At 44.1% G+C, this 144,179-nt stretch overlaps 2 protein-coding genes across 3 annotated transcripts; both read right to left on the reverse strand.

Annotated features, from left to right (window-relative positions):
- Window positions 1-45,305: 45,305 nt before the first annotated feature.
- On the reverse strand, window positions 45,306-50,407 carry INHBB (inhibin subunit beta B). Its single transcript, XM_033946849.1, has 2 exons — window positions 49,804-50,407; window positions 45,306-47,916 (listed from the first exon to the last, which is right to left on the reverse strand). The coding sequence occupies exons 1-2, from the start codon at window positions 50,150-50,152 to the stop codon at window positions 47,141-47,143; spliced, it is 1,125 nt and encodes a 374-aa protein (XP_033802740.1). The 5' UTR covers window positions 50,153-50,407; the 3' UTR covers window positions 45,306-47,140.
- A 12,388-nt stretch (window positions 50,408-62,795) lies between these two features.
- Window positions 62,796-116,602, reverse strand: RALB (RAS like proto-oncogene B). Of its 2 annotated transcripts, none has more exons than XM_033945798.1 (5): window positions 116,426-116,602; window positions 112,202-112,358; window positions 88,806-89,014; window positions 73,311-73,488; window positions 62,796-68,834 (listed from the first exon to the last, which is right to left on the reverse strand). In XM_033945798.1, exons 2-5 carry the CDS (start codon window positions 112,313-112,315, stop codon window positions 68,715-68,717), a joined length of 621 nt encoding a protein of 206 aa, XP_033801689.1. In that variant the 5' UTR covers window positions 112,316-112,358; window positions 116,426-116,602; the 3' UTR covers window positions 62,796-68,714. The 2 variants fall into 2 exon arrangements, with proteins under 2 accessions (XP_033801689.1, XP_033801690.1); XM_033945799.1 differs by lacking the exon at window positions 116,426-116,602 and adding an exon at window positions 116,164-116,182.
- Window positions 116,603-144,179: the final 27,577 nt, after the last annotated feature.

The raw sequence follows: 144,179 nt of genomic DNA on the forward strand, positions 1-144,179 counted from the left end.
AAAACTTTAATGCCGTCGCTAAACTGTTTTCTGGCGGTTTAGCCTGCACGCATTGTAGCGGTGGATTATCAAAATGGAAGATCTCTGTCTTTAGCGAGGTTTCTAGCAGTCTCCAATAGCATGCAAATGTGCTCTTTAACATTGAAATGAGCCCTCCCCGGTGGATTCTTAAAAATCGCCGAGGCATTTTCAAAAAGCGGCGTCGGCTTTTGGCGACAAAAAGCAGCAAATGGCCCAGGGGTGCTGTTACAGTGCCAGCACTTAGGTTTTGACTGTGGCTAATGAAAAAAAAAAATGTCTATCTATATATTTTTAGTTGAGGGTAGTAAAATCATGCTTCTTTTGAGTTTTTGGGAGAGACAGGCATGTTTCATGCGCGCTTGATAAAAGCCGATGTTGCTTCTTGAGCGTGTGTATGATACCCTTGTCTTGTGTGTTTCTGGCTGTGGGTCTAGATTAAATTTTACATTAAAAACAAATCACAAGATTTACCTGAATTACAGTACTTTTTGGCGAGAAAGGCATGATTTGGAGTGATTTTAAAAAGTCGCTTCTTCCCTCCCCTCCCTTCCATTCGTCCAATAGTGCAGCAGGAGAGTGTGTTTTTGTTTTGTGTTTTTGTACTGGCGTTTTCTGGGCATGTGCCCATCAGCTAAGGGCACATGCAAATGTAGGAAATCTCCGCTGCTGTCCGCCGATCTTATTGGCAGGCGCGATTTTTTTTTTAAAGAACGTCTCGGGTTTTTAGATTCCATATCAAAACGGCTGCAGTAGCAGATCGTCGCTTTTTAACGCAGGGTTTGTTTTTTGTTTTTTTATGTTTCGAAAATCCTGGCCTGACTGGCTTAACCAGGGTCACAGGGAGCAGTGTGGCAGTTTGAACCCACCCCCACTGTACCACACTCTCCTGACAGAGATCTACTGGCGGTATTGACCTGCTTTCATTGACGAGCTACTCATCCAGTCAGAATTCTCAGATCATCTTCTCAGAACCTACTTTTCGTGCCCATTCTTAAGACGTTTTGCACTCGCCAAACGACATCTGGAACTCTTTACCCCCTTACATTAGGGAGGAAGCAAGCTTAAAGGACGCCATTGAACACTGATGCCAGTTCCTTCGTTCTCGGATTCTTCTTTTTGATTTGACAACGGCAGCCTGAATGAAACCCTTCCCCTCCTATTGGCCGATCCTTTTTCGTACTCCCTTCTTTTCCCTGTCTTATTCTAGTTCAACCCCAGTGCTTTTGTACCATGTCAGTCTGTTTTGACTTTGTCATCATGAAATATTGTTGTCCCCTGATTTTATAATTTTTGTATAATCACTTAGTATTACGATAGATGAATTATCAAATTATCATTAAACTTGAAACTTGATATTCAATGTTATTTAACCAGGAGAGGCTGACAATCAACAATATGTAACTTGAAATGCCACTTTTCAACTACATACATATATTTTTAGCTCCATCAGGCCTGAGCTTATAACAGGATGTTCCGGGCTGGCCCAACCTTTAGGCAAGACTGGGTAGTTGCCTAGGGCAGCATCTTCTGTAGGGCAGAAAAAAGCACATACACTCAAAGCAAAACAATAGATCCTGACAGCCACACAAATCACACACATGTTTGATAGGCTGGTATCTTAATGCATGCTGCTTCATTTTTTCAATCAAGTTCCTTATATTCAACTTGATGTATTTGATCTGTTCTATGTATTACTTCTTTCCCTGCCTGGTATGATTGCCATTAGTCAGTTTATATTTTGTGTTTTGTGATATGCTTTTGTTTCTGTTCATGTCAGTGAAGTGTACACTTGTTTTTGTTTTATTTTAGTTGCTTTCTTCCTCTTGACAAAGATTTCATCGAAACACGGCCTGTGTTGAGGAAGTGTGAAGAGATGTTAGAAGATTGGTTGCCTGTTATGGCATTTCACCTCTGCTTCTGAAGACTTTGAAAATGCTCTCTGTCGTCTTGGTTTGAGACTTTTTTGATTATCTAACTTATTATACTGTTTACTGATAGCACGTTTGCACTTGCACCTGCACTTTGTGATATGGAGGTTGGATTTGAACTCTAACCTGTTTGGGATGTTGGTTTTTTGATTTTTTTTCCTTTCTGGATGGCCCACAATCATCTTGCCTGCTTTATTCCTTGTGGACATTGTTCCAGGAAGACTTCGAACTCTCAAGCTAAGTGATTTATGAACTTTGGAACACAGCTATATTTATATATCATTGTATGATTTTTTGTGTGGCCTTTTCCAGCCTGGTTTGATAGTGCCTGTTATATGTTATATGTTGTTATATCTTGTCTGGTTTGTTTGTAGTGTTTGTATAGTGTTCTGTGTATGCTATTCTATGAAAATTTTGTGATATTTTTGCAAATTTTAAATTAACAAATATGTACAATATTTCTAATTTTGCAATTTGAGTACATTGCTCTGATATTATAATATTTTTCTGTGGTATATACTCTTTAGGGATTTCTTTTTCTTATCTTTGAGATTTACTTCTTTCCCTTCCATGCCGGTATTTTCTGCATTATATTGTAAATGCTTTCTGTCTTTATCTGTTTTTAAGTCCATTATTCTAATTTGTATTTTATCTGTATCCCATGTATTAGCTCACCTTGTTGTGAACCGCCTAGAACTTTTCCGGTATGGAGGTATATAAGAATAAAATTATTATTATTCTTTGAGATTCTGTATGGAATGTTGCTACTCTTTGGGGTTCTAGAATCTTGTTACTCTCCAGGATTCCGGAATCTTGCTATTCTTTGAGATTCTGAATGAAATGTTGCTACTCTTTGGGATTCTAGAATCTTGTTACTCTCTGGGATTCTGGAATCTTGATAGGCTGGTATCTTAATGCAATCTGCTTCATTTTTTCAATCAAGTTCCTTATATTCAACTTGATGTATTTGATCTGTTCTATGTATTTATTACTTCTTTCCCTGCCAGGCCGGTATTTTCTGCATTATATTGTAAATGCTTCCTGTCTTTATCTGTTTTTAAGTCCATTATTCTATTTTGTATTTTATCTGGATCCCATGTATTAGCTCACCTTGTTGTGAACCGCCTAGAACTTTTCCGGTATGGCGGTATAGAAGAATAAAATTATTATTATTATTAATATTGAAAAGCATGCGGGTTGATATTCAAAGTGGTTTGACTGGCCAGAAACAGCTCCTGACTGGTTAAATTGCTCACTCATAGCCCACTAAATGCGGAATATTGCTCTTAACTTGCTATGTTTTAGCCAGCGCCACAAACCCAGAAATTCAATGCTGAAGCCCAACCATAGCCCAACTTTGAATTTATATATTTATCCAATTTTCTATATTGTTTTCCCAGGGGAGTTTACATGAATTTATTCAGGTACTCAAGCATTTCTTCCTGTCTATACCAGCAGGCTGTCAATCTATCTAATGTGCCTGGGGAAATAGGGGGATTAAGGCCTGGATGCACCTAAGATACCAACTGGATCACTGTTGGCCATTCTCTAGCCGATTGTGGACCAGAGATCGATGCACTACCAAGTCTGTATACAAACCCGATAGATCAATCGCTCAGTGAGCGATTGATGCATGCGCAGAACCGTAACAGCAGTGACAGGGTTCCTGTTAAGGCTTCTTTTTTTTATGGCACAGATGTTGTGCGTGCATTACACATACACAATCTGCCCCATTAAAAAAAAGAAAAAAGCCACCCAAGCACTAGTGGCCCTCCCCAATGACCCCCCCCCCCCCCCCCCCCTGAACCGGCACCGTGACCTCTCCCCCTACGGTAGTGAAAATGGCATGATGGAGGCCTACTTCCTCTTGCCTGGCCGAAAACCCCCCACCATCCCCCACCTGTCCTGGACCCCCCTGCGCCACCAACACCCCATTCACCCTCTACCCTCCCTCCAGGAGGGATGCCCACTCCCTACTGCCACCAGATGCTCCCCTGAACATCCCCCCCCCCCCCCGTACCTTTGGTAGTCATTGTAAGCTGGAGGGAAGCATGGTCCCTCCAGCTCCAAGGTCAGCCTGTCGAAAATGATAGGCCTTCCCCTCCCCGGTGCACTATGTGCTCCAAAGGGAGGGACCTTAGGCGTCTGAGCCAATCAGTACTTTAGGCTCCTCCCTCTGTATCCCAAGTGATGCATGGGGAGGGGTCTATGGTCTGACGTCTGAGCAAATCAGGACCTTATGCCCCTCCCCATGCATCGCATGGGATACAGAGGGAGGAGGGAGCCTAAGGTCCTGATTTGCTTAGACATCAGACCTTAGGCTCCTCCCCATGCATCACATGGTGCACTGGAGAGGGGAGGGCCCAAAATGTTCAACAGGTGAGCCTCAGACACAGTTACCGACAGGTCTAGACCAGTCATTTTTTTCCGATAGCAAAAAACCCGTTAATGTAATGGGCTTAAACACTAGTTATAATAATAATAACTTTATTTTTCTATACTGCCAACACCCAAAGAGTTCTACACGGTTCACAAAATAAGAAAATAACAATTCAGTGATGAAATACAAAACATATGAGAAGTAACAGTATAGTAATGTTCTAATACAAGGCAAGCTCAGCACACTGACCTTTCACCCTTGTGTATGAATACTGAATCATTCCTCATTCCCCCCTCCCTTCTTGACACAAAACCCCTGTCACATATTAACCCTTATCTTAATTGAGCAGTCTTTATTTGGAAAGGACATCAGCTGACAGGCCTTGAGGACTCAGGTTCTGTCCACGTGTTAATCAGGCCCTTGTCTAAGTGCTGAGTTGGAAGACGATCACGAGGTAAAAGCACGAGGTAAAGGGAGGGTGATCACAATGTAAAAGCATGTACCTTTGTACCCACCAATCATGAGATGTGTAAACGAGGGAGTTGAAGCATAATAAAAAGGGACTCGGAGCTAGCCCCGGCAGTGCCTCCATCCCGACTCTAAGACTGCGTGTATGTGTTTCCTGTGTGACATCCCTACACAATAGTACAATATACAGTTTTACACTATTATAGTGTGAATACTATGATGGAGTCACTAATCAAGTAACAAATTTCTTGAACAAATAGGTCTTTACTAATTTCCTGAAAGTGCAATAGGATGCAGTTTGTTGAATCATATCATCTAACCAAGCTTGGACTTTACCTGCTTGATAAGAACATAAGAATCGCCGCTGCTGGGTCAGACCAGTGGTCCATCGTGCCCAGCAGTCCACTCACGCGGCGGCCCCCAGGTCAAAGACCAGCGCCCAACTGAGACTAGCCCTACCTGCGTACGTTCCGGTTCAGCATGAACTTGTCTAACTTTGTCTTGAATCCCTGGAGGGTGTTTTCCCCTATAACAGACTCCGGAAGAGCGTTCCAGTTTTCTACCACTCTCTGGGTGAAGAAGAACTTCCTTACGTTTGTATGGAATTTATCCCCTTTTAACTTTAGAGAGTGCCATCTTGTTCTCCCTACCTTGGAGAGGGTGAACAATCTGTCTCTATCTACTAAGTCTATTCCCTTCAATACCTTCAATGTTTCGATCATGTCCCCCAAGGTTCTATCAAAAAAATTTTTTGTAACGGCAATTTTTGGGATTGGGAAAAATAACCAGAATGATGAGTAGACTTAATCAGACCATACAATTCGAAGTGAGACAAAAGATAGAATGGAGATAATACAGATAACAATTTACAGCAAATGCAAGCAAATTGAAAAAGTATGCTAGCTTCTGTTGGTAACCAGTGCAGTTGCCGGTAATAAGGACTGACATGTTCCTGTTTTTTCAACCTGAAAATCAAACGGTGGGGCCAAAACAGAAGTGGGTCCAGGGCTCCATATTGGCTTGAGCCAGCCCTGATTAAAGTATTCCGAGTAGGATAGAAAGCAAACTCTTGCTGCCCCAATATTGATTTCAACTTCACCATTCGCTTGTCCCGTTTGTCTATCTGATTAGATTGTAAGCTCTATTGAGCAGGAATCGTCTCTTGAATGTTTGCCTAGCAATGCTATGGAAATGATAAGTAGTAATAGTCATTCCTATATGAGCTTTGTATTACTTTTCATTTTTTTCATTCGAGAAGCTGCGATTACAAACTCCTCTCCTGCCAGTTGCTTGCTCTACCTGCCACTAATAACCTTTAAGGCACTGCGTTTTCCCATAGCAGGGAAATGGCCCTCAGGAATGTTAACAATGTCCGAAATCAAACTTGACCTAAGTTCTTGCTCAATAGTAGACGTTGTTCATTATGTTTTGGGTTCATTGACCTTAAGGTCATAGGCTAGAGTTTGCTCTTCCCAAGAACTCTACTGATAATGTTCAGAATAATTAATTGGTTAATACATAAATAAGAATTCTATCACGTTCTCGTCTCTCTTCCCTAGTGGAAAAGAACATTTTTCATTTTGGTCTTTACAGAGAAAGCTTTCAATAGCCCAGACACACATCGTGCCCCCAATGGAAAATAAAATCTATTTGCAGAGATTCATGAAACTTAAGTTAAAAAATGGTGCTAGGGCTGGCATAAGAGATCCAGGTTAGGATCTCTGATCCAATGGGCCACTCGGCCATGGTTGTGCTAGCAGTCCCTGGTTCCCTAAGGGCAGCCGCAGGAGAGTGTTGCCTCCAGATCCTGAGCTGACAAGATTTCCCCAGAGCCAAGCGGGTATAGCAGTGTTTCGCAAACTGTGTGCTGCGGTGAGAGTCTGGGTATGCTGGCAAGGAGGAGAGGTGCTGGCTCCAGCTGACTGCCTACAGGACATGCCACTGATGGCGAGAGGCACGTCCTGTAGGCAGTCAGCCGGCAGCCACGCCTCTTCTCCTCACAGGTGCCTCTCCTCTTCTGCGTGCATCTCCCCATATGGAGGGCCTTTGTGCATGCGCAAATGTCAACATGGTAATGTCACACATACGTGTGACATCATCAAGGCGACATCCTTGCATTATCGGGTGCCCTCCAGCCGCGACTTGGTGTTTACTGTGCTGTCAAGTACAAACGTTTGCTGGGCTATAGAAAGGCATTTAGAGATGAAGGGTGGTTGAGAGGAAGGGATTATAGAGGTTAGTAACTGGCATGAGTGGACAGACTTACATGGTCTATATTTGCCATTACTTTCTATTTACATAAGAACAAGAGAATAGCCTTACTGGGTCAGACCAGTGGTTCATCAAGCCCAGTAGCCCATTCTCACGGTGGCTAATCCAGGTCCCTAGTACCTGGTCAAAACCCAATGAGAGCAACATTCCAGAGCTGAGATTGTGATGTCATAATGCCTCAGAGCCAACCTCATCAGTGACGTTACAATGGCTTGATTGTCCTATACTTGGCATAAGAGCATAAGAACAGCTATACTGGGTCAGGCCAATGGTCCATCTAGCCCAGTAGCCCGTTCTCATGGTGGCCAATCCAGGTCCCTAGATAAAAGGGAAAGTAAGACACAGTAAATGGTTTTAATAATTTTCTTGTACTAGGTGGAAGGTTGGGGATTTTCCATAACCACCATCTACTGTCATTAAAAGCAATGTGGAAGTATGTGTATAGAGCATACGGTTGCGTTTCTCACTCTGTGGGGAACATTTTAAAAGCTATTTACATTCATAAAACTACAGACTGTGTATCAAAACGGCTTGTTACAAATTTCCAAGTTTATTAAAATCTTACTATTCTGTACCATTGATAATCCTTCTGGGCCGCTTACAATCTAAAAGTCAATAATACAAATAAGAAACTCATTCAAACAAATCACATATACATGAGTTTGAGGTTTAAAGGCTGAACTACAATTTTTTACAAATTGCTTGGACTATAAGTAGGCAAAAGGATGTAAATAACGCCATTGTCCACTCTGGGGTAGGATTACCATATGTCCGGGAAAACCCAGACATGCTCCTGGAGAAAGGCATGGGGGAAGCCACTGCTTGCCCTGGATCAGTAGCATGGAATATTGCTACTCTTTGGGATTCTAGAATCTTGTTACTCTCTGGGATTCCGGAATCTTACTATTCTTTGAGATACTGCATGGAATGTTGCTACTCCTTGGGGTTCTAGAATCTTGTTACTCTCTGGGATTCCGGAATCTTGCTATTCTTTGAGATACTGCATGGAATGTTGATATTCCTTGGGGTTCTAGAATCTTGTTCTCTCTGGGATTCCGGAATCTTGCTATTCTTTGAGATTCTGGATGGAATGTTGCTACTCTTTGGAATTCTAGAATCTTGTTACTCTCTGGGATTCCGGAATCTTGCTATTCTTTGAGATTCTGTATAGAATGTTGCTACTCTTTGGGATTCTAGAATCTTATCACTTTGGGATTCCAGAATCTTGCTATTCTTTGGGATTCTGTATGGAATGTTGCTACTCTTTGGGGTTCTAGAATCTTGTTACTCTCTGGGATTCCGGAATCTTGCTATTCTTTGAGATTCTGTATGGAATGTTCCTACTCTTTGAGTTTTAGCCAGGAACTAGGGACCTCGATTGGTCACCGTGAGAACGGGCTACTGGGCTTGATGGACCAGTAAGGCTATTCTTATGTTCTTTTTAGACGACTGTCCGTGCTCCCGGATAGACTTCTCAAAATCCAGCATTTGTCCAGGTTTGGGAAAGGCTCGACGAGCTTCTCCCATGTCCATGCCCATCTCACAGCTATACAATATGGCCAGGATTCTGTAACCAGCACTGTTGTCAGCGGCCACCTTAAAAATGGCTGCCGATCGCGTGCCAATCATGTACAGTGCCAGCTACAGAATCACGCCTCTGGCAAAGGTAGACGGTGAAAATGTAGGCCAGGGTTTTCCAGGCCTAGATTTCCGGCATCTACCTATGATGTGAATTGTGCCTCCATAGGCACTTTAGGCTGCCTAACACCACTTCCAGCATTAGCCATGCCCTCAGTGGCGTTAGGCAGCCTAAAGCACCTATGGAAGCGCGATTCTGGCGCCAATTTTTTTTGGCTTCTTAAAACGTAGTTTCACATGTTATTTAAACAGCGTTTTTTTTGGGGGGGGTTTACTGAGCTTGGGTGCCTAATGGCTTATAGCATTTAGGACAAGAGTGTTAAATGTTCGGGTTTTCAGGATTTACATGATGAATATGTATGAGATCTATTTGCATACAGTGGAGACAGTGCATGCAAGTAGATCTCATGCATAATCATTAGGGAAATCCTGAAAATCCGACTTGGTTGCACACCTCGAGGACTGACATTGAGCACCCCGATTAATAGAAGAGTGCCTGAGGGCAGTTATGGGTGTGACTGGAATTCGTGTCAGTCCCAATTAACCCCGGTTATCACTGATTGTTGGTTGTTAGTTCCAATGAAGCTACACCATAGATCTTATATAACGCGGCTCGATATAATGTGGTGCTGCTTACAATGCTATCAAGGAGTAGACCCCTTCTGTTTCTTTTTGCTATTATTTATTATTCTTTGGACCCCCATATAATATGGACTCACTTACAACGTGGTCAAATATCTAGGACCAATACATATTTTATTATGTCACCCTCTCTATTATGTCAAGCCTCAATCTATCCAGACTTAATAACTTTGACTCCTCCACAGGCCGTCCAAGCGTTACACTATAGGCCACCAGTCTACACACCCTAGAAATGGCTGCTAGGGTATATATGGCCTACATTGTAATACATGTCAGGACCAGGGCTGGATTTGACATGCTGTTGGCCAACGGCAGGAGTGATAAGTGACAGAGAGAGGGATCCTCCCAGTGATCAGGGAGCAGGTTACTGTACTGACACTTCTTTCCTTGTATACAGTGCCAGGAGCTGAGTCTCCTTCATCCCGCGTGTTTGTGGTCTTCAGAATTCGCTATGCCCGCATGCAGCCCTTGCCGATATTGCTTTTGCTTTGAACTGGGCCTGTCAGGATCCCAGTTGGGTGGAGAGAGCTGCGAATCTAAGCAATGCACTTAGAAAAAGTATGTAAATGATGCATGTAACTGGCTTTTGTGGTTTATTCAGAAATAAATGGAAGGTTTTTCATCTTGACTGTGGCCTATTTGTTTCTTTTCAAAATAGTAACAGCTACCAAGAAGCTAGACTTGATGATTAACTGCTTATAATAATGTATTCCTAGCAGGAGCCTAGGGCAGAATTCAACAGCAAACGTAAGCAGATCTTTCATTTGAAAAAAAAAATAGTGGAAAGTACCGAAACCAAGCTTGGAATCCAGCACCAGTTTTGATGCCCAAATTAGATGCAATTCCTAGCAACCGATTTGAGTGTACATCCCCAGTATTCGGTTACACCGCACACAAACTTTAGATATGCCCCTGATCAGCCCATGCACATCCTGTGGCCAGTGGCATAGTAAGGGGTGGTAAACCACCCCGGATGCCATCTTTGTGGGGGGCACCAGCGCCTCACCTCCTCTCCGCCCCCCCTCCCCCCATACCTCTTGAAATGTCCGTCGGCAAGAGCAGCATCTTCCACTTGCTACTCACGCCAGTGTCAGCTCCCTTCTGATGTCACTTCCTGGACACAGGACCAGGACGTGATATCGGAAGAGAGCTGATGCCGGCGCAAGCAGCGGGTGGAAGATGCTGCTCACACCGGCCAACATTTCAAGAGGTACACGGGGGGCAGGGGGTCACCCAAGCAGTAGGGAAGGGTAGGTGGTGTGCAGCACAGCAATACCGGGCCCCACTGCCCCAGGCACCAACATCTCTTGCTACGCCACTGCCCATGGCCACACCTCCTTTTGAGTTGCGTACCATGGGATTTGGGTACAAAATTATTAGAGTAGCCCATCGCAAATCCAAATTGGTTTCTAATTACTGCTAATTAGCACCCAATTATTTCCACTAATTGGCTTGAGCCAATTTATTTAGGTGAGCAATTTTGGGCCCCATATAATGAATCTAGGGATAAGTGTGTTATGAGCATACTCAAACAGCAATGGAGCCGTGAGGATAAGATGTCAAATAATCAGCCGTGGAGTCACTTTATTGATAAATATGCTACAAAAGTTCGTAGACTCGACACTGGCCGTGTTTCGGCGTCTGTGCCTTTATCGAGTCGTGGAGGATTGGCACAGTGCAATGGACGCTTAAGATGAAGCGCTGGTGAAATGTCTGTAGGAGCAGCGAGAGAACAAGGGTCCAAAGCGAAGCTAAGGGTCACGAGCATACTGCCAAAGTAGTGTATTTGAGGGTGATAGAACGTCACGTCCAGGAGACTGATGAACAGGAACGAATACCTTGAATGAATGGCCATACAGAGCAGCCTGCCATTTGGGGCCAAAGCAGGTACAGATGCTGCCCATTGCCTGTCCTGGCTATCTATAATAATAAAACCCTAAGCGCGTGTGCGCACTCCACTTGCGTGTTCCGTGATCAGTAGGTCCCTGGCAGGTAGGAGTGCGCATGCACGCCTAGGGTTCTGTTTTCCTGTAAGGTACTTCATCGTCATCACCCCCCCCCCTCCAGCGCACCCGAACCCCCATTGACCCTCCCACCGCGAGATGTCCACAAACCTCCCGCCTCTAGCAGCGTCCACAGTACTCCAAACACGCTGCCTCACGGCTCTCCACCGCCCCGATTTCCTCTGCTGTGTCCCTGATGACATCATCAGAGATGCGGCAGAGGAGATCAAGGCAGCAGAAGGCCGCTGCGGACGCTGCCAGAGCCGGGAGGCCCGTCAGTCATCTCGCAATGGGAGGGTCGGCTGCACGGCGGCGGTAGTGGCGGGTAGGGTATTCCAAAGTTGAGTCGCTATGACTGAGAAGATGTCATGCCTTTTGGTTCCTATTATATGAAGGGAGGGGACCGTCTGCAATTTACAATTAGATGATCTAAGACAGTGTTTTTCAACCTTTTTACACCTATGGACCAGCAGAAATAAAAGAATTATTTTGTAGACCGGCATCGGTCCGTGGACCGGCGGTTGAAGAACACTGGGTTAAGTCGTGGGCCAGACCCTGCCCATCTCTACCCAATCTCCACCCCAGACCCCGCCCCCATAATAGTACTAATTGCACCTTGCACGTCCCGTGCCTCATCTGGAAGCCTTCCCTTTGACGTTGCAACGTCAGAGAGAAGGCTTCCGGTTCAGGCGCAGGATGCCCGTAGGAGCCGCTGCCCGTGGCTTTGTGCACTGAATCAGTTAGGAAGAGGGAGCTGGCTCAAAGATAACGCCGCATTGATCGCACTGTGGACCGGCGGTTGAAGAACACTGTTTTGGGCCTGATGCACGTGCTGGCCCTGTGGTTGAAGAACACTGCTCTAAGACTGCGGGTTGGGCCATATGGGATAAGATATTTATCAATAAATTGGGGCAGTTTAAAATGAATTGTTTGAAATGTTATGAGAGAGATTTTGTAAGACATTCTTTGATTAATTGGCAGCCAACTAACTGGACAGGAACCAGAAGGCTAGAATGGTCATCTGTGGTACTATATCGCCATGTTCATGCTTCAGTACCTGAATAAATTCATGTACTCCCTGGGAGCACAGTATAGAAAATTGAATAAATAAATAAATAAAATTATGCAAACCTTTTCCATAAGAAGAAAATACACTAGATCTGATAAGTGGCCCTGAATTCTACTAGTCACAAGTTATTATTTTTCTGTGAAAATGATTTATATTATAACCCATTTATAACAGACACCTATTTATAATTTGCAATTTATCTGACACTGCTGTTGTGAATATTATTTTTTTTGTCAATAGTTTATAAAACAAAAAAAAGAAAGATTGAAGACAGGAAAATGGAAGAAAATATAAAAGGATTAAATATAAAGATAAGACACAACTGACTACATATACAGCATACAGCTTACATGGAGATACGAAGGGATGCGGAAAAGTTCTCAGCCCAGCCCAGAAGAGAATGAGGTGGATATGGTTCAATCAATGATCTGAAACAAGGTCAAAACAGAGAATTTCGTTTCTGCAACTTAACAAAATAAGATAACACTCTTCTCAGCTACAGTGAGAAAAAAAAAACACTCAGAATATAGGAAATTGGTTGATTGAGCTGAGAACTTTTTATCACCCCCTCGTGATATTTGGGGTTCTGTTAGGTACTTATAACCTGGATTGACCGCAGTTGGAGACAGGATATTAGATTAGACCCACTATGGCTTCTCTTATATTCTTAAGTGAGCCACGTATAGGACAATCAAGCTATTGTGATATCACCGATGAGGTTGGCTCTTAGGCATTGGTGGAATGCGGCATTATGATTTCATAATCTCAGCTCTGGAATGTTGCTATGAGGGGGGTGCTGAAAAGTTCTCAGCCCAACCAAGAAGAGATTGACATGGATATGGTTCAATCAATGATCTGAAACAATGTCAATAAACATAGAATTTAATTTCTGCAAATTGGCACTTAATGAAATAAGATGACACTCTTTTCAGCTCCAGTGGCAAAATAACCTTCCGAATTTAGGAAGTTGGTTGGTTTGGCTGAGAACTTTTCAATACCCCCTCGTATGTAATAAAAGTGAGCCAAGTATAGGACATTCGAGCCATTGTGACATCACTGATGAGGTTGGCTCTTATTGGTGGAATGAGGCATTATGACATCACAATCTCAGCTCTGGAGATTGCTATGAAGGGGTGCTGAAAAGTTCTCAGCCCAACCAAGAAGAGAATGACATGGATATGGTTCAATCAATGATCTGAAACAATGTCAAAACAGAGAATTTTGTTTCTGCAAATTGGCTCTTAACGAAACAAGATCACACTCTTTTCAGCTACGGTGGCAAAATAACCCTCAGAATAAAGGAAATTGGTTGGTTGGGCTGAGAACTTTTCAGCACCCCCTCGTAAATTCAAATTCAGAAATATTTCTAGCAACTTAAGTTCAGTCATATCAAAACACTGAAAATCACTGACAATAATTACAATGCCAAAAAAGGTGGGGGTTAAAAATAAAAAAAATCTTTATTAACTTTCAAAACTAATACAAAGTGCCAGGAATTATAAAGACATTAAAAATCAACGTAAGCACTTAAATCCCATCAATAACAACACAGAAGGAAAATATCCCTCCTCTCCCATCCAACAATTTAATCAAGAAATAAACCAAAACGATATCCTCCACCCATCCTGGATATGTATAAAAATATACAAAAATAAAATAAAAGACAACAATGCCAACATTTTTTTATAAAATTGAAACTGTTGAGCCTGTAGCCTTTTTAGCATATATATATAAATATACCGTATGCCATGGGGGGAGAGGGGGAGGTTGTTCCATTTTCAAACAATATAACCCTTCTATCTATGTAGTTTTGTGTTTGGTTGGGTTGGGTTGGGTTGGGTTGGGTTGGGTTGAGCTAGCATTACAGTTGGTTGGGTTAGGTTTATTTGTATTTGGGATATATTGTGTTACATTGTATATAATTTTGCTTGTTGGATAGAGCCAGATTAGACTACATTTGTTTGGTTTGGAATGGGTTGAATTTCATCGGGTTAAGCTGGGTTCAGTGAATCTGCTTTGGGTTTCAGTTGGGTTTCACCTGTTAAATTGAGATGACTTCACACTAGATCTGGTTCGTTAATCAAAAAGAAATTCCTCGTTGCTCAGCATTTGCATATTTGGCATTTAGGCCCTTTTTCAAATGACAAATGCGATGACTCACTCACTGGCAGCAACCTGAAATTTGCATGAACTCTTTTCATGTTTGAATTTGTAATAAATGGCTTTTACAATATGAGGAACAATTATTATGACTCATCTTGCTCCCATCCCACCCAATAGTCTGAGACTTGGAAGCACATAGACGTTTCTTTCATTTTATAGATCAGAGCTGATCCCTGAATCTTTGGATAACTTGGAGGCAACTACCGCCAGACAGGATGAAAATATTACTAAAAGACTGATAGAATGCATGGTGTTTATTTAAATTTAGGATGATGGTCTGAGTGCAGACTTGAATAAGAGACTAGACTCACAGATCTGGGAATTAACATAAAATCACTGCAAACTGAAACTTCCATTTTGATCTTGAACGATGTAACATTCTCGTAACCTCATGCTTAGATTACTGCAATCTACTTAAGAACATAAGAATTTGCCTCCGCTGGGTCAGACCAGAGGTCCATCGCGCCCAGCAGTCCGCTCCCGCGGCGGCCCATCAGGTCCATGACCTGTCATGTTATCTTGATTTAGCCCTATAGCCCCCTTGTTTTCATCTATACTCTTTCCATACTCTTATCTACCCTTATCTGTATCCCTCAATCCCCCTATCCTTCAGGAATCCATCCAATCCCTCTTTGAATCCCCGTAGCGTACTCTGCCCGACCACTTCCTCCGGGAGTGCGTTCCATGTGTCCACAACCCTCTGTGTGAAGAAGAACCTCCTGGCATTGGTTCTAAACTTCTCCCCTTGCAGTTTCTCCGAGTGCCCTCTTGTGCTTGTGGTTCCCCGTAGTTTGAAGAATCTATCCTTGTCTACCTTCTCCATGCCCTTCATGATCTTGAAAGTTTCTATCATGTCCCTCCTAAGCCTCCTCTTTTCCAGGGAGAAGAGCCCCAGCTTGCCCAGCCTGTCAGCGTATGAACAGTCCTCCATACCATTTATCATTTTCGTAGCTCTTCTCTGGACCTTCTCAAGTATCGCCATGTCTTTCTTGAGGTACGGCGACCAATACTTCTAACTGGTCTCCCACACTGCCGCCTCTCTCCCCAGCAATCTGTGCAAAACTCTGTTACACGACATCTTCTACCAACCTCGCTACGCTCATGTCACCCGTCTCCTTAAATCACTTCACTGGCTCCCTTCGCATACACTTCAAGCTCAAGTGTGTTCATTCTATTGCTCCTCTCTTCTCTCTCCTTATACACCTCTCAGAAAACTCCATTCCTCAGATAAGCCACTCTTAGCTTTACTCTTCTCCTCCACTGCCAATTACAGACTTCGTTCCTTTTGTCTAGCTGCCCCCATGTCTGAAATATATTACCCAAGTTTGTCCACCAAGCCCCTTCCTTTGTTTAAAAGCAGACTGAAAACCAACCTTTTTGATATAACCTTCAATCCATAACCCTACTCCCCACCAACCCAGCCAGCAAATTAACTGTTTCCCTTAACTGTATCCATGACATCCTGTTTGTCTGTCTTGTCTGTTTAGATTGTAAGCTCTTCAGAGCAGGGACTGTCTTCTTTCTGACTCTGTACAGCGCTGCGTATTTCTGGTAGGGCTATAGAAATAATTCATAGTAGTAACATTAAGAGAACAATCAAATAAAAAATATTAAACAAATATACAGTGCTAAAGATGCTGAGGTAACCTTTCCAGTTCATGGGGTGTGGGGGGTGTGCATGGAGCAAAGGAGGTATGCAGAGAAGTGGGAGTCTTGCACAACAGTGACACCTAGTGGCCAAGGTGCACATATACTGGCTTCCTGAAGGAGCTGCAGTCTGGTTCTTGACCAAGGAGCTCTGATTTAATGGTTTGCTAGACAAGATGGAAGAGAGGTAACGAGAGTAAAATCCTTCGTAGTTAGAAATGAAGCCCGTTGGGTGATTGTGCTGGAACCAGGACTGCACATTAATTAATAGTGATTAAAAGTTTTTGTTTTGTTTCGTTTTTTATTTTTATTTTATTTCTTTATTAATTTTTCAATATAAATCAAGCTAACCACTTGTACAGAAAGCAATAGTCATAATAACAAATAATCATAAGGTAATTTAACATCCAATAAGGAAACATTATTTAACTATTTAAGCTCAAGTCCTCCTAAAGGATTCAAGATTTTAAATTAGCGAAAAATTAAAATTAAAGAAATTATTTTGCAAGATGTTCAAAGCAGAAGCACTGAAAAATGAGGTTTCTTAATTATATTGGGGTTCAAGATAATCCTCCATCCAGACGAGACGTAGCTACAAAAGTTGTCAATTGAGATGGTTCAAAGAATACATATTTAACAGAACGGTAACACACTATACATTTACATGGATGTCTCAGATAAAAAGTTGCCCCCAGAGAAGTAACCCCAGGTTTCAAAAGAAGAAATTCACGGCGACGCTTCTGTGTCTCCCTTGTAAGGTCAGGGAACATCTGTACTTTACAACCAAGAAAAATTTTTTGTCTATTTTTAAAGTAAAGTCTTAATAACCATGTTTTATCTAACGGAAGCGCCACAGTTAGAATCAAAGTTGCTGGTGATGCCAAGTCTTTATCAGATGTCTCCAATAATTCTGAAACATTTAAAGTCTGTTGGTCCAATTCTTTTAGTTGATTTACAGAAACTTTCATAGGCAAATAGTGATTAAAAGTTTTAATCGAATCAAGCGTTCCCCCCCTCACATTTCCTTCTATACTTGTACAGTGGCAAATATAGACAGCAGAAGTAGATTGTCAGAATTGACACACTTTAATTACTAAAAGGAGAATAAATCTTTTTTTTTTTTTTTACCTTTATTGCCTGGTGATTCTAAAGATGGACCAAAATAATTAGCATGATAAAATCACCAAAGACCCCCAATAGTTTCTCCCTATTCTTGGTGATATGGACATTATGCATTATTTTTTAATTGAATATCTTGAAAAGCTGCATTCGGGCTTATAGTATGGATCTCTTCAAAAACAGAATGTAAATCTGTATTAGTGATAGTTTTAGTATCTTAATAGGTACCATTGAGATAATCTTTTCATGTCAGAAGGAAGATGCACAAAAATTAAGTCCAATTTGAAATAGTGTATTTGTATATATACTGTATACTCACATTTCCAAAGATAAACAGTAATCACACGTCTGGAGATAATGAAATAAATGTTGATTAGAGATCTGCCATGCTTGCTTAACTTAATCAAAAGAGGGGAAACAATTACATCCCAAAGCCTGAATGTCCCCAATATAACATCCCTGTAGAAAATGACACAGGGTCAAATTATTTTCCCATCCCTTCCCCACAAGTTCTTTTCCTGTTCCTGCCCTTTTCCTGCAAGCTCCATCCTCATCTGCACAAGCTTTAAACACTTAAAATCCTAAGTAGCAATATTCTAGAGCTCAGATTGTGATGTCATAATGCCTCATTCCACCAATGCCTAAGCTCCGTCCTCATCTGCACAAGCCTCAAACACTTTAAATCATAAGTAGCAACATTCTAGAGCTCAGATTGTGATGTCATAATTCCTCATTCCACCAAAGCCTAAGCTCCGTCCTCATCTGCACAAGCCTCAAGCACTTTAAAATCATAAGTAGCAACATTCCAGAGCTCAGATTGTGATGTCATAATGCCTCATTCCACCAAAGCCTAAGCTCCTTCCTCATCTGCACAAGCCTCAAGCACTTTAAAATCATAAGTAGCAACATTCCAGAGCTCAGATTGTGATGTCATAATTCCTCATTCCACCAAAGCCTAAGCTCCTTCCTCATCTGCACAAGCCTCAAGCACTTTAAAATCATAAGTAGCAACATTCCAGAGCTCAGATTGTGATGTCATAATGCCTCATTCCACCAAAGCCTAAACTCTGTCCTCATCTGCACAAGCCTCAAGCACTTTAAAATCATAAGTAGCAACATTCCAGAGCTCAGATTGTGATGTCATAATGCCTCATTCCACCAATGCCTAAGTTCCGTCCTCATCTGCACAAGCCTCAAACACTTTAAAATCATAAGCAGCAACATTCTAGAGCTCAGATTGTGATGTCATAGTGCCTCATTCCACCAATGCCTAAGCTCCGTCCTCATCTGCACAAGCCTCAAACACTTTAAATCATAAGTAGCAACATTCTAGAGCTCAGATTGTGATGTCATAATGCCTCATTCCACCAAAGCCTAAGCTCCTTCCTCATCTGCACAAGCCTCAAGCACTTTAAAATCATAAGTAGCAACATTCCAGAGCTCAGATTGTGATGTCATAATGCCTCATTCCACCAAAGCCTAAGCGCTGTCCTCATCTGCACAAGCCTCAAGCACTTTAAAATCATAAGTAGCAACATTCCAGAGCTCAGATTGTGATGTCATAATGCCTCATTCCACCAATGCCTAAGTTCCGTCCTCATCTGCACAAGCCTCAAACACTTTAAAATCATAAGCAGCAACATTCTAGAGCTCAGATTGTGATGTCATAGTGCCTCATTCCACCAATGTCTAAGCTCCGTCCTCATCTGCACAAGCCTCAAACACTTTAAAATCATAAGCAGCAACATTCTAGAGCTCAGATTGTGATGTCATAATGCCTCATTCCACCAAAGCCTAAGCGCTGTCCTCATCTGCACAAGCCTCAAGCACTTTAAAATCATAAGTAGCAACATTCCAGAGCTCAGATTGTGATGTCATAATGCCTCATTCCACCAATGCCTAAGTTCCGTCCTCATCTGCACAAGCCTCAAACACTTTAAAATCATAAGCAGCAACATTCTAGAGCTCAGATTGTGATGTCATGGTGCCTCATTCCACCAATGTCTAAGCTCCGTCCTCATCTGCACAAGCCTCAAACACTTTAAAATCATAAGCAGCAACATTCTAGAGCTCAGATTGTGATGTCATAATGCCTCATTCCACCAATGCCTAAGCTCTGTCCTCATCTGCACAAGCCTCAAACACTTTAAATCATAAGTAGCAACATTCTAGAGCTCAGATTGTGATGTCATAATGCCTCATTCCACCAAAGCCTAAGCGCTGTCCTCATCTGCACAAGCCTCAAGCACTTTAAAATCATAAGTAGCAACATTCCAGAGCTCAGATTGTGATGTCATAATGCCTCATTCCACCAATGCCTAAGTTCCGTCCTCATCTGCACAAGCCTCAAACCCTTTAAAATCATAAGTGTTCAAGGTTTGTGCGGTTAAGGCTGAGCTTAGAGGAATGGGGCAGAGGCAAGGACAGAGACAAAACTTGTGGGGATGGGATGGGGAAATTGAGTTCCTGCAGGGACAGGGACAAATTTGTCCCCATGTCATTCTCTACATCCCTACTGGCTCCACCATTTAAAGGAAGATGTGTCCAATCCTGTGTGAAAATCTGGATTGCCGGTTAAAGGTAAACCAAAAAAAAAGGTTAGGACCTCTCACCTCTAGCCTTCCCAACCACATACCTCCACCAAATCTGTGCCTTCCCTAGGACCTGCGTGAACTTGAACTTACCCACGTCTCCAACTTTCCTAGCTCTCTTACGTGCCAGTACTGAAAAGAAGTCATAGGGGCTCTTCCAACTATGCCCAAAATGCTAGCATTGGGGTGAAGCTTGTTCATTCAGCACATGAACCAAGCTACGTTATATCGGTGGCGGTCTAGCAGTCAGACTCCCCTATTCGCCCAACTGCCCGCTAAAAGCTACCCATCCCAGGAAATTCATAGGAAAAATGCTTGAGGACCTGAATAAATTCATGTAAATCATTCTGAGCTCTCTGGAGAGAACATAGAAACATAGAAAAAGACGGCAGAAAAGGGCAATAGCCCACCAAGTCTGCCCACTCCAAATGCCCGCCCTCTGATTTCACTCCCCTAGGGATCCCCTGTGAATATCCCATCTTCTCTTAAAGTCCGACACGCTGTTGGCCTCAATCACCTGCAGTGGGAGTTTGTTCCAATGATCCACCACTCTTTCAGTGAAGAAGTATTTTCTGGAGTCGCCATGGAACTTCCCTCCCCTGATTTTTAGCGGATGCCCCCTGGTGGTCGAGGGTCCCATGAGGTAGAAGATATCTTCTTCCGACTCGATACGGCCCGTGATGTACTTAAATGTTTCAATCATATCACCCCTCTCTCTTCGTTCCTCAAGTGAGTACAGCCTCAGTTTATTCAGTCTTTCTTCATACGTGAGATCCTTGAGCCCCCAGACCACCTTTGTGGCCATTCGCTGAACCGACTCGATTCTCTGCACATCCTTCCGGTAGTGTGGTCTCCAGAATTGAACGCAATACTCCAAGTGAGGCCGGTATAGAAAATTAAACAAATCAATCAATCAGCCCACTGAGCACACAACTGACAGATGGATTCAGAAAGGGACAGGGATTTTCTATTGTCCCTTAACACAGAAGCTTTCTTAATTTAAGACAGTTATCAAACATACATCTAGAAATTTGAGAGAAATGAGAATTGATATGTTCAAATAAATCAGAAACTGTAGAAGTAGCTGGTAAAATGATCTGTACATCTTCGGGATGGATACAATCAGGCAACTTAAAGGATTTAAGAAACTTTCCTAATGGACTAAAATAAACATTAAAGAGGATAGGGGATTGAGAAGAACCCTGAGGCACTCCACAGCCCAGAGTCCAGGAAGAAGAGCTCTCGCCTTTCATAACCACCTTACAAGTTCTATTTATCAAGAACGAGGCAAATCAGTTCAACACCCTTCCAGAGATGTCAATTTCGTTCAACCTTAACAACAGAAGATCGTGGTCAACCACATCAAAGGCAGCCGATAAATCCAGCTGCTTAAGAACAGAGGGCATTCCCTTATCAACTAGGGTTCACCACTCTGAAATAAGGGATAAGAGATTTCAGTGCTGTAGAACTTTCTAAATCCAAATTGGCAACAGTCCAAAAGCTCACAAGTATCCAAATAATCTTGAAATGGCGATCCAAACAATAGATTCCGATAGCTTAGCCAAGAAAGGAATGTTTGCAATTGATCTACAATTTGAACAAATAGATGGGGACTTAACATGATCCTTAATTATAGGTAGAAGAATAATGGAACATATTCTGGCAGGATAATAGCCCTGTTGCAACATTAAATTAACCAAAGTCAGTATCCGTGAAATTCCCTCTGTTGGAAGAACAAGCTAGGCATGGAAGTAGACAAGCCAAAGTGACATTTCTGGACGTCATACCCACTGCCATATCACAGCTCCTCCCCCACCTATAAATTAGCTATAAAAAGCAACTTAAGAAAAAGTCCTTCGGGCCTTCTATACATAAAGAAGCTCAATAATTTCTTTATATGGGAGTGGAATATGGATTCTATATGTTCAAAGAAAGTATCTCAATATAAAACCTGCCCCTCCAGTTCTAGAATATACACTCCACAATCCTTAACAATGGAGCTAGAATATTTCTCCTTACAATTCACATACACTAAGATCTCAATCTGTATACTTTGGAGGAAAGGCGGGAGAGGGGAGATATGATAGAGATGTTTAAATACCTGCGTGATGTAAATGCGCATGAGTCAAGTCTCTTTCATTTAAAAGGAAACTCTACAATGAGAGGGAATAGGATGAAGTTAAGAAGTGATAGGCTTCGGCATAATCTAAGGAAATACTTTTTTTTACAGAACGGGTGGTAGATGCGTGGAACAGTCTCCCAGTAGAGGTGGTGGAGACAGAGACTGTGTCTGAATTCAAGAGGGCCTGGGACAGACACATGGGATCTCTTAGAGAGAGAGAAAGATAATGGTTACTGTGGATGGGCAGACTAGATGGGCCATTTGGTTACAATGTTTCTATAACCATAAAGTTCTATGACATCATAATGCAGGTGTTAAGAGCCTTAGCCTATAAGAAGAGGAGATGCAAATGTTAAGAGGAGGAGACAGTGGATGCTGCGAATGGGCCATTTGGCCTTTATCTGCCATCATGTTTCTATGTTTCATTTAAAAAAAAAACAATTCTGATGTTGATGCTATATCAGGAACAGTAATACTTTCCTCCTTTGCTAAACATTGTGGGTCTGATTCTATAAATGGCACCTAGGTCAGACACCCTAATCAAGGACACCTAGCTAAAATTCACACATAACTTAATTGTTTTTGAATGGGTTAAATGGTGTGATGATTGACCACAGAAACAAACAGCAGAGATGACGGTCCACTGATGACAGAAAGGATATTTGAGGAAACCCAAATGTTCAATGTAAAAGTCTTTACTCGATAAAGTGCAGAGATTTTCGTTCTTCTTGGTTTTGCGTGGTAATTGACAACACCATTCAAAAGCAATTATTTTAATCACTAATTAGGGTTTCACATGGATATCCATGTGGCATCTAGTGAAACTTAAGTCAAGGAACTCTCTGATGCCTAACGATGCCTACCTGAAAAGAAGACAAGGTAAGGGGCGGAGAATATGCATGGTAGCCTATTAGTCAATCTGTCCTAGACATAGCCCACAAATACTAAATACAGATTCACTCCTTTGCGGATAACATCCAACTGTACCTACCACTGGGAGAAACCCATGATGCCCAGATTACGAAATTCGTAAACTGCCTCTTGGAAATTAAAAACTGGATGTCCATTAACAAAGTACAACTGAATGCCTCCAAAATGGAACTCCTTTGGATCCACAAAGAACACTGCAACTACACCCATCCCTCGCTACGCTGGAACTCGACTACCATAACTGCAAAAGACCAGGCACGCAGCCTAGGAATACTCCTTGACTCCAACCTGTCACTTTCCAACCATCTCTCAGGTGGTATCATCCTCATTCTACTACCTGTGACAACTATGAAAAATAAGGAACTACTTTTCTGAATCTGACTTCACCCATCAACTCTATGACTTACTCTCCCGCATGGACTACTGCGACATGCTAGTCAACGGTCTCACAGCAAAGAACATACGACGTTTCCAGCATTCAGACTTCTAAAAAAACCTCCGTGCCTGTGATCCTGTCTCCCAGGCTCCGTTGTTGGCTCACTGGCTTCCCATAGCCAAACATTGTGTCTTCAAGGACCTGACGCTAGTGTTCAAATCCTTACATGACATGGCACCAGGGTATATGATGACCCAGCTTCCCCCGTACGTGCCTAACAGGTTCCTCTGCTCCCAAGATGAAATACACCTCAAAATGCCCCCGGTCTTGCCCTTCAACTGCCAAATGACATTCCTACTCCCACTTTATACCAACTCACTGGAATCTAATGCCCCCACAGATTAGATCCCTTGAAGAACTCCTCAACTTTAGGAAAGCAATTAAAAAAACATATCTCTTCACCTAACTCCCCCGCCCACGACCAATAGATTATAAAGAAATGTTTATTGATACAAGACCCTCGATATGTGTCGCATTAGCATAAAAACCTGTATTGAAAAAAAATCTTGCATTGTAACTATGACCCATTCTGAGCTGTTTAGGGAGGACGGAATAGAAAACGAATTAACTAAATAAATAGATTTAGGCATCGCTAGGTGTCCAAGTTAGACACTGGTAAATTAGGACAGGACTAGGTGTTGCTAGGTGTCCCTATGGACGGGGTATGCATGGAGCAAAGGAGGTACTCAGAGAAGTGGGAGTCTTGCACAACAGTGACACCTAGTGGCCAAGGTGCACATATACTGGCTTCCTGAAGGAGCTGCAGTCTGGTTCTTGACCAAGGAGTATATGTGCACCTTGGCCACTAGGTGTCACTGTTGTGCAAGACTCCCACTTCTCTGAGTACCTCCTTTGCTCCATGCATACGCCGATCATAGGGACACCTAGCAACACCTAGGCGCCGCTAAGCATGATTCTGTACCTGGCACCTAGCGGTTGATTGACAACCGCGCTGACCAGCGCCTAGAAGTTAGGTGCTGTTTATAGAGTCAGACACCGTGTGAACATAAAACCCTGCAAATAAAACACTCAAAACCCATACAGTGATACCTTGGAATCCGAACTTAATCTGTTCCAGAACCCTGATCGAGTTCCAAAGCATTCGAGTTCCAAGACAATTTTTCCCATTGAAAATAATAGAAACTGGATTAATCCATTCCTGGGTCCCACAAACTCAAATTTTAACAGGAAATACACTGGATTTTAAGGTAAAATATTAACAAATATTCCAAAGCAGCATTCAGATTCTGGGACAGAAACACACACATACAATGTGCAGGGTGTTTGGATTCCAAAGCAGAGTTCGGATTCTGGGGCAAAATTTGCTTGAATTTTTAGTTCGGATTCCAAGTTGTTCAAGTACTGGGGCGTTTGGATTCCAAGATATCAAGGTATAGCAAACTTACATAAGAACATAAGAATTGCCGATGCTGGGTCAGACCAGTGGTCCATCGTGCCCAGCAGTCCACTCCCATGGTGGCCCCCAGGTCAAAGACCAGCGCCCTAACCGAGACCAGCCCCACCTGCGCACGCTCTAGTTCCGCAGGAACTTGCCAACTTTGTCTTGAATCCCTGGAGGGTGTTTTCCCCTACGACAGCCTCCGGAAGAGCGTTCCAGTTTTCCACCACTCTCTGGGTGAAGAAGAACTTCCTTATGTTCGTACGGAATCTATCCCCTTTCAACTTTAGAGAGTGCCCTCTCGTTCTCCCTACCTTGGAAAGGATGAACAACCTGTCTTTATCTATTAAGTCTATTCCCTTCAGTACCTTGAATGTTTCGATCATGTCCCCTCTCAATCGCCTCTGCTCGAGGGAGAAGAAGCCCAGTTTCTCTAACTGTACGGCAATTCCTCCAGCCCCTTAACCATTTTAGTCACTCTTCTCTGGACCCTTTCGAGTAGTACCGTGTCCTTCTTCATGTACGGCGACCAGTGCTGGATGCAGTATTCCAGGTGAGGGCGCACCATGGCCCGTACAGCAGCATGATAACCTTCTCCAATCTGTTCGTGATCCCCTTCTTAATCATTCCAAGCATTCTGTTTGCCCTTTTCGCCGTTGCCACGCATTGCGCGGACGGCTTCATCGACTTGTCGACCAGTACTCCCAAGTCTCTTTCCTGGGGTGTCTCACCGAGTACTGCATCAGACATCCTGTATTCGTGTACAAGATTTTTGTTACCAGCATGCATCACCTTACACTTGTCCACGTTAAACTTCATTTGCTATAGCATTACAGCCCCAACTCTCAAAACTCAAATTGCAACACTATTTATTAAAGGATAGCACTTATACATTCTTATATTTTTATTAATTAATTTTTAATTTAATTTAATTTTATTCAATTAGATTACTAAATAATATTTTGTATTAGAAATGTTACTTTTTCCTTTTTTTTCATTTTCTATTTACATGGAGTTCTTTTCATAACTTTGATTGAATTATATTGTAAACCGCATTGATCCTTTTTTGTCTGTATATGCGGTATATAAAGATTTTTAATAAACATGAACATCAGCAAACTCTCAATATTTCATCAGGCCCTAGAACACCAATATATCTACTATTGACAACACAGCCATGTATTAGTTGCCACAATGTTGGAGGCCCCATGCCTCTGAAGTGGAAGGGTTCGGGTCCCAGAGGCCCTCCCCCAAGGCTACGCCAGTAGTTTACAGGAACAGCCTCTCCCCATCCTCCATCTCCCATCCACAGAGTCCCTCCCACATAATCTATACTTTCCCCTTATATGCGTGAGAGAGATCAGCTTAGCCTCCTCGGTATGCAAATCTATCTCACGCGTATTCATTTTGGCTATCCTGAAAACCTGACTGGGACAGGTTAAGAACCACTAGGTTCATAGACAACGCCGCGAACGACAAAGGCGCGCTCTAACAACTGAGCGCAAGACGGAGGCGTGCGCCGAAGAAAATTAGTTTTTAGGGGCTCCGACAGGGGGTTTTGTTGGGGAACCCCCCCCCACTTTACTTAATAGACATCGCGCCGGCGTTATGGGGGGTTGTAACCCTCCACATTTTACTGTAAACTTAACTTTTTCCCTAAAAACAGGGACAAAGTGAAGTTTTCAGTAAAATGTGGGTGGTTACAACCCCCCAAACCCCCCACAATGCCCCCACAACGCGGCATGATGTCTATTAAGTAAAGTGGGGGGGGGTTCCCCCCCACGCCCCCACGTCGTAGCCCTAAAAACAGTAATTTTGAGCGGCGCGCGCCTCCGCGCTGCGCTCAATTGTCTGGGTGCGCCTTTGTCCCGGCGTGCTTTTGACCTGACACCGAACCTCTGGCTTAAAGGTGCTCTCCAACTTCATTTGGCATAGCATTCGGAGTCATGTTTGATACAGCTCCATCTTCAAGGCAAAGAAACTCCACAGAGGTGTAGTGCTGGGAGCCTGTCTTCAGGGCTTCCAATGGCATCAATGCTCAGAAGAAACACTACCCTCGCCATCTCTTGAGTCTCTCTTCATACCATCTTGTAAGATTGACAAGCTAAAGCAGAAAACCCAAACCCAAGTGTCCAAAGGAGCTTCTACAGAACCTGGAGACTCAATGGGGATAGGATCTAACTCCTCCAGTAAAGATAACTCATATTTGAAAGAGACTTAAAAAGTGTTGTTTAGCTCAAATGAAAAAAGAAAGATGTAGCACGATGGCTGGAGCGAAAGAGTGAGACAGTATAAGCTGGGTTTAGTAAATGGCCCTCAAAAGTTGGTGGACAAAAGAACAGCACCAGGGGCCTCAAGACTGGGATAACGAAATGCACTTTATTGAGAAACCTGACACAGGCCATGTTTCAGCATAAAATGCCCGATTCAGAGGTCTAAACCACTTTTTTTCTGTCAGCCAGTCAAACAGATTTTGTGTGCTCTCAAAAAAATCTAAACTGTGCGGAGTGTAATTGAAACGCCGACAGCGTTTTCACGTGCATCACTCCCTCCCTTCTACCTCGCCGCCTGGAACGAACAGTCTGACGCGATGTATCAGGCTCCAGCTCTGGCAGTGGTCAAATCCAGACTCAAAGCCCGCTTCTTTGATGCTGTTTTTAATTCCAAACTCCGACCCACCTGCTAAGCACCCATACCTGTCCTCTCATTCCCTCTGTAATTCCCTCACTTGAGCACTGTGTATTGATGCACCTTCTTGTCCAGTTTGCCTGTCTTGACTAGATTGTAAGCTCTTCTGAGCAGGGACTGTCTCTTCTGTGTTTTGATGTACACCGCTGCTTATGTCTGGTAGCATTATAGAAATAATTAGTGGTAATAGTAGTAAACTGGTAACCACACATCTTAAATCCAGTAGGTGTCACCAATAAATAATGACTGAGGGGCCCTGAACACTATCTAGATCAGTGTCTCGCCAACTTTGCGAGCTGTGGCACACTAAACTGGCGGCTGTGGCTCGAGGGCACCTGGAAGCGCACGGACGTCACTGCGATGACGTCACGTGCCTTGCGTAACATCATCCCATCGACCGCAGAGGCCCTTCCAGACGGTTTCAGAAAAAGAAGAGGCGCGTAGAGGAGGAGAAACGCCAGGGAAGAGAAGAGGCGCTGGCGGCGGTTGACTTCCTACCTACAGGATGCGCCTCTCGCCGCGAGAGGCACGTCCAGCAGGCAGTCAGCCGACGCCTCTCCTCCTCCCCAGCATCTCGCGGCACACCTGAAATCTCGGGCGGCACAGTTTGCGATACACTGATCTTAGATCAGGGGTGTCAAAGTCCCTCCTCGAGGGCCGCAATCCAATCGGGTTTTCAGGATTTCCCCAATGAATATGCATGAGATCTATTAGCATACAATGAAAGCAGTGCATGCAAATAGATCTCATGCATATTCATGGTGGAAATCCTGAAAACCCGACTGGATTGCCGCCCTCGAGGAGGGACTTTGACACCCCTGATCTAGATGCTCTGACAGAACTGTAATGCCAATTTCCTACATCTTCAAATCCACAATCACCCTAGTAGGGCTGGCTATTGATAATCAGCGTTTAGAAGGGCCGTTTGCCTAGAACAGCAAAGAAATGGCAAGGTTAGTCCCTCACTGTCACAAAGCAAAAAAAAAAAAAAAAAAGACCAGCTTTTTCTTTAAGAAGGTTGATTTTGGGAGAAGGTATGGCTTGGACTGCTGCCAAGGTCATCGGGACTGGATAAAGCCTCGGCCTAGCTGCTAGTCACATAAGTGAACATTGCTCCGGGGTATTTTAACTTTCCTCCCCAGTGTCACAGAAAGCTTTGCATAATTGGGGCAGTTGCTCCAAACAACCCTATTCTCTCTGTTTAATAGGGTAACAGCACTTGTTGGGTTTTTTTTTTGTGTGTGTGTGTGTGTGTGTTAATGTCTTTTTCCTGTATGGCAGTAATTAAAATTCCTGTAGTCGCTTCAGGCTCACATGAAGTCAGTAGAGATGTGTGGAGACTGCTGGATGGATTCTGCTCTGGAGATTAATGCTGGGCCCATTCCTGAGCCTTGCCAAAAGGTCATTTGCCTCCAGAGAAGCTGAAAGCTTCTTGGACAGCCTCCAGCTCGAAGCACAAAAAGAGAATCCTAAGTTGTGGTAACCCCAAAGAAAGGCTCAGTCAAAGCCTCACTTTTTTTATCCGCCCAGCCACTGCAACCCCTTTCTCTGCCCCCCATTTTCTCCTGGTTTGAACCCCTTCCTTTGCCAGTCCTCGCCGGGGGAGAACGGCAGCAGGCCCGGGGTGGCCATCTGCAACACTGCTTTTGATGTGAAACATTTTTTATAAAGGGGGGAAAAAAAGAGGGTTTCTTCCATCTAATTACAATAGATACATTCAGTGGATTGAAATAAGAAAATAAAACTTTGAAGTGACGGATAAAGGAAAGCAATAGAGACAAAATAAGAAGGGAGAAAAGAGAAGGAAGCAAAAAGGAGATGAGAAAGAGAGACGAGATGTTGAAACTGATGTAAAAAAAAAATAATAATCTATATATATAAAATCGGAGGTGTGTGTGTGTGTATGTGCCGCGATCACGCAAAAACGGCTTGACCGATTTGAACGAAACTTGGTATGCAGATCCCTCACTACCTGGGGTGATATGTTCTGGGGGTCTCGCGGCCCACCTGCACACGTGGGCGGAGCTACAAACTGAAAATCAGATTTCACCCATTCATGTCAATGGCAAAAATGTAAAAAGCTGCCAACGCAAAAACGTCTTGCCCGATTTGAACGAAACTTGGTATGCAGATCCCTCACTACTTGGGATGATATGTTCTGGGGGTCTCGCGGCCCACCTGCACACGTTGGGCGGAGCTACAAACAGAAAATCAGATTTCACCCATTCATGTCAATGGAAAAATTGTAAAAAGCTGCCAACGCAAAAACGGCTTGCCCGATTTGAACGAAACTTGCAACACATCTTCCTTTTCAGTTTAAGAGCTTGCAAATTCCAGTGAGACTTGCATTCTCTATCACAATCAACAAATCACAGGGACAGACTATTACATACTGTGGAGTGGATTTAAGATCCCCCTGTTTTTCCCATGGACAACTCTATGTTGCTTGCTCAAGGGTGGGTTCACCCAAGAATTTATATGTTCTTGCTCCTGGAGGTGAAACTAAAAATGTTGTTTATAATCAAGTTTTGTGTTAGTTGTATTGTATTCATTTTGTCAAATATTTCACATTATAATTTGAATATTGTACTTTTTATAAAGCTGTAAAAAAATAATTTCATTCATCACTATAAAGTATCTTTATTTGAATCCATTTACAGTGTTATTGCTATAATTAAATACCCGTGCAACCCCGGGGCATCAGCTAGTAATTTATATAGCAGCTAAACAGTACAAACTGCTAGATAAGGTATATCGCATCGGGGTTGCCTATGCCTAATCTATACAGCACAGGAACACAGTGTAATGTAGTCGCTCTGGCACAGGGGTAGGCAGCCACAGCCTTCGCGAGCCACAACTCAGGCCTACATGCAGTAAAGTCTCCGGTCATCTAACGGTTTGACTGGTTTAGTGACCGATCTTGTTTGCCGACCCAGTGCTCTAAATAGGCTCACCGTGTGGCCTTCCATGTGGTCCTACATTCTTCGATTCTGGCATGCAAATGAGGTCATTAATATTAAAGCCAGGCATCTGATCGATACCCTAAACTTGCATGCCAAAATCAGCCTGTTTTTCTTTTTCTTTCTATGGGCACAGATGTTGTGTGTGAGTAGATCGGCGGACGTCATTTTGCCGCTTTACAGAGCAATGGTCAGACCACACTTGGAATACTGTATCCAACACTGGTCTCCATACCTAAAGAAGGATATAACCCTGCTGGAGAGGGTACAGAGGCGAGCCACGAAACTAGTAAAAGGAATGGATAATTTAAGCTACAAAGAACGCCTCGGAAAACTGGGACTGTTCACCCTCGAAAAGAGGAGACTGCGAGGGGATATGATAGAGACTTTTAAAATACTAAAAGGATTCGACAAAATAGAGCAAGAAGCACCGTTATTCACATTGTCAATAGTGACGCGAACAAGAGGTCATGGACTCAAGCTGAGGGGCGGCAGGTCAAGGACAAATGTCAGGAAGTTCTGATTCGCACAGCGAGTGGTAGACGCTTGGAATGCTCTCCCGGAGGAGGTTGTGACGGAGACTACCATTTTGGGATTCAAGCGCAAGTTGGATGCACACCTTCTTGCAAATCATATTGAGGGATACGGGTAATCAAGGTCTCCAGTCCGGGTCGCCGGACTAGATGGACCTAAGGTCTGATCCGGTGAAGGCATTTCTTATGTTCTTATGAGTAACACACATAATACCTGGCCCATTAAAAAAAAGCTTTGCTGCCCACTCCCTCCTGCCCACCACAAACCCCACACACTGACCCCCTACAAGCCTCCCTCTCGAACCAACCCTTCCCCGCACCCCTTCCTAAAAAAATAAAATTGGAAGGAGGGATGCCCATTCCCTCCTGCCACCGGATGCCCCCTGAACTCCCTCCACATCACTCTGAATCCCCCCTTGTACCTGTAAATTAGTTGAGAGCAGGAGGGATGCTCAGTCCCTCCTGCTCCTCGGGCCCGCCACTGCAAAATGGAAGGCCTTTCCCTTCCTGGTGCATCCTGGGATGCACAGGGAAGGGCCTAAAGCCCTGATTGGCTCAGATTCCTAAGGACCCTCCCAGAGTTAATCAGGGCCTTATCTCCTCCCTTTGTATCCCTAGGAAGCCAGTCAGTTTTTCATGATTCCCATAATGAATATGCATAAGATCAATTTACATGTACCGCTTCCATAGTTCAGAGAGGTAAAGAGGACTAGAAAGAGGAAGAGGGTGAAAAGGGAGGGTCAAGGAGAGAATGATGGATAGGGTGGAATGGAAGAATGAGAGATGGAAAAAGGACGAGGGTGGAAAGGGAGTTTGAGAGAGAGGAAGATGATTAGTGAGGGTGAGATCATGGAAGGAGTGGATAGAAGAGGGGAAGCGGAGTAGAATGAGGGAGAGGGTGGAAGGAGAGGAATGGAGATGGGGAGAGAGTGAAAGCTAAGGAAGTGGACTGAACAGATTAATTCATACAAGTGGTCCAGCAATCTTTGGATAAATAATTAAAGAAACCCTTGTGTATGAAAATAGTCCTAGTGGATGGTGAAGCATTTGCAGTTATGATAAGCGCCAAAGGTCACACGAATATCAGCGGGAGAAGCAGGGTTTTGAACTCAGATTCCTCCTGGCATGAGAGATAATCTTGGGCAGCGGCCTCGCTTGGCTCCTGAGCTAAGTCTCATGGACCTTGATCCAAACCCTGGCAGGGATCTTCCCATTTCAGGGCTCAAGACGTTGCTATCAAACTCAAGGAGACACTTCATGCCAAATCCTGGAGCTCCACACTGAAAGCCTTTTTTTTTTTTTTTTTAAATCATTTTTATTATGAGACAACAAGAGAAACAAGCAGAACATAGAAGAAAAATAAGCTAACAATGGCAATCAGGAGAAGAGAATAACAAGCAGCACCAAGAAAAGAATATGCAACATGACACTGCAGAACTGGCCAAGAAAGAAAGGCTGCCAATTTCTCATGTCGGCTCCATCATTTTCGATCCCCCAGAGAACAGGACACTAGAATCAGTTCCGCAGTAACAGATTCAGGTCCAGTTTCAAGTTTATTTATAGTTTGCTATAGCGGTTTACCATATTAAAAAAATTTTAAAAAATAAAATAGGGCAAGCTGGAGCCAAGACAAGGACAAAATTTAGACAGGTTGGAGACAAGAGAAGTAGTGGGGGGGGGGGGAGATTTTAATTACATTTTTAAAAAAAAGGAAGGGTAGAGGGGGGAGGATAAAACAGGAGGAAAAGGGGGGGTTGCTTCTTAAAAAAGCGGTTTCACAACACTCAAATCAATAGGCATTTGGATCCTTTCTCTGGTTCTTATTTCGATTCTTTCGCCCATCCCCATCCCTTTCTGGGACATCAGAGAGACGGCTGATGGACCAGGGCAACAATCTTCCTTAGCCTTCTTAATATCTGGGGCCTTAGGTAGGCCTTAGATAGGTACCTCTGCATTAAGCCTGCCCTACCTGTGGGAGTCTGAGCTCTGCTCCTCTAACCTGTAGTAAGATCTTGGATCGGAGCCAGGTCTTAGACCAGGGGTGTTAAAGTCCCTCCTCAAGGGCCGCAATCCACTTGGGTTTTCAGGATTTCTCCAATGAATATGCATGATATCTTTTTGCATGCACTGCTTTCAATGCATATTCATTGGGGAAATCCTAAAAACCCGACTGGATTGCGGCCCTCGAGGAGGGACTTTGACACCCCTGTCTTAGATGCTGGTACAGGCAGATCTCAACTTAACCTAAAAAGAATTTCCAGAACAGATTGGAATCACTTGATGTAAAAAAATAGTACACATCAAGAAAGTTTGTGGAAGCCAAATAATCCGAGGGCAGAGTCTAAAAGGATATATAGCAGGCAAATGAGCTACAGGCTGCCTGGGCTTCTCTCAGTCTTCATGCATGCTCAGGGCAAGCAGCAACAGGAATCATACACCTCATAGCATACACAAATCAAATTAGGGTTACTAATTTCTGGCCCCAGGACTATGGAACTTGTTACCTCAGGGCTGAAACGTCTTTCGAAAATTTGTCAGGATTAAAAACGGCATGTTCGGCATTAGCTTTCAGTGACTAGCTGTGAGGGGCTGTCCTGGTGAAGACCAGGGCAGGATTAATTCGTCGAGGGCCCCTAGGCACACAAGTACACTGGGCCCCCTGCTCCGCCCCGCCCCACCATGCGCCCAGGCGGAAACAGGAAGCTGCGTCAGAGGGAAGCTTTGGGCACGCAGCACCGCTTGCACAATTACAGTTCCCGTTGCCTTTCTTACCCGCGTTGCTTGCTTGTCTTACTTTCCGTCGATGGGGGGGGGGCTGTGTTTCCGTTCGGGGTGGGGCCCGCATTGCCAATCGGGGGGGCCCGCGTTGCCGATCGATGCTGGAGGGGCCCATCGCCGTTTGGAAAAAACAATGTTGATGCCCTCCTTCATTGGGCCCCCCTGACCATTTCGGGCCCTAGGCGCGTGCCTACTCGGCCTATTGGTTAATCCTGCCCTGGTGAAGACCACTGCGATTGCGATTGTTCTTGCGTTGGTATTTTGATGACTGCTTTCTCTATCTTTTGTTGCTTGGGGGTTTGTAGGTGATCCATTCTTTTTGTTCTCTTCTACTCTATTGAGGATAATTTTTGGCATGTCTTTTTCTGTAAACTGCTCTGGGGTGTTTTGGGGTTTGTTTTTTTAGGAACAGTGGCATAGCGACAAACATTTTAATAAACATAACACTAAGGTCCTCTTTTACTAAGGTGCGCTAACTGACTAGCATTCCAGCAGGGGAGAGCCGACGGAGGAGGGCTGCAGTCCGGCCATCGGACCAACGGTTGGCTCGGGGGCCCGTTCCAGCTAGACTTCAGTTTTGACTGTTTTGATTTTATTTTCACTTCTTTTTAGTTAATGATATATTTTTTAATCTCACTTATTGTTTTACCACTTATTTTGTTTTATTTTATCATTCAAATTTCATTTAAATTTCCCCAGAATTCTATTGCTTCAAGGGTTCTCCCTCTGCATCTATTCTTATCTCCCCTCTTTTTAACCTTTCAAATTCCTTTAGATCATTGTAATCTTATTAGTATGTTTATTTTCTTATTTTTCTCCTCTATCTCTATTTTCTTTCTTTATTACTCTTCTAATTGTCATTTTTCCTGGTACTTTAGTTAGATTGTGAGCCTTCGGGACAGTAAGGGAATTTCTAAGTACCTATCTTACTTATAATTTTAATGCACCAATATATTCATTGTAACCCGTTCTGGACTCTTTTGGGAGGACGGGCTAAAAAAATCGAATAAATAAATAAATGCTAACGTGTGCATGTTAGTCTACGGACATTAGCGTTTAGCACGCGCTAATCGGTTAGCGCACCTTAGTAAAAGAGGGGGGTAATATTCTAAAAGCAATAACAGTGGGATCTGGATAGGCCCTGCTGTCCGCCTATATACTCATACCCCTATATACCCCTTACCATCATAACCTTCCCCCACCCACTTTACCACAAACACACTAGTCTTTATAATGGTAAAAAAAATTAGCCACAGCTCAGTTTATTAATCATAACACATATCTTAACTTCAATTAACATCATAACCAAAAAGAGCGCCTCCTGAGCTATCCAAAAATACATAGTTTCAGTGCCCTCGACCCCATCACCACAGCAAGGGTCAGAGGGGTGGCATGTCCTTCGTGCCCCTTTTATTCGGGTCACCTAACCCACCGGGCACGGCTCCCTGCCGGCCCACCGCTCATCACCTCATGAGCCCCATGACCCAGTAGCTTGGGAGATCCGCACCCCCGAGCTACAAACATCTGCCTAAAACACGGGCGGCTGGGTGGGAAAAAGCCGCCCTGGAGGACCCCAGAAAAAGCCGAGTCCTCCAGGGTCCTGGCTTTATTACCTCGTCCCTGCGCCCTTCCCTGCCTTCCACCAATCGATTTTAAATCCCTAACTTGACAGGCCCTCCACCCAATTATACTTAATTACTCTCCCCCCCCTAACTAACCTAACAAACCCCGGCCGGTGGGCGACACGAGAGCTCTATCAGCCCCGTGTTACATTCCGCCCATTAACACGGAGGTCTAGGGCTCCCATACATGTATAAATAATGTTTTTTAAAAACCACAATAAACCAATCTAAATATCAGAGGAAAATGGAGTGAAAAGTTGTGGTAGCCATGTTAGTCCATTCTTCAAGATAATATGTAGAATTAAAACAAAAACATAAAGAGGGGGACATAAGAAGGAGGCACTGAGGGCACTATGGACACAGGACGGAGGCACTGAGGGCACTATGGACACGGGAAGGAGGCACTGGGGGCACTATGGACACAGGACGGAGGCACTGAGGGCACTATGGACACGGGAAGGAGGCACTGGGGGTACTATGGACATGGGAAGGAAGGAGGGAGGGAATACCCTTTTTATTAATTCAATAAAAAAGGTATATATTTTTCCTTTATGGTTTTGTTTTATTTCTACATATTACCCAGAGGAAAATGGACAAACAGCAAAGGAAGGATGTAGCAAAAATAGTGATAAAATAACCCCTCTTAACAGTAGCCCACTTTGATAACTTCCCACCTGAGGGTGGTATTGTGACATCATGATGCCTCATTCCAATGCCTAAGAGCCAACCTCATCAGTGATGTCACAATGGCTTGATTGTCCCATACTTCGCTCACTTTTGCCACATTCTGATTTCTAGAGTGGTGCAGTGTAGAGAATGGCATGGGGTCAAATTTTTCCTCATCCCCGCAGGAACTCAATTTCCCCGTCCCCGTGAGTTTTGTCGCTGTCCCTGCCCCATTCCTGTAAGCTCTGCTTTAACCACCCAAGCCTTGAACACTTATGATTTTAAAGGGTTTGAGGCTTGTGCAGATGAGGACAGAGCTTGCAGGAATGGGGCAGGGACAGGAAAAGAACTCACCGGGACGGGAAAATGAGTTCCCACGGGGACAGGGAAAAATTTGTCCCCGTGTCATTCTTTACATGGTTTTCTGCATTGGCCCCACAATTTGCAATAACTGGACTAATGACCAATTCCCACAAACATAGAAACATGATGGCAGATAAAGGCCAAACGGTCCATCCAGTCTTCCCATCTGCAGCATCCACTATTGTCCCCTTTCTCTATTGGCTAAGGCTCTTAACATTTGCATCTCCCCTTCCTATTGGCTGAGGCTCTTTACATCTGCATTGTGAGGTCATAGAACTTTATGATTATAGAAATATAGTAGCATGATGGCAGATAAAGGCTAAATGGCCCATCCACAGCATCTACTGTCTCCTCCTCTCCCTATTGGCTAAGGCTCTTAACATTTGCATCTTCTCTTCCTATTGGCTAAGGCTCTTTACACCTGCATTGTGATGTAATAGAACTTTATGATTATAGAAACATAGTAACATGATGGCAGATAAAGGCCAAATGGCCCATCCAGTCTCCCCATCCGCAGCATCCACTATCTCCTCCTCTCTCTATTGGCTAAGGCTCTTTACACTTGCATTGTGATATCATAGGGCTTTATGGTTATAGAAGCATTGAAACATGACAGCAGATAAAGGCCAAATGGCCCATCTAGCCTGCCCATCCGCAGTAACCATTATCTTTCTCTCTCCGAGAGATCCCACGTGCCTACCCCAGGCCCTCTTGAATTCAAACAGTCTCACAGATGACAGTGAGTCAGGAACCCTACTGCTGCCGCTCTCTAGCCTCTAGGGATGCTGACTGACTCTCGGTTTTCCAGACAGGGTTGATCCAATCCTTGGTTTACTCTGTTGCTTCCAGGCACTTGTAGCCTTACTTTTCTTAGGAATACAGTTGAGAAAGACAAACTCAGGGCTGGGTCAAATCTGTGCAATGAATTTGGAGCCAACTGGCAACCCTTTCAAGAATTTGCAATATTTAAAATTTGCATGGCAGCATAAAGGAGTGGGGTCTGACAAGGTATAGTCAGCTGAGGAGTAGTTTGGGAGCAGAGTCAGGGTAGGCCCAGAGGTTTTGTAGTCACCAGTGATATTCAGCTCTGGGACAACTAGCACACAAGGTCAGTTCAGTGCACTAGCCACCGGGCTACTGATGGTGTAGCTGCACCCACTGAGGTTTCGGTAGCATTTCTCACCTCGCCTTGCCAGTCAGGTTTTCAGGATGCACAAATGAATATACATGAGGGAAATTTGCATAGAATGGAGGCAGTGTATGCAAATCAAGCTTAATCACTCTGGATATCCTGAAAACCTGACTGGCAAGGGGGGGGGGGGGACTCCAGGACCGAGTTGAGAAACACTGCCCTTTGCACAGAAACAACCCTAGCACAGATGATTGCCAACACTCCCTCAACCCCACCCCCGCTTCCTGACCTTCCTCCTCTTACAGCCTCACTCCAGATACTACTACTAGGGGAGTGTGTGGCGCGTGGTTAGAGCTACAGCCTTAGTACCCTGAGGTTGTGGGTTCAAATTCCATTCTGCTCCTTGTGACACTGGGCAAGTCACTTAATCCCCCATTAGGTACAGTGTGGGGAAAAATGCTTGAGTACCTGAATGTAAACCACTTAAGCCATAAGTGGTATATAAATACTAAAAATAAATAATTATAAACTAGTCATTTCTATAGTACACAGTGGGCTCACAATCTACGTTTGTTTGTACAACGGAGGGTTAAGTGACTTGCCCAAGGTCACAAGTTGCTGCAGTGGGAATTGAGTCCAGTTGCAGTCAATCCACGCCACTATGTTCTACTCTCTGCCGCTGCCAATAGCACAACCCAACCCTTCCCCCCAGTTCCCTCAGACATCCCCAGGACGTACCAGAAGGTCCTCCAAGGTGGTGTAGTGGACCAGGGAAGAAGCAGCCATCCACTCTGCAGTGCTGAGCCCTAGCAGTAACCTTGCAGTACTACCACGGGGGGAGAGGGGTGTCAACTTGCCAAATAATGGCATAATGCAAACATTATAGTGCTGAACACTGAACAGAAAATCCCAATCACCTCCCACTTTTCATCACTTCCTTGATCACAGCCTCCCAATCCCCCTTCCCCCCCCCCTTTTGAACCTACTCCTGGATCCCACACCAAGCACGTCCCTTCACCACAAAGCCCCTCCCAAGTATCCCAACCCAACCCTCCTCCCACCCCTCAGTACTCTCCAGCTGCCCCCCAGAACTCTCCCAGGATGTCCTCCATGGTGTCATAGTGAACTGGGGAAGGAGCAGTTCCCTCTACAACTGATTCATATGGCTTTCATTATCAAAATGGTGGCGCTAACACCTAGCGGTAATGTCACAGTACTACCACTAGGGGGTCAACCTTCCAAACAAGAGCATTATGCAAAAGGAAATGACAGAAAGAAGTAAAAACAGAAGCTCCTGAAAATCAGCGGATTTAGTGTAGGTGTAAAGAGTCTCCTCTTCTTGTCTTCTTTTCTTTCCTTTTCTTCCTTTTACTCATTTCTTCTTCTTTTCGTCCCTCTTCTCTCTCTTCCTCCACTTTGCTTTCTATTCTTTTCGGTGGTCTGTATGATCTTGCTTCTGGTGGTGCCCTGGGGGTGGGTTGGAGGGGGTTGTTATGTATGGGAGCCTGTTCTGAGATATGGTTTGACTGTAGGTGTGAGTGGGTGAGTGTGTGTAGGGATTGGTCCCGGTTGGGGACATCTACATATAAAATAGTGGAAGGTTGTGACGCTGGATCTTTCTATTTTTGTACTTTCCTGGTTGGTTGAGCCATCCCTGGGACTGCTGTGCCCTGCCCCATAGAGCATTCTCGCTTCTGCTGTGTATTTGGGGGGGGGGGGGGGCTGTGACCGGGGATGTTGCTGTTGTGTTTATTGTTCTGATTGCCTTTCTGGGCCCTTTGGCTGTATTTCTATTTCAGTTTGTATTCTGCCTGAGTCTGGTTGTAACCTTTTTCACTTTCAATAAACATAAGTTTAAAAAAAAAAAAAAAAAGAAAGAAGTAAAAACAGAACTGTGCATTTTAAATAATGTGAGTAGGGTATTTGTATAATGTACATTATGTATTCATTATAAACATTTGGGTCAGTAAATGAGGGTGCGGGATTTTCAGCAGCACTAAGCAGAGTGCTGGTCTGTGGGTGGAACTTAGGTGAAGAAGGAGGTTATTCGGTGCGGTTACCTGTTGCATTTGATCAGTATTAATTAAATTGCAAACTTTACAAAATGCAGCAATATGCCTTTTTCCTTGGAAAAAAGGAGATAGAATGTCACCTCTTTTGATTAAATTACACTGGCTAATTCAAATCTTATTGTATGCTGTTTAAAATTCTATATGGAGAAGCCCCAATATGTATGGCTGTCTACCTTTTGTTAGCAGAATTTGTTTACAGATTAAGAGAGAGATCTTTATTTCAATTTCCCAATCCTAGAGGAAAAAAATGTTAAAATTGTTTAACTCCAGTTTCACTTACCAAGCTCTGCAACATGCCAATTGACATTAGGTCTATAACTAATTATAATTTATAACATGCGCAGATACTGAGGCAGGAGAGGGCCTGAGGCCAAAGAGGGGCCCAACAGCGCACAACCACCGTTCCTTCCCTCCCTCCATCAGGTGCAGCCGCGTCAAAATTAGAGCCCTGCCGCAGCACGTTCCCTCTGCCTTGGTCTCACCCCTCCTCTGACGTATGGCACCGCAGCAGAGGGAACGTGCTAAGGCGGCGGCAGGGCTCCAGTTTTGACGTGACTCCTTTTAACATTGGCGGGGCTGTGCTGCACCTGATGGAGGGAGGGAAGAAATGGCGGACCAAATCTGGGTGACAGCAGGAATTGTTTGGCGGGCCAAATTTGGCCCGCGGGCCAGAGTTTGACATGTCTGCTCTAAGACCTCGGCGGTAGCGCTGTGTGAAACGCAAGTTATGTATGCACAGACTTTGGCACCCAGATCGTCACTTATCTTAATTATACCTCAATAAATTATTCTTCAGTTTTTCAATAAATTATGTTTAAATAGAGTTAATACTCATCTTATGTATCAACCCTGCGGGGGGATTTAAGTTCCGACATAGAACTACGTTTTGCCATGGCTTTTTCAAGGAAATTCCTCTTAAGCAGCCGAGTTTGTTAGTCCCAAATCACTGCTCTCAATTTAAAACAGCACAGCAGTACCGCCGAGGTCTTAGCGGATATATTATAGAGTATTGGTTTATAAAGTTTACATATGTATCTGAATATATATTCCCTTAGAAAAGTATATCTTAACATTACATGCTAGTGAGCGTGTACAGCTAGAGAATGGCATGGGGAACACTTAAGTGTTCGAGGCTTGTGCAAATCAGGACAGAGCTTTTAGGGAGGGGGACAAATTTGTCCCTGTGTCATTCTCTAGCCATAGGCCTCACTGCATGAATTCACTGTCACCTTTATAGGACCCCCAGGGTATGTATTCCTCATTCTTTTTTTATCCTATACAGTTCCCTTTGTGTCTTTCTAGCTTGTTTAAACATTTGTTTAGCATGGTCTTCGCACGCCAACCATTTTTATCATGCAATTAAGTTTTTCACTCCACTCTGCATTTTGCATAGATCCAAATATTTTCTGTTTTCACATTTTTATGACATTTATCACCTTTTTCACCAACTGATTCCATAGGCATCTCGGGACAGGTACTAACCTGGCTCACAGGCTTCTTAAAAAACCGCACCTACCAAGTACACAGCGAGGGAACCTACTCTCACACCTGGTCCAACCCCTGTGGTGTCCCACAAGGCTCCCCCCTATCACCTTCTCTATTCAACGTTTATACGACTCCACTGGGACACATGTTATCAGACAAAAAATTGAAATCCTACATCTATGCAGATGACATCACAATTGTCATCCCCATCCACTCATTCACGCAAGAAACAGAGCAACTCATCTCATCAGTACTTACAATGGTCGAACACTGGACCACCCAGTCCAAACTGAAACTAAATCCAAAAAAGACCAAACTCTTCCTAGCAAGTCCCAACCACAAATTAACGACCACCACCTTACAACTCAACGGCCTAACTTATCCTATTAACCCCACCATCAAAATCCTGGGAGTCATCCTAGACCGCTGCCTGACCTTCGAAGACCACACCAACACCCAGGTCAAAAAATGCTTTCATACCCTCTGGAAACTTCGCACCATCAAACATTACTTTGACTTCCCCTCCTTCAAACTGCTGGTTCAATCCCTAATCCTAAGCACACTGGATTACTGTAATATAATTTATATAGGCTCCTACAAGAAAACCATCCAGCGACTGAGACTTATCCAAAACACTGCAGTCCGCCTAATCTTTGGCCTCAAAAAGTCAGACCACATCACCCCTTATTATAGAAAACTACACTGGCTGCCAATAGAAGCGAGAGTCATCTTCAAATTCGCCTGTCTCTGCTTTAAAACCTTAACTGGCTTATCACCGATTTATCTGTCTCACCACTTCGTGTTCCCCGAAACCACAAGCACACGTAATACCAACCTGTTTACCTACCCTTCCCCAAAGGGATGCACCTACAAAAGATTCTTCAACAGAACTCTCTCATACCAAGCTGGCAGATGGTCAAACTGCCTGACCACCCTTATTTCATCTGCCCCATGTTACTTATCCTTCAGGAAATCTCTCAAATCTTTCCTCTACGACAAATTTCTTGAACCTCCCCCATCACCAAATAACTAAAGACTACCTCTTTAGTTGGCCTCTCGCACTGCCTCACCACTACATACTGAACTCTGCTGTATATGTACTGTCCCCTGTATGATAAACCTACTCTGTTTCTTTACTGTATAAAATACCTATACTGAATATGTACAGTTCGCATTGTATCATCGCTGTAAATGTACAGTCTCTTACTCTGTAAACCGCTCTGAACTGTTTGTGGTACTGCGGTATATAAAAATAAAGTTATTATTATTATTATTATTATATTAGTGCCATTTACATCACTGTGTCCTTTTATCACATATCTTTCATACTCTTTGCATGCCAGATATCATTCACAGTTTCACATTTTATCACCACTACTATTCATAACTTACATGCATTCTTAATGTACCCCTCATTATTTATAGGACCCCTGAAGAAGACTTTTTGTCGAAACGCGGACCGTGTTGGGTCCTGTATCCCTAACGGACTAGGTCCTTTAAGGCTCTTATGTGGATGACTTACTTTTATGTGGATGGAATTATTTTATGTGGATGATTTTAGTGTATCTTTGGAACTTTGATACTTTCAAATAAAGTCCATTTGGGAACATCGTCACTCCACAGAGTTTTTTTTTTTTTTGTTTTCTCTGGATTTTCTTCATTGTGGATATTTTGGGGTCAATTCCTTTTGTTTTTTGCTTGTTGAATTCACTGTCAGTCAGTACAGTTTGTTATCTGATTTCCTAAGAAATGGTAGGATTTCGGCTGAATGTTCACAAAAAAACATATCGTGGCTTCTTACATATCTTCAGCCAGTCTCAGCTGGCCAGCACCAATTCTGCGTCAGGACACAGAATCTTAATAAGAGTTTGCTTCATGCTGTTTGATATTTTAAACAAAGCTGCTTTTTATTTTAGTTTCTTTAAGGTTTCAGTTGAGAGTCCGAAAGGACTGCAGTACATTCAAAACAAATGGCTTACAGGGCCTAAAGATACACAGCCAGGATAACAAGACATAAAACGGGGCTTGCTCAGGATTGGTTTTACCTTTGGGCAGGGCCAGCTCAACTAGATGAAGGCCTAGCCCAGGGGGACAGTGATAAAGGGCACCCAAAATCCCAATCTGATTTACCTTCAAACTTTTAGAGGAATAGATGCCATGGGATTTTGGCACCCTTAATCATCAGTGCCCTGAGCCAGTGCCTCACATGGTCCAGCAGGAAGGAAGACTTGAGAAAAGGGAGATACCGGAACACAGATTGGGGGGGGGGGGGGAGGGGGAGGGAAGGAGAAAGATATCAGATTGCAGGAGTGGGGTGGGGTGTCAATGCAAAAATTGGCTCAGGGTGCCACAGTCTCTTGAGTCAGCACTGCCTATGGGCAAAAGGAATAGCCGCCACAGGCCCTGCATAATACGGAGCCCCAAATTAAAAGCAGCCGTCAGGTAGTAAGTGCCCTCATGGTAAACAAATTGAAAAAATTGGCTGACATTATCAAAGCAGGTTCTTCTGAGTCCCAAGATGTTCGATGTGACAAAGCAAAACATTGCCCTGGATTGATTGCATGGAATGTTGCTACTCTGGGTTTTGGCCAGGTACTAGTGACCTGGACAGGTCATTAGTTAGCGCTGCTGAAAAATAACTGGTTAGCAGCTTACTGCAAACTGGCTAATTGGGGGGGCATTCCAGAAGCAGAGTCAGCCCACATAAATGGCTACCACTATTAATCATTTCTATAGCGCTTCTAGACGTATGCAAGTACCTTCTCTGTCCCTAGTGGGCTTCAATCTAAATCCCAACGCATCCATTATATTCTCTGGGTGCCTTGGCATTTAACGCGCTCTAAATCGGTTAGCGCACCCTAATGAAAGGACCCCTACGTTTTTGTACCTGGGGCAATGAAGGGTTAAGTCACTTGCCCAGGGTCACAAGGAGTGGGAGTTGAACCCAGTTCCCCAGGATTAGAGTCTGCTGCACTAACCATTCGGCCACTCCTCCACTCTGCCTAGCTTTAGACATTAGCCAGTTATGTATTGAATATCAGACTTAACCAGCTATGTGACAGCCGGCTCGGCAAAACTGGATATTCAGTGCTGAAGCTCGGACAGGACCTAGCAATGAATATCCGGGAATAACGCCAGCTGAATATCGACCCCAGAAACAAATGCAGAGAAACAGCAGATTTTACTCCAGAACAGCCACAGGCCACCAGGAGCCTTGTGCGTACAGCACGGAAGAAAATACCCACTCTCGAGGGAAGGGCTGTTTGAAAATGTGGAGCACGGCAGGCTTCATATCCCATAGGGCAGTGGTTCCCAATCCAGTCCTGGAGGACCACTAGCTGGGTTTTCAGGATAGCCCTAATGAATATGCATGAAAGACCTCTGCACATAATGAAGATGACAGGAATGCAGATCTGCTCCATGCATATTCATTAGGACTATCCTGAAAACCTGACTGGCTAGTGGTCCCTCCAGGACAGGGTTGGGGGACCGCTGCCATAGGGTGTATTATCCCATAACAATCCATGCCTAGCCCAATGGAGACTAACAGGGGCAGATTCTAGAAACGGCGACAGTCCTCAGGGTTGTCAATCAACCGCTAGGCGTCCTTTATAGAATAAAGCCTAGCGGCGCCTAAGAGAACTTAAGCGTCACTAGGCATCATAGAGGTGGCCGCCCGTACATCAGGCCTAATATACCGGTGCAAATCACGGACGCCTCCATTTACCATGCTTATTCTCCGCCCGTAACCACGCCTACTTTTCAGGTAGACATAGTTAGGCGTCAGAGGGCGCCTCGGTTTAGACATCACTAGGCATTGTGCCGATATCCGTGCGCAACCCTCGACTGTTTACATTTTTTTTAAATTAAAGATCAATAGTATGGTCAATTGCCACACCAATTAAGCTTGTTAATTCAATTCGGATTGCACGCAGATTTAACCCCCCCCCCCTTTTACAAAACTATAGCATGGTTTTTAGCGCCAGCTGTGGTGGTAACAGCTCAAACACTCATAGGAGTTCTATGAGCGTCAGAGGGTGGGGATAAGTTAGGTGCTGCAATTTGGGCACCTGGAGTAGCCAAATGTAGGCGCCATTTATAGAATCTGGCCCACAGCGCCCATTTCCCTTTTGGTATGCTCCCTTCAGTGCCCCGGGCTCCCCAAAAACGGTCACCATCTAGGGGTTTTCCTTTTTCATTTATTTCAACTGTACATCAAATGTAAAACGCTTTTAACCAGCAAACTAAGTGAAAATTGTTTGGTTTTAAATTACATAACAGAAACCCTAGACAGAACTTTATTAAATAAAACATACAACCTTGAATTTAGGAATTCACTTCTGCATTCTACAAGTCTTTTTTTTTGTTTGTTTTTGTTCCACATTCCAAATGTACATTGAACAGAAAAAGACATGTTGAAATGGACAACAGAATCCACTTGTACCCTGAAATAGTCGACAGGCCTGGGGGCAGACGGATCACATGGACCGCATTTCACACACCACGGCCTTACCACTCAAGAAAGACTTCTACCTACTAAGTTGGTCTCTTTGGTTCCAAAATTATGCATAATATGTATTCTATTCTTTCTTGCAACTATAAAAATAACATTTGCTTGTTTTATCATGTTCTTTTTTCTTTTTCTTCAAATGGCAGTTTGTTTCACTTTACCTAAGAACTCAGTGCAAACATTCAAAATGAACCGTTCACTCGAGGGGCAAAGGAGGGGGGGAAAAGGAAGTGAAGCATTTCAAGTATAAAAAAATATTATTTTCTTAAAAAAAAAAAAAAAAAAGAATTATCCGAAGTCCAGCTTGCTTAGATTGGGTCAACACGTATTGCATAGCTTGAGTGGAACACATTTAAGCAAAGAAAGGGAGATTTAAGAGCGCTAGAAGCGCCATAGTTCAAAAGTAAAGAGACGGGCAAGTGCTATCAGATTTGCATCTAAGGAGTCCTACAAGTGCTTTGCTGTGTCAGTTTTGTTCTATTTGCTTTTGATCTTGTGGTCCTCCTACCCACACCCCCCCCAGCCCCCGCCTGGATATCACGTGAGACAGAAACTCAGTGCGTGCTGCTCTCCTCTCCAAGCCCTCTGGCTACCAAACGCACTGAAGCGCTTCAAGATACGCCTTCATCCTTGCCTGTGCTGCGGGGCTCTTTTTAAGGTCCATCGGTTTGCTCAGTTGTTTGTTTGTTTTTTTTAATTCTTAGGGAACGCTTTTCATTGGTCCCCCAGCAGTGCTCCTTAAGACAGGGGATTGCAACTTTTAGCATTGTTCTGGGTTTTCTTTTGGCATATTGCAGATGTGAAACGGAGGATGGGGGGGGGGGGGGGGAAATGCAAAATGCCCTTTTTAGTGCCACAGAGCTGGTCCAGGGATCAGCAAAAGCACCAAAGGATCCCCAGGCCCAGGAAGAGGATCTGGGTGTCCCCTGCATAGAATGCAGCAAGAGTCTGGGGTCCCTGCTGGTCCCTGGTAGAATACCTTTTGCTGGAAGTGCTTGGGAGAAGCAGAAAAATATCTGGGATTGTATTTAGGGATTTCCCAGAGTTTCGGAGGAAGTTATCACCTTGATACCAAGGTGGAGTGCAGCTTTCTTAGAAATAGCAAAACAAAGTGTCAAGTCCTTTTACGTTTGGTCATTTCTTGACTCACAAGTTCAGGAATACATCTCCTTTTCTTGCTGTGCACGGAGCAGGAGTCTCTAGGACAAGTCAGGCCCGAAAGGCCAGATACCTGCTTCCCCGCTCATTTGCCCAGGCTGGCAAAAATTCTGTCTATCATCCCCCTTCAGTCAAAGCTGCTTTTGCTCTAAAATAAAATCTCTCTCACAAGACGCTCAGACAAGGAATGGGAGAATTTAAGGGCCCGGTGTCCACAGCTTCATGCTGAAACGATGCATTTCCCCTCGCTTTACACCGGCAGGGTCCGTCCTGCCGGACGCAAAGGCTGCGCAGGGACTCTCCTCTGGTTTCCGTCTGGCTTGGGAACTGTTCGTGTCTTCTTTGATCAGGCACAGCCACATTCTTCCACAATCATATTGGGAACGTCCCTTTTGACGATGTTGTATTCGTCATCAAAGTACAGCATTGACATTGTGCTCAGTTTGGTCGGAATGCAGCAGGAGTTCACAGCCCCTGGGTTCAACCCTCGCATTCGATACTGATTCACCACGGCTGTGTGAAAGGAGGAAGCTGACCCCGGGACTCCGGCCAAGTATGCCGGGCAGCTCCCCTCGCAGTAATTCCCATAGTAACCGGAAGGAGCAATGATCCAGTCATTCCAGCCAATCAGTCGAAAGTCAATGTAGAACTGTTGCCGGCAGCAGAGACTGGTCCTTCCGTCACATTCCAAGCCCCTTTTCCGGATCCGGTGCCTGTTGTCAGCCTGCCTGGCACGCACCACCAGAAAGGGCCGATGGGACTCCTCCCCGGGTTCCACGTACACTGGCACCACGGCATAATCCTCGCAGCCCTCGCACTGGACTTCCAAATTCAGCCTCCTCTCCCTTTTCTCAAAGAGTTCCCGAACGGCAGCGGTCAGGGGAAACGTGTGCCAGGCGCTCCGCTTCAGGTCAACTTTCTTGTCCACCAAGTTCCATCTGCTGCTGTTGTCCGGCTCTTGGAAATGGACTTTGACCCTGACTTTTCGCCTGCTGCCCTTTCCTGAGCTGTAAGGCAGCAGCTTCAGGTAAAGCCATAGGTTGGCCTGGAAGACAAACAGATTTTGGTTCCCCTCGTTGGATATCATGAAAGCCAGGCGGACTCTGGAGGCTGTGAGATCATCTGCGCAGGACAAAAGAGGAGCATTAATTCAACAAAGAGCTGGTTTTACCAGTTAACTTTTCATGTAGCCAGTGAGTCCATAATTTAATCCTATTCTAACACTTATGTGCCCGCTTATTCCCCAAAATGTGTTTCGGGAACATGGAAAGTTAGCAGATAACACAACATGTTCCACATGGCCACCGTCACAGGTTCTAGAAACTACACCAGATTGGGGTGAATCTGATCAGCCCCACATTCCATCCCCCGCTCCGAGACGGACCTCTTACAGTCCAAATCCAATTTGCAAGGTGCAGTTTTTAAAGATGCCTGTAGAGGAATCCAGAGGGGAGATTAAACTATGAACGGCCAATGTCCTCCTGGAATCTTAGCAACCTTAATGAAAAGGTGGTGCTGCAAAAGCAGACGGACTGCATTCAGCGCCCAGGAGTTCAGAAACAGATGGAATAAGCTGGGTGACCGTGGAGGAGAAGGTTGGCAGCGCCTTACAGGCATTCTGTTCCGTTTTTCCAACCAACCATGGAAACACACTCAGAATTCACCCTTTAGATCCCAACTGCACTCCATCCTCATTCTAGGCCTGCTACTGACCCCAGCTGCTTGGGTGCAACATTAAAATAACACCCGGGAAAGAATTGCTCTGCATAAAGCCCAAATAATAAAAGACAGACTGTATTAAACTTCAACAATGGATTTTTCTTTGCCCATTAGAGGTGAAATTTACTTTTCTCCCAGATGCCAGTCATTTGCACTTTCCTGTGAGGTGTCAACGGGTCGGCTCCTATCTGATCACAGGAATAGTTTATTGCTACAGCTAAAGGAACAGTTCCAGCTGTCACTGAGTGCACGCTTAACGCTGAAAATGTCACCTTGGATGCAGAACTGAGCCCCCAATATAAGAACGAAACCCCTCAATACTTTGGAAGCCACTTCCACCCTCCATCCCTGATTCTTGCTTTATACTGTCTCATTTGATATAAAAATCTGCACATTTCTCCCAGATTCACCTGGTCTATATACAATGAAATGCAATTCCCAGGGGGGCTTCATTTACCCTCTTCTTCCCCCTCAAAGACTACCCTTATTAGCTGGTTGGGGGCAATAACTTGAAACTTGTTTTCACCCCCCCCAGCCTTGCACCTTATTAGCTGGTTGGGGGCAATAACTTGAAACTTGTTTTCTCTCCCCCCCCCACAGCCTTGCACCCTTATTAGCTGGTTGGGGGCAATAACCTGAAACCTGTTTTCTCCCCCCCCAGCCTTGCACCCTTATTAGCTGGTTGGGGGCAATAATTTGAAACTTGTTTTCACCCACCCCCAGCCTTGCATCTTATTAGCTGGTTGGGGGCAATAACTTGAAACTTGTTTTCTCCCCCCCAGCCTTGCACCCTTATTAGCTAGTTGGGGGCAATAACTTGAAACCTGTTTTCTCCCCCCCACAGCCTTGCACCCTTATTAGCTGGTTGGGGGCAATAACCTGAAACCTGTTTTCTCCCCCCCAGCCTTGCACCCTTATTAGCTGGTTGGGGTCAATAACTTGAAACCTGTTTTCTTCCCCCCCAGCCTTGCACCCTTATTAGCTGGTTGGGGGCAATAACCTGAAACTTGTTTTCTCCCCCCCCCCCAGCCTTGCACCCTTATTAGCTGGTTGGGAGCAATAACCTGAAACTTGTTTTCTCCCCCCCCCAGCCTTGCACCCTTATTAGCTGGTTGGGGGCAATAACCTGAAACCTGTTTTCTCCCCCCCAGCCTTGCACCCTTATTAGCTGGTTGGGGGCAATAACCTGAAACCTGTTTTCTCCCCCCCAGCCTTGCACCCTTATTAGCTGGTTGGGGGCAATAACCTGAAACCTGTTTTCTCCCCCCCCCCCAAAAGCGCATCCCCTACCTGTCTCGGCGAAGCTGATGATCTCCGAGCTCTGCTCCTGCAGGTCGGGCCCGGGCGTCGCGTGCCCGTCCAGGCTGGGGATCTCCACGCGGCCGTCCTCGCGCACCTTGCCCGCGTGCAGCTTGCGCAGCGCCGTCACCATGGCCGCCTTGGGCACCGCGTGCGTGATGTTGGGCCGCTGGCGCAGCTGCAGCCGGCTCAGGATGTGGCGCTTCACCGCCTCCAGGAAGTCGCGCTCGGGCGCTCGCGAGCCGCAGGACGAGCAGGTGTCCTGCGGCTGCTCCGTGGGGCGCGCGGGAGAGCCGCCGGCGCAGCCCACGCAGAGCAGCAGCAGCAGCGGCCACGCCATGGCCGAGCCCCAGTTCAGCGCGACGAGCCCGATCCGCGGCCGGCGCGAGCTCTCAGCGCCGCTCGCTCATCCCCCCGCGGCTGCGTAAAGCTCGGCGTGGATAGCGCGCGCCTTAGCCGTCTAGCATCCGCTCCGTGCTCGCGCTCTCCCTTTGCAGGCTTAGCGGGATCATCTGCCTTTGATCGCCACTTTTTTTCTCTCTCTCTCTTGCCCTGCTGCAATCCCCACATTGGGCCCTTACACTGAAACTTTTATACAGGAGGTAAAACCACGTGGGACCTGCAACCTATAACAGCCTCCTGCAGAGCCTCCCTCGCTCTTCAGGAGATTAAGCCAGTTGCCCCCTTAGGCTATCGCAGTAACTTCCTGGTCTGCAGATATTGGGCCGATTTTGAACGCGACTACTGGCGGAAAGGAAGCCTGATCTGGCCATTACAACAAATGTTCTCGCCTTGAAGAGGGAAAATGCAAGGAAGCAGCAAATCTGACCCGAGAAAAAACAGGCTCTGGGGCAAAGTGGTATTGATCCCGGCCAAAGAGGCAAAAAGCGTGGGGATGTGGGGGTGGGGGATTTGCCCAGGGAATCTCCCCTCACAAGCATTTTCCTAGGTAGAAAAAAAAAATCCCTAGTTATTTAATAAATGATTTGCTTTATGTCGTTACTTGGTATAGCAGTACAGGTGCCATGCTAGGGGGAAACGAATCTTTTTCTCTGCTGGGGGTGGAACTTTTTAGTTATGCATTTTTCCCTGGATCAGGTCTAATTTTTTTATTTTTTATGTCTGTGGCTCGTGTGCTTTGTTGCAGGGATCCTTGTTCTGGCCTCTCTGCACGCACACTCTCCCTCCTTGTTCAGGTATACAGTATATACAAAGCCTGGCAGGCTGGAGAGGGGCCGCCCGTCTCAAACCTGTCTCCGTAATAAAACCTGACAGTAAACACAGCCACCCAGGGCTCGGTCTGAGAGTTCTTTTATAAACTAGCAAGCCCCCTCTGATCCGAGCACCAACAAAGACACGTCTGTGTTTAAAGCCCCTGCTGCTCTGCAACACTCTCCCACCTCCTCTACGAGCCACAACTTTCTTTGTCTTCTGCATCCCATTCCCCCCCCCCCCCAAAAAAAAAAAAAAAAAATCTTTGCAAAGTCCGTTTGCACTGGGAAAGTCCCGACCCCCTTTCTTTCCTTCTTATAACCAACTCCTCTTTTATCTACTTTTTAAAATAGTTTTCGGGATCAATCCTTGATCTCTTGTGTGGGTGGGAGTTTGCTTGCTTTATAGCTTTTTCGCTCGTTTGTCTTCCGCCAGGCCCTTTGATTTTAGGCTCTTTGTCAGTGGTAGACAGTTACAGTTCGTTTTCCTTATTTATAATTGCTTCTTTGATGAAAAGCACGGATTTCTGTACAGGTAAGGTTGCAAAGCAGGACGCATGCACTGCACTGTGCCCGAGGTCCTGCCTCTGCAATTCACAGAGCTCGAGCTCCGGGGTCCACAGGCGAGTAAAGACTGAGACTGCAGCGCCACCTATCGAGTACCTTTGGAAACGCCTCCAAGAGGTTTTTTTTTTTTTTTTTCGGCACTTCCTAATGCTGATTCTTTTCGTTTTAATTCGTGTTTTCTTGATTCATACTTTTATGAATCTTAAACCCTTCAGTACTACTTGGGACTTTTACCGCCTCCAAATTCTCAGTTGTGAAACAACAAAAGGAAAAGGAAAAAAAAAATCATTTCTGTTCTCTAGCTAATAAAAACTCTTGCAACTGCATGGGATCCCAAAATACATATTCAATGTCTTGTAATTTAACAAGACATTTGCATGGAAATTTTGAATAATATGATGCATCAAGAGCTAAAACCCTTGTTTTTAACTTTAGAAATTCTTTTCTTCTGAATTGCGTAGCTCTTGATACATCAGGAAAAATTCATAAAAGTATGAATCAAGAACTTTGTTTTCTTCTTATCTTTTTGTAATTAGATATGGTGCCATGTCTCCCCATTGTTGTGGGCTTTGAAAGGAATATTGTTTTGTATGTATATTTACTGTTAAATTATGTCTAAGAATCCTTTTTTTCCTTGGTATCATCTGATATTGTAAATTATTAAATTCTGTATAAATTAAAAAAAAAATCGTGTTTAAAGCCGTTATAATAGGCCGCTCATCTTAATCCAACTGCCCCTTCCGTGAAGCTGTTGCTCGCGCTTTGATCTTCTTCCCTGCAGGTATCGGTATGAGTCTGCATGGAAAAAAAAACAATCTACTTTTTTGTTTTGGGACTGGAAAGTGAAAATGTTGCTTTATTAAAGAATCATATTGAAAGTCAAGAAAAAGAATAAGGAACGGCGCAAGCTAGCTGTGCACTGTTATAAATATAATCTGTTATCTTCATCTTATCGTAACTTTACGTTGCTATTTATCCCCAACAGGTCCTATCGGACATTACCTACTAAAATGTACATATTACATTTTCGCTCAGCAAATTGTATTTCTATACTATTGCCTCCTGAGGTCTCTGATCTCTGTATTTCCTCTGAATATCTACTTATTGTATTTCGCTGAATGTCCAGCACTCTTGATTGTAAACCACTTAGAAGTCGCAAGATTGTGGCGGTATAGAAGAATAAAGTTGTTGTTATTATTATTATGTTATAACATTTTATTGAAGGAATCAAACAAATATACAACAATATGATACAAAAAGACATTCTTTACAATCAAATTCACAATAAAACCTTTGCATAAACATTTTATCACTCCTCCAAAATATATTTTAATATATCTAAATCACTTTTCCCCTATATCCCCCCTCACCACTCCATACATATATATTAAAAGCATTCCAATTTCCCTCCCTACCCCAGAATGAAAGGCGACACAAAACACCAAATAAACAAAAATATTTAAATAAGAATAAATAAATAAATAAAAAACACACATTTATTTAAATCTAATATAAAGTATTAAGAATCATACTTCTAGCTTTCGAGGATAATTTTTGTATATAAGGATCCCAGATTTTTAAAAATAATCGTGTTCTTTTAGGAAATTTACGAACCTCAAAAACCTCAAATAAAATTAAACGATGGAATTGATTCCTCCAATGCCAATAATTTGGAGGATCTTTTTGTAACCAATATTGTAATATGCATTTATGACCAATCATACATGCTTTTTGAAAAATAATACATCTTTCATGTCCAAATACCCCACAAGCTGCTGCCTTACCAAACAACACACCTTTTGGAGATTCAACCAATTGACAATTCCATAATGACCCCAAAAATAATAGGATGGCAGACCAGAAAGATTTGACCAGATGACATTTCCAAAATGCATGAGACAAAGTATTGGAATCCTTCTCACATTTGATACAAATAGAAGAATTAACTAATCCTGCATGAAATGCTTGTACTTGTGAAAAAAATGCCCTATGTAAAACTCTATATGTATATATTATTATTATTTCCTAAATGGTCTACAATTGAGTACCTGTGCTAGTTTTTTAGGCTAAAAAATATATGAACTGTCATTAAAAAAAAAAAAAAGGAAAAAGATTCTATGTAGCCTGATTCATAAAATGTGTGCAGAAGACCCAGAACGTTAACAATTTTATTTCTTCAAATAGCATGGACATATTTTTTTTTCCAGGGGGGATGGGTTCCAATTGCTAATGGTCAGTTTACTTGTTTAAACCAGTGTCTGGCAAATTTTTTTCTGCCCAGCACACTAAACTCAGGCCTACATCGGGGGGGGGGGGAGGGAGGGGCCTCTGCGCACACGTGGAGGTCAATGCGATGACATCACAAGCACACATGACATCATCACGATGGCTGCACATGCACGGAAGACCTCCAGACGTGGGCCCTGAGCTTAGGGACTAGGACAAACTTCCAAATCCCTCTATCTGCTAACCCTGATATTACTACACCGGGGGGGGGGAGGGGAGCAGAGTGGCGCCAGTGCCGGCTGACTCGTGTATAGGATGTCTCGTGCAGCACACAGTTTGTGATTCACTGCTTTAAACCCATAACTGGGTCATTTAGTGTTACCACCCTCACAACTGGGATTCTGGAATAAACCTCGTGTCGCATGCCACCAGACATTGGGCCTCCCGCCCACTTAAATCAGTTTGAGCCATCCAACCATTGATACTCTGTTGCACTAAGCCGGGTAGGGCCACTGAATAATGTCTCTTACCAATCATGTTGAAAGTGGGATGCTAGGGTGCATAGGGAGAGGCAGTTATAAGTGAAGGGGAGAGAGAGTGGGATTTGCATTGAGAGCGGTGGAAGATTTTGTTGAGGGTCACAAGGAGAAAAGCTGGGATTTGCTGTCACAAACTCTGGGTGCAGAGGCAGTGGTTCTACTACTGGCCCAGATAGTTTCTAAGCATAAGGAAAGAGGCCAATTGGTGATAGTCAGGAAGGTCACCTGATAAAGGTTTGGCAGTAGGATCTAAATTAGTGATGATTTACACTTGTCAAGGATATTGAAATAAGAACATAAGAATAGCCTTACTGGGTCAGACCAATGGTCCATCAGGCCCAGTAGCCCGTTCTCACGGTGGCCAATCCAGGTCACTAGTACCAAGGAGTAGCAACATTCTATACAGAATCTCAAAGAATAGCAAGATTCCGGAATCCCAGAGAGTAACAAGATTCTAGAACCCCAAAGAGTAGCAACATTCCATACAGAATCTCAAAGAATAGCAAGATTCCAGAATCCCAGAGTGTGACAAGATTCTAGAATCCCAAAGAGCTGCAACATTCCATGCTACCAATCCAGGGCAAGCAGTAGCTTCCCCCATGTCTTTCTCAATTATAGACTATAGACTTTTCCTCCATATGCAAATATTACAAGCCTAAGAAACAGGATGGGAGAGAGAACATCTATTGCACTAAAATATGAAAATATAGAACATCTCTGAGACCTGGTGGAAGGAAGATAACCAATGAGACACTGTGATACCAGGATACAATTATATCACAGTGATAGGGTGGATTGAATTGGTGGAAGTTTAGCATTATATGTTACGGAGAGCCTTATTTATTTATTTATTTTTAGTATTTATATACCACTTATAGCCAAGTGGTTTACATTCGGGCTCACACTCTATCTAATGTACCTGGGGCAATAAATGGCTTGAACAGTCAGAAGACCCGTCATCCTGACCAGTTGATTTTGGCTGCAATTATTTAAGCTATTGTTCAAAGGAGAAAAAACACCTCACATCCCCCTATGTCGCCAGTGCGTTTACTTGCAGGCTATACTAGAAAGGGAAAACACCTCATAGGTTAACTTATTCCTGCATATCAGAAAATAATTTTTGATAAATTCAACTAATGCCTAAAAGTCCAGAACCAGGAAAAGGGGTGGTAATATTTTGAATTTTCACCAGGTGCTTTGAATGAAAGGAAAGTCTTTATTATATGATATATGTGTTAAGATATATTGAAGAGTTGGGACGGAATGGGATAAAATATATTGAGTATGATTAATTATAGAATTTCAAGTGATATATTTAAGGTAAAATGATGTTACTTTTTGTTACACTTGATGTAAGTTATAAAAATGAATAAAGAATTAAAAAAAAAATAAAAGTTCAGAACATTTTATAAACTTTGAAAACTGATATGCAAAGTAGAAAGATAAACTTATCTTGTCAAATGAAATGCTGAATTTGCTGTTCATTATCTTCTGAAACTTTGTATCGATCTCTGCTCTCGGTCCACTGCCGACTAAGGTTAGCCAGCATTTCACCATAGGCTGCGTCAGGGCAAGGGACCAAAATACACCATTGGCGGGGGGGGGGGGGGGGGGGTTGCATGGCAGCAGGAGGGAGTGGACATCTCTCCCACTGCGGGGGGGGGGGGGGGGGGGAGAGTCGCTTTACATCAGTGGTGGGAAGGAGTGGGTATCTCACCCACTGCCAGAAGGGTCGGGTAGGGGGGTCAATTGACATCAGCAGTGGGAGTGGGCATCTCTCCCACTACCAGGGTGTTGGGGTACATCGCTTGGCAGCAGGAGTTGGCATTTCTCCCACTGCCGGGGGGGGTGTCAGGTGGGGGGGGGTCACTTTACATCATTGGCGGGAAGGAGTGGGCATCTCTTCCGCTGCCAGAAGGGGGTCAGGTGGGGGGGTAACTTGACATCAGCAGTGGGGGGGGGGTCATTGCTTGGCGGTGGGAGTGGACATCTCTTCCACTGCAGGGGGAGGGGGATTTATTAGTGTTAGATGATTATGTGACATGGCAGGAGAGTGTGCATCTCCTGCCAAACTTCAATTTGGGTTATTAAAAAAGTTATTTTAATTTGTGTGGGGGAGGAGTTAACAGTGTTGAGTGATTGTGCAATGGGGCAGGAGAGAATAGGTATCTCTCCTGTTGATTTTCAATTTGTTTGGGTTTAAAAAAAAAATATTATTTTAATTTGTGTGAGGCGGGAGGGTCTGAGCTGTCAAATCTTACTTTCCTGTCAGTGCCTGAGCCAATCAGCGCTCAGGCATTGATCAGCAAGTAAGGCAATGACAGCTTAGACCCCTCATTAAATTTTGGCTGCAAGTGTGGCACAATGAGGTTAGAGAATCACTTGGTGATTATAGAGAATCGCTCGGCGTGATCATTTTAATATTAATGGCCTAGTTGTAATACATTTGGCATGGCCGTATCGGAGACTGCTAGAGAACTCGGAAAATAATAACAGTTTATATACCGCAGGACCGTGAAGTTCTATGCGGTTTACAAAGATTAAAAGAGGGTACAAATAAATTGAACTTAACAGGGTGGAAGCTAGTGATTAACTAATCAAGGGATCAGCCATTGAGGAGAAAGAGTTGTGCGGGTCAGCTGCCTAGATATTTCAGGAACAGCTATGTTTTTAGGCGTTTCCTGAATTCCCCATAAGTAGTAGGCGTAAGCAATTGTTCTAGATCTTTACCTCATAATGCTGCCTGATGTGAGAGAAGGTGTTGATGGTGTCTTTTGAGTTTACATCCTTTTAACTGGAGGGGAAACGAAGTTCAAATGTGAACTTCTCTTATGTCTGTTGGCCGAGAAGGAGAAAAGGTCAGTTATGTATTTAGGGGCTAGACCACATAGTATTTTAAAGCAGAAATAGGCGGACTTAAACTTTACGCGTGCCTCCATCGGCAGCCAATGCAGCTGTCGGTAGTAAGGTGTCACATGATCAAACTTCTTCAGCCCCAAAATCAGTTTGACCGCTGCATTATGCACTAATTGTAATCGTCGCATATTCTTTTGGGAAATTGCTACATAGGTGATGTTACAGTAATCAAGTTGACTCAGTATGAGGGATTGTACCAGGATTCTAAATGCTGGCATATCAAAATATGCCCTAATGGATCGAAGTTTCCAGAGAGTGAAAAAACCCTTTCTGATTAAGGAGTCTACCTGGTCCTTCATGGTTAAGCACTGGTCTAGTGTTACACCCAATACTTTCATAGTAGACTGAATAGGATAACTAAGGTTATTGATGCATAGCGGTGTTTTGGTGTCAAACTGGTGTGGCGAAGCTACAAAAAATTTGGTTTTTTTCTGAGTTAAGTTTCAGTTTGAATTCAGTCATCCATTGCTCCATCAAATTTAGTGCTTCTGATGCCTTGGGAATAATTTCCGAAAGAGAGTTAGTAAATGGAATGATGATCATAAAGTCATCTGCGTAACTGAATAATTTTATCCCCAGCTGGGTCAATTGCTCACCTAGTAGACATTGAAAAGCAATGGGGATAGTGGTGATCCTTGCGGTACGCCAGATGGATTGCTCCAGGTATCGGAGAGATAGTGGTTGAAACGTACTTGATAGGTACGGGAGATAAGGAAACCTGGAAACCAGTCCAACGCCTCTTCCCTAATACCAATTGCATCTAGACATTGTAGCATTTTCCCATGGTCAACTAGGTCAAAGGCAGAGCTCATATCAAATTGCATGATCAGGGCATTAAGGCCCTTACTGAACAAGAGACGCAGATTATCTAAGATAGCCGCAATTACTGTCTCAGTAGTGAACAAAGGTCTAAAACCAGATTGAGTTTCATGCAAGAGAGAGAACTGATCAAGATATTCCATCAGTTGGGTATGTACCAATCCTTTCATGATTTTTACAATAAGTGGGATGGATGCTACTGGTCTATAGTTGGTTACCAGTGCTGATGATTCTTTGCTATTTTTTGGAATTGGGGCTATTATTATGTGACCATTATCAGCAAAGATAGTTTAAATTCTAATGGAGCCACTTTCATAATTTCTGGGGGACATGTGTCCAGACTGCAGTATGATTTAGAGTATTTGTTATATAGTTTGATATAATTATTTCATTCTAAATCTTGAAAGGAACTCCAGATCATGTCTGCTGGTATTTCATTTCCTTGTATGTTAGCTATTTGATTACCGTTAGTGTCATTTGTTGAACAGTTGTTTCTTAGGTTTTTAATTTTTGAATCGAAATGCTGTGCTAAATCATTTGCTGAAGGTAGTTTAATATTGTGCATGAGTTGAGTGTGGCGTGTGGTGTCAAATAGGTTCGTAACCAAGTTGAACAGCTGTTTTGTATTGATTCCTTTTGAACTAGTGCTAGATAAGTTGATTTTAGAAGAGTAGAATTTTTTATGTTTGTCTTTTATCAGTTGTTTGTAGATTTTTATGTTCGATCTCCAGTTGTTACGGTCTGACAATTCTCCTGTTTTTTTCCAAATTCTTTCCAGTCGACTTATTAGTTGTTTCATTTTTAGAAGTTCGGTGTCAAACCATTTGTTATATTTATTTGCGCAGCTTTTGCTATTTCGTTTAGGGGCAATTTTTATCTAAAATGGATGTGCTAGTTTTCATCCAGTGATCCCAGAAATCGACTCCTTCTCCTATCTCCGCTTGTAGTTCATATTGTGACCAATATTCCTCTGGATTGATATAACCCCTTGTGTGATGTTCTCTTTTTATCCTTGGATGTGTTTTAGATTTTAAATGAGTCCAGATTAATTTGAAATAATAAGTAAAATGGTCAGACCAGATATCGTGACACCAGGTGCCATCAGGTAGACAGATGGCAGGGTCTAAAATTTCCTTTGTGGACATAGCTACATCTAAGTGATGACCTTTTTCATGTGTTTGTGTGGGTAAAGGGAGGTTGTAATTGAATAGAAATAGAAAATTTTTAAAGTCTTTTGTATCTGGATTGTCCTCTTCATCTAGGTGTATGTTTATGTCACCTGTGATGATGTTGTAAGATGGAATAATTGAATTATGTAGAACAAATTCACAAAAGTCCTCTTTGGCTTTCGGCCAGCTTTTCGGTGGGACATAGAATAATATGCAAGATAGGGATTCTTCTAGTTCCTTATTGCTAATTTTACAGGCTAATATTTCTAACTGATTGGTCATTTTGGAATCCAATAGTTCAAACTCAAATCCTTTCTTAAGAATAATTGCTAATTCTCCCCCTTTTCTTCCCTCACGGTTTAGCGTAAGGATTTTAAAATTATCTGGTAGAAGATCAATTATTATTGGATCTTCTTCGGTTAGAAAAAGGCAGGCTATTTGCTTGCTGATGATCCAGTCTTTAATTAGGAAAGCTTTATTCCCGACAGATCTAGTATTAAGATATGCACAGGGAACAGAGGCGGATGTGATAGGCTTGATAGGAGTAGTGGTTCTGATAGGTTTTACTTTCCTTATTCTTTTTTTAGGGGTTCGTTGATGTCTTCTTTTATTTGAGATTACGTCAATATGATTTACCCTGTCTTCTTGTGGGTTAATTATGTGCTTGATTGATAGATTAGGGTAGTGGACTGAACATAATTGTGGATAGAGTGAGTTAACATCTTTCATGCTACCGCTTATTAGATAGATCAGTAAAATCAATAGGAAATTCATGTTTGCAGGGTAATATGAATCTTCCTGTCTCAATAGCTATATTGGTTTTCTAACACTCCCAATTTCTAGTTTGTTTAGTTGATAGCAAACGGATTGATTTAGCTCTTAAGATGTAGCCAGTAACTGATAGTAAGTGGTTGTGTTGGGTGAATTAGTGTAATATATGCGTTTAACAATCACTCATGCGTTTAACATATGCATCGAATACATGCTTCTAATACAGTGGTACCTTGGATTACAAGCATAATCCGTTCCGAGCATGCTCGTAATCCAAAATGCTCGTTTATCAAAGCGAGTTTCCCCATAGGAAATAATGGAAACTCGCTTTGATAGGTTCCCCCCCTCGAGAACTGGCATTGCTCCCCCCGAAGGCCCCTCCCCCCCGTGATCCGGCCCCCCCCCCCCCCCCCGCCATCGGGCATCCCCCCCCACCACGACCTGAGGTCCCCCCAACCCACCCGAACCCTCTTCTTACTTTGATGTAGCCTCCACACTGGCACCGGCACCAGCATGTCCTGTGTGTTGGTGCCGGTACGTGAACTCTCAGGCCTTGAGCATGCGCACATGCTCAAGGCCCAGCACAGGAGGCAGATCTTCGGGCACTGGCACCAGCACAGGACATGCTGGTGCCGGTGTGGAGGCTACATCAAAGTAAGAAGAGGGTTCGGGTGGGTTGGGGGGACCTCAGGTCGTGGTGCGGGGGTACCCAATGGCGGCAGGGGGTGCCGGATCATGGGGGGGAGGGTTCTGGTTCGCAGGGGGGGGGAGGACACTCGCAAATCGAGGCGCGCTCGGTTTACGAGGCACCAAGTTTGCAAATGTTCTGCTCGTCTTGCAAAACACTCGCAAACCGGTGTACTCGTAAACCGAGGTACCACTGTATATGCATCCCATGCGTCTAATAAATGCGATTGGCAATCACATATGTGTCTAATGCATGCATCGAATGCGTCTAATACATGCATCTAATGTATTTAGTACATGCGTCCCAGGCATCTAATACATGCGTTTAGCAATCACAAATGCGTCTAACATATGCATCTAACAATTACACATTCATCTCACAATACGGCAAGTAAAGTGCGGAGAACAAAAAACTTTAGCAAAATTTCTTAACAGAAGAACCTTAGCAAAGACCTCGCTAAGCCCTTTTGATAATCCATCGCTAAAATACACGCTTGCTAACCCGGCTGGAACCAGTTTAGCGAGCACATTAAAGGCACACTTCAGTTTTGAGACTCTGCCCCTACGAGACCACAAAGGAGCAGAGAAATACAAGCAAGCTCTGGGGCTGCATCATCTCTAACCCAGATGATGCAACTGAAATATCAGTGTTCTCTGCTTCCATCTGCTGCCTGGTATGAGGATTCAACCTACTTGTCTGGACTAAACTAGCCACAGGAGGAAGATTTGTTTTTATTTATTCTTAAAAAATATTTTCCTTATATATACTGATATTTGTCAACATTTGCTTATTTCTGATCTGAAGAAAGGTTACCTTCAAGAGCTCATCATAAAATGCCTTTAGTCCAATAAAAAAAAAGTATATCCTTATTTCCTTTATGCCACCTTAAAAATATTTGGAGATAAATGAAACTAAATTCCTATTAAATTGTTATACTTGACTTTGAATTTATATCTAATATATTTTGTAAAGTATTTCAAATCTTTCAATTGTTAAATTGGGTACCATTTTTTAGCCGATATTTAAATACAATTAGCTGAACATCATGGTGCAAGCAAAGGCTAACCTTAAAGCTCTCTCTGAGATTCCCTCTCTTGGTAGATTCACTCTCATAGAAACATAGAACCATGATGGCAGATAAAGGCCAAATGGCCCATCCAGAGCATCCACTATCTCCTCCTTTCCCTGTTGGCTAAGGCTCTTAACATTTGCATCTCCTCTTCCTATTGGCTAAGGCTCTTTATACCTGCGTTGTGATGTCATAGAACTTTATTATTATAGAAACATAGTAACATGATGGTAGATAAAGGCCAAATGGCCCATCCACAGCATCCACTGTCTCCTCCTCTCCCTATTGGCTAAGGCTCTTAACATTTGCATCTCCTCTTCCTATAGGCTAAGGCTCTTTACACCTGCATTGTGATGTCATAGAACTCTATAGTTATAGAAACAGAGAAATATGATGGCCTATAAAGGCCCATCTGCAGTAACCATTATGTCTTCCTCAATCTAAAAGATCCCATGTGACTATCCCAAGCTTTCTAGAATTCAGACAGTCTCTATCTCCACCACCTCTTCCAGGAGCCTGTTCCATCCTTAACTTCATCCTATGCCCCCTCATTCCAGGGCTTCCTTTCAAATGAGACAACTCGTGCGTATTTACATCACGTAGGTATTTAAACATCTCTATTATAGCTCCCCCTCTCCTGCTGGTTAAGAGAGAAAGCCCAGTGACTACTTTGCAGTGTTACGGCAGATAAGGGAATTGGTAGAATTGATTTTGTTTTCACTGCATGCAGTGAACACTTTGTGTAAATGACTGTGGCAGCTGTATCAACCATTATAGGTCACATTTGAAACTTGGAAACAAGCACCACATTCAACTTTGATATATTTTGGATTTATATGAGAACTTTCAGACATAATTGGAACAAGCCATCTTTGCTGCCCTGGCACATGCAGCCTTGGGAATCGGCCAAAATCAGCAACAAGCAAAACATGTTAATCCTTTGGTGGAGGGAGGTAAAGGTAAAGAGCAAATCTCCAGTCAAGTGAATAAAATAAACATACAACATAATGAAAATAAGGTACCAATTTTTATTATACAATATTAATACAAATCAGCTTAGTAAAATGAAAATGAACAGAAAATGGCTAAATGCACTTTTTATAAAAAGGGCTTTTTATAACAAGAAAATGATATGAGATTTGTAAAGCTATGCAATATATTTCAAAGGGGAAAACGTTTGAATTTACATTAAGTCTAGCACAAGTTTTATTGTTGCAGCAAGGCAGTTTGTGAACTTGGGGAAAGAGTCCATCCCCAAAGCATTAGTATCCGATGTTAAAAGTTCCATCGGAGAAACCTGGAAAGTCAGGCTTGGTAGGAAGGAAATTATTCCAAATGTTAGTATTCTCATGTCAGATTAGGTCTGAATTAAAAAAGAAAACAGAACACCAAAGAAAGAGGTTAAGAGCAAATTGATAACATTTCTAGCTGATCTTCTGGATGCTAATGGCAGACATGTTCTTACAGAGAAAATATCCCTAAAATACTCTTCCCATCAGCATTCCTACAACTCTCAAAATGCCAACAGATGTAGGAAACACGATCCCTTTGTACAAACCAACCCCTGAGGTTTCTTGCTTTATCCTTTGAATGAATTTCATTTGACTAAAAACTCAGCCACTGCTGTAGTTTGGATTCAGAATATCTTATTAAGTTATTGTTTAAAAGCATACATTTCTCCAACAACATGGTCAGTGTAAACACTTCTTGCTGCTGGCGCAACCTAATCTGAAATTCTGGAAAACTACTTAGCCAAGGTTTATTTTAATGAAGCAGAATCGAAACAGACAGAGCTCACAACAGACATCTTACTCAGCTAAGGATGCAAAAACTCCCCCCTCTCCCCCAAAAAGCCTCTGCTCCTGTGTTTTCGTATCAGTGCTAGACTTCTGCAGATCAATCCCAGGGCTGGGCTGTTCAAAGTATAAATTAAAGAACTACCTGTCAATCCTTTATAAAAGTGAACAAACGATAAACCTCCAAACTGTAAGTGTAGTCTGAAGTTGACAAGGGGGACAGTGCTCCCCAAATGCTGCAAGTATGAATGCTGGATTGTCGTCCTCCACAACACACACACAGAGGAGTAAGGGTGAGCGGCGCCCATTACTTCCGCCCCCCCTTCTCTTTTTAACTTCGCCGGGGTGAGCAGCATGCCCGCATCGGTGTCGGCTCGCCCTTTAACGTCACTTTCTAGGCACGGGTCCTGGAAGTAATGTCAGAGAGCACGTTGATACTGACACAGGCAGCAACCTCGCACCGGGGAAGTAAAAAAAAAAAAAAAAAAAGGTACGGTCGAATGCACACACGGCAAGGAGCGGGAGGACGCCTCCCTCTTACTTTGCCACTGTACACACATTATTGATATGATTTCCTTACCCTTTGACCCCTCTCAAAATATTCCATGCTCTCTTGCTTCCTAGCCTTGCGTGTGTAAACCTGAGAGCCCAGAGCCCCACCTCATGAAGTGTATTGTATCAAACAAGCCATAAAAGTACCTGCCATGGGCTTTAATGGGAAAATTTTCCATACAGAAGGTAGAAAATAATATACACCAGTTGCATTTTATTAATTCAGGGGAGGGTGGAAGAGAACCGAGCAGAAATGACAAATGCACCTTCAAGGGCAAACTGTCAACCACCTTATGGTCAATGTGAACACCATCTGAAGTGGACATTTTCCAAAAATCTTCTGCAAAGGCCAAGTGTGGAGTTTTTACTTTCCTTGTGGATGCTTTCTACCTTACGAGTATATCACCAATGGCAAGCAGAAATCACTAAAAAAAATCAGCAGCAGGGAACTATGGCATAAGTAGGAATAGTGTTCAAACTCTGCAAGTTAGAAAAAATAAAAAAAGGAGGGGGGGTGGGCAAGACTTTCACTTTGTAAGCCAAGATTTCAAAAGGAAGAGGATATGAAATCTTGGGTTGATTTAGTTTTCTTGTAGGGGGAAGACATCTGCATGTTCTGGCATTGCAAATTCTACAGTAGGGCTGAGATCATAAATAGTATAACACTGAGTCATTATCATCACATTTTCTGGCAATAATAGTAAAAGAAATTCCTCATGAATTGCTGCATAATGGAAGAGTAAAGTCTATCTACAAATAACCATAGTGCTGATAATGACCCGATCTAGAGGTAATCCATGTGCTTGCCCAATGGTTCTTCTTAAACACCACAACCAACGGATCCTGATGATCCAGTCACTAAGTAGGCAACCGCTAACTCATGACTATACATGGCAAGGAGTGACCGTCATTCACTGCAGGCCCTTTTCTTACCAAAAGGGAAAAGACTTTATACATTTGAGGCCAATTTTTTCATTTTATGTTTAAATGTTAGCATAGAAGTTTATCGGATTGCAAATGTCATCTCTACCTTCGTGATCAAGCTCCATACCACCAAAAAAAAAAAAAGGCACAAACCAGTCATAGCTTGACATCCACTGCCTACATAGGCTTGTAGTTCCCTGCAAGTGGGGAAACTGGGCACCAATCATCTGACCGAACACTTAGAAAAAAATACAACTGCAGAGCAGAAAAACTTCTGAACAACTTGCTTGCAGAAAAATAACGGAGGGACAGGAGCAGCTCCCTGGGAAGGGGCAGAGTTCAAAAGGTGATCGACAGCATTCTGCAAGCAACTTGCAGGTTCAGATGCAAAACCCTTGTGTTCAAGACCACTAGACTGTCTACATTGCACTAGAAACTGAGATTTCTGGGCAAAAAAGGCCCCAAAATGGGGGTGGTCTCTTTATTTTTGAGTCCTCCCCTCCTTCCCTTCTCCACTGTCCACATTCCTACCACCCTCACTCCAAGTAGTGTTCCTCCTTCTCCTCCACCAACACCCTTCCTGTTCCCTTGCCATCAGCAACCCCACCACCACAAACCAGCATAGTTCTCCTTCCTCCCTGTTTAATTTGTTTTCCATCTTGTTGTCCCCCAAAGAGCTCAGCACGGGTTACAGGTATCCCCCCCAATACAGACACAGCTCTCCCCTTCCCAGACCCATCGGAAGGCCCCCTCCCCCCGGCCTACTGTACGTCTCTTGTGGACTAGCAGTACATTGGGGCATAATCAATCCCCACTTACTCCTGCCCGTGATGTCTCAGAGGTGAACATGAAGTTGTGACAGTCATTTTCATTAGAAAGAGAACGGGCAGGAGCGAGCGGGAATCACTCCTGCTCCAATGCACCATTAGATCACCAGAGAAGTACAGTAGACTGCAGGAGATCTTCCACTGTGTCTAGTAGGGGGAGGGGATTCAAGGGGGTGAGCCATGCCAGTTTGGGGGTGGGGATGGGGGCAAAGAGGGAGGGAGAACTCTGCCAGTTCACTTGTGTGTGTGTGTGAGTGTGGAGGGGAGTTCACTTATTAAAGGAGAACTCTGCCAGCTTGGGGGGGGAGGCGCCGCCTTGCAGCAATGATGGAAGGACACTACCAGGAGGGAGGGTGATATGAATGCCTGACACCACAGGGAATGAAAGGGGAGGAAAGATGGAATATAAACCCTCAATTTATATTTGAGTTACCATTTTTCCCCTAAAAAAGGGGGGGGGGGATGATATCTCGGTTTATATTTGGATGAGTTTATATTTGAGTATATACGGTAAGCATAGCACCATTTGGTGACCCAGTCATCTAGTCTGACCAAGTCAAATATAAAATGTTCCTTAGGGTCACTCCTGCCCCTCTTTGATCTGATGTAGCCACACTCAGCCTGAGGCTCAGGAATCGCCAAAATATTTTATATAATCAAAATGGATTTTTTAAAAAATCCCAAAGACTTTAAGCAAATAATTAAATCTGAAGGAGCAAAAGGAAAACCATATCAGGGAATGACTCTTGGGAGACTTACTTGGTGACAGAATAGTAGTCCAGTACCAGAATGCACAGATCTCTTCTCAGACACAGGAATCTGTGCAAATAACACAACAAGATAAGACATCTGTCATTCTGGTAAGACCTCAAAGCTTTTTACCTGTTTTTACTCCAGCTGCAAAGAAGGTATAGTCAGTCAGCTTTTAAATACCTCCTTAGCCTTCTGCTAAAAGGTTCAGTAACCAGGTCAAAACCAAAATTACATTTTATACAGGATCTAGACTGAAATGGTAAATGCTTCAATCTGATTGTCAAGTTCCAAGCTGCTGGAGGAACAATTGACTGGGCGACACCTGACCCTCGGACCATAGGTCCAGCTTTCATCTTCTTGTTTCAAATGCTTACCATAAAGTTTCTTTTATGTACAGTTTTAAAAGCTGGCATTCTGATTTTTCTTCGCAGCATTTAAATAGTCTGTGTTTCAATTAGACAGTAGTTACAGTTTCCGATGATATCTAACAATTTCTTCTGTTGTAATATAGATGGAAGCAAACGCAAAGCCTGTGGGAGCACAAACCTAAACCCTACCTCTAATCTACAGAGTAAATCAGATCCTAATCACTATGAAATGATCATGAAAAACTGGGGAAATAACACAAGCTTGTTAATTCCCTCCCCCTCTTCCCCCCTCCCCGGTTTTACGAAGCCATGCTGTTTTTTTTCTTATCGCCGGCCGTGGCAGTATTAGCGCCGACACTTGCGATAAAAAAAAGCCTAGCACAGCTTTGTAAAAGGCGGAGAGGGGGGGGGGGAAGGAATTAACAAGCTTGTTTTATTTCCCCAGTTTATTAGGCACATAGCCTAATTTTGCCTTCAATTTTCCAGGAGACCGCAGTGATCTGCAATCGCAATCCTGTTGATTTTGAGACCGCAGGCGAGGGCAAGGATCACGATTACAGATGGCTATTGGTGGCACCATTATATGTCTGTAAGCAAGAGGAAACACCTCTCAAACAGTTTTAAAGACAGAAAGGGCAAGCCGCGTGTAATTAGAACATTGAACAGACACTGGTTCATTTCACAAAACATAAAAAAAAAATCAGCCTGTGCGCTACTGCCCTTCCACGATCTCCTTTAACGACCTAGACAGTGTTTCTGGGTCACATTCATGACAAATGCTAGAGCTGCATCACAGCAACTGTTATCCCGATGAGTTTTTTTTTTCCTTTTAAGTTCTTCTTAATCTAAACGACATACCTATTTCATTCAGGAGGGCTAATGCAATAGCACATGAAAACACTTAGGGCCTGGTTCACTAGGCTTTTCCTCCCATTTGACACAGAATGAAAAAAAGCCTCTGAAAAATCAGTCCCTAGGAACGTTTCCATCAACCATCAGCGTTATAGACAGCTTATCACAGAGACACCCCACAGCGTGTGATGTGTAAGCATTTCACATTTGCAGCAGCTTAACCTACTCGGCCCATTGCCTCTCTCGCTCTCTTTTGGCATGCAAGAACTTTCATTCCACATCATCTGTGGATCAAATCGTATAATACAGTTAGAGGTAGCAGAAACACACCCCTTGACTTACCAATTTCATGGCTGAATAAGCCCCAACAGATTCCTCAAAAAAAGAGGAAATTTCTCAAGGCCCCCCAGGAAAGATTACAGTTCAATAAGGGCTCCGTTGTAGTGCTATCAAAGCAACTAACTTTTTTTATCATTGCAATATTTCATGTTCTTGTACAAATTCAACTGAACAAGGGTAAACTGAGAAAAGTGGAAGCATCTGGTTCCCATTTCAAGTAAAATGAGGGAGCTAGAATTCTTGTGTTCTCTAAACTGGTGTTAGTTAATGAATTCATTGCTTTACATCCTATTCTTTTTTTGCTATTTTCTACCTCCCCCCCCTGTCTATCAGAAAAGGAAAGGAAATAAAACGAAAGAGCAAAGATGTGGAAGAAGAGATCAACCAGGTCAGAAAGGTAACCAACACTCGAATGCCGCATGTTGCATCACCCCATCAGAAAACAAATGTGGGTGTTGAGACTGGCTCCTGTTGGTGGCTAAAGGTACTGGACGAGACCCCAACAACCTCCAAGTGTCACAGTAAGCAGCATCTCTGCTTAAAACTTTTCTTGCTCTTGCCACTTTTCTTGCCGTTCTTGTCCTTGTTCTCCGACATCTTCTTTGTTCTCACTTCCCGCATTAAGTCAAAGAACACCTAAGGACAGACAGACATGCATTTCGTGTTCAGAAACAAAATGGTATTTCTAAGTGGAAGGTGCAATTCTGTTCACAGAGCAATTTTTAAAACCATTAACCCCTGGAAATGGGCTCTCTAAAAACTGCCCATCCTTAATACAAGTAAAGCATGTTTATTCATACTAAGTGAAGATATCCATGGGGGAGGGAGGATTAGATCAAAGGAAGCTATATTTGTAGTTTGGCAATTTCAGAACCATACATGGAATTTCAGATACAAAGATCTGTAGGTGCATCTTTGTAAGCAAGTTCTCCAAAAGGAAAGTGCATGCATACCTTCCTTTGCCTAACTGGTGCAAGGTCCATAGATAAAATATAAACAGAGAGTTTAAATTCTACCATTTCTCCCTTAGTTTTATATACCATCCTTCCGAGAGAGCTCAGAACGGGTTACAAGATAAGAATATAAGAACATAAGAAGTTGCCTCCACTGGGTCAGACCAGAGGTCCATCGCGCCCAGCGGTCCGCTCCCGCAGCAGCCCATCAGGTCCATGATCTGTGAAGTGGTTTCTGGCTATTCCTATAACCTACCTCTACTTCTATCTGTACCCCTCAATCCCCTTTTCTTTTAGGAACCTATCTAGACCCTCCTTGAACCCCTGTAGCGTGCTCTGGCCTATCACAGCCTCCGGGAGCGCATTCCATGTGTCCACCACCCTCTGAGTGAAAAAGAACTTCCTAGCATTTGTTCTAAACCTGTCCTTTTTCAATTTCTCCGAGTGCTCCCTTGTACTTGTGGCTCCCCACAGCCTGAAGAATTTGTCCCTGTCTACCTTCTCTATGCCCTTCATGATTTTGAAGGTTTCTATCATGTCTCCTCTAAGTCTCCGCTTTTCCATACATAATATTTGGACAGGTTATATAATTAGTCAAATGGGTTACAATGATAGTTGTACAGTATCGTTTAACTTCCAAGATTAACACTCGCATATCCTTAAACATTCAAATCCTAAATTAATATTCACAGATAACATGGTTTGATCATTCTAGATTAACATTACAGTTACAGAATAACTAATCAGTGTATTGTTTCTAATAAATGTCTACTTATCACCCCTCCCACATATTTAGGGACACAAAACCCCAGAAAATTTGATCTTCAAACCAAATTAAGATTCCCCCAATATCGGCCTATCCCCCCCTCCCCAACACTGCTGTCCTCCACCCTTCCGCACTAACCTATCTTTTTTCTTATGTCATCTTAAGGTTATGGTGTGGGGCTTTCAGCATTTGCACACGCTCAAGGTCCTGTACCATAACTTTAAGAAGAGGTAAGAGGAGAGATCCGGCCATCACAGGGGGTGGAGGAGAGAAAAGGGGAGATAAATAGTGATCATCATTAGGGGGGGGGGCAGGATGGAGGGTCACCATTAACAGCTCACTCTAGACGCCAGAAAACCCTTTTAAAAAAAAAAAAATAAGAGCTTGGGCCATTTTTAGAATCAATATGGTACTGAAGAGCGGTGTCGGGTCAAAAGCACGCCGGGACAAAGGTGCGCGCAGACAACTGAGCGCAACGCGGAGTCGCACGCTGAAGAAAATGACTGTTTTAAAGGGCTCTGACGTGGGGTGTGGGGGGAACCCCCCCACTTTACTTTATACAGATCGCGCCGCGTTGTGGGGGCGTTGGGGGGGATTTGGGGGGTTGTAACCCCCCACATTTTACTGAAAACTTCACTTTTTCCCTAAAAACCAGGGAAACAGTTAAGTTTCCAGTATAATGAGGGGGGTTACAACCCCCCAAACCCCCCACAACGCCGCCGCGATCTGTATTAAGTAAAGTGGGGGGTTCCCCAACAAAACCCCCCGTCGGAGCCCCTAAAAACACTCTTTTTCTTCGGCGCACACTTTCGTCTTGCGCTCAGTTGTTGGCGCGCGCCTTTGTCTTCGGTGGTTTTGTATATGAACCCTGAAGAGCAGGATAGACAGAATGTAGGGAGGAAAAAAGAATAGAGGAGACTGTTGGAATCTCTTAAGAGCAGGGGCATCCAACCACGACCCTTGCCAGGTTGGGTTTTCAGGATGTCCCAAATGAATATGCATGAGATCTATTTGCATACAAATGCAGTAGATCTCATGCAAATTAATTAGGGAAATCCTGAAAACCTGATTGGATTGTGGCCCTCAAGGACAGGGGTTGGACAACCCTGCCTTAGAGGGTGTTAGTCACCACCCCCTCCCTGCAGGGTACTTATCCCACTAGGACTGGGACTTGCAGTTTGGAGGACTAGACCCGGGAACTCCTTCAGACTCAGGGAAAAGGGCCTTAGACTAATCTCCGATAACTCAGATTGGGCACTGGAACATGACCTTGGAGAGAGGTTATGTTGACCAAAAATCCTACTGCAGCAGTACAAGCTGCAACTTTCTGCTGGATGCAGACAATATTGGCAAGTTTCAGGGTTGCACCATTCCCAACACTGATAATGTTGTCACTGGAAATCAGTGTTCTCTGCCTCCACCTGCTTCCTGTGGAGCATAATTCAGCAGTCTGGGCTGCTCTAGCAGAATGATGAGGAATAGACTTACTTTCAAAGTTCTTGTTGGATAGCCAGTGTTACAGAATGAAAACCAGGATGATTGCCCTGGTCTCCCATGCCAACAGTGAACCCCCCCCCCCAGCATCCCACAAGATGAAACAGGCAGAGCTTAAAGACAGGCTTTAGAGCCCATTTCTAACAAGGGCCCCTGCATGTGTAACATCTGCCTCTAATTTCTGTAGTACTCCAAGGTCAGCAATTTCAGAGGCTACTAGTAATTGCACCAACTGAGAGCGACCCTTCTAAACAATAAAAGAGTAAGAACGGGTAGAGGTTCATCCACCCTCCCTATCTAGAATTATGGGTTTTATTCTGGATTCTTCACCCTCATTATCCAACCAAATTAATCATGTTACTAAAAAAATGCTTTTTTAGTTTAAAGATGCTTAGGAGAGTACGTCATCTTTTTTTTCAGCAACATTTTGCAGTTTTGGTTCAGGTCATTATTTTATCTTAGTTGGACTATGGCAATTCGCTTTATGCTGGAGGCTACAACTTATCCAGAATACAGCAGCTAAGCTGATATACGGTAAACATAAATATGATCATGCCACACCTTTACTGATATCCCTTCACTGGCTTCCTGCTTACTGGAGGATTCAATTTAAATGTGCAACTGTACTTTTCAAAATCCTATATGGTATTTTTTCTCCTTTGGTTCCAGTTTCATTTAATTCATAAGAAATCTCTAATTCTAGGAGCTCTTAGAAATATATAAACTTGGCTTTCCACTGTTAACATAAGAACATAAAAATTGCCGCTGCTGGGTCAGATCTGTGGTCCATCGTGCCCAGCAGTCCGTTCACGCAGCAGCCCTCAGCTCAAAGACCAGCGCTCTAAATTAGCCCAGCCTCACCTGCATACTTTCCAGTATTTGTAACCACTGAATTAATTTTGCTAATGATCAGACTTATGACAATGCTAATAACCAAAAAGGAATAAAAACTCTGGCCAATTTTTGTCGTTCATTTTCTTTTTTATTCGTAAAAGTTTGGAATGACCTTCCTTCTATAATTGGAGTTCTCTCTCATCTACCCACTTTGAATAAAGTACTAAAGACAATGTGCGGCGGCGGTGAAAAGGGTGAACAGAATGCTGGGAATGATTAAAAAGGGATCACGAACAGATGCCATTGTACCAGGCCATGGTTCGCACTCATCTGGAATACTGCGTCCAGCACTGGTCGCCGTATATGAAGAAGGACACGGTACTACCCGAAAGGGTCCAGAGAAGAGCGACTAAGATGATTAAGGGGCTGGAGGAGTTGCCATACAGTGAGAGATTAGAGAAACTGGGCCTCTTCTCCCTTGAAAAGAGGAGACTGAGAGGGGACATGATCGAAACATTCAAGATAATGAAGGGAATAGACTTAGTAGATAAAGACAGGTTGTTCACCCTCTCCAAGGTAGAAAGATCAAGAGGGCACTCTCTAAAGTTAAAAGGGGATCGATTCCATACAAACATAAGGAAGTTCTTCTTCACCCAGAGAGTGGTAGAAAACTGGAACGCTCTTCCGGAGGCTTTTATAGGGGAAAATACCCTTCAGGGATTCAAGACAATGTTCCTACTGAACCAGAATGTACACAGGTAAGGCTAAACTCAGTTAGGGCACTGGTCTTTGACCTAAGGGCTGCTGCGTGAGCGGACTGCTGGGCACGATGGACCACTGGTGATGGACCACCAGCGGCAATTCTTATGTTCTTATGACATTTATTTCAGAAATTTACTAATGATCCTTCTTTTTCTAATAATCACTCAAAGATAAAATTCTGGCCCAAAAGATATAGTTTCTGCTCTAATCTCCTGTATAATTTTATTAACCAAGTCAAGCCCTCCTGTTGGGATGAATCGGTATAAAAAAAAAAATCAAAGATTAGATGAGTACGTCCTATACCTTGTCTACGTTTGCTCTAGTTTTGGCCGAAGTCTCAACGTACTGCACTCCCCACTCTTCAGCTTTGCTTCGGGCTTCTTCCACAGGCACTTGTCGCCTCTCTTCCAAGTCGGATTTATTCCCCACAACTAGCAGAGGGATCTTATCCTCTTCAGCTTTCACGCGCAGGATCTGTTCCCTAAAGAATGGCAGAAAAGCAGGAGGTGAAGTCAGCTCTAAATCAAAAGATGAAAATGTCCAATCTTGTTCAAAGACTATTCAACATCAGAAAATGATGGAAAATGGGGTTCATGGGCAGATCGTATAAACTTCAATTATGCTAGTAAATTCAGGTTTTACCATGATGCCGACATTATCAACTTGATGTGAAGCCTCTGTTTCTCATGGGTTCCCACCTCGCTGTCCTGGTATACTTCACCCAGTGTCTCTTTCTCATACAACTCCTTCCTCCCACTTTCTGACTTTCACCCAGACTATTCCACCCACTTGGCTGGCTTCAGCTGCAAAAGAACTAGCATATTTCCTGCTTCCCCACTACGATTCAGCTCCCTGTATGCTTGGGCTGCACCATTTGTTTCATAGGGTAATGTATGACATAGTGGTTAGAGCTACAGCCTCGGCACCCTAAGATTGTGAGTTCAAATCCTATGCTGCTCCTTAATCCCCCATTGCCCCAGGTACATTAGACAGAGTGTGAGCCCATCAGGACAGATATGGAAAAATGCTTTGAGTACCTGAATGTAAACCACTTAGGCTATAAGTGGTATATAAATGCTAAAAGAAATATAAATAAATAGTTTCAAGTCTCACCAAGACCTGAAATCATGCACCATGTGGCTCAAGCTTATAGAAAGCTATAAATATGCTGTTTGCTGAAGCAACATGACCAAATTCAAGGCAAGAGAATCCCAGGCTGCAGAGGGCAAATTTTTAGGTGCCTTGGCGATCTGGTGCCTGTAGCTTGTCGAGGCTTGTTTTTGTTTTGTTTTAAATTCTTTATTCTTTTTCAAACTTACAATAAGTGTGATAAAATGTCCAAACAAATTAATATTAAATATATTACTTAATAATCATCAATGGTACAATGAAATGCTTTTATCTCCCCAACCCCCTTCCTATCATATAATCAATACCTTATACAATATGTAACAATAAAATTACCCACCCCCCTCACTATTGAACTTGTAAATTTAAGGGAAAAAAAATAAAAAAAATATCATCTGATCAGTACAATATTTTGTTAATGGCTCCCACACATCTTGAAATTTCCTAAAATATCCCCGCTGTATTGCAATAAATCATTCAATTTTATAAATATGACATAAGGAGTTCCACCAGAAATTATAATTTAATCTACTCCAATTTTCCAATTATACATAATTTGTTGAATGGCAACACCAGTCATTATAAGCAATAATTTGTTATTATTTGTATAAATCTGACTTTTTGCTCTCATTTCCATACCAAATAACACAGTATCATATGAAAATGCCACTGGGTTATCTAATAAACAATTAATTTGGTCCCAAATTGATTTCCAAAAATTCATAATAAATGGACAATAGAATAATAAATGATCTAAAGTCCCTGCTTGAGAGATGACAGTGCCAACATCTATTAGACTTACAGCTATCCAATTTTTGTAACTGAACAGGGGTCCATAATGCTCTATATAACAGAAAAAAACAAGTTTGTCTCATAGATGCCGACACTGTACATCTCATCCTCCAAGACCAAATTCATGGCCATTGAGATGCAGTAATTTGATGCTTAATCTCAAATGCTCCAAATATCTCTCAGACCAGTAGTTTGGTTTCTTTTTAACAAATCCAGTCAACAATTTATACCACTGGGCGGCCTGGTGACCTAAGAAGTCTGCCTGAAAACATAAGAACTCCAAACTATATTGATTACTAAGGTTTTTCCAGTCAGGGAATCCCGCCTGAATGGCATGCTTCAGCTACAACTATCTAAAACTTTCTGATTTATTAAGGCCATATTTATGTTGCAACTGTGAAAATTCAAGCATTTTACCATTAGAGATATCATCTAATAAACGTATTCCTGCTATCATCCAATGCTTCTAGGCGAGCCTTTCTCCGCCAATTTGAATCTTGGAGTTCAGCCATATAGATTGATTTGTAGATTTGTGAATTGGAATAGTTGTTAAATTACTTACATAACGCAATGTTTTCCATGTATCAGCTAACATTCTGTTCTCTTTACTGTAACTAGGCATTTTGATACTGAGCACATGGCAAAGACGAGGCTTGTTTTAACAATTTATAAGTGGTATGGAAATGAAAACAAATCTGCAGAGAACACAAAAGGATTCAAAATTTTTAAATTGCATGGAGGACTGTGAGAAATTACAGGATGTCTTTGGGAGGCTGAAGACTGGGCATTGAAATGGCAGATGAAAATTTAAGAACAAGTGCAAAATGATGCACATTGGGAAGAATAACCCAAAATTACAGCTACATGATGCTAGATTCCACATCGAGTGTCACTACCCAAGAAAGAGAACTATGTGTTGTGGGCAATATGCTGAATTTTCTGCTCAAGTGTGAGGCAGCAGCCAACCCCTCCCCCACCCCCACATCAAGTGTTAGAAATTGGGTGTTTTTTTGTTTTTTTATATTAAATCTTTATTTATTTTCATATCTTACATCAAGTGTAAAATTATCATAACATTTTTTTAACAAATCACTTGACAATCTTACTTATAATCCTTAAAGTATAAAAGAAACCCTTCTCCCCCTTAACAATAAATCAATTAGCAAATATCATATTTCCAAATCCTACCCCACCTATATCTTATATAATAACAAGGTGTTTAAGGTGTCTGATCATTAGAATATGTAATCAATGGCCCCCAAATCTTTTTAAAATTATGATAATTCCCTTATAGAAACTGTTAAAAAAGAAATAGAGACCTTGGGATCTAGCTAGATACTTGGGACTTGGATTGGCCACTTTTGGAAACAAGATACTGGGTTTGATGGATCTTCGATCTGTCCCAGTATGGTAATTCTTATATTCATATGTGAGCCAACTATAGGGCAATCAAGCTATTGTGACATCACTGCTGAGGTTGGCTCTTAGGCATTGGTGGAATGAGGCATTATGACATCACAATCCGAATTCTGGAATGTTGCTACTCTTTGGGTTTTTGCCAGGTACTTGGGATCTGGGTTGGCCACTGTTGGGCTTGATGGACCTTCAGTCTGTCCCAGTATGGCAATTCTTATGTTCTTATGCCTCTATTACTGTATGGTAAGACTCCTTCTTGAGGACTGTGTGCAATTCTGGTCACATCTCAACAAAGAGATATAGTGAAACCGGAAAAGATACAGAGGAGGACGACCAAAATGATTAAGGGGATGGAAGGACTCTCATATGAAGAAAGACTAAAGAGGAGTAATGAGAGAAGTCCATAAAATCCTAAATGGATTGGATTGGGTCAACTTTCAAAAAGGTACAAAGAAGTTATACAGTAAAAATATATTTCCTCCTATTTGTTTTAAATGCCAATGCAAGTGGTAAAAGCAGTTGATGAAGCCGGGTTAAAAAAAGAAGGTTTGCACATATTTGTCCATAAACCGTTACTAAAGTAGACCTGGAAAGCCACAGCTTAGCTTGGGTGTTAAGTGCCATGCAATCTTGCTACTTTTTGGGAGTCTATCAGATACCAGTGACCTAGAGAGGCCACTACTGGAAAAAGGGTACTGAAGAAGAGAGATCCTTGGTTTTGCCCAGTAAAGCATCTCCCATTCTTACGTTTGCAAGATGGGACAAAGAGTGTTTGAAAGGTCTCTAGCATTATGCACTCTGCATAAACTACCTTCAGCTGCATAAACTCCTCCTGCCATGGAGCTTCCTTTCTGCTACATTCAAAATTGAGTTGTCTAACTTTTACTCCTGGATCTGTATATCTCCATTTCTTCTCTTCTCACATCTCTTTATTGGCTCTCCAAATGCTTTCACATTTTGCATCTGCAAATTACTTTGCCTATTTCTTCCCAACGTCCCTCTGTGATTGTCATTCACTGAGTAAGATCCATTTAGTGGATGTGATATACCACTGCAACTAAAGCAGTTTTACATGCATCAAATGAAGGTACTTTCTCTGTCCCTAGTGGGCTCACAATCAAAATCCGTGCACCTATGATGGCAATGAAGGGTTACGCGACCTGCCCAGGATCACAATGGGCAGTAGTGAGAATCAAATCCTAACCACCTCCCCAGGTTCTCAGCTCACTATTCTTCCTACCTACCTAGTAGAAAACCAAGCATTTCAAAAAAATCAGTGTTACCCCCCTCAAAGTACCAATAAGCGAACTGAGCATACTGAGCATACCAAGCTCAGTTTTTGCTTCTAGGGCCATGATTTCTGCCGAGGCAATGAATGATCCTATTCCTATCCCCAGACATTGCACAGAAGCAACACTTTAGTGATCAGACTGAGAAGCATGTGTACCAGATTCTAGAATACAAGAGTGTGGAGCACCTGATCCAGGATGTAATGAAAGCTGGGAGTGGAACCCCAGAAAAACCCATGCTTTCTTTGTCTTTTCACCAGCTAATGGTTGCAAATACAAGAAATATCATGAGTGTTCTCCTTCCAAGCTGCTATGCATGATAGAGATTTCAGGTACTTGTTCTCTACGTCCCATTCCTATCTTCACTTCAGAAAACAATTAAAAACTCATCTTTTCAACAAGTTTATAGGTAACTAGTTTTGTCTCATTGTTCATTTCGATGTATCTTATACTACTCTTTTGTGAATCGCATTGAGCTATATGGTTATGTGGTCTAGAAATTGTATAAGTCTATAAATGGAGACACTGGGTCTGTGCTAGGCTTACAGCACCATTTCTGAATGACCTGGAAACCAAAAGGGAAAAAAAAAAAAAAAGCTTCTGCTAAGCCAAAAAACACAATCCACTGATCCAGGAAGTTTTGATGAGATTTTTAAAAATAGTTTGGGAGAGCTGAACTTGGAAACAATGATAAAGAGAAGAGTGATCACCAGGAAAGAGGGGTCAAAAGTTTCTCAGTATAGGAAAAAACAGCTCAAGTGAAGAGAGAGCTAAGTATGAACTCACTCTGAAACAAAATGAACAAGCAAGCTTGTTTTGTTTCAAAATGAATTTTTTTAAAATGAAAAAATGGGGGGGGGGGGGAATTTTAGAATGTTACGTCAATGAGTACATGCTAAAAATAAATCAAATATATAAACAAGGCCAAAGTGCATACCCTTAGTGAGAATTCTATATGTGGCACTTGAAAGGAAAGAAATCGAGAAAACAAGATGTCTGGAAGTATGTGAATGAAGTATAGGGACACAAAGTGAGAGAATGAAGATAAAGCAGAGAAAAGGAGCAATGAGCAAATAACATCAGAGTTGAGGCAGATAAAGGCCAAATGGCCCACCCAGTCTCCCCATCCACAGTAACCATTATCTCTTCCCTCTCTAAGAGATCCTATCCCATGCCCTCATGAGTTCAGACACAGTCTCTGTCTCCACCACTTCTTCTGGGAGACTGTTCCACGCATCTACCATCCTTTCTGTAAAAAAGTATTTCCTTAGATTACTCCTGAGCCTATCATCTCTTAACATCATCCTATGCCCTCTCATTCCAGAGCTTCCTTTCAAATGAAAGAGATTTGACTCATTCGCATTTACATCACATAGGTATTTAAACATCTATCATATCTCCCCTCTCCTGCCTTTCCTCCAAAGTATAAAGATTGAGATCTTTACGTCTGTCCCCATACGAATAAAATGAAGACCATGCACCATTTCAGTAGCCTTCCTTTGGACCAACTCCACCCTTTTTTATATCGTTTTGAAGGTGCAGCCTCCAGAATTGTACACAATATTCTAAATGAGGTCTCACCAGTCTTAAACAGGGGTATCAATACCTCCTTTTTTCTACTGGCCATACCTCTTCCTATGCACCCTAGCATCCTTCTAGCTTTCGCCATCACCTTTTCAACCTGTTTGGCCACCTTAAGATCATCACATACAATCACACCCAAGTCCCGCTTTTCTGACGTGCACTTAAGTTCTTCAACCCTTAAACTGTACTGTTCCCTCGGGTTTTGCAGCTCAAATGCATGTCCTTGCATTTCTTAACATTAAATTTTAGCTGCCAAATTTCAGACCAATCTTCAAGCTTCGCCAGGACTTTCTTCATGTTATTCACACCATCCTGGATGTCTATCTACTGCAGATTTTGGGATCATCCGCAAAGAGGCAAATCTTACCCGACAACCATTTTTATAAATGATATTGCTGAAGGGTTGTTGGGTAAGATCATTTATTATTCTATTGTCCATTTATTATGACTTTTTGGAAATCAATTTGGGACCAAATTAATTGTTTATTAGAAAATCCAGTAGCACTGTCATATGATACTGTATTATTTGGTATGTCAATGAGAGCAAAGAGTCAGATATCATCAAATAATAACAAGCTATAACTCATAATGACTGGGGTTGCCATTCAACAAATTACTTATAACTGGAAGAACTGGAGTAGACGAAATTATAATTTTGGGTGGAATTCATTATGTCATATGTATAAAATGGAAAGCACAGTTACTTATCGTAACAGGTGTTATCCAGGGACAGCAGGCAGATATTCACTACATGTGGGTGATATCACCGACTGAGCCCCCTAGTGGATGTTTTTGCAAGCAGACTTGCTTGAAGACCTTCAAGCTTGCGATTGGCCCACGCGTGCCCCTCCCGCCCGGTCTAGGGCATGCATCTCCTCAGCGTGTCCTCAGTTCAGATAGCTAGCAAAGAAGCCAACCACGGGGAGCTGGGTGGGTTGCGAGAATATCTGCCTGCTATCCCTGGATAACACCTGTTACGGTAAGTAACTGTGCGTTATCCCAGGACAAACAGGCAGCATATTCTCTACATGTGGGAGACCTCCAAGCTAACCAGAATGGGATGGAGGGAGAGCTGGCAATTTAGAAGAACAGATTTTGCAAAACGGACTGGCCAAAATGGTCATCACGCCTGGAGAAAGTATCCAGACAGTAGTGCGAGGTAAACATATGAACCGAGGACCAAGTGGTAGCCTTACAGATTTCCTCAAGTGAAGTCGAGCGGAGGAAAGCAACAGACGCCGCCATCGCTCTGACCTTGTGGTCAGTGACTCAACCCAGGAGGGAGAGACCAGCCTGAGTGTAACAAAAAGAGATACAAGCAGCCAACCAGTTAGAAATGGTCCGCTTAGAAACAGAACGACCCAAGCGATTAGGATCGAAAGATGAACAGCTGGGGAGCAGTACGATGAGGAGTGGTGCGCTTCAAGTAGAAGGCCAGCGCATGCTTACAATCAACGAGAATGCAAAGAAATGCAGAGTAATGCATTTGGGGATTAATAATAGGAAGGAACCGTATATGCTGGGAGGAGAGAAGCTGATATGCACGGACGGGGAGAGGGACCTTGGGGTGATAGTGTCCGAAGATCTAAAGGTGAAAAAACAGTGTGACAAGGCAGTGGCTGCTGCCAGAAGGATGCTGGGCTGTATAAAGAGAGGCGTAGTCAGTAGAAGGAAGAAGGTGTTGATGCCCCTGTACAGGTCATTGGTGAGGCCCCACTTGGAGTATTGTGTTCAGTTTTGGAGACCGTATCTGGCGAAAGACGTAAGAAGACTTGAGGCGGTCCAGAGGAGGGCGATGAAAATGATAGGAGGCTTGCGCCAGAAGACGTATGAGGAGAGACTGGAAGCCCTGAATATGTATACCCTAGAGGAAAGGAGAGACAGGGGAGATATGATTCAGACGTTCAAATACTTGAAGGGTATTAACGTAGAACAAAATATTTTCCAGAGAAAGGAAAATGGTAAAACCAGAGGACATAATTTGAGGTTGAGGGGTGGTAGATTCAGGGGCAATGTTAGGAAATTCTACTTTACGGAGAGAGTAGTGGATGCCTGGAATGCGCTCCCGAGAGAGGTGGTGGAGAGTAAAACTGTGACTGAGTTCAAAAAAGCGTGGGATGAACACAGAAGATTTAGAATCAGAAAATAATATTAAATATTGAACCAGGCCAGTTACTGGGCAGACTTGCATGGTCTGTGTCTGTGTATGGCCGTTTGGTGGAGGATGGGCAGGGGAGGGCTTCAATGGCTGGGAGGGTGTAGATGGGCTAGAGTAAGTCTTAACAGAGATTTTGGCAATTGGAACCCAAGCACAGTACCGGGTAAAGCTTTGGATTCTTGTCCAGAAATAGCTAAGAAGAAAAATTAAAAAAATAAGAATTAAAAAAAAAAAAAATTTAAATAGAATCAGGTTGGGCAGACTGGATGGACCATTAGGGTCTTTATCTGCCGTCATCTACTATGTTACTATGTTACCTCTCCAGGATGAGAATGGGGCTTCAGAAAAAACACAGGGAGAAAATGGATTGGTTGATGTGACACTCAGAAACAACCTTAAACAAAAACTTAGGATGGGTACAGAGCACCACCTTATCATCATGAAGATAGTGAAAGGAGGGTCCGCTACCAAGGCTTGAAGTTCACTGACCCGACGGGCAGAAGTGACAGAAATAAGAAACACAACCTTCCAAGTAAGAAACAAGTGAGCCTGCGCTAGCCACTCGAACGGGGGTTTCATTAAGCGAGCAAGGATCACGTTAAGATCCCAAACCACAGGAGGAGGTTTAAGGGGCAGATGAACGTGGAAAAGGCCTTTCATGAAGCGGGAAACCACAGGATGAACAGAGATAGGCTTCCCATCAATCGGCTGATGAAAAGCAGCAATGGCACTAAGGTGGACTCGAATCGAGGAGGACTTGAGTCCAGCGCCAGACAAGTGTAACAGATAGTCAAGGACAGCAGATAAGAAGGCAGACAACAGCTCCTGCAGTTGAGTAGCACACCAGGAAGAGAAACGGGTCCACTTCTGATGGTAACATTGGCGAGTGGATTCCTTCCGAGACGCCTCCAGGACGTCCAGCACAGGCTGCGAGAACTGGAACGAGGACATTAAGTCTCGAGGAACCAAGCTGTCAAGTGCAGAGACTGAAAGTTGGGATGAAGCAGAGAACCTCAACTTCGCATAAGCAGAGAAGGAAAAACAGACAGAAGAGGCTCCCTGGAACTGAGTTGCAACAGAAGGGAGAACCACGGCTGTCGGGGCCACCAAAGAGCTATCTGGATCATGGTGGCACTCGTGGACTTGAGCCTGCCGAGAACACATACAGAAACAGGTTCGTCCAATCCAGCAGGAAAGCATCCGCCTCGAGTCTGAGTGGGGTGTAGAGCCTGGAGCAGAAGCGGGGCAACTTGTGATTAGGGGGGGGGACGCAAACAGATCAACGTCCAGAGTCCCCCAACGAGCAAATACCTGACGCAGGGTCAAGGAATGGATGGACCATTTGTGAGGCTGAAGACGACTCAACTTTGTCCGCCAGACAATTGTGTTGGCCCTGAATGTAGACCGCTCAAAGGAATATGTTGCGGCGAATGGCCCAATCCCAGAGCTGCATTGCCTCCTGGCACAGGGACCGGGACCCCCGTTCCCCCCTGTTTGTTGATATAATACATGGCGACATGGTTGTCTATGCAGACCAGCACCACTCGGTTGCGAAGCAGGTGACAAAAAGCCTTCAGGGCGAGGAAGATCGCTCGAAGCTCCAGAAGATTGATGTGACAGTCGATTGGCACTGGACCAAAGACCCTGAGTTTGAAGACCGTCCAGATGAGCCCCCCCAAGCGTGGGCAGACGAATCCGTAGTCAGGACCTTCTGCGGGGGAGGAACATGAAACAGAAAACCTCTGGAAAAATTGGAAGAGAGCATCCACCAACGGAGAGACTGCCTCAACAAAGGAGTCACAACAATGAGTCGAGAGACAGGGTCCCGATCCTGGTTCCATTGGAACGCTAGAGTCCATTGAGGAATAAGGAGGTGAAGTCTGGCAAAAGGAGTCACGTGAACCGTGGAGGCCATGTGGCCTAGGAGGACCATCATGAGCCGAGCCGAAGACAGATGGGCTACCCTCCGGCATAAGCGAACAAGGTCCTCCTGTCGAGGCCGAGGCAAGAAGGAGCTGAGACGAGTCGTGTCCAGGACCGCTCCGATGAATTCCAGGGACTGGGACAGACAGAGCCGAGACTTGGGGAAGTTCACCTCGAAGCCGAGGCTCTGAAGGAGCAAGATGGTCGCTCACAGAACTTCGTGGCGAGAGGACGCTTTGATCAACCAGTCATCGAGATAGGGAAACACCTGCAGGCCGGAGACGCAGGGCTGCAGCCACCACCACTAGACATTTCGTGAAGACCTTTGGAGAGGCCGCCAGGCCGAAGGGAAGAACACGATACTGGAGATGGAGATCCCCCACCCAGAATCTCAAGATACCGGCGAGAGGCCAGGTGTATCGGAATGTGCGTGTACACCTCCTTGAGGTCCAGTGAGCACAGCCAGTCCCCTTCGTCCAAGAGGGGGTACAAAGTAGGAAGGGTGAGCATTCTGAACCGTTCCCTGACCAGAAACTTGTTCAGAGTGCAGAGGTCCAGGATTGGACGCAAATCCCCTGTCTTCTTGGGTACCAGAAAGTACCGTGAATAAAATCCGGTGTTCCATTGGTCCGGGGGAACCTCCTTGACCGCCCGAAGGTGAAGAAGGGCCTGAGCTTCCTGCAAAAAGCCAGGTAGCTGAGACCGAGCAGAAAGAAACTCTCTTGGAGGTAGGTCTGGGGGTACATGCCTGAAGTGAAGAGAGTACCCTTCCCAGATAATGGAAAGCAACTGTCAGTGGTAAGACTTTCCCACTGGGCATAGAAATGATGGAGATGACTCCCGATGGGGAGGGGAGAAGGCTCCATGAGGAAGTGAGCCCAAAGGCTCGGACCGGAATTGTCAAAAAGACGGCCCAGTCTTTGCCGGAGCCGGCGGCTGGACCTTAGCTTGACGTTGCTGCTGTGGTTGAGGCTGCTTCGGGGGAGGCCGGGAGAATGCAGGAGTAGATTTCGGCGGATACCTCCGGAGAGGAATTTTGTATTGCCAAGCCGGGGGGCCTTCGGTTTAAGTTTTACCAGAGAGGCAAAGGACCATTCGTGGTCCGATAGGCGCTTAGTGGCCACTTCGATAGATTCATCGAAGAGCTCATGACCCACACACGGGAGATTGGCAAAACGATCCTGTAGATTCGGATCCATATTCATAAGACGGAGCCAAGCAAGGCAACGCATGGCGACCGCAAAGGCCGTGACCCTCAAGGACAACTTGAAGACGTCGTAGGCCGCCTGGAACATATAGAGGCGGAGCTGGGAGAGGGTCTCCTCGATGAGGCGAAACTCCCGACACCGAGATTCCGGAACGTCCTCCTGGAACGAGCGGAGGGTGTCCACACAGAACCGTAGGTAGGACGTGAAGAGAAAGTTATAGTTGAGGACACGATTCGCCATCATTGAGTTCTGGTACAGACAGCGACCAAACTTGTTCATCATACGGCCCTCTCGGCCCGGCGGGACGGCAGCATAAACCTTAGAGGGGTTGGACTTCTTCAAGGAAGACTCAACCACCAAGGACTGATGAGAAAGCTGAGAACTCTCAAACCCCTAAACCGGAATCGTTCGGTAACGGGACTCCAACTTGGAGGGAATGGCTGTGACTGCATAGCGGGGTCTCCAGGTTCCGGAGAAAGGTCTGCCGGAGAACCTGGTGCCAGGGCAAGCTAACACCTCACGGGGCAGATGATCAACACCCATCTCCTCCAGATATTCCTGGGTATAACGGGACTCAAGAGATGAAACGAGTAAAGGAGGAGTGTCGAGAAGAAGACTCATCCTCCTGAGGAGACCCCGAGCAAGATCTGGGGGCAGCCAAGAAAGAGGGAGAAATTTCCCTCAAATAGTAAGCCGGGGCCTCAGAGTCCTGTGAATGGGAGACTGAAGAGGCCCTACTAAAGTGTCTGGGGGGCGTCGAGGAACGATCCCGTGCTAGGTAGGCCGGGTAAGACCCCAGGGTCCGAGGAAGTAACTGGCGACGCCTCGGGGAAGACTGGGTAAAGGAGAAGTCCTCCACCGGTTTCGAAGAGGGCCCCTTAGAGGCTGGTAGCTGCCTTGATGGGGAACCAGGGCTGTGGAGTCGGTAGATAAATGTTCCGACTCCGACTCCTCAGTTTTTGGTACTTCAGACTAGAGAATGACACGGTGAAAAAATTGGTCCCCGTCACCGCCACGTCCCCGTCTCACCATCCCCGTCACCGCCCCGTCCCCGTCTCACCATCCCCGTCACCGCCCCGTCCCCGTCTCACCATCCTCTTCACCGCCCCATCACCGCCACTGCCACCCCATTCACCGCCCCATCACCGCCACTGCAATCCCATTCACTTTTCTTTATTTACGTATAAAGGAAACATTCTTTAAAACTTTAAAACTTTAAAACTTAGTTAAATATTAGTTAATAACTATACAAAAACAAAACACGCAGAGAAAAAATTAATTAATATAAATTCTCAAAACTGACACATTTTGATCACTAAATTTAAAATTGTTATTTTTCATACAGTTTTTCAATCACTAATCTTCCACCACCCCTGGGGCTAGCAATGCAAAAACAAACACGACATGTACTTTAAATGCTTACAAAGTCCCACCTCTTTACTAGAGATCTTACTGAGCTCCTTCAAACCCCCAAGCTCCCATCCCATACACCTCATTTGGGCCAAAAGGGTTTCCGAAAGTACTTTAGCCCAAAGAATGTAGGGCCTCCCTTTAGGTACAATTATTCCAAGGAACCCCAATGGCCAAAATTAGAACCCATGAAGGGACACAGAGCGTAGAAATCTGCTTGGTGTTCTCTTTAAGTCTCAACTACTGGAGTTGCCATTGAAGCATATTCTAATCTGTCTTGCCATACATGAGACACACACTGTAGAAATCTGCCTGACTTTGTTCTAATGTTCCAACTACTGAAATTGCTGTTGAAGCCCTATCTAACACATCCTAATCTGTCTTACCACACATGGAACAAAGACCATAGAAGTCTGTTCAACACTGGCCTTACTGTAGTTCCTCACAGCCAGAGTCGCTGTATAAGCAGTGCTGCAAGTCTCCCCTCCCCCCAGCGATCACGGCAGGAGGGCACCCAACCCCTCCTGTAGACCCCCCCAACGGCCCTCCCGACAATCGCAGCAGAAGGGTACCCAACCCCTCCTGCCGGTCCTCCCAATGGCCTCCCCTAAGATCGCCGGCAGGAGGGTACCCAACCCCTCCTGCTGGACCCCCCCCCCAACGAACCCTCCCACCCCGGAACCCCCTTAGTCTTACTTTCCAAGTTGGACCGGACGGCTCCTCACACGTATGGCCAGCAGGCTTGCCTCCGTCCAAATGAGGCGGGCCCGCCCCTACCCTGCCCAACCCACAGGATCCTAGGGCCTGATTGGTCTAGGCACCTAAAGCCACTCCCGCTATAGGAGGGGCCTTAGGTGCTTGGGCCAATCAGGCCCTAGGATCCTGTGGGTTAGGCAGGGGAGGGGAGGGGCGGGCCCGCCTCATTTGGACGGAGGCAGGCCTGCTGGCCAGACGAGCGAGGAGCTGTCCGGTCCAACTTGGAAAGTAAGACTAAGGGGGTTCCGGGGTGGGAGGGTTCGTTGGGGGGGGGGGGTCCAGCAGGAGGGGTTGGGTACCCTCCTGCCGGCGATCTTAGGGGAGGCCATTGGGAGGACCGGCAGGAGGGGTTGGGTACCCTTCTGCTGCGATTGGCAGGAAGGGTTGATCTGACAAATGAGGAGCATGGTGAAACACAGGTAAATAGCGGTTCCTAGAAGGGGGTACATTGGCCCGCGGGGACAAACCTGTTCACCGTTTCCGCGGTCGGTGAATGGCCTTGTCCCCGTCACCGCAGCGACTGCTAGTTTTCTTCCCCGTTTTCGGCGGTGACCCGCGGCTTAAATGCGGTGGCCGCGGGTAAACCGTCACCGTGTCATTCTCTACTTCAGACTCCGACTCCAGTACCCGAAATTTCCTCCGACTCCGACTCCTCGACTCCGACTCCACAGCACTGGTTAATTTTCAGATCGTTAAAATGGAATGTCAAGTTTAGAGAAATGAGCATTTTCGACACCTCCTTCTTTTTGCTTTTAATCAAGGTTCTAAGGCCACAGAAGCTGCTCGCAACATTTGTGCTGTGTATATAGTGGGTGCTATAGCTGAAAGAATCGTTCTTGATTGGTATGCCAAGTTCAAAAATGGAGTCGGTAGATAAATGTTCCGCATCCGACTCCTCAGTTTTTTGTACTTCTGACTCCGACTCCGACTCCAGGTACCCGAAATTTCCTCCGACTCCGACTCCAAAGCCCTGTGGGGAACACAACCCCGAGTCCAACTCGAGGACAAGTGTGTGTCTAGAAGGTTTCGTGGGTGGAGACCTGCCCCGAAGGGGCGGAGAAGCCCGGGGCTTCTTAGGGGGGGGCAAACCTCGACAAAGTAGCGGGGGAAAAACAACCCCCTGGTCTGGAACCCTGAAAAGTTACAGGGGACTCGGGGGATGAAGAATCACTCGAGGTTAAACACTGCAGTCTCTAATGAAGAGTACGACTTTAAACTCAGAATACTCTTAGGGCTCCTTTTACAAAGCCTTGCTAGCGGGTTTAACACGCGTGACTTTTCATCACGCGCTAACCCCCGTGCTGGCTGAAAAACTACCGCCTGCTCAAGAGGCGGTAGCGGCTAGCGCGGCCGGCGGTTTAGCGCACGCTATTATGATTGTTAAACCGCTAGCACGGCTTTGTAAAAGGAGCCCTTAGTTATTTGATGTCCTGAGTTAGCTACACTTCTACAGATTTTCAATGAAAACATACAGTGCCTAGAGTTTTCATACAGGCAATGTAACTTTTTTGCATCAAATCTGAATCTGCATTCATGCAAGTCAGACACCAATGCCAATGAATAAGAGATCAGTCATCTCCAACATGTGTATTGTGTCCCTCTAATCCAACCCAACAATCCCTAAAAAGTGCCATCACCATCAGCAATCTGCAAAACTTGCAGACCAGCTCTAATCTTGCAATGCCCGAGACGGGCAGATCTGGCTCACAGGCTTGAAAATGCTCATAATGCCGGCATTTTTCATCACACTGTAAATGAAAAGTTGCAGTAACACTGGCAGCCGCTACACTGAAAACAGAGGGGATGCCACATGGCAAGACAACAGGATTAACAGTGTTACTGCCATTTGTTTGGTATTAGCCAAAAAAGGTTGCTGATCCCTTCACTATATAAGTGAATGCCCTAAGCATCTTAATTTAGCTAACATCACAACTGTGGGAAAACATCTCAGCATGCAATCTTGAAATGCATTTTATGCTTCCATTTCTCTGTTCCATGGCCTGCCTTATTGCATAAAGCTGAGCCTTGGTGAACACAATCCCATGTGGAACTTGGTGGTGTGTTGGAAAAAACCCCAAAAACTTTACTTAAGTACTTTTATCCAAGGAAAATACGCTGCCAACATATCACCTACCTGAATTCTGCTGTTGCTGTGAATGATTCATGCTCGGTGATTGAGAAGACCAGAAGGAAGCCTTCTCCGCTGCGGAAGTAGTTGTCACGAATGGCCGCATAGTCCTCCTGCCCTGCTGTATCAAGAATGTCTATCTGCACTTCTTCACCATCCAAGACTACTTTCTTTCTATAACTGTCGGCTTTGGTTGGTTCATAGTCCTCCACAAACTAGAAGAAGGGAAAAGAGGTTTTGATCTTTCTTAGATCAGTCAAGACTTTGAAGACCCTCCAAACAGTATCTATTAAATTTCATTCCAGAAAATGGACTACAGAAGCAAAGCTCCAAATTTAGAATTGACTTCAGGTCTTCTGGACCACTTCAGCCAAACCTTTGTTTTTTCCTTGGGTCCTGACTACAGTGTTCTCCCCAAGGCCTTTCAGCCGGGCGCTCCGCCCAGCTAATTTAGATGAGCGCCCGGCTGTAATCTCGATCGCAATCCTGCTGCTGCTGCTGCTGCCTTCTGCTCAACATTTTTTAAAAAACCCTTCTCACCGGCTTGGAGATTTACCGGGCTGACTCGGCACAGCCTGAATCGCAGGAGCCTGACATTTTTATTTTTTTGTTGTTTTTAACGCCAGCCACTGACTTGAACCCATGCTCCGGGGCTCTAACATGTGCATGCCCCTTCTCTCCGAAACCGGAAGTCACGTCCCCAGGGGGGAAGAGAAGGGAAGTCGGCATGCACACGCCCCGGAGCATGGGTTCGCTATAGGAGACAGGTCAGCTTACAACTTGCTCTTGCTTGCTTCGGGCTTTCCTCGCTGCCGGGTCCTGCCTACTTTCTGTTTCCGTGAAGGCAGGACCCGGCAATGAGGAAGGCCTGAAGCAAGCAAGAGCAGCGAGTTGGAAGCTTCCCTCCGTTGCTGACTTATGGAAGATAGGTCAGTAATGGAAGGAAGCTTACAACTTGCCTTAGTCCAGCCCTACACAACATGCGGCCCAAAACGGATCTCACTGCCGGTATGGCTCTCACTCCGCTCTCCTTTGAAGATCAGCTCAGGAGGCAAGATTTAGCCAGAGATCAGACGAACATTAAAGGGCATTTGAAGGCATCTGAGCAGATTGAGGAGAAATAGTCCTGTTTTTCTATGCCTAAAAATATCACCTTGTCTAATGTAATCTCTGATCAGATCCTTAAGAGTGATGCAACTATGTATGCTGGACAGTCTCCTCCATTAAACAGAGCTTTAAAGCCTGCAGCCATACAGAACCAGATGGTCAAAGGGCTCCAAAGTGTAGTATTGCCAAGGGATCTGTCACAAGTTTCTGCTGCTGGCAGATGTAAACACAGCACAAGAAATAGAGACTTGTGGCATTCTGTGTGGAAAGCTGATGCATAATGAATTTACTATTACCCATGTAATAGTGCCAAAGCAGTCTGCTGGACCAGACTACAGTACAGTGATATGGAGAATGTGGAAGAATTATTCAGTGTTCAAGATCAACATGATCTCCTCACAGAAGAAAGATGGAGAGAAAGAGAGAGGCCTGGACCAAAGGGGAAAGACAGGAGGCAGATACTGGAGAGGGGGGAGAGAAGGGAAGGAGATAGAGATGTCAGACCATGGGGTGGAGTGGGAAGGAGGGAAGGAAGGAAAGAAGAGAGAGATGCCAGAGCTTAGGGGAGGGGTGGAGACAAAAAATGGAGAGGGGTTGAAGCTGAAATAAATCATGTACAAAGGAGAGAAAGGGCACAGGATATAGAGTTTATTGAAGGGACATAGAAAGAGGGAAGATACCATATGGAACAGAGAGAGGGCAGACACTGGATGGAAAAGGCAGAAAGGGTGGACAGTGGATGCAAGGGGCAGAGACAGGGTGGACAGTAGATGGAAGGGGTAGAGAGAGGATAGAGGCTGGGTAGAAGGGGCAAAGAGAGAGGACAGATGTTGCATGGAAGGGAGCGAGGACAAATGCTGAATAGAAAGAAGAGAGTGAAGAGAAGATGACTAAAGCAGAAACGACAAAAGGTAGAAAAAAATATTTTTGTTGCTTTACATAGAATCAAGTAGTATTGTAACTGTATTGATTTAAATTTACCAATAGGAAATGGAAATAAGGCAATTTTGGGGGGGAATAAACCCCTTTCCTCAGGTCAGGACAGGATACCAAAACAGCTGTATACTGTACTGTCTTGAAGAAAGATTTGGCCTCTGAAAGCTAATTGAAAAAATGGATTAGTCCAATAAAATGGGATTTTCATATTTCTCACTATTTGTTTTATTTTTATTTGTTAATTTGTAAAGTAGTGATTGATATGTAGACGTTTTTTCAAATTTACATCTACTGTCTTTATATTTTGCACAGTATTAGGGGACGTGTCACTGTTTCTGTGGTGTTGCAAAGTCTGGTTTCTTGGTTCAGTTTAACTTTTGTCTACATATTTCTATTTTTAGTTTGTGATTATTCCATATTGGGCGAGGGTGTATCTGTGTTCTGTGTATATGAAAAGGACATGGCTTTCTGTTAGCATCGACTACAGGATCAATTGACTGTGTAAGATCTGGTTTGTTTAGTTTTACAATGCGTGTGTTGGTGTTCTAGTGCTCACTGCAGTATTTAAGATGCACCCTTATTGTGTGACTCATGGATTATTACTAAAAATATCTTTTTTTTATATAGAGGAGGGGGTTGTTAAAAAAATGATTAGCACTGGCTGTCATATATACTAGGTACACCACTGGATTTAATGACCCTATTCTAACTTTACTGTTGACGTAGGTGTTGTCCCCCCCCCCCCCAACACACAGACACACACATTATAAAGAATTAAATTAAAGTTGTATTATCATCAAGCAGCTTTCAAATGACATAAGTAAATAAAAATAAAATATTTTTAATACATTGCTAATTATTACCTGCATCTTTACCTATACTGTTTTGCCCTAGCTCTTACTTTGCACTATAGCAAAATAAAAAAGAAGCAGATAAAGATCAATCACACAGGTGCCCTTCAAGGCTCAGTAATACCTCTCCATAAATTATGTGGAAGAGATCTGGAAGTGGGGTTAGCCTCTATTTCATATCCTCAGTGATCCTAATATTATTAGAGGTGTTGTACAGCCATTTCTTGTATGACTGGATGAGCTATATTTATCTTTTTTTTTAGTTGTTTAAATTCATGCAGAAATAAATGGTTAGATTGAACCTAATGACTTCATTAGTTGCATTTCCCTTTTTTAAACCTCTATACTATTTGAAAGAGGGTGAATATCTAATTATTCACTTCTAGAATTGGTTACTTCTTAAATTTAGTAAAAATATTCTGGCACAAGTGTCAAACCTTAAAAAAGTAAGTCATATCGAGCATTGGAAAATAATAATAATTAACTAATAAAAATAGTATACATTTAATTTTCCCCACTACCAAATTTCCCTGCCCCGCCCCACCCGGCTACTTTTTCATGCCACCCGGCTGGAAAAAATTTCTGGGGAGAACACTGGACTAGATTATAAACTCTTTTGCAGAGATTATCTCATATGTATATCTGGGCGACTCTGCGAGCCCCAAAGAGGCAATAAGCAGTGATAATCATCTTGGTTATATTCTTTGCATTCACAGAACAATGTTTCCAATTTTAATTTAAGGAAAAGTAGGACAAATTCATATATGCCAACTAGTAAAAAACCCAGTATTACTTAGAATTTCAAAGGGACACGGAGTCAACTCCAACCAAACTCTAGAAATTGTGGCACCAAATACACAAGGCATATGATATTTACTGATACGGGCAGCTGAGAAGCCCCTAGGAGAGACTGTTATTAAAAATGATATGTGGTGCCATGATGGGTCAGACCAATAGACCAGTACTCTGGCTCACTTGTTCCAGACTGCAGAGCAAGGAAGTAAAATGCACTATTTCTTGTGGATTCAAGTTGGGCAATCCTAGGAGGAAGAATTAGTTGGTAGTCATTTAGAGCTGGATTTTCTAAACAATGATGCTAGCAGCGGTCGCTTAGAAAAGCGAAATTGATCACGCATCACTTGTGCAACGACGCTATTTAGAGAATCACGTCCATGTCAAAAGTAGGCACCGGAAATATAGGCCAGGATTTTACAAGCCTACATTTTCAGCACCTACTTTCGACGAGAAATGAATGCCATCGTTTGCAGGCACTTACAAGCACCTACATTTTAAATTATATTTTAATTGGTTTTAAACAACGCAGTCAACTACCACACTATTTATCACCAATTAAAACAACTTAAGGTGTACTAATCTAATCCTTAGGTTTGTATACCGCATCATCTCCACGTTCGTAGAGCTCGGCACGGTTTACAGTAGATGAAATAGGAAGGAACTACAACAAAGGGTTAGAGGTAGAATTTGGGCCTTAATGACCAGAGAAGTTATGCAGGGGAGTAGGGAATTGTGAAAAAAAGACAGGTAACCTGGGACACTTAGGCAGAGGGCTTTGAAGGTAAGTATTGCAATGGCAATTTTATAAGTTTATTTATTTAAAAATTTATATCCTGCTACATCCACAGTTCTGAGCGGGTCCCACTAAAACAGTCAGGTTATGACAAAACAAATGAACATAAAAACTCCTAAAAAATGTATAATCCAATACTATAGTCAAACATTTTGTAAAAACACAGCAAACCAGAAATCTACCTACAATAAGTAAAAGAACTTATTTATATTCACTCTCAAATAGCAATGTTTTGTACACTTCTCCTAATTGCATCACAGTGGAAGACTTCTTAATCTCAATCGGTAATGAATTCTTTTATCACCAAGCTCAATGACAGAATTTCAAGATTCAACTGATTTTCAGACCGCAATGCTCTCTTTGGTTGTTAATTGGAGAACAGTGAACTTAAAACAAAGCATTTGTTACTCAAAACCTTAAAGATCATACTCAAAATCTTAAACTCGACACGTCGAGCGACAGGTAGCCAATGCAAACTACATAGGATTGGTGTAATATGCTCATATTTGGAGGTTCAAACTATAAATTGTGCCGTACAATTTGTAGAGAATGTATCACATATTTGGGTAAATCAAGATACAATGAATTGCAGTAATCAAGTACCGGAGTTAATAACACGGTAATCACTGTTCGAAAATTTCCATCGTAAGATAATCTCAGTCTCCATAGCAACCGAAGCTTAAAAAAGACGATGCGAGGTTGAATGATAGCGTGGATTCTAATAAGACACCCAAGTATCTACATTGTTGCAACACAGGAACTTCCTTCCCATCAAGCATTATATTAGATGGAAGCTTTCCAACTGTTCTTTACGACCTTTACCAACATTTAACTTTAACGGATTTTGTTTAAGTTTTTTATTGATTTTTTTCATTTAACAACAAGTGTCATAAATTTTCATACAATTATCTTAATACACTTGATATTTCTATAATGTATTTTATACATAACATTTCTTATCTTATATTTCTTATGATTTTATATATCATATAACTAATTATTTTTCTTATAAAATTATACAACATATATATTGTAATGATTTTATCAATTATTTTTTAAATTATTAACCTTTTTCCCCTCCCTTTATTACATTGTTTTCATGTAAGAATATCATCTATTAATAATATTTTATTTATAATTTATAATAAAGAGTATAAATCCCCCTCCCATATCCCCTCCCTCCCTTTCTTCTTTAACTATTTTCTTATTATGGGAAAATGAAATTCAATTATTACAATATTTTGTTAATGGTCCCCAAATCTTTTTGAATTTATCCATATATCCTTTTTGTGTTGCAAATGTATGTTCCATTTTATATATATGGCAAACTGAGTTCCACCCAAAATTATAGTTCAATCTGTCACAATTTTTCCAATTGTGTGTAATTTGTTGTACTGCTATTCCAGTCATTATAAATAAAAGTTTGTTGTTATTTGATGAAATTTGACTTTGAGATCTCATTGCAGTACCAAATAGAATTGTATCGTATGTCAAGGCTACAGGATTTTCTAACATCCTATTGATTTGGGGCCAAATTGATTTCCAAAATGTTAATATGAATGGACAATAGAATAAAAGATGATCTAATGTCCCTGCTTCAAGATGACAATGCCAGATTTTGATGTAGCCATATTTTAACAGCTTGAAAACAATTTTCAAGATGTATAAGTGTATCAGGTACCAGGAACTGTATATCATCAGCATATATTTGAAAATTTCATATCAAGCTTTCTCAATTCCTGACAAAGAGGTAACAAATATATATTTAATACAGCTAACAATGCTGACCCTTGTGGAACACCTTTACCCAAAGTGGCCCAATCTGAATGATTTTCAGCAATTTCCACCCGGAATGTACTCTCTGATAGAACACTATGCCCTCAGTATCTTATTAGCAGAATCTCATAGCTGACTGTATCAAAAGCAGAAGAGATTTCAAGAAAAAAAAAAATAAAAAAAATCACACACACAAAAAAATTCCCTTGTGCAAGGACACATTTCAAAAAGTCCAGCATAGATAGCAACAATAGTTCTGTAGAATGCCAAGGATGAAATTCAAGCTGAAAGTTATCTAAAATGGTCGTACTCATCCAGAAGCTCCTGTAACTGAAAAAATACAACTTTTTCTAACACTTTCACCAAAAAAATTCAAAGATGAAACCGGCCAATAACGATCCGATTCTTTTCCACTCTGCTTAGCCTTCAATAGTGGTCTATGTTGCTTTCTTCAGACCTACAGGAACATAACCCTCAGTCAAAGATTTTGTAATTATCTTCTCTAATATACTAGAAAGTACACTGACATTGATCAAGTGAACAAGTAGACAGACTCTGGATGACCAATTTTACTTTCATTTCTGTAACCTTTTCAAAATTTGGCCACCTAACATCCAGCACTTCTGTAATCACTTACTACAAGTGGATCATTACAAAAGTCCGCAGAGACATTCTGTATCTTGCTTATGAAATATGTTATAAAATGTCATCTTGTAAACATGTCAACATCATAGTGTGATGGCAGATTTGTCAATTTTATCACAACCCTAAATTTGAACAGTTCCCTAGAAGAACTAGTAGTATTACTAATTTTCTGATCAAAATATTTCTTACTAGTCTTTAGCCCGTTACATTAACGGGTGCTAGAATAGATGTGTGTCTTTTACCTCCCCCTTTCCTGTCCAGCAGTAGGCCTCCCTTCCTGTTACCTTCCTCCCCTCGTCTAACAGCACCTCTTTCCTGCTCCCCCTGTCCAGCAGTAGGCCTCCCTTCCTGTCACCTCCCCCCTGTCCAGCAGCACTTCTTTTCTGCTCCTCCTGTACTGCAGCACCACTTACCTGCTCCCCCTGTCCAGCATCTGGCTGTTTAGAAGAGGAGGGCAGACAGAAAAGCAGCAGAGGGCCTTACAGTGCTCCCTGGTTGTGGATAGGTCTGCCGCTGCCTGGAAGAGCTGAAGAGCAGGGAGGCCCGCACTTAGAGGGTGCTCGGGTGCGTGGGAAGCTGTTTTGCGAGTTAGTGTATGTGAGGAGCGGCCTGGGATCGCAAGAAATGCCCGACGTTCTGTTGCCAACCGTTTAGTTCTGTGCCGGAGGTATTTTTAAGTTTAAAGCTGCGGCCGCGGTTCCTCTCCTGATCCCCGCCTGTGTTGGAAGCCTTCTTCGACGCAGGTGCGGCTCGTGAGAGGAGCCACGGCGGCGGCTTTGAACTTAAAAATAACTTCGGCCATAACTTACTGCTGAACTTAAAAATTACTTTGGTGAAAACATCCTTGGGGTCTGTGAATGTGGTGCCGTTTTTCCTCCCAAGCTCATAGAACCGTAAACGCGCACTCCTGCCTGCCACGGACATACGGATCACGGAACACACAAGTTGGAGTGCACATGCACGCTTAGCGTTTTATTATATTAGATTCCATTCCATAGTCATACTACAGTACTCCTTTAAAGTGCAGAGATAAGTGCCTTTCCTCTGCAGCACTATAGAGCACTTTTACAGTACTGTATTCACTTTATAATTTATGCAGAGCCTGTTGAAAATTAACAAAAATATTTATTGCACATGCTATTTGCTAAGACCAATGATGAAAACACCACCCCATTAAGGGCACGAATAGAATTAAAAGTAGTGCCTTGGGTGTTTGAGGTCTAGCAAGAAAGCACAGTTACTTACCGTAACAGGTGTTATCCAGGGACAGCAGGCATATATTCTCACACATGGGTGACGTCATCTACGGAGCCCCAGCGCGGACAGCTTTTTAAGCAAACTTGCTAGAAGTTTCAAGTTTGCACACTGCACCACGCATGTGCTAGCCTTCTCGCCACTAGAGGGCGCATCCCCACCTCGTGGTCCTCAGTTCCATATCCAGCAAAGAAAAGCCATCCCCGGGGAGGTGGGCGGGTTGTGAGAATATATGCCTGCTGTCCCTGGATAACACCTGTTACGGTAAGTAACTGTGCTTTATCCCAGGACAAGCAGGCATGATATTCTCACACATGGGTGACCTCCAAGCCAACCAGAAAGAGGGTAGGTGGGAGGATGGCAATTTAGGAAAACAGGTTACGTAACACCGACTGGCCAAACCGGCCGTCACTCCTGGACAAGGAGTCCAGACAGTAATGGGAGGTGAACGTATGAACCGAAGACCAGGTGGCAGCTTTACATATGTCCTCCATAGGAGTAGAACGGAGGAAAGCAACCGAAGCTGCCATCGCCCGGACCTTGTGCCCCGTAACTCGACCCGAGAGCGGGAGACCAGCCTGAGCGTAGCAAAAAGAGATACAAGCAGCTAACCAGTTGGATAAGGTACGCTTGGAAACCGGATGTCCTACCCGATTAGGATCAAAGGACAAAAACAATTGAGGAACCTTCCGATGAGACTTAGTACGTTGGAGATAAAAAGCCAACGCCCTCTTACAGTCAAGCGTGTGAAGCGCCGTTTCACCAGGATGAGAATGGGGCTTCGGAAAAAATACCGGAAGAACAATGGACTGATTGAGGTGGAAATCAGACACAACCTTAGGCAAAAATTTGGGATGGGTGCGAAGAACCACCTTGTCATGATGAAACACAGTGAAAGGAGGATCCGCAACCAAAGCCTGTAGCTCGCTAATCCGACGAGCGGACGTGAGCGCAATCAAAAAGACTACTTTCCAAGTAAGAAACTTAAGGAGAGCTTTATCGATCGGCTCAAAAGGTGGTTTCATCAGTTGAGCCAAGACCACATTAAGATCCCATACTACAGGAGGAGGCTTGAGAGGAGGATGAACATTCACAAGACCCCTCATGAAACGAGAAACCAGAGGATGTAGAGAGAGGGAACGACCCTCGAGATGTTGATGGAATGCAGCAATGGCGCTAAGATGCACTCGAATGGAAGTCGTCTTCAGACCAGAATTCGACAGATGCAACAGATATTCCAGCACCGAAGACACTGGAACAGAACCCGGGTCAAGGTGGTTGGTGGAGCACCAGGAAGAAAATCTGGTCCACTTCTGGGAATAGCAAAGCCTAGTCGAGACTTTGCGAGAGGCCTCTAAGATTTCCCGCACTGAGTGAGAAACTGGAATCGAAGTCAAGGGGAAAGGAACCAAGCGGTCAGATGTAACGACTGAAGATTGGGATGTAACAGCGAACCCCGACTCTGAGACAGCAGAGAGGGAAAGACAGGCAGAAGCAGAGGCTCCCTGACACTGAGTTGAAGAAGCAGGGAGAACCAGTGTTGTCTTGGCCAACGAGGCGCAATGAGAATCATAGTGGCTTTGGTCGATTTCAGATGAACCAACGTTCTCAAAATCAGAGGAAAAGGAGGGAACGCATAAAGGAACCTCCCCTCCCAGTCGAGAAGAAAAGCATCGGCCTCGAGACGGTCCCGGGAGTACATCCGAGAACAGTAGAGGGGTAGTTTGCAAGTCTCGGGCGAAGCAAACAGATCCACCTGAGGAGTCCCCCAGCGGTCGAAGACTTCGCGTAGGACTCGGGAGTTCAACGACCACTCGTGCGGCTGGAGGAGACGACTGAGTTTGTCTGCTAGACAATTCAGCTCCCCCTGAATGTAAACCGCCCGCAAGAAAACGTTCTGAGAGACGGCCCATGTCCAAAGCCGCAGGGCTTCCTGGCACAGAGGCCAAGAGCCCGTCCCCCCTTGCTTGTTGACGTAATACATTGCCACCTGGTTGTCTGTCCGAACGAGAACCACTCGATCGTGCAGGAGGTGACCGAAGGTCCGAGCGGCCAGATAAATGGCACGAAGCTCCAACACGTTGATGTGACACCGACGATCCGCGGCCGACCATAGGCCTTGCGTTCGTAAACCGTCTAAATGAGCTCCCCACGCATACTCCGAAGAGTCCGTGGTCAGGACCTTGCAATGCGGAGGGACGCGAAAGAGCAAACCTCCGGACAGATTGGTAGAGTCACAGTCAAACGTCGAGATAGCGGGTCGCGGTCCTGACGCCATTGCGAGGCCAAGGTCCACTGAGGAATCCTCAGGTGCAACCGAGCAAATGGGGTCACTTGGACCGTCGACGCCATGTGCCCCAAAAGCACCATCATGCGTTGAGCCGACACTACCTGCAGTTGCGAAACCTGCCGGCCCAGGCGAAGCAGGGCCTCCAGTCGCGGAGAAGGAAGGAAGGCACGGAGGAGAACCGTGTCCAGCACGGCCCCTATAAACTGGAGGGATTGAGTCGGCTGCAAGTGAGACTTGGGAAAGTTCACCTCGAACCCGAGACCCTGAAGAAGCGTGATAGTCTGTTGGGTCGCTGAAATAACTCCTTCCCTTGTCGGGGCCTTGATCAGCCAATCGTCCAGATAGGGAAAGACCTGCAACCCCCGGGAACGCAGAGCAGCCGCGACCACCACCATGCATTTCGTGAATACCCGAGGGGACGAAGCCAGACCGAAGGGTAGTACACGGTATTGTAGGTGCAAGTCCCCGACCTGAAATCTTAAAAACTTCCGAAAGTCGGGATGCACCGGAACATGGGTGTACGCTTCCTTCAAATCGAGGGAGCACATCCAGTCCCCCTCGTCCAACAGAGGGTATAGAATCGGAAGCGATAACATACGGAACTTCTCCCTGACCAGGAACTTGTTGAGCTTCCGGAGGTCCAAAATGGGGCGCAAGTCCCCGGTCTTCTTCGGGACCAAAAAGTAACGGGAATAAAATCCCCGGCCTCGCTGATCGAGAGGCACCCTTTCGACCGCCCGAAGGCTCAACAAGGCCCTGGCTTCCTCTCGGAGAAGGGTCACTTGGCTTCGATTGGACGGGCACGCCCCGGGGGGCATGTCTGTAGGCTGCCTGGAGAAGTTTAACGAATAGCCCTCTGAGACGGTCCGGAGCACCCATGCGTCTGACGTAATCCCAGACCAAGCCCTGGCAAAAGCCGTGAGCCGACCCCCGATGGGGAGGGGGTTGGGCGACCTCGCGGCGGGGGCCAGCCCCCGGCCGCTCATCCCGTCAAAAAGACGGCGCCGGCTTGGACGCCCCCTGCGTAGCGGGCTTGGCGGGCCCCCCTCTACCCTGTTGGTTAGGGCGACGGGGTGGAGGTCTCGAAAAGGCCGGTGTTGATTTTTGAGGATACCGCCTAGGCGGCTGTTTAAAAGGCCTCTGAGCTGGCGGCTTAGGCTTTGGACGAACCAGAGACGCCAGAGAGCGCTCTTGCTCAGAAAGCCTCTTGGTAGCCGCATCCAGGGAGTCGTCGAATAACTCCGACCCGACGCAGGGTAGATTGGCCAATCGCTCCTGCAGGTTGGGGTCCATCTCGAGGGTCCGTAGCCACGCCAGCCGGCGCATGGCTACCGCACAAGCCGAGACCCTCGAGGCAAGCTCAAAGGCGTCATATACCGCATGAAACAGATAGAATCTGAGCTGGGACAGGTTTGACGCAAAAGTGGCAAATTTATCCCTGTGGGACTCCGGGATCACCCCCTGAAAATCCGGCAGATCCTTGACCATGGACCTGAGGTAGGAAGAGTAGGCGAAAGCATAGTTGAGGACCCTTGTGGCCATCTGGGAATTCGCGTACAGACGGCGGCCGAATTTATCTAGGGTCCGACCCTCTCTCCCCGGGGGGACAGCAGCCGAGACTCTAGAAGGCTGCGAGCGCTTAAGAGCCGACTCCACCAAGAGCGACTGATGGGAGAGTTGCCCCTTGTCAAACCCCTTAGGGGGAAGAGTCCGGTATTTGGATTCCATCTTGGTGGGCACTACCGCCACTGTAAGAGGGGTCTCAAGGTTCCGCAGCAAGGTTTGAAGGAGGACCTTGTTAAGCGGGAGGCGGGGGGATTCCCGCTGCGGGGCAGGAGAATCCTGTTCCTCCAAAAATTCTTTGGTATAGTGTGACCCTGCCGACAGGTCCACCCCCAAAGCCCTCGCCATGTCATGGACAAACTTAGAAAAAGAAGATGTCCGTGCAGGCGGGGAGGGTGACCGAGACTTCTCAACGGAGCCGAAGGGAGAGGCCTGGCGAGAATACCCGAACTGTCTCCCGGACCCCGAACCCCAAGAGGCACGATCCCGTGACCTCGAAGGAGTCGGGGACACAGTCCGCCGAAGAGACCCCCGTGGGGAACCCCCCGGGGTACGGGGAATGGAGGCCCGTCCCTTCCGCCTCGGTGAGGAGGCACGGGAACTCTCCTGGATCGGGGACCGCAAAAGATCTGGGTTGTCGAGGCGGAGTTCCTCGACACGCAAAGCTCCGGTCTCGGGCGGGGTCGAGCGACGACTCCTCAGAGGCGAGGCTCGAGCCCGCTTAGCCTTTTTAAGGCGGTGCTTCGCCCGAGGCTTGCTCGAGGGCGAGGAACCCCGCGAAGACCTCGGGAACGAGGACGAGGAGATCCGGCGAACCCGGCGCTGCTTGTCTCGGGACCGCACACTGACCTCGGGCTGTCTCACCGGGGTCGGATCCGAGGGAAGCGTCGAGGTCGAGGCCGAGGGGGCTTCGGCCGCTGAAAGGCCGGTGCCCGAGGCCGAGGTCGCCAACTGCGGGGCCCCCGAGACCGAAGGCGAGGCCGAAGCCTGCTGCAAGGTCTCAATGGCCCCAGAAAGCTCCGAGGAGATTAAAGCGCGAAGCAACTCCTGGAACGCCGGGATAGTGAGACCCGGAGGCAACACTTGGGGGCGCTCCGCAGAGGGCGACCTCGGTTTCGAGTATTCCCTCGGGGCTAACCCCTTCGACACCTTGGGCTGGGTCGAGGTCGACGGTCCCGCCGACGAAGAGCCCGAGGATGGCTTCCTGTTAGATGAAACTGAGGAAGGAAGTGGAGACTTACCCGGGGCTTGCTTCTGCGAGGCAACCGGCTTCGCGGGAGCCGAGGGGTCCGATGTCGAGGCCGAGGTCGAGGCCGAAGCCGAGGCCGAGCTCGAGGCCTTCCCCGTCGGGGTATCGACGGCAAAGAGATCAGCCATGCGGGCCTTGCGACGAGTAAGGGCCCGTTTCTGGAAGGTGGCACACTTAGGGCACGATGCTGTCGGGTGATGGGGCCCCAAACACCGTATACAGCACCTGTGAGGGTCAGTGATGGACAAAAGCCTATCACACCTACCACACTTCTTAAAACCCGTTACGGGCCGGGACATGGGCCCAAAACAAGGCCGGGAACAAGCGAGGTTCCTCGGCCACGGCTACCGGGAGCCCCCGGAGCGAAAAGGAAAAACAAAATATTTTTTTTTTTTTTTTTTGAGAAATAAAGAAAACAAAGAAAGAAAATAAACGTAGCGCAGCGACCGCGTCGAAAATCCGAACACAGCCGCGGCGACAGAAGGCAATAGTAGCACAAATTTATCCACAGGGCTTCTGGCTCCGCGGATGAAAATGAACTGAGGACCACGAGGTGGGGATGCGCCCTCTAGTGGCGAGAAGGCTAGCACATGCGTGGTGCAGTGTGCAAACTTGAAACTTCTAGCAAGTTTGCTTAAAAAGCTGTCCGCGCTGGGGCTCCGTAGATGACGTCACCCATGTGTGAGAATATCATGCCTGCTTGTCCTGGGATAAATCCACTTATTGTAGATTATTCCATTCCATAGTCATACTACAGTACTCCTTTAAAGCGATTATTTCACCATCCTTGTTCCTTTTGTCGCAATACCTGCTTTAAATCCCTCAATGTCATCTGAATACCATAGTGCCACATTTACATAACATGGAAAAACCTTTTTTAGTGGTGCCATGGTATCCAGGCTTGATAATAAAGTGTCATACCAGCTATCAACAGACTGCGATACATTAAATTGGTCAAGATTATCCAACTGTGGAAGCCACAGCTGTTGCGATTTCACCAAATCAATTTCCTCTTGAACAACAAAAAAAACCCAAAACACCATACCCCCTCATTTACGAAACTATGATAGCAGTTTCTAGCACAGGGAACTGCGCTGAATAGCCTGCACTCATAGGAACTCAATGAGCGTCGTCGGGAGCAGCGCAGGCCATTCATCTAGAAACTCCCCGCGCTAGAAACTGCTATTGCAATTTCGTAAAAGAAGGCCATAGTATCTTTTGATTGTACATACTTTTCTCGAGACACCCGAATCCAAAGCGACACCACACAATGGTCAGACCGTGGAACAGGATAAACATTACAAACAGGATCAGAAAAGTTTTGTAAACTTTCAAAACACAAGTCTCTTAAGGTGTGCTCCGCTTTATGCGTCAAATCTCAAATGATCTGAACCCAACTCATTCCTTTTAACCACATGGCTACCCATAAATCAGAATTACTCTGGCCTTCCTGAATATTAAAATCCCCTAACAATCTCAAGTCCAGGAACACAGGACCAACAGAACAACTGAAAGTCCTGGTGGGAGTCTCCCTCAATCCAAAAACTCTAGTGCAAGAGATGCCAAAGGCAAAGACAAGTGCCACCAAAATCAAGAGATCAATATTGAAAGAAATAAAGAGGGACCTGGTCAGCTCTAAAGGGACGCGTCCCCTAACGTGTTCAAAAGATGACTACGTGCTCTCTGGGGCAGGGATTGTAAATATGGATTCCAGATAAATAAGAAAAGCTTCTGCCTTTTAAAGGTATGGTGCGCATCTTGCACTTCTCAAGCAATCAGTCTAGCAATATGAGCTCACCAAGCCCAATAAGAAGAGGAAGTGGTCCAAACCTGCAGAATCACTTTGCAGCCCAAGAGACACACTTTCCGAATCCAAGCAAGGGTTCCCCACCCTGCGAGAGGAAAGGTCTCAGAAAAGCCCAACAAAAAAAAGAATGGGATCACAAGGTATCACCCGCCCCATATACAATGCACATATGCACAAATTCTTTTCCAAACATGTACCATGGGGCCGGTCCAAAAAACATGAAAAAAGTAGCGTTTTCCAAAGAATACTTAGCGCAAACGTTGCTAGCCAAAAACCCCACACGATGAAGCTGCGTGGGAGTGACATAAGCCCGATTAAGGAAGAGAGGCGCTGTAAACAAGACGAGGAATACCACGCAAACTGGTCCCAATACATGTTCTTAATTCCTTGTTTGATCGGCAACCAGTGGCAAAATTTTTTTATTTATCAAATTTTCTATTTTTAACAAGCAAATACAAGCTTGTACAGAGAAGAATATATATATATATATATATATATATATATATATATATATATATCCTATATAATAAAAGGCTAACTCGCGCATGCGCATTCCTATTTGCGTGTTCCGTGCGCTGTAGGTCTGTGGCCTAAGGAGTACGCATGCGCGCTAATACGTCACCAGCCTATCGCCTCCACAAGCCGGACTGCAGCCAGACGACGTACTCCGTTTCTCCTGCCGCCGCCGCCGCCGATCTCCGTTTCTCCTTTACCGCCCACCCCCTTCTTTTCCCGCGGGCCCGAATGGCGATTCCAGCAGCGTGTTCATCAGTCTCCACACGCTGCTTCGGGCCCTTCTACTGCCCTGATTTGCTCTGCCGCGTCTCTGATGATGTCATCAGGGACGTGCAAGAGTAAATCAGGGCAGTAGAAGGGCCCGAAGCAGCGTGTGGAGACTGATGCAAGCGCTACTGGAATCACCACCTTTGTAGTCCGGCCCGCGGGAAGGGAAAGGGGGGGGGGGGGGTAGAGGAAACGCTAATGCTGCTGCACAGGGAACTGGTGGGGGGGGAGGGAAATGGAGGGGAAGGGAATGCTGCTTTGGACAGACAGAGAGAGGAAGGGAAACACAAAGAAAATAAGAAATACACAGGGGCAGGTGCACAGGGAACTGGTGTGGGGGGAGGGAAATGGAGGGGGATGGAATGCTGCTTTGGACAGACAGACAGAGGGATGAAGGGAGACAGAAAGGAAAGAAGAAAGATACAGAGTCAGGGAGATACACAGAAAGACAGACAGGCAAAGGAGGCCAGGGACAGAGACAGACAGAAAGGACAGCGGGAGCCGCGTCAGGAGGGGTGCGGGATGCGGCAGTGGGAACTTTTCCAATGGGTGCAACTGGGCAGCTGTCGGGAACCTTTGATCAGGGGCAGAGCAAGGTAAGAGTATCATAGGGATAAGAAGGAGGAGGGAGGATAAAAAAGGAATGGATGCCTACTGCTGGACAGGGGGAGAAGGAAAGAGATGCTGATGGACAGGGGAGGTGAAGAAAAAGGAACGGAGGACTAATGTTGGACAGAGGGAGAAGGAAAGAGGTGCTGCTGGACAGGGGGGAGGTAAAACAAAGGGAGAAGGGCTGCTGCTGCATAAGGAGAGCAGTGAAGGGGTGGTGGTGGACACAGTGGAGGTAAAAGGAAGGGAAAATGGACAGGGGGAGCAGGCAAGGGGTGGTGATGGACAGCCAAGGAAAAAGAAAGGCAGAAAGAAAGAAAGCGGCTAAGGAGAGAGAGAGAAAAAAAGAGAGACACACACACATATGTTCTAGCACCCGTTAATGTAACGGGCTTAAAGACTAGTATGTATATATATATATATATATATATATATATATATATATATATATATATATATATATATATATATATATAAAAACTAAACTAAACCTTGGGTTTATATACCGCACCATCTCCACGAATGCGGAGCTCGGCACGGTTTACAGGAAGAAGGATGAGACAGGAACTACAGTGGAGAGATTAAAGAGTTAGGTATGAAGGGGGAAGGGGAGAGGCCTAAGAGGGGGGAAGTGTTACAGTTTTGAGAATAGCCAGGTTTTTAGGTGTTTGCGGAAGAGTTGGAGGGAGCTTGAGGTTCGGAGTGGGGAGGTGAGGTTATTCCAAATCTCAGTGATTCTAAAGGGGAGGGATGACCCAAGTTTGCCTGCATGGGAAATACCTTTTATGGAAGGGAAGGATAGTTTAAAAATTTGGGAGGATCTGGAGGAAGTAGGGGTTGGGGAGTTCCAGGATAGAGGGATAACGGCAGGAAGGATGCCATGTAGGATCTTGTAGGCTAGACATGCACATTTGAAGTGGATCCTGGGGATTACTGGGAGCCAATGGAGCTTAGACAGGAGTGGTGAGACGTGATCAAATTTGCTTTTCGCGAAAACAAGCTTAGCTGCGGCGTTCTGAATCTGCTGAAGTCTGTGGAGGCTTTTCTTGGTTAGGCTGAGGTAGATAGAATTGCAATAATCCAATCTGGAGAGGATGATGGATTGTACTAGGACTGCGAAGTGTTTTTGGTGAAAATAGGGTCTAACTTTCCTTAGCATGTGAAGGCTGAAGAAGCATTTCTTCACCAGGGATTGGAGATGTTCGTTGAAGGATAGAGAAGAGTCTAAGGTGACACCCAGAACTTTGCTTGAGAACTCGAGCTGTAATGGGGGGCCGGAGGACAATGGGATGGAGGAAGGTAGATGGTCTAATTTTGGGCCGAGCCAAAGGAGTTTTGTTTTGGACTCGTTTAGTTTCATATGCATTGTGAATGCCCAGGATTGGAGGTTCTTTATGCATGAGGATATGTTCGTGGAGAGGTTAGTGAGGTTCGAGTCGGTCTCAAGGAGGACGAGGATGTCATCAGCGTAAGTGTAAAGAGTTTCAAGGGGGGATAGTTGGAGTAGTTTCAGGGAGGACATGTAAATGTTAAAGAGGATTGGGGAGAGGGGTGAGCCTTGTGGGACACCACAAGTCGGGGTCCAGGGGGAGGATGAGGTGCCGCTCATGTTAACCATGTAAGAGCGGGAGCGCAAGAATTTGGAGAACCAATCAAGAACTATGGAGCTAATGCCTATCTCGGAGAGTTGGAAAATTAGAATGTCGTGGTGGACAACGTCAAAAGCTGCGGAGAGGTCGAATTGTAGAAGGACAGCAAACTTGTTACGAGAATGCAGTTGCTGAACCTTAGAGATTAGAGAGGCCAATAGGGATTCAGTGCAGAAGTTGGGTCTGAAGCCATATTGGTAAGGTAAGAGGATGGAGAATCTTTCTAAGTAGGAAGAGAGCTGGGTAGATATGATAGACTCGAGCAGTTTGGTGAGGAGAGGGATATTTGCTATTGGACGGTAGTTGGATGGTATGGAGGGGTATAGGTCAGCTTTTTTCAGTAAAGGGGTCAATGCGATGTGTCCCATTTCAATGGAGAATAGGCCTGATAATAGGGCAGAATTTATGAGTTTGGTAAGAGATGTGATGGCCTGTGCAGGGATTTTCTCAAATAGGTAGGAGGGAAATGGGTCCAGGATGCAGTTGCATGATTTTAACTTGAGGCAGAGTTTAAGGGTCTGAGAATCAGATATGAGCTCGAAGACAGTCCAGGATCTGTCGGCAGGGATGGGGTTGAGAGCAGCTAGGGTGGGGTTGGGTTCGGGGGGCACCAGAGAATTGTAGGAGATTGTGGGCGGGAAGGAGCGCCTTAAGGTAGAGATCTTATCATTGAAGAATTTTGCTAGGACCTCGGCTGAAGGAGATGAGGGAAGAAGGGTGGAGTCATTTTTAGTGGTTAGGGAGCGCCAAATGTATATAGTCTTCAACATTTGAGGGAATCATCATATACATCAACTATTCCTCAAGTCCACATATTAACTACAGTAGAAACAAGATTTCAATACGTGGAGAAGAAAGAAAAAGGAAACAAATTTAGCAAAAAAAAAAAATCACCTAACACCCGAAGGAGCCACTAATAAAAAAATAAGAGCTAAATAGGGGAATCCACTAGGGTCCTCGCTATACACTTCATCACCAGAAATGCTGCGAGATGGGATGGTTCAATGAAAACATATTTTAAGGACAGGTAGCACACTATACATCTGCATGGATCTCTCAAATAAAATCTGTGTACCGCCAGGCTTTAGAAGCAGAAACTGCCGTTTTCGCCTTTGTGTATCACAGGAAACATTTGGATGTTGAACCCCCAAAACAATTTATGTCTATTTTTGGAAAAACATCCTCAAAATCCACGTCTTATCTGGTGTTAGGTCCACAGTAACAGCTAATGTTGATGCTTTAGCAGAATCCTTATCAGATGAATCCAAAACAGCTCAAATATCTTGAGATATAGGCCTCCTTTTACGAAGGTGCGCTACTGGTTTTAGCGCACGTTAGCTGAAAATCTACCACCTACTTAAAAGGAGGCGGTAGTGGCTAGCGCGCGGGGCAATTTAGCGCAAGCTATTCCGCACGTTAAGGCCCTAATGCACCTTCGTAAAAAGAGCCCATAAGATCCTGATCAATTTGCTGTTAGCTCTAAAAAGCTTTCATTGGAGGAACAGTAACTTCAGAACACACAAAATTTCCTTCAAGTACCGTCTAAGCATTTCCCTGGGTGTTACAGAAAACACCTGAGGGAAATTAAAAAAAAAAAAAAAAAAAAAAGATTACCACAAGCACAATTTTCCAGTTACTCAACTTTCCTTCTCATGTTTGTAACATCCTTCATTACTGTGTCCTGAACCCTCCAAGTCTCAACCATATCTTTTTCAGTATTTACTACTTGAGTATTCAAAAAGTCTCAATTTAGTTTTCATAATTCTTAAATTCCTCTTCACAATTCTTTGTTCCAAGATCTAAAGTCTGAATTTGCGGGCACAAAGATTTTCCAAGATTAGCAATTAACATCCACAAAGAATCTAGCATTACCTCAGAAGGCTTGGCTAGAAGAAAATCTGGCAAATATAGAGCTGGACTTTGTTCCAAGGACGCAACTCCCTCCACTTCACTCCTGGGAGTGCCTCCTATCTCCCCCATCGATGAAACCAGCCTGAACGAAACCACTAAAGGGGTCTCCCTCTAAATGGGGAGGGCCTGACTCCAACGTTTGTTGGATACAACCTCGGGTGAAACATCTACTTGCAACGACGTTGCCAACACCCTCAATAGGGAGCTACTGTTTCGTGGCTGTGGGGGAAGTGCTCTTACATTGGGGCTTAGAGTGATATCCAGTCCAAGGAACCCTGTCAAATCTCCACTCTTCTCCTATCCATCCGTCTTATAAAATTATCAGTTGGACCTACCGCGGCTGACTCTGAATGCTGTGAGAGTCTTGCAGCAAGCTTCTCCATCACTTCAACATTGTTGAGGAAATTTGAACAAAAAAAATGCTGAAAATAAGGAGGAGATATACTGGGTGTCAGGTAAGTGGTAAGATTTTAAGAAAAGAAGCAATATGATCATCACGAACAGCATGACAGAGTAACCGAATGGCTCTGTTTGAAGAGATTGAAGTTTCTTAATGGAACAGTGTAAGCCACAGATTTTATTAAGATATGCCTCCAAAACTCCCTTCATGGGTCAGTACTTTAGCTTATCCTTGACTTCCAAAAATGTTGTTCTAAAACTTCCACCTCATGTCTCCTAGAGAAGTACTCTCCTCCCCAAGAGAGTAAAAATCAGGAATCTTTCAGAAAAAATACAATATCCCCTGTCACCATATTCAGGAAGCACCAGGAGACTGGTCCCTGGGCCTCTTAGTGGTAAAATTGGGATGCACCTTCCATTAAGGCTCAGACTCCACCGGGTCCATTTGCTCAAGTCCCCCGATATCTCACCTACTCTTCATGCGCTCATCAGCAGGCCCCGGGAAAACTAAACCTCCTGATGTCCAGATAGTTATCTGCTTCTTCTTCCTCAAACTCCTTCCTATGATTACTGCTAGCCAGCCCTGGAACAGCTGCACTCCTCTCACTGGGACCTAACCACTCATAAGGAGGGTGCTACCCTGGTACTGCCTCCCTAGCCCCCTGAGCTTCTGCAGCACTTCTCCTCTTATACAGACATCCTCTAGCAAGCTACAGGAAGAATTGTCCCTTAGCCACTAGAAACAGGGCCTCTCGTATTTTCCTCCAAAAATCATGAGACAGTCCCTGACCGTTTGAAACACAGGCAGTCCCATTCTCCTTTACCTCTCACTGAAGAACAATATCAGATCAGGAGTAGCAACTCCAGAATCTACTTCTTTTTAGATATGATGGAAAATTTGGTATCCTACTACTCAACTACATTATACTGACCAGCTCTTCTCTATCCACGCTTTTTTACTCCCTCAAAAATATTCTAAGGCACGATTTCCTGTTGCCATATCCATGTTGGGTTTTTTCTCCATTGTTCTTTGTCCCTATGCTCAGTGATTTTAGTCTTGACTGATGCCACCTTTTGCCCAGCACTGATGTCAGCAACAAGAGTCTGTAGCTTCTCCAATTACTGCTGGGAACCTTTTCATAAATAGGTATTCTACATATTGCTTTCCAACTTTCAGATATGGGTGCCAGATTTTAGTGATAGATCAGATTACCAGTGACATAATTTCATATTTGAATCTTTCAAAACTCTGGGATGAATGCCATCTGGTCCTGTCAATTTCCTACTACTACACTTGTCAATTTGCTCTAACACAGCAGAAATGGAAAGTGTGATTTGCTTCAGTTCTTTATAATCACCACCTTCAAGGTCACAGCACAGCATTCAGTTTTTCTACTATTTTCTTATCCTCCCTGGACACCCCTCTTACTCCTCAAAGAGCTAGGAGCATTGCTTCCACAGCGCATGACCAGAGGAATTGAGCCCAAATTAGCCACATGGTCATGCACAGCACTGCTACTGAGTCAGCAATCTTAACAAGAATAAAACACTGACTTATACCAGCTTCGTCAGCAACCCACTTTACAGTTCTTCACAGTGAGTATGGTGTCATGAATTTGTCATGCACGATATGAAGGTGGAATCTAATCTAAACCTTAAGTTTATATACCGCATCATCTCCATGAGAATGGAGCTCGACACGGTTTACAAGAACTTAAAATAGTGGGTAGAGAAGAAGAAAAAGGATTACATGAACTTATGTGTAGAAGGGGGGAGAGAAAGGGGGGAAGGATAGAGCTACAATTTGCTGAAAAGCCAGGTTTTCAGTTGTTTGCGGAATACATTAAAGGGTCTAGAGAAGAGTGACTAAAATGGCAAAGGGGCTGGAGGAGTTGCCGTACAGCGAGAGATTAGAGAAACTCGGCCTCTTCTCCCTTAAAAAGAGGAGACTGAGAGGGGACATGATCGAAACATTCAAGATAATGAAGGGAATAGACTTAGTAGATAAAGACAGGTTGTTCACCCTCTCCAAAGTAGAGAGAACGAAAGGGCGCTCTCTAAAGTTAAAAGGGAATAGATTCTGTACAAACGTAAGGAAGTTCTTCTTCACCCAGAGAGTGGTGGAAAACTGGAACGCTCTTCTGGAAGTTGTTATAGGGGAAAACACCCTCCAGGGATTTAAGACAAAGATGGACGGGTTCCTGTTGAACCGGAACGTACACAGGTAGGGCTGGTCTCAGGGCACTGGTCTTGACCTGAGGGCCACCGCAGGAATGGACTGCTGGGTATGATGGACCACTGATCTGACCCATCAGCAGCAAATTCTTATGTTCTTAAAAATATGGGCAAATCTCTTGGATTCTTGTGGTTTTTTTTAGATTTGTTTTGTATTGTAATTTCAATGTTACACCAAGAAATCCACGTGGTTTATAAAAAGGGGCGATACAGATGTACAATCCAATAAATAAAAGACCACTTTCCAAAAATAAAACACCCACATACTTGTACACAGATATATGATCAGTCCACAAAAAGTTGGAGATTCAAGGCACAATTCAAGAAATTAAAGATAAACAAAAAGAAAATGCATCTGTAAAAGGAGCCCTAAGTGGAAAAATGTACCGTCTCTTATTTCTTCAATACTCTAACCGAATTGTTTCCTAAGATCTCTTATGCCTTACCTCTGTATCCTGCTCACCTGTATTTTGATAACTTTACATTGTACCTCTATTCGCTGATTGTCCAGCTCTTCTTTGTTGTAAACCGCCTCGAACTACTACGGCTTTGGCGGTATATAAGAATAAAATTATTATTATCTGTATGATAGAGTGCTTCTTCATTATCAAGATGTAGATGTCACAATAGTTAAGGTCCCTGAAGAGCTAATACTTCTAGATTACAAAAAAGCCTTTAGATGTGCTGGTTCATAAAAGGCAAACCTTAAATTCTGAACAAAAGTTTGTTTAAAAACTACAATTCTCTTACCTCATCATACATAAACTGCAGTGTCAATGCTGATTTGCCCACACCTCCACTGCCAACCATGATTACTTTGTGCAGGACCAAAGAACTCTGGTTCTTGTTCTTATTAGCTGCCATTCTGCTGGACTCCTAGTTCCAGGACACACAAGGACTGAAAGGGCTGCAGAGAAAAGATATAGGGAGAAAAATTCAAGATTAATGTAAAGAGGGCTTGATTATGACAATGGTCTGGAAACCAGAAGATTTAAGATTAAATCCTATATTTCCCACTGATATTCATGACTTTAGATAAGTCACTTTGGCTTAATGTTTTTCTTCCATTTTATATCTTAAGAAAAAATATCTTAGTAAATTGTGCTTTGTACATCTTGTAACCTCTTTGAGATGATATACTGGTGTTCCTGTAAGATGCCTAGTACCTTTGTTTAGGACATTGTGGAGGTAATTTTATGAAGATTTTTATAGAAAAAGACTTTTAAAAAGTTGCGTGTATTTATACACACACGGGAGCTCTCAGGGCATAGTATAGTCGAGCAAGAACAAAGCTGTTATTTGTACATTCTATAAAATATTAGGATTTCAAGTTAATCGCAGTTAACCCCTGTCCTTGAAATGATCCAGCATCTTTCTTCCCAACTGCATCTCAGCATCACTAGTCTCTTGCACCGGTCTACCTTAAAGATTATGTTCTGTTGCTCCATGGCAGTGCAGCATTGCACATTGACTTTCTGCAGCCTGGTCTGAAGCTTTCCCTCTGACTGGTCCTGCCCATGGAGAAACAGGAAGTGATATCAGAGGAGACAGAATGGACTAGATTGAAAGTTTCAGAGCAAGCCGCAGGCAGCATATTTGCAACACTGCCACTGCTGGGGACCAACGGAGAACCACCTTTTTACTTTAAAGGTGGTTCTCTGTTGGTTAACAGGAGTGGGTGGGGAGGGGTCAGACACCAAATTGTGGCTAGAGATGGGAATGAGCTGTAGACCTGCGAGTAGAACTGGAGGGACCATCGGTAGAATCTATAGCCGAGGGGGTTATCTGGGGGTGGGTGAGAAGGAGAGAAGTTATCAGTCCTTTATGGAACGGAAGGAGGATAGGATTTGACATGCCACCATTCTGTGGCTATAGTCAAAGCAGTTTACACACAGTACAAATCCAAAAATCCAGAAGCCAGAAATCTAGACTACCTGAGAATCTGGACCGTCCGAGAATCCAGACTACTAAGAGAGAGAGAAAAAGATGGTGATGCTACAGCTTTTATAGTAAATATAACCAATAGGAAAAAATGAACATTCAAAAGCAAAATTTTACTGTAAAATACCTTTGTTTTTCTATCACCATATTAGGAGAGTCAATTAGACATATTAGGTCTAATTCAATGAGACATAAAATATTTGAGTTTCTTTGTACTGTATATTTTCCTGTAAATATATCCATTTCAACAAATGAAGCATTCTATATTTGTTTTCGTGACTAAATCATCAAAATTGGCTTGTTCATCTTTTCTTTATGCCTTACATCTGAAACATTCTACCTGAGAATCTGGAAAATCTGACAATCCAGACTGACCCAATTCCCGAGCAGTCCATATTTTTTGGGGGGTTATTTTAGATTTGGTCCTTAGTGCAATAAAGGACATAGTATGGGAGGTAACTGTGTAGTGTCTGCTGAGAGACAGTGATAACATGATCTGATATCTGGACTGACGTTGGTAAAGAAATTTACCGTAGAGGCATTTAATTTACGAAAGGGCGACTCTGATAAAATGAGGAAATGGTTAAAAAGAAGCTAAAAGGATTGGTGGCAAAGGTTAGGACTGTAAACCAGGCACTGATGTTATTTAAAAATATCATATTGAAAGCCCAGACCAGATATGTTCCATGTATTAACAAGGTGGAAAGAAGAGAAAACAAGAGCTGGCATGGTTAAAAGGTAGTGAAAGAGGCTATTAGAGCGATAAAAAAACATCCTTTAAAGCAGGGGTGCCCAACACGTCGATCGCGATCGACCAGTAGCTCAGGAAGGCAACGCAAGTCGATCGCGGAGCCCATTCCGGGCTCCGTGATCGACTCGTGTTGCTGTCCTGATCTACCGGGCCGATCAGCCTTCCTCTCCAGTGCTCTCTCTAGGGCCTTTTAGCTGGGCGGTCCGCCCAGCTGTCATCTGCTGCTGCCGCCGCTGCTGAACATTAAAAAAAAAACAAAAAAAAACCGGCTTGGAAATTTCAGCCCGTAGCGAACTTATGCTCCGTGGCTCTAACGTGTGCGTGCTGGTTTCCCTTCTCTTCCCTCCGAAACCGGAAGTTATGTCCGGGGGAGGGGGAGGGGGAGGGAGAAGGGAAGCCGGCAAGCACATGTTGAGAGCCCTGAAGCAAGCGTTCACTACGGGCTAAGGAGGGAGACAGGGTTAGTGAAGCATTTGCTCTTCTTGCTGCCGGGTCCTGCCTACTTTCTGTTTCCACGAAGGGAAGGAAGGAACAAAGGGAGAGAAGTTGGACACAAGGGATGGTGTGGAGGGGGACAGAGATACTGGATAGGAGGGTAATTGGGAAAAGGAAGGGAGAGATGGTAGACCCTGGAGTGGTGGGGAAGGAGGGAGAGATGCTGGATGAAAGGGTAGTTGAGAAAAGGTGAATCTGTGGATGGAGACGAGAAAAAAAAAAAGAAAGATGTCAGATCTCTGGGGGAGGGAAGAGAAACGGGAGGACAGAGATGGCAGATGGATGATTAGCACGGAGAAAGAAGGAGACCCTGGCAAGCAAGTTATCAGAAGACAATCAGAGCCTGGGACCAACAAAAGGTAGAAAAAATAATTTTATTTTCTGTTTTGCGATTACAATATGTCAGATTTGAAACGTGTATCCTGCCAGAGCTGGTGTTAGACCGCAAATGTAAGCTAGGATTTAACAGAGAGGAAAAGGTCTTTTTTGTTTGTTTACACCACAGCACCAGTGTGGTTAGGAGAAGGCAAAGGGGGTGAAGAGGTTATAAAATAAACCCACCAGGATGTATAAAAAAAAACAAAAACACCCAATTGGGAAGGAAAATCTAATCGAAAAATCGATTCAATAGGCTGAATCGAATCAAAATTTTTTTTCCCTTAATCGGGCAGCACTACTATTACTTGGCCAAAACCCAAGAAATAGCAATATTTCATGCTACTGATACAGCTGCAAGTAGTGGCTTTCTCAATAACAGATTATTGACTTTTCCTCCAGAAACTTGTCCAAACCTTTCTTAAAACCAGCTACCCTATCTGCTCTTATCACATCCTCTGTCAACGCGTTCCAGAGCTTAACTATTCTCTGAGTGAAAAAAAAATGACCATTTAACCCTACCCTCTGTTTTCTATCCAATAAAGACTTCTCTCTTGAAAAGACATTCCCAAATGCTGTGTTACTCAGTTTTTGGGAGCATCTTTTCAGGAGAGAAGTCTGTTTTTGAGAGATACACACCATCTATTGCTGCCTTTCCATTAGTATGTTTGAGTTCACAGCTGTTTGGTTTCCTGAAGCAGTATAACGAAAGGTGGACACATTGAAACCAAGGAATCCCTTTTTTTGTTCTTGTGTCAGCCAGTAAAGGTGTTGGGGTGTGGGGAAAAATGACTTTCAATCTGGTTCATTGAGCGGTGACCATGAATGAGACTCTTATATTGCCACCTCCACCTCACACCACATTTGTCCATAATGAATGTCAAGCTTACAAGCCAGGTTTAAAATGAAAGAAAGAAATAAATAAAACCTAATCTGAGATCACTTCGCTGTAGAGCAGCGGTCTCAAACTCACAGCCCGGGGGCCACATGCGGCCCGCCAGGTCCTATTTTGAGGCCCTCGGTCTGTTTATCATAATCAAAAAGTAAAATAAAATAGTTTCTTGACCATATGTCTCTTTAGCTATAAATGACAATATTATTATTAAGATTTAGCCAAAAGGAAAGATTTATAAACTATAAAGAGTTTTACCTCAATTCTTTAATAAGACATTAACTATTTTTTCTGGGGCCCTCCAAGTACCTCCAAAGCCCAAATGTGGCCCTGCAAAGGGTTAGGGTTTGCGACCACTGGCATCGAGACACCGAGTCACACACTTTTCAGCAAGTGGCACGTGCAGCCGACTAGCTTTAAACGCCTTCGAGGGACCCTCCCCGTCTCTCCTCCCCGGACGGCCCAACCCCCGCCGCTCCCTCCTTGCCACCCGCTTGCCACCATTTCTCCCTCGCCCTACCTTCCGCTCGTCTCCGAAGTCACCGGGCGGCAAGTCCTACGAGTTGCCCGACGCCGAAGCCTTCCCTTCTCCGGCGCCCCGCCTCCCCTCTGACGCCACTTCCTTCCTGCGGCCGCGTCTCGCCCAGCCGGAAACAGGAAGTCGCCTCAGAGGGAGGGGGCGGGGCGCCGGAGAAGACGCCAAAGTTGGTCGCTCGTCGCGTCCGCGATTCTGCCCGTCTACGCCGCCTGTTGGACTATATCCGGGGGGGGGGGAGTAGGACGTTGCCTGAAGAAAGAGCGCCCGTCCGGCGGAGTTTTTGGCCAGAGCCGCATTTCGCCGGAGGCCTCTTGCCGCGTGACCGGTGAAGAGCAGCGCGAGCCTTCTCTTAGAACCGCTTTCGCTGCCCTCGAGTATGCGCGCGCACCCCGTGTTCCCTGCCTTAACTAGCCTTTGCAATGGAGACTCTTTTAGCTTTATTGCACGCTGCTCCTTGTGACCCTGGGCAACTCACTTAATCCCCCCATTGCCCCGGGTACATTAGATAGATTGTGAGCCCACCGGGACAGACAGGGAAAAATGCTTGAGTAACTGAATAAATTCATGTAAGCTGTTCTGAGCTCCCCTGGGGAAATGGTATAGAAAATTGAATAAATAAATAGTGTGGAAAGCTTCCACCCTGATAACCAGAGCTAGTATTGTGACATCATAATGCCTCATTCCACCAATGCCTAAGAGCCAACCTCATCAGTGATGTCACAATGGCTTGATTGTCCTATACTTGGCTCACTTTTGCTACATTTTGATTTCTAGAGTGGTGCAGTGGTTAACGCTACGGCCTGGGGTTGTGGGTTCAAACCCACGTTGCTCCTTGTGACCCTGGGCAAGTCACTTAATCCCCCCATTGCCCCAGGTACATTAGACAGATTGTGAGCCTACCGGGACAGACAGGGAAAAATGCTTGAGTACCTGAATAAATTCATGTAAACCAGGGGTCTCAAAGTCCCTCCTTGAGGGCCGCAATCCAGTCGGATTTTCAGGATTTTCCCAATGAATATGCATGAGATCTATGTGCATGCACTGCTTTCAATGCATATTCATTGGGGAAATCCTGAAAACCCAACTGGATTGCGGCCCTCAAGGAAGGACTTTGAGATCCCTGATGTAAACCGTTGTGAGCTCCCGTGGGAGAACGGTATAGAAAATTGAAATAAAGCAGTAAAAATACTTTTTCCCCCCATTTTAACCTCTCTGAATATGATTTCATAAAGCATGTATCTGGAAATGGCTTATAAAATAAGTACATTTGCCAATAGGAGCATACGTAACTTTAAGAGGTCTGCCTATGGGTGAAGCTGTTGTATATTTTGTTTTAATTTTATAACAGAGGCATGTGTTCACATTAGAATACAGCAAACACAAAACCTAGAGAAAAGGGACGAATGTTCCATAATGAAAACCATAAATCCAAAGTCCCAAAAAGTGAAACAAAAGTGCCTGGATGTACAGGAAGCTTCTAGTGCAAGTGTTTATTGTCAAATTATCATATAGTAATTACAAAAAGTCTGGGTCAGAGATGTTACAGTAATTTATGTTCAATGCTTGCGGAGTTTGTCAGAAAAACCATAAACATTGAGCACATGGTGAAATTACTGTAACATCGCTGACACTGGGTTTTTGTTGTTATATGACAATTTGATAATAAATAAACACTTGCACTAGAAGCTTCCTACACATCCAGGAATGTTTGTTTCACATTAGAGTACTGCATATCGTTGCACTTCCTTAAATTGGGTGTAACTTCCTGTGACAACATTTGTGTAGTGCCAGGGGAATTATTATAGCAGCTACAGTAAGTACATAACCTCTATAAAATAGAAGTAGTGTGTGTTGTTGTTTTTTTTAATAGAACTCCATTGTGAAATTGTTTTCCACATGTATTAATTTGGTAATGCATGTTAGGCCAATAAAAGTTTGCTAAATCTGTAAAGGATTGCATTAATCTGTAATAAGATTGCATTAATCTACAACAGGGGTGTCAGAGTCCCTCCTCGAAGGCTGCAATCCAGTCGGGGTTTCAGGATTTCCCCCATGAATATGCATCAGATCTATTAGCATACAATGAAAGCAGTGCACGCAAATAGATCTCATGCATATTCATTGGGGAAATCCTGAAAATCCGACTGGATTGCGGCCCTCGAGGAGGGACTTTGACACCCCTGTTGTAGATTAATGCAAACTTATTAAGCTGATTCAGAGCACCTGAAAACAAAATCGGCAGTGAATATGCATGAGATCTATTTCCCCAATGAATATGCATGAAATCTATTTGCGTGCACTGCTTTCTTTATATGCTAATAGATCTCATGCATATTCACTGGGGAAATCCTGAAACCCCGACTGGATTGCGGCTCTCGAGGAGGGACTTTGACACCCCTGTTGTAGATTAATGCAAACTTATTAAGCTGATTCAGAGCACCTGAAAACAAAATCGGCAATGAATATGCATGAAATCTATTTCCCCAATGAATATGCATGAGATCTATTTGCGTGCACTGCTTTCATTGTATGCTAATAGATCTCATGCATATTCATTGGGGAAATCCTGAAAACCCGACTGGATTGCGGCCCTCGAGGAGGGACTTTGACACCCCTGATCTACAATACAATAGATATGTTGACATGGAGAACAAAAGTTCTGACTTTAGAAGGTGCCACCCTACTTCCTCTGTTGTTTCTACTGGTCCCAATTCTGCTAACCTTTTTTTCAATGCAGAAGTTAAAGCAGGGGTGTCAAAGTCCCTCCTCGAGGGCCGCAATCCAGTCAGGTTTTTTTGGATTTCCCCAATGAATTTGCATGAGATCTATTTGCGTGCACTGCTTTCATTGTATGCTAATAGATCTCATGCATATTCATTGAGGAAATCCTGAAAACCCGACTGGATTGCGGCCCTCGAGGAGGGACTTTGACACCCCTGATCTACAATACAATAGATATGTTGACATGGAGAACAAAAGTTCTGACTTTAGAAGGTGCCACCCTACTTCCTCTGTTGTTACTACTGGTCCCAATTCTGCTAACCTTTTTTTCAATGCAGAAGTTAAAGCAGGGGTGTCAAAGTCCCTCCTCGAGGGCCGCAATCCAGTCAGGTTTTTTTGGATTTCCCCAATGAATTTGCATGAGATCTATTTGCGTGCACTGCTTTCATTGTATGCTAATAGATCTCATGCATATTCATTGAGGAAATCCTGAAAACCCGACTGGATTGCGGCCCTCGAGGAGGGACTTTGACACCCCTTAGTTAAAGTGAAACCAGCTGTTTTGATACAGTCACACATCTCATCTGTGATAAACATACAGCTAAGGCATGAAAATAGAAAGTGAAATTTGACATAGTAGCAAGAGAACTTTTAAAGGAGAAAATGGAAAATTTGCTTTTGGAGAAAAGATGAGAAATCATCCTTTCTAAAAGAGGAAATGGTGTTCATTTATACTGCAATTTAAATATTGCTGTGAAGTTGCTATTGTGGTGATGGGTGGAGAGCAGCTCATTCATTTCACTGTGCAAATACTATTGATCTGAAACAGGGATTGCAAAGTTTATGAGTCAGAACACTGATGTAAAGTATCAATTTTTTTAAAAAAGTGAAAAATTCATGGGGGAAAATAAGAGAAGAGGCAAAGGGATAGTTAAATGGCTTGCTCAAGATCAATCATGATTTAAACATTTCTGGTAACACTTCATAGCTCTGTACTAGATCTACTAAAGTGCATGGCCGTGTTAATGCATGTTAATTGCACTATTCGTAAAGAGATCTCAGCGCATAAAGGGGTCCTTTTACTAAGGCGTGCTAAAAGCTAACGCGTCCAGAGAATATAATGGGCGCGTTAGCATTTAGTGTACACTAATCGTTAACGTGTGCTAAATTGATTAGCACGTGCTAAATCAGGTAAAGCGCCTTAATAAATGAGGGGAAAAATTAGAGCTGATGTAAATACCGCTAGAACCTACTACAACTACTATGAATTATTTCTATAGCACTACCAGATGCACGCAGCGCTGTACAGAGTCACAAAGAGTAAGAAAACAGTCCCTGCTTGAAAGAGCTTACAATCTAAACAGGCAAGACAGACAAACAGGATGTCATGGATAGAGTTAAGGGGAAGGGTTAATCTGCTGGCTGGGTTGGAGGGCAGAGGGGAGAACAGGACAATCAAGCCATTGTGACATCACTGAGGAGGTTGGCTCTTATTGGTGGAATGAGGCATTATGACATCACAAGCTCAGCTCTGCTTCCCAAAGACTGAAACTCTTCACACTACTACTATGAATTATTTCTATAGCGCTACCAGACATATGCAGCGCTGTACAGAGTCACAAAGAATAAGAAAACAGTTCCTGCTCGAAAGAGCTTACAATCTAAACAGGCAAGACAGACAAACCTTTAGGTAAATCCAGCTCTCTGTGTGCCAAAATGTAAATTAAGCTATTAGAAGGGCCCCATCTTAAATTGCATCATCAGTACAGGCAGTCCCCAGGTTAAGAACAAGTTAAGTTACGTTTTTAAAGCTGCTCTTAAGTCAGATTTGTTGGGGGTTTTTTTTACTTTATTTAGTTTTTAATGCCAACAAAAAGTGCAATACAATTTAGATACAAATAATGGTAATTAACCAAGCACTTATAATCAATCAGTATCTATACAAAAGATAAAAATTCCCTCCCCATCCATCATTACCATCAGGAATAATACCAAAATAAAATATATAACTCCCCCCCCCCCCCCCGCTCCCACCCTCCCTGGATGTGTGGGTAAAAAAATCAACAAAAAATAACGATAAAGGGTAACTATAGCAAATCTACAAAAGACGTCAATAGAACCCAAACTAATTTGAATATCTTATTATGCCCCAGCATGTCAGCATTCATTTTCTCATATTTATAAGTTAAACATAAGCTCACCCACCAAAAAGGAAAACTAAGGTGATTCAAATTCTTCTAATTGTGAGTAATCATTTGCATGGCTATCCCAGTCATAATAAGGAAAAGTCAGAACTTGTAGATTTTAAGATTCTCGCTGCTTAACCTCTGCTCTCAGCTGACAAAAGGGTCAACTGTCCCTACCAGTGTTCCCTCTAAGGTACAGCATTCACAACCACACACTGTTCTTAATGTGGCCATGCATCATTCCTAAATCTGCTACTGGAGAAGTATAGGAGTCTATGCCACTGGAAATACTGCTCAGTGAAATCAAATGAAGCTGCAACTACATTCTTAAGTATAAGTCGTATTTAAGTTGGGTGTCTGTAACTCAGGGACTGCCTGTACACACTGCAAAGCCTGAGAGGAGGAATGTCTGATAGACAGGGAACAAATGCTGGTACTTGTTGCTTCTTTGTGAAGGGTACCAAGCACACTCTGGGGGGAATTCTACAAATAGCAAGAAAAATGAGAATAAAAAAAGATCAGTGATAAGTGCTATTCTATAAAGGGTGCCATAAGAACATATGAATAGCCATACTAGGTCAGGGCAATGGTCCATCTAGCCCAGTATCCTTAGTAAAAGACCCCTTAAGTGGTATGTGAATGCTAAAAGATATCCTTTAGGAAGTCATTTCAAGCATATTTGTTTGTGAAAGCTTTTTACCAGGTCGCGATGTTTCAGATTTTGACAATCTGATTTATTCAAGTCTTATTAGCCATGTACTAGTTTTAATATCAGAAAAGTTTGGAGGAGTGGGTAGATAATGTTTTACTGATTATGGGGTCCTTTAACTAAGGCGCATTAAATCAGCTAACGCACCTTAGTAAAAGAGGGGGGTATATGTGTGTACATGATTACGTATGTTTACTTGTAAGCCGCTTAGGCGGTATTGAAATGTTTGAAATAAATAAATAAAATAAATGAACAAGCAGTGTGGTTATATATTGACTTAACCAGCTATATGAGAACTGGCTAAAAAACAACAACAACCGAAAACAGATATTCAATGCCAGGGCCTGGCATTAACTATCTAGGAATAATGCCGGTGGCGGGCAACAAAATGTTCATTGGTGCTGGGGGGATGGTATGTTTAATGTACTGTTGCATGAGTAAACACTTCCCCCTCTTTACTAAGGCACGCTAACCGATTTAAACATAGAAACAGAGAGTATGACGGCAGAAAAGGGCTATCGGCCCAACAAGTCTGCCCACTCGAATAACCCCCCCCTAAACACTCCCTCGAAGTGACCCCACATGTTTGTCCCATTTTTTCTTAAAATCGAGCACGTTGTTGGCCTCAACTAGGTTGAAGTGGTAGATCATTCCAATGATCAACTACCTGATGTCACCATGAAATCTCCCACCCTTGATTTTTAATGGATGCCCTCTTGTAGTCGTAGGTCCTGTGAGGAAAAAGATGTCTTCTTCCGCCTCAATATGGCCAGTAACATATTTGAACGTCTCTATCATGTCATCCCTTTTTCTGCGTTCCTCGAGAGTGTATAGCTGCAACTTACCCAGGCGTTCTTCATATGGGAGATCCTTGAGTCCTGAGACCATCCTAGTGGCCATTCGCTGAACCGATTCCATTCTGAGCACATCCTTTTGATAGTGTGGCCTACAAAATTGAACACAATATTCCAGATGGGGTCTCACCATGGACCTGTACAACGGCATAACTTCGGGCTTTCGGCTGACAAAACTTCTTTGGATGCATTTGTCTAGCCTTGGATGAAGCTTTCTCCATTTGATTGGCAGTCTTCATATCTTCACTAATGATTACTCCCAGGTCCCGTTCTGCAACAGTTCTTGCTAAGGTTTCACCATTTAGGGTGTATGTTCTGCATGGGTTTCCACTACTAAGGTGCATAACCTTGCACTTTTTGGCATTAAAACTCAGTTGCCAAATATTAGACCATTTTTCCAGTAAAAGTAGGTCCTGCGTCATAGTGTTGGGCATGGTTACTCTGCCCACTACGTTGCACAGTTTAGCGTCATCGGCAAATAACACAATTTTGCCTCGAAGTTCCTGAGGCAGGTCCTGTACAAAGATATTAAATAGGATTGGACCCAAGACCGATCCCTGCGGCACTCCACTGATCACTTCCGACGTTTCGGAGGGAGTACCATTTACCACAACCCTTTGAAGTCTGCCACTGAGCCAGTCTTTAACCCATGCAGTCAATGTTTCCCAACGAACTCATCTTGTTCAATAACCTACGGTGTGGGACATTTAGCACGCATTAAATGCTAACGCATCCATAGAATATAATAATGCGACCTCATTTGGGTATTGTGTTCAGTTCTAGTCTCCTTATCTCAAGAAAGATATAACGGTGCTAGAAAAGGTTCAAAGAAGAGCGACTAAGATGGTGAAGTGGATGGAACTCCTATCGTATGAGGAGAGACTAAAATAGTTAGAGCTCTTTAGGTTGGAAAAGAGATGGCTGAGGGGAGATATGATTGAAGTCTACAAAATCCTGAGTGGAGTAGAACAGGTACAAGTGGATCAATTTTTCACTCCGTCAAATATTACAAAGACTAGAGGACACTCAATGAAGTTACAGGGAAATAGTTTTAAAACCAATAGGAGGAAAAAAATTTTCACTCAGAGAATTGTTAAGCGGTAGAACGCATTGCCAGAGATTGTGGTAAGAGCGGATAGCGTAGTTGGTTTTAAGAAAGGTTTAGACAAGTTCCTGGAGGAAAAGTCCATAGTTTGTTATTGAGAAAGACATGGGGGGAAGCCACTGCTTGCACCTGTATCAGTAGCATGGAATATTGCTACTCCTTGGGATTCTAGAATCTTGTTACTCTCTGGAATTCCGGAATCTTGTGATTCTTTGAGATTCTGGATGGAATCTTGCTACTCTTTGAGATTCTATATAGAATGTTGCTACTCCTTGGGTTTTGGCCAGGTAATAGTGACCTGGATTGGCCACCGTGAGAATGGGCTACTGGGCTTGATGGACCATTGGTCTGACCCAGTAAGGGTATTCTTATGTTCTTATGTTAGCATTTAGCACACACTAAATCAGCACGCGCTAAATTGGTTAGTGTGCCTTAGTAAAAGGACCCCTTTATTCGCCCAAGTTCATTACCACTGTAGCCTCAGTTCCTGACAGCTGACACCTCTTCAGAGTCCAAATGATGATGCAGAAATGTTTTTCTAGTACCTCCTCCTAATTTCAGTCTGCTCTGTCAAATCAAGATGGCCCAGGACCTTATTCCTGTTAAATATACCTCCCTTTTACTAAATCACGATAGCGGTTATTAGCGCAGGGAGCCACGCTGAATGCTCTGCGCTGCTCCCGATGCTCATAACTCTATGAGCGTCGGGAGCAGCGCAGGAAATATCCGCTATGGCGGTTTAGTAAAAGGGTATAATAATGCAGGGCACTGTTGTGGGAGCCTGGTTCTTTATGGCAAAATCGCCTCATATCTTAATTACAACGCTATTAACAGAAACCTACGTCTCAAAGAGCCACATTCTGATGGTCTGTTTCCCAAACCTTCAGATCTTAAAATCAAGTAAACCTTGTGAAGGGCAAACAGATCTCTGGATTTGCTTGCCCTGCCCAAGAAGGCTGCACATCCTTACAAAGGTTTTCAGGTTGCAAGGTGAGCAATAAAACAAAAGTGTTGTGCCTTAGAGACTAGAGAGTTGCCCGGGGTCAGAAATCCCACCCATCCCTGCGGATCCTCTCCGTCCCCACCCATCCCCGTCAGGATCCTCTCCATCCCCACCCATCCCCATCAGGATCCTCTCCGTCCCCACCCGTCCCTGTCAGGATCCTCTCCGTTCCCACCTGTCCCCCGCCAGGATCCTCTCCGTCCCCACCCATCCCCGCAAGGAACTATCTTCATCCCCGCCCGTCCCCATAAAAAGCAGCAATTACTTCTGACAGGATCATGAATTCCACAGTTTCTTTTGTGTTTGCGCTGCTGTTTTCCTTGTGGAATCTCTTTGGTGGAACCCTTTTTTTGTTTTCTGTTCAGGTAATTAACTTATAAACCCCCTCTTTTACTAAGGCTGACGTGTCCATTATATTATATGGACAAACCCTTCTTCCAAAGCCTTCCATCCCCGTGGGAGTCCCGTTTTCTAGAGGGGGGTCCCTGTGGGAGTCCCGTGGGTTATGGAAGTATTCCCGCAGGACCCCCGCGGTACCCGCGATCCCCGTTCCCGTGTAGATCTCTATTAGAGACCCATTTGCAGAGATATGTAGGTATGGTATGCCACATGGTTTGGAGGTTTTGGGGTTGTTGGGGGAGGGGTTTCTTTCTTTCCTTCTGTTACACTGTTTAAAAGTTGTTTAATAAAAAAATAAAGTTGAAACAAATTTTAAAGGCTTTTAGCAAATAGAGGCATTGGCTCTCAGAAAGTAGAAATGCAGAGATTAAGTAACTGCAGCTGGCAAAAAATGTAATGCTGCTGAGATGGCAGGTTTGCAGGAACAGCTGCTGGGAAGGCAAACTATAGGAAGAGCGATATTAAATACTTATTCAAAACCCCACTACTACTCCTATTTATCATTTCTGTAGCACTGAAAGGTGTACTCAGCGTTGTACATTCAACACGCAATAAATGGTTCCAGCTCAGAAGAGCTTACAATCTAATAGAGCAAATGGAACAGATAGGGGTAGGGGAGATTCATGCAGAGAGAATCATAGGTATCATACAGTGAGTGGGAGTTAGGAGTTGAACGCAGCCTCTAAAAAGTGGGCTTGTAGCTTGGATTTGAATACTGGACGTATTGACTTAGGCAGTCTGTTCCAGGCATACAGTGCTGCAAGATAGAAGGGATGGAGTCTGGAGGATGGATAGGAGGGACTTACCCAATGAACAGAATTCATGGGGAGGGGGGTAGCATATGGGGAGATAAGTGAGGAGACATATTGAGGATCTACACATATGAGACCTGATCACCCCAACACTGCACGCTGCCCACTGGCTGCCAATCGACAAACAATATATATTCAAAGGCCTAGTAACGGCCTACAAACTCTTCCACAACATAGTACTGGCCTATATGGCCTCCAAAAGTCTGCCCTATGCTCCGAATCAAATGCCCTCAACCTTGAGAACGCCTGCAAATGATCATGCTACTGTGCCTCTGGAATAAGCTACACTTTTCCCTCTGTATTTGCAGTTTCAGCAATCGCGGTTTTGATTATTCACGGTTTTATCTTGCTGGCTCTTCCCCCTCCCCACCCCAATTACATCAGCTTGCATAGAGAAATCTCTGATTGCAAGCGTTTACAGAGAAAACCGCCAATTCCCGGCACTTTCTTCACCGTGCTTTGCCTCTCCTTCAGGAAGAGGCCAGGTCTCCCACAATGTTATTTGCGGTTTCACCCTATTCAAGATGGCTTTTAATGGAAAATAGCGAATAACATATGAAAAAGTTATTTGCGGTTTTTCTGTATTTGCAGGTCTGTTAATCCCCTATCATAGCAAATACAGAGAGAGAAGTGTACTTACCCACATGAAATCATTAGAAGGCACACTGAAGGTGTATTAGATAGATTGTGAGCCCACCGCGACAGACAGGGAAAAATGCTTGAATACCTGAATAAATCTATGTAAACCGTTCTGAGCTCCCCTGGGAGAACAGTATTGAAAATTGAATAAATAAATAGTGTGAAAAGCTTCAGCCTCTGATAACCAGAGCTGGTATTGTGACATCATAATGCCTCATTCCACCAATGCCTAAGAGCCAACCTCATCGGTGATGTCACAATGGTTTCATTGTCCTTTACTTGGCTCACTTTTACTACACTTTGAGTTCCAAGACTGGCGCAGTGGTTAAAGCTCCAGCCTCAGCACCCTGGGGTTGTAGGTTCAAACCCATGCTGCTCCTTGTGACCCAGGGCAAGTCACTTAACCCCCCCCCCATTGCCCCAGGTACATTACATAGATTGTGAGCCTACCGTGACAGATAGGGAAAAATGCTCAAATACCTGAATAAATCTATGTAAACCATTCTGAGCTCCCCTGGGAGAATGGTATAGAAAACTGAATGAATGAATGCACTTGTAAGTAAGTAAGAGGAACATAAGAACATAAGCAGTGCCTCTGCCGGGTCAGACCAGAGGTCCATCCCGCCCAGCAGTCCGCCCCCGCGGCGGCCCAACAGGTCATGACCTGCCTTAATCACCAGAAGGGGCCCCCTTGCCCCCTAGGTTTCTCATCGAAGTCCTATCTTCCCATCAATGTCCTAACCCTCCGGCCTTGCACCTGCACGACCTGGTGAGCTGTCTATACTTATGCAACACCCCAGCACCTCCCTCAGTACCCCACGATCCCCTTTTCCCTCAGGAATCTGTCCAATCCCTGTTTGAATCCCTGTACTGTACTCTGCCGGATCACTTCCTCCGGGAGCGCATTCCATGTGTCCACGACCCTTTGGGTGAAGAAAAACTTCCTTGCATTTGATTTGAACCTATCCCCCTTCAGTTTCTCTGAGTCCCCCCTCGTACCTGTCGTCCCTTTTAGTCTGAAGAACCTGTCCCTGTCCACCCTCTCTATGCCCCTAAGTATTTTGAAGGTCTCTATCATATCCCCCCTGAGCCTCCTCTTTTCCAGAGAGAAGAGCCCCAGTTTATCCAGCCTCTCAGCAGGAGTTTGAACTGTTTTCAGGAACGGACGGGGAGCCAATGAAGCGACTTGAGGAGAGGACTAATGTGAGCATGGTGGCTCTGGCAGAATTTTGAATGGATCGAAGTGGAGAGAGATGGTTGAACGGAAGACCCGAGAGAAGCAAAGCCCAGATCCAGTGTCTCCAATGCAAAATAGCCGCCTCTTTAGAGTATGTGCCTCAGTCTTCTCATGAAATGGAAACATTTCTGGGCTAACGTGGTGCATGTGCTGAAAGAGTGAAGGAAGTGTGCTGCAGAATTCATGGCGTTCTTTCAAAACACCAGGACAATTAACTGGCTTACTACAGAATTGCTTTGTTTTGCATTCACAAGAGTCGTCATTTCCTCCGATGACCTTGTCCCTACAAAAGCTTTGTCTTAGCAGCTAAGTTCAGGCAGATTGAATTATTACCAGAGCGTGGAACTTATCTCTTGCACGCACCTTTTCTGACTTCATGTGCAATTCTTCCTTTAGTCATGCTTACCTTCTACCTAAATACTTGTTACTCTATCTTGTTTGTTATATGTTGTACTTCTGCGCCCCCCCCCCCATGCTCTCTATTAAGGACATAAGAATTGCCGCTACTGGGTCAGACCAGTGGTCCATCGCGCCCAGCAGTCTGCTCACGCGGCGGCCTTTAGGTCAAAGACCAGTGCTCTAAATGAGTCCAGCCTCACCTGCGTACGTTCCAGTTTAGCAGGAACTTGTCCAACTTTGTCTTGAATCCCTGGAGGGTGTTTTCCCCTATAACAGCCTCCAGAAGAGTGTTCCAGTTTTCTACCACTCTCTGGGTGAAGAAGAACTTCCTTACGTTTGTACGGAATCTATCCCCTTTCAACTTTAGAGAGTGCCCTCTCATTCTCTCTACTTTGGAGAGGGTGAACAACCTGTCTTTATCTACTTTGTCTTGAATCCCTGGAGGGCGTTTTCCCCTATAGCAGCCTCCGGAAGAGTGTTCCAGTTTTCCATCACTCTCTGGGTGAAGAAGAACTTTCTTACGTTTGTACGGAATCTATCCCCTTTCAACTTTAGAGAGTGCCCTCTCGTTCTCTCTACTTTGGAGAGGGTGAACAACCTGTCTTTATCTACTTTGTCTTGAATCCCTGGAAGGTGTTTTCCCCTATAACAGCCTCCGGAAGAGCGTTTCAGTTTTCCACCACTCTCTGGGTGAAGAAGAACTTCCTTACGTTTGTACGGAATCTATCCCCTTTCAACTTTAGAGAGTGCCCTCTCGTTCTCTCTACCTTGGAAAGGGTGAACAACCTGTCTTTATCTACTAAGTCTGTTCCCTTCAGTATCTTGAATGTTTCAATCATGTCCCCTCTCAGTCTGCTCTTTTCAAGGGAGAAGAGGCCCAGTTTCTCCAATCTCTCACTGTACGGCAACTCCTCCACCCCTTTAACCATTAAGATGTTGTACTGAAATGAAAATAGCATACTGTGATATAGTGTGCACTGTGGTTAATTTTTTTTTTTATGGAATCACTTTGTGCCAAAGTCTAAGGCCCTCTTTTACAAAGGCGCGCGCTAAATCAACACATGCGCTAACTGCTAACATGTCCATAGGATAACATGCATTGAGCTATTGGATGAATAAAGTCATTTGAACCACTGGATGAATGAAAGGACGTTTTCATAACAGCTTGTGTTCACCAGTCTCATTAGGACAATTCAACTCCATATATGTGTTTGTGGTTTTGTTCACCCTGTTGTATTCCCAGATGGTTATTTTCTCCCACCCTGAAAAAAAAGTTGGTGCACTTTAGCACATGAGGGATATGAGCTTAGAATTGCAATAATCCTCTTATTTAATTAGCTGTGCTTAATTTGTTCTTGTGTCGTATGGCTGTGGCGATTATTCCGCTGCACTATCAACTTAAGCTGTCATCCTATACCCCTCTACAGGGCACTCCAGGTTTTCTAAAAGCACAATTGTCATGGATTAATGTGAGGGGTGTTTATTGCATGCTTGAAATTTCGTCTGATAAAAGTGATCAAATTGCAGGCAGTGTGGACTTCGTAGGCTACAATAGAAGCTGAAATGCCATACTTCTCGTAATGTGTGACTCAAAATGTTATCATTAATAGAAACAGCCAGGCCCAACCCAACCCTATCACTGCATAGCCACAAGGAAACTACTTAAACTTTCCACCACAATATAGGAGGATTTCTAATACAAGGGAAAAATCATACAAAACAGCGGCAAATTAGGGAAGTCTCTACTTTTCAAAATGACCGAGCTGTGGAATAATTTTCCTGTTGAAATGCGCAATCTGGGCTCTTTCCAACTATTTCGAAAACATCTGAAAACTTGGCTATTTTCAAAGATGTAAATTCTGCTCCTCTCCATACTATTCCAAATTCATATTACATTTGCTCTCTTTTTTGATTTTTTGTAAACCGTGCCTAGCTCTACTGTTATAGAGAAGATGCGGTATATAAGCTTAAGGTTTCGTTTAGTTTAGAACAGCGATCTCAAACTCAAACCCTTTGCAGGGACACTTTTTGGATTTGTAGGTACGTAGAGGGCTGCAGAAAAAAAACTAGTTAATGTCTTATTAAAGAAATTAGCTTTTTGGTGTCTGGTCAAAAGCGCGCCGGGACAAAGGCGCGCCCAGACAATTGAGCGCAGCGCGCGCCGCTCTAAATTACTGTTTTTAGTGCTCCGATGGGGGGGCGTGGGGGGGAACCCCCCCCACTTTACTTAATAGACATCGCGCCGCGTTGTGGGGGGGTGGGGGGAGTTGTAACCCCCCACATTTTACTGAAAACTTCACTTTTTCCCTGTTTTTAGGGAAAAAGTTCAGTTTACAGTAAAATATGGAAGGTTACAACCCCCCAAACCCCCCATAACGCCGGCGCAATGTCTATTAAGTAAACTGGGGGGGGTTCCCCAACAAAACCCCCTGTCGGAGCATCTAAAAACTGTAATTAAGAGCGGCGCGGCGGCGCGCGCTGCGCTCAATTGTCGGCGCGCGCTTTTGTCTTTCGCGCCGTTGTCTATGAACCAGTTTTTCAGCCCGTTACATTAACGGGTGCTAGAATAGATGTGTAGACTTAGGCATTCATTTCTTTCTTTCTTTCTTTCTTTCTTTCTTTCTTTCTTTCTTTCTTTCTTTCTTTCTATATGTCTGTCTCTCTCCCTGGCCCCCTGCCTGTCTATCTTTCTTTCTGTCTCTCTCCCTGGCCCCTTGTCTGTCTGTCTTTCTTTCTGTCTCTCCCCCCTGTCCAGCAGCACCCCTTCCCTGCTCCCCCTGTCCAGCAGTAGCCCTTCTCCCTTACTTTTAGCTCCCCCCTGTTCAGTAGTACCCCTTCTTCCTTCCTTGCTCCCTGTCCAGCATCTGCTAGGCTGGGCAGCCTCGGGGCTTTTGCTAGACCGGCCCGCCTCGTATTATCGAAGTGGGCTGGCCTAGCAAATGCCCCACGGCTGGTCCGGGAGTGAGAAGAAGAGGCGTCCTAGCAGTGGCAGCATAGTCAGAAGGTCAGCCAGCGTCGGAGATCAAGGCGGGAACGTTGCTGGGGAAACTGCCGCACGCGTCGCAAACCACCACAAGCTCCTACTGCGCATGAGGTGACACAGAAGCATGGATCATGAAGCACGGACACAAGGAGACTGAAGTGTGCAAGCGCGCTAAGGGTTTTATTATAGCGGATGGCAACTTTGCATGAGGTAAAACTCGTTATAGTTTATAAATCTTTCCTTAATTGCTTCTGATAATTTCAGCTATAAACAAGCTGAAAGCAGTTCAACGTGCAGAAACTGAAGTTTAGATAGTTTTTCACTTCTGCACACATGGGCGGAGCTACAAACAGAAAATCAGATTTCACCCATTCAAGTCAATGGAAAAAATGTAAAAAGCTGTGGGACCGATTTGAACGAAACTTGGTATGCAGATCCTCACTACCTGGGGTGATATGTTCTGGGGGTCTCGCGGCCCACCTGCACACGTGGGTGGAGCTACAAACAGAAAATCTGATTTCACCCATTCATGTCAATGGAAAAAATGTAAACAGCTGCCATTCTCACAGTAAATCTAAAACGGCTTGACCGATTTGAACGAAACTTGGTATGCAGATCCCTCACTAACTGGGGTGATATGTTCTGGGGGTCTCTTCACCCAAGAATTTATATGTTCTTGCTCCTGGAGGTGAAACTAAAAATGTTGTTTATAATCAAGTTTTGTGTTAGTTGTATTGTATTCATTTTGTCAAATATTTCACATTATAATTTGAATATTGTACTTTTTATAAAGCTGTAAAAAAATAATTTCATTCACCATTATAAAGTATCTTTATTTGAATCCATTTACAGTGTTATTGCTATAATTAAATACCCGTGCAACGCCGGGGCATCAGCTAGTAAATTATAAAGAGTTTTACCTCATGCAAAATTGTGATTTAGATTCTAAAGTATCAACTGCAAGAGACAAGATTTTCATGTAGTCTTCTAGTCTTTTTTGTAGAGGGGAGAATCAATATCCGACTTGTGCTTTAAGTATCCGGTGGTCGCGTCCGCAACCGCCTTCAGCTCTCACCTCCTCCAGCACCAGACACAACCGCCATCTTACCTCAAGCAGTCACTGCCAGGAGAGGTGCCGATTTTTTTGAGAGAGTTCATGAGATTGCGTACACCCGCACAAGCTGCCCTGCCTCCAGTGGTTACCTTACGTTCTGGAACGTTGCCTGCCTCACTGCTGTAACCTCACGGAAGCGCTTTCTTGCGTCTGTACGCAATTGTCCTCTCCACTTCACCTCACAGTCATGTACAGACGCAGGAAAGCGCTTGCGTGAGGTTACAGCAGTGAGGCGGCAATGTTCCAGAACAATGGTAACCTACTGAGGGCCTCAAAATAGTACTGGCAGGCCGCGAATTTGAGGCCACTGATTCAGAACCTAGAGGACAAAATGCTTTAAAGTTCCAAAAGCTACTTCCACTGATAGCAACGGAAGTAAGACCCAGATGTCTCAATCTGTCCTCCTTACTTCCATTGGTTTATGGATGTCTCAATCAGTGGGCATAGCGAGGAAGGGTGGCACCCTGTATCGCCTTGTCATGTGCCCCCCAACTCTTCTTCGCCACTTGAGTGCCCCCTCTCTTCCCACCGCTTCAGCCCCCCCCCGGCCCCCGCGTACTTCTTGAAATGTTCGCTGGCACAAGCAGCATCTTCCGCCTGCTGCTCCCCCTGACCTCGGCTCCCTTCTGATGTCACATCCTAGTCCCGCGACCAGGAAGTGACAGAAGGGAGCCAAGGCTGGTGCGAGCTGCAAGTAGAGGATGCTGCTCATAATGGAGAATGTTTAAGGATGTATGCGGGGGGTAGAGACGGCTCTCGGGGCGGTCCACCCCTGCCTTTACTATGCCACTGATCTCAATCCATCATACTTTTTCTGGAGCCATATGGTAACCCTACTCTAGCTTTGACCATTAGACAATCAGAGATGTACAGCGTCAGCAGCCATGAGACAAACTTGTTTTTTTCTGTTATATAGGATTTTTAGGACCCCTGTTCATTTGCAAAAATTAGATAGTTCAAAGTCTAATAGATGCTGGCATTGTCATCTTGATATAGGGACACTGGAACACCTGTTGTACTATTACCCCTTAATATTCGGCTTCTGGAAGTCGATATGGGTGACTATTAATAGGATACTGGATACTTCCGTTCCTATGACATATGATACGGTACTATTCGGAACTGTATTACAACCCAAGTCTCCAATTTCTGCAGCTAAGAATAGACTATGTCTTGTTATGACTGGGATTGCTATACAGATGATCACAAAAAATTGGAAGAATTGTGATAGACTGAATCACACCTTTTGGTGGGAATCCCTATGCTTATTCTATCGATATGAACGTATCAATTCGGAACTAACTGGTCATTGTAAAAACTTTAAGGAGATTTGGGGCCCATTAGCAAATTTTGTATCCATCAATCAATAGTATATGCCTTCTTTTTTTCATAGAGGTTTCTACACATCCGGGATGGGGGGAAGATTTGGTAGTTACATGTGCTGTTTCATTGTACCAATTGTTGTAATTTTTATATGCACTTTGTATGTTTTAAAATGAATAAAGATTTATAAAAAGACAATCTGGCCACATAGATGCCTATATTACCCCTGGAACTTCTAACCTTTCTAATTAACCTCTGTCAAATATTCTGGCAACCTCTAGGTCTTCCTATCCTATCTAAAATTGTATTTCTTCCCCTTTTACCTCTTGTAATCGTAGTCGGACCATAATGTCCAAATGTACAATCATATTGTCTTATTAATGACTAATGTTTGTATATCCTCCATTTTTTATAATTTTATTACTGTAAGCCGCTTAGAAATTTGATAACAAATTTTAATAAAAGTTTTTAAAAAAACCCTTTAAACTTGACCCCCCCCCCCCCCTGTCACACATACACACACACACTCAAAGATTCCTGATGAAATATCAGCTACTTACAGAATAGTGAAAGAGAACTGGGGTTGTAGGGGCTGTATCTGAGAGGGCATAGAGGCAGACAAGGCTTGCAGTCGGTGAATGCTGGAGAGGAGGCCCACGCGATTCCGCTGTACGGGTCAGAAGTTGCACTATCATGTGCACTCAACTGCTCTCTTGCAAGAAGGAAAAGGAAGGACTTGGGATGTAATATCACTCAGCAGTACGAGAAAGGCGAAGTGAAACAAGGAACAATGCCAGATTCATGGAATGACAGAAGTTCCAGGAATTTGAAAGCAATCTTACAGAGGCAAGATTATCAGCAGCTTTAGAAAACACTAAATAAAAAAAAAAGACTGTTCTAATTAAATAAGGCAGTTAGTTCATTTGATGTATCACAATTGTATGCTTGTTTGCAAGCAATAACAGATTAACTTGGTGACGGGACAATCGTTATACAGAAGTGCCTTTACTTACATACCAGACTGAGCAGTGTATGCTATGCGTTATTCCAATGAATCTGCGTGGAAATATATTTAAAGCTCATTTTGACAAAATAATGACTTCAGAAATTGGATTACTGCAATGCTTTATATCTCAAGACACAGAGCCTTGCAGGTTATCCAAAATGCAGCCACACAGTTAATAAATATGTGGAGGGATCAGATTTGAACATGTAACCCCACTATTGAAATGGCTCCACTGGCTACCAGTAAATATCGTGTCACTTATAAAGTCCTAACCATCAATCCACAATGGCATATAATAAACTTCAAAGTGTCTAATTTCTAAGTGATCTTTTTTTCAGATAATACCTTTCTAAGTACCTCTATGGTCTTCAGTTCCAGCCAACCACCAGCCAAATTATTTGAAGGCTTGTTTCTCTTTCTGGCTTTTATTCATCATCAGACCTTAGGTTTTTTTTTTAAGTACTTGTGCTCTATATCAGTGTTCTTCAACCGTCGGTCCAAGGACCAGTGCCGGTCCACAGAAATTTCCTGCCGGTCCACAGGGCCAGCACGTGCATCAGGCCCAAAACAGTGTTCTTCGGTCCACGGTGCAATCGATGCGGCGTTATCTTCGAGCCAGTTCCCTCTTCCTAACTGATTCAGTGCACAAAGCCACGGGCATCGGCTCCTATGCGCGTCCTGCGCCTGAACCGGAAGCCTTCTCTCTGACGTTGCAACGTCAGAGGGAAGGCTTCTAGATGAGGCACGGGACATGCAAGGTGCAATTAGTACTATTATGGGGGCGGGGTCTGGCCCACGACTTAGCCCAGTGTTCTTCAACCGCCGGTCCACGGACCGATGCCGGTCCACAGAATAATTCTTTTATTTCTGCCGGTCCATAGGTTTAAAAAGGTTGAAAAACACTGCTTTAGAGGAAGGGACAGTAGATGCTTTGGATGGGTCGACTGAATGGGCCGTTTAGACTCAATCTGCGCTGGATATCAGGGACTTTGCCTATAATGCACTGTCCAGTGCAACTACCAATCTCGTAGGATTTCTCTAAGGTCAAACGTGTTCTTTCTTCTGTCATATCAACAAACTGAACGTTTTCTTCATTGTATACCACGTCTATAAACATGCTTCAAAGACAATCCTAACAAGAACTTAAGACAATGAAAGTCAGTAACAGACAAAAAAAAAAAAAAAAGAGGAAAAGAAACTCTGCAATTCTCGGTAACTTCTCCCATAGATTGATACGAACTGGCCACTAGTTTTGCACTTTCGATGCTGTCTTTTTTTTTTTTTTTTTAAATGTAAAAGAATTCGCTTCTGCACTGTTACTTTCCTTGGCCCCTAAAAGACAGTGGACTAAATAATGGAAAAAATTCAGATTGTCAGTGTTTTTTTTTTTGTGGGGGAGGGGGATTTCTTCTCAACATATATACCCCCTCTTTACGAACGCATAGCACAGGTTTTAGCGCCGGCAGCGGCGGTAACGGCTCCGACGCTCATAGGAATTCTATGGGCGTCGGAGCCATTACCGCCACTGCCGGCACTAAAACCCACATTAGGCATTCGTAAAAGAGGGGGATAATTTTCTTTTTTTCGTTAATCTTTATTCATTTTTAAAACTCACAATAAGTGTAACACATAATACAATCATTTATATTTTAACATCACTTAATATATCATCAAATTCTAACTCGCATCAAATATCCCCCCTACCTTATACCCAACAGTTATTCATTCATAAGCAAAAGAAATCATTAAATATTCCCACCCACCCCCACCCCACCCTGGACGTGTATGAACAAAAGGGAAAAAAATTAATATTTATTCTATGCAGTAATTTCAATCTTTACAGTATCTTGTTAATGGCTCCCAAATAAACTGAAATTTCTTGATATCCATGAATCTGTATTCAAGTATTGATATGGTCATCTTTAAGTTTGTAATTCATAAAAAAAAAAAAAAAAAAGAATCTCTGCAGTTAATAAAATCCCTGGAACATAAGCAAGTAAGATTAGCTCAGGCAGATAAATGTTTCCATTGGCTCAGTGCCACAACAGCTGTGTACAGCATCGCTCAGTGGGGAAGATCACAGCCTGGATTGCTCATAATGGTCTTAAATTCACTTCTCCGAGATTGATCTTTTACTATTCTCTTTGGGGGTTCTTTTCCTAACTTCACGAAGTGCCGGGGTGTGCTTATTGCAATTTAAAAGGGCACACCACGAGAGGTTCTGTGGTACGTCTGAGATTAGCGTATCCAAACTGCAAGATATTTTCAGTTTTATAGCAGAAGGAACATTTGGGGGTGGGGTGGAGAATGGGTACGCCAGCACTATGCAGCACACTTTACTGAATATGAGAACCATGGTCTCCTCAGCCACTCTTTAGTAATTTTCTGCCTAGACAACAACAATTCCTGATATTATAGAATGGCACGGGGACAAATTTTTTCCCGTCCCCGCGAGTTCTTTTCCTGTCCCTGCCCCATTCCTGCAAGCTCTGTCCTCATCTGCACAAGCCTCAGACACTTTCAAATCATAAGTAGCAACATTCTAGAGCTCAGATTGTGATGTCATAATGCCTCATTCCACCAACGCCTAAGCTCCGTCCTCGTCTGCACAAGCCTCAGACACTTTCAAATCATAAGTAGCAACATTCTAGAGCTCAGATTGTGATGTCATAATGCCTCATTCCACCAATGCCTAAGCTCCATCCTCATCTGCACAAGCCTCAAACACTTTAAAATCCTAAGCAGCAACATTCTAGAGCTCAGATTGTGATGTCATAATGCCTCATTCCACCAATACCTAAGCTCCGTTCTCATCTGCACATGCCTCAAACACTTTAAAATCATAAGCAGCAACATTCTAGAACTCAGATTGTGATGTCATAATGCCTCATTCCACCAATGCCTAAGCTCCGTCTTCATCTACAGAAGCCTCAAACCCTTTAAAATCATAAGTATTCGAGGCTTTTGTGGTTAAGGCAGAGCTTACAGGAATGGGGCAGGGACAGCGACAGTGACAAAACTCAAAGGGACAGGATGGGGAAATTGAGTTCCTGCGCGGACGGGGACAAATTTGTCCCCGTGTCATTCTCTACCTGATATCTGGGATTAAAACTTTGGACCTGGCGACTCCATCTAATACAAAATACCTCTGAGAAATGAATTTCACGTGCCAAGGATCAAGTTACCCTTCTTCTCAGAAGAGATCAATATGCCCATCTTATCATTCTCTCTGCAATAAACTCCCCAACCCCTATCTGTCCCATCTGTTCTGTTTGTCTGTCCTAATTGTAAGCTCTTCTGAGAAGGGACCATCTATTGCATGATGGATGTACAGCGCTGCGTACGCCTTTCAGTGCTACAGATCAGAAACCAATGTTCTTCTATCAGTTTCTTTTCAAGCTCCTTGGTATTCCTCATCAAGTTTTTGGTTATTCTGGCTTGCTTCCCTTTCATTTCTACCTACTAATACCTTACTTCTCTTCATGATCACAAAGGTTCAGCTGTTGACATGATCTGGAATCACTTTGAAAACCCAGACTGGAGCCACTTCCTAAAGCTTTACTCAAAATATGTAAAATCCAATTGCCTATTGGACAATGCCCACCGACTATTATGAAAACAGCTCCTAACTCCTTCATGGCTGAACTTTTTAACTGGGTTTCTTCATGTATGTGTACCGGTAAATTCCCGGAGGAACTCGGTCATATCCTTGTAACTCCTAAGTAATCTGTTTCCTTGACTGCCAGCTACAGACCCATTGCCAACATACCATTCTTTCTTAAACTAATAGAAGGACTGGTTAACATCGACCTCCCGAAATATTTAGAGAAGTTCAGCATTCGACACGATTCTCAGTCTGCCAAATTCGATTTGCGGCACGTGGGGCGGCTCGTGATGGCTTGTGGGGCGTGCACAGATTTCAGTGGCGGTGGTGGTTTGACTCCTGGACTCCAAGAATGTGACAGGCACCCTCAACGGTGTGGCCCCTTCCTTCAACACCAACAAGGACTTTTCCTGGCTCTGAACCGGCCTGCGCTTCTTCCACATCCTGCCTTTGTGGTGAACACCATCTTTGGTTCCGAGCGTGGAGAGATACTTCTAGAAGGGGTCAAGGTGCTACCAAGATGGCCACTAGAGAGCAGGTACCACTACGCTTTCCCAGAGCTGGGGCCTGCGCTGAGGGACATCCTGTCGTACTGAGAAAAAGGGGAACCTGCTCACCCAAGCTATGTCATGACAGGACAGTACTGGCTGTATTAAGAATCATCTGGTTTCCTGAGGTGTTGCATATTTGGGGGGGGGGTCTTTAATATGGTTCTTTATTAGAAGTTTCATTTGGTTACATTAAACGGATTTAGGTGATGCAGGGGGAGCAGGGGAGAGGTGCTGCTGGACAGGGGGGTGGTAAAACGAAGGAAAAAGGGCTGCTGCTGCAGGACAGGGGGAGCAGGGAAGGGGTGCTGCTGGACTGGGGGGAGGTAAAAGGAAGGGAGATGGGCTACTGCTGGACAGGGGGAGCAGGCAAGGGGTGGTGGTAGACAGCTGAGGAAAGAGAGAGATAGAGAGAAAGAAAGACAGACAGCGGCCAAGGAGAGAGAGAGAGAAAGAAAGAAAGACAGACACATACATCTATTCTAGCACCCGTTAATGTAACGGGCTTAAAGACTAGTATCAAATAAAGATGAAATGTTTTGTGATGACGCAACAGGTCTTATCAAGCGTCTTAACAACTTAGAGCTGCTCTGCTAGACCATAGCCAGATAGCTTTTATTTTAGCAGCCAAACACCAATTGAAAGCTGTGGCACATCAGCATTCTTTAACATCCTGGGCACTACTCTACTGTATGATTTGGCTAGATTGTAAGCTCTATTGAGCAGGGACTATCTTATTTGTGCTGTACAGCTTTAAGTACATGTGACAGTACTTTAGAACTAAGTGGTAATAGCAGTCAAAGTTTGCACATAGCTAGCTCTAACTTGGTAGAGGATGTGATGGGTATTCTGGAAGAGATGAAATTGGCTGTCACTCGAAGCTCAAATGATGAAGTTACAACTGTCTTATTTTGGTCACACTGTCAGAAGAGAGAGATCACTGGAGAAGGACATCATGTTTGGGAAGATCGAAGAAATCAGATGGGGATGATGCTGGAGAGGGTTACCAGATTTTCCATTTGGAAAATCCGGACCCCCTAGACCTGCCTCCAGGCCCACCCTATTCCACCCATCCCCTACCCCGTCACACCCCAGTCCCGCCCCTCGCTGCCTGCTCTTGTCGGGCAGGAGGACATCCGTGCGTGGGTGGATGCCCTCCCGCCCGACTTTGATTTGTTTCAAGCTTTTCGAAACCCGGAGAAAGTACCGGGTTGTGAAAAGCCATCCGGACCCCCGGACATGACCTCAAAAGGAGGACTTGTCCGGGGAGATCCGGACGTCTGGTAACCCTAACACTGGAGGACCTTTCCGGACCAGCACAAAACCGATTTCTTTTTCAGATCCACAATTCATCAAGTCGGTAGGACTCAAGCATGAGTTGATGGCACTTAACAACAAGAATTTAGAACAGGTTGAGTTGGAAAATGGAGGTTTGGCCTGCAGATAACCATGGGATAATGGATTTCACTCTTCCCTTAAGGGTTACCTGGAAATCTGGAAAGCTATCAAGACTTGGGGTTTTATTTGTTGTTTTTGTTTTAATAATAATAATTTTATTCTTATATACCGCCATCCCGAAAAAGTTCTAGGCGGTTCAGAAAAGGTGAGCTAATACATGGGATCCAGATAAAATACAAATTAGAATAATGGACTTAAAAACAGATAAAGACAGAAAGCATTTACAATATTTTGCAGAAAATACTGGCATTACATTACATTACATTAGTGACTTATATTCCGCCTGTACGTTGCAGTTCTAAGCGGATAACAGTATAAGATAACTGAACATTTCCAGGATGGCAGGGAAAGAAGTAATACAAAGAACAGATCAAAAACATCAAGTTAAATCTAAGGAACTTGATTGAAAAAATGAAGCAGAATGCATTAAGATAACAGTCTATCAAGATTCCAGAATCCCAGAGAGTAGCAACATTCCATACAGAATATCAAAGAATAATAATAATTTTATTCTTATATACCGCCATCCCGAAAAAGTTCTAGGCGATTCACAACAAGGTGAAATAATACATGGGATCCAGATAAAATACAAATTAGAATAATGGACTTAAAAACAGATAAAGACAGAAAGCATTTACAATATAATGCAGAAAATACCGGCATGGCAGGGAAAGAAGTAATACATAAAAACAGATAAAATACATCATTTCTTTTACGATACCCTTGCAAATGTATTGTAAAGTATAAATCTTGCAATTATATTTTCTTTGAACCCTCTCAGCTGACAAGATTTCTCTCCAGGAGGGGCCTTGAAGGGGATAAAGAAAATCTCAATGTATAAATTCACTCTTGGTCCATTCTCATCTGACCGCCTAATTTGCAATTTGAATTTTTTCTTTTTCTTTTAAATAGTTTCTCACTCAGGAACATTTTGGATCTCAAATTTTGGGACTTTAATTTTGATTGAGTAAATAGTAATTTTGTTATATAAATGTTACTTCATTTGTTTTATGTTATGTTGACTTAATCATATTCTGTACAAGAAGTTTATTCTTGATAATATATTCAAAATATAAATAAAGAATTAAAAAAAGAAAAGAAAAAATGAAGCAGAATGCATTAAGATACCAAATTTTCTAAAATCAAGATAGGAAGAAACCTCTAACATAATTTTTCCAAGTCATACATTCAATTTAGCGGCTTGAAATGAGAGGGTTCTCTCGAGGAACTTCTTATAACGCCAGGATTTTATGGAGGGATATGTAACAAGTGCACTCTACGTGTGGTCTTTTTGGCGTGACTCAAAGAAAAATGAGACACAAGATAACCTGGTAACAAACCCGAAACTGATTTATAACAAATACGAGAAAATCTGAACAGAATTCTCGACTCTATCGGTGATTTTGTTGGATTTGGGGGGTAAATAAATGTTTTTGCCTGACTGTGAAGCACACAGTGAAGGATCTTTTAATGAGCACGAATAAGTAAGGGCATTCACAGAGTAAACAGATTGACCAGGAAGTCCCCTTTCTGCCTGCGAATCAGTTCCTTTTCCTTCCAAGGCTGTATCAGCTCTCAGCAAACTTCCTGTCTCCTGGGAGGTAATTTCCATCTGTGTACCAGTTGGATCCGTATCATTTGGAGAGTCTCAGCTAGCCCTGACTTTTACTCCATTGCATGGTTGAATCTGAAAATGCAATGAGGTAACACCCAGGCCGGCTCAGCTGACTTCGATGAAAGGCACTGTGTAAAAACCTGAGTGTACTATAGGAAAAGTGTTGCGATCTCACATGAGCATTATCTTCCATGTATTTCTTTCTACATATCACCTTCTTTTCATATTTAAGGGCTGAAATGGAAAGTAAACAGTTTTCATTTTTATATATCCAAAGCCAGAGGGGTCAGTTCTGTTGTAAGCGGTGGCCCTGGGCGCCATTCCGATGGGGGTGCCAGCACCTAGCCCCCCCTGCCCCCCCCCACACACACATCATGCTCATGACCTCCCTTCCCTGCCCCGTACCTCTTTAAAATCTTTGCCAGCGCGAGCAACAACTCTAGCCTGTTGCTTACGCAGGCCTGGTTCCCTTTGAAATCACTTCCGTGTCGTGGGGGTCAGGAAGTGACGTCAGAGGGAAAGCCAGCGTGAGCAGCAGGCAGAGAAGCTGTTCATACTGGCATAGATTTAGAGGTACGGAGGTGGGAAGGGACGGTGTGAGTGTGGTTTGTGGGCATGGAAGAAGCAAGGGGGGGGGGCACTGGTTGTAAGCTTTAAAACAGTTGTCCTAGAGTTTTGGGATTTTTTTAAAAAAGAGAAAACATAAGAACATAAGATTTACCTCCGCTGGGTCAGACCAGAGGTCCATTGCGCCCAGCACTCCGCTCCCGCGGCGGCCCATCAGATCCATGACCTGTAAGTGATCCTTTATATCCTTCAATCCCTTTTATCCTTCCTTATCTATATCCTTCTAACTGTATCCTTTCTTTATCCTATATCTTCCCTATCTATATCCTTCAGTAATTTTTTCTTTCAAGAATTTATCCAGTTTCTCTTTGAAACCCTGTAAAGTACTCTGTCCTATCACACCCTCCGGAAGTGCATTCCAGGTATCCACCACCCTCTGAGTGAAGAAGTACTTCCTAGCATTGGTTCTAAACCTGTCCACTTTTAGTTTCTCCGAGTGCCCTCTTGTCCTTGTAGTTCCCCATAGGCTGATGAATCTGTCCCTCTCCACATTCTCAATGCCCTTCATGATCAGAAAAGTACTGCTTCTGTGGAACTCCCTCTTCTGGGGATAGTCAGGTTTTCTTTTTCGCTATTCTTCAATCCTACATGATGATGCATTTCCTCAAAGAGCCATTTCAGCAGCCGCCCAAAATCCTACCATACCATTTTGCATGTTGCAGTTGTCTCTTCTTGTTCCACATCCAGAGAGCTTGCCAGGAAGCAGTGACAGATTAGGAAGCTTTCTGTCATTGCCCCCAAGGATACTTTATTAAGGAAAACTATGATAGAAAATAAATCTAACCCTGGTCCTGCTTGCCAAAGTCCTTGGGCACCAGATAGCTCTTTGGGACCAAAAAAATTAATTTCTGCGTGTTGAGCCTGGCGTAGGCCGGGGCCAGACTTACTCTGGTCGCAGGGCCCAAGTTAGGGGAAGGCAGACAGGGCAGGTGCCTGGGCCTCACATTTCCAGGGGTCCCAATGTCCCAGCACCTTTTCCCCACACGGCTCGACATAGGTGCCGGCAGCTTTCCTCTCTCTCGGCTCCCCTCCCCACGGTTCGATAGTGGTTGCTCACCTGCCCCAATCAGTGTTGGCAGAGACGCTGCAGTGATTAAAAGGAGCTGTGACGGGGCCTCAATCTTCCCCGTGACGCGTCCTGCCTCCTCTGAAGCAACGTTCTGTTCCTTGAGGGCAGGAGGTATCACGGGGAAGACTGAGGTCCTAGTGCAGGTCCTTTCAATTGCTGCGGCATCTCTGCCAGCACCAACTGAGTCAGGTTAGCAACAGGGGAGCAGGACGGAAAGAGTCACTGATACAGCAGGGAGGGGGAGGAGAAAGGTGCTGGGATTTGAAAGGGAAGAACTAAGTGCTGCTCTGCTAGACCAGAAGGGAGGGACAGACAGTTGGAGCTG

This window comes from Geotrypetes seraphini, chromosome 5 (assembly GCF_902459505.1).
Source record: "Geotrypetes seraphini chromosome 5, aGeoSer1.1, whole genome shotgun sequence".
Classification (NCBI taxonomy): Eukaryota; Metazoa; Chordata; class Amphibia; order Gymnophiona; family Dermophiidae; genus Geotrypetes; species Geotrypetes seraphini.

Excerpts from the sequence above, each read along its gene's own strand:
- INHBB (XM_033946849.1), bottom strand. The coding sequence starts at position 50,152 with ATGGCGTGGCCGCTGCTGCTGCTGCTCTGCGTGGGCTGCGCCGGCGGC. Across the intron at positions 47,917-49,803 it reads CATCAGCTTCGCCGAGACAG|ATGATCTCACAGCCTCCAGA; the intron begins GTAGGGGATGCG and ends TGTCCTGCGCAG.
- RALB (XM_033945798.1), bottom strand. The coding sequence starts at position 112,315 with ATGGCAGCTAATAAGAACAAGAACCAGAGTTCTTTGGTCCTGCACAAA. Across the intron at positions 89,015-112,201 it reads TGCAGTTTATGTATGATGAG|TTTGTGGAGGACTATGAACC; the intron begins GTAAGAGAATTG and ends CCCTTCTTCTAG. Across the intron at positions 73,489-88,805 it reads ACAGCAACAGCAGAATTCAG|GGAACAGATCCTGCGCGTGA; the intron begins GTAGGTGATATG and ends GCCATTCTTTAG.